The sequence below is a fragment of the Lytechinus pictus genome, chromosome 3, assembly GCF_037042905.1.
Source record: "Lytechinus pictus isolate F3 Inbred chromosome 3, Lp3.0, whole genome shotgun sequence".
In the NCBI taxonomy this organism is placed as follows: Eukaryota; Metazoa; Echinodermata; class Echinoidea; order Temnopleuroida; family Toxopneustidae; genus Lytechinus; species Lytechinus pictus.
In genome coordinates, this window is record NC_087247.1 from 55058946 (window position 1) to 55203124 (window position 144179).

General features: G+C 36.0%; 3 protein-coding genes and 3 long non-coding RNA genes across 6 annotated transcripts in view; 2 read left to right on the forward strand and 4 right to left on the reverse strand.

Annotated features, from left to right (window-relative positions):
* The first annotated feature begins 8020 nt into the window (after nucleotides 1-8020).
* LOC135153765 (uncharacterized) lies at nucleotides 8021-10736 on the forward strand. Its single transcript, XR_010293272.1, has 3 exons — nucleotides 8021-8121; nucleotides 9319-9409; nucleotides 10258-10736. It is a non-coding gene; the product is annotated as an uncharacterized LOC135153765 (long non-coding RNA).
* A 4741-nt stretch (nucleotides 10737-15477) lies between these two features.
* Nucleotides 15478-18542, reverse strand: LOC129257031 (uncharacterized). The gene is made up of 4 exons (XR_008584129.2): nucleotides 18278-18542; nucleotides 16707-16806; nucleotides 16190-16309; nucleotides 15478-15722 (listed from the first exon to the last, which is right to left on the reverse strand). It is a non-coding gene; the product is annotated as an uncharacterized LOC129257031 (long non-coding RNA).
* Nucleotides 18543-37280: 18738 nt separating this feature from the next.
* On the reverse strand, nucleotides 37281-38609 carry LOC135153444 (uncharacterized protein F54H12.2-like). The gene has a single exon (XM_064096021.1). It carries the CDS (start codon nucleotides 38607-38609, stop codon nucleotides 37281-37283), a length of 1329 nt encoding a protein of 442 aa, XP_063952091.1.
* Nucleotides 38610-52264: 13655 nt separating this feature from the next.
* On the forward strand, nucleotides 52265-102138 carry LOC129256967 (DDB1- and CUL4-associated factor 1-like). The gene is made up of 35 exons (XM_054895197.2): nucleotides 52265-52326; nucleotides 61433-61484; nucleotides 68138-68264; nucleotides 70363-70513; nucleotides 70880-70993; nucleotides 71494-71631; nucleotides 71899-72606; nucleotides 72996-73097; nucleotides 73886-74085; nucleotides 74673-74811; nucleotides 76417-76626; nucleotides 77131-77300; nucleotides 82452-82571; nucleotides 83083-83185; nucleotides 83704-83826; nucleotides 84979-85132; nucleotides 85592-85669; nucleotides 86026-86169; nucleotides 86698-86801; nucleotides 87772-87960; nucleotides 89018-89235; nucleotides 90089-90164; nucleotides 90887-90948; nucleotides 91470-91548; nucleotides 93107-93178; nucleotides 93831-93887; nucleotides 94181-94263; nucleotides 95456-95540; nucleotides 95841-96074; nucleotides 96494-96587; nucleotides 97167-97271; nucleotides 98452-98525; nucleotides 99400-99504; nucleotides 100023-100251; nucleotides 101775-102138. Exons 3-35 carry the CDS (start codon nucleotides 68161-68163, stop codon nucleotides 101855-101857), a joined length of 4707 nt encoding a protein of 1568 aa, XP_054751172.2. The 5' UTR covers nucleotides 52265-52326; nucleotides 61433-61484; nucleotides 68138-68160; the 3' UTR covers nucleotides 101858-102138.
* Nucleotides 102139-110365: 8227 nt separating this feature from the next.
* On the reverse strand, nucleotides 110366-119360 carry LOC129255484 (ubiquitin-conjugating enzyme E2 N). The gene is made up of 4 exons (XM_054893835.2): nucleotides 119257-119360; nucleotides 118888-119032; nucleotides 117085-117225; nucleotides 110366-112770 (listed from the first exon to the last, which is right to left on the reverse strand). The coding sequence occupies exons 1-4, from the start codon at nucleotides 119281-119283 to the stop codon at nucleotides 112733-112735; spliced, it is 351 nt and encodes a 116-aa protein (XP_054749810.2). The 5' UTR covers nucleotides 119284-119360; the 3' UTR covers nucleotides 110366-112732.
* A 24806-nt stretch (nucleotides 119361-144166) lies between these two features.
* The window catches only part of LOC135153639 (uncharacterized), a 2358-nt gene continuing 2345 nt past the window's right edge, over nucleotides 144167-144179 (reverse strand). Inside the window, exon 3 of the long non-coding RNA XR_010293118.1 lies at nucleotides 144167-144179. This exon is cut by the window's right edge and continues 97 nt beyond it. This is a non-coding gene — a long non-coding RNA (uncharacterized LOC135153639).

Genomic DNA, 144179 nt, shown 5'->3' on the forward strand with positions numbered 1-144179 from the left:
CCTGGGTTTTCAAGTCACTTAGTAAGGGTCAGGTCAGCTCATTCACAACATCTCCCACCCCCCTGCACGTGCACCCCAGTTACGGGGATGCGTCGGCCTAACCCAGCCCAGGGAGATCCCGCCCGCACAGCGGGCGGGAGCCCAGGGGCTTACCGTGTATTTGACCATACCATAGTCACCGAACTAGGGTGATTTATGGTCTACAGTAGAGGCGCACGGCCAATATTGGAAACTGTCTCCAATGAGGGAGATTATCTCCAATATCAGAGACTTTTGTAAAGAATTTGGGTATCCAATTTCAGAGACAGTCTCCAGTTTTGGAGACCAATTTCCTTTGTTTACATTTGCTGCAAAAGGATTACCTTGGGGGCAAATAAAAATGTGATAAGCAGATTCCTCATGAAAAATTACCCCCTTTCACCGTCTACTTTAAAAATTCACCGTCTACTTTTGTTTTGATAAGAATTTTTGTTGCCAATCACACACAAAACAAATGGGCTTCTGACCTCAGTGAGACACAATTTTGGGTGGAAAAAGTCATGCTTTTGTTGGTGTTGTTTCTTTTGTCCTTTTGCAAAGCAAGTCTCCAATGTGGGAGATTGTCTCCCCTATTGGAGAGTCTCCCATATTGGCCGTGCGCCTCTACTGGTCTAAATATTTCTCCAAATGAATTGTGAAAACAGAAAGTATACTATTACCACGATTATATGGATGAAGGTCTAACGAGTGGCAGTTTCCTGACATCTGGGCACAGACTGGAACCTCAAAAAGACGAAAAGTTCTCTCCTTCTACCCAGTCTCGATCGGCCATTTTGTTACAATTTTTAACAAAAATGGCCGATCGAGACGGGGGTAGAAGGAGAGAACTTTTTTTTTTTTTTGAGGTTCCAGTGCAGTCTGTGCCCAGATGTCAGGGGCCGATTGCACGAAAAGGTCTTTCCAAGGACCGTCTTTCGTGTCGCCCATCTTTTATGATACGCCATGTGAAACGCATTTCAAATAAATTATCTGGAAATATATTTTATTTGTCCGTTAAAATAAACAAAATATTTGTTTATAAAATGATGTGATATCTCATGAAATTGTATAAAATTTGATTTAAAAGCAAGCTTACGAATTTTATTTGTTTCAATTTCAGAAACACCCCGCTTACACTTACAGTTACAGCGCATCATAAAAGATGGGCGACACGAAAGACGGTCCTTGGAAAGACCCTTTCGTGCAATCGGCCCCAGGAAACTGCCACTCGTTAGACCTTCATCCATATAATCGTGGTAATTGTATACTTTCTGTTTTCACAATTCATTTGGAGAAATATTTAGACCATAAATCACCCTAGTTCGGTGACTATGAATGGTCAAATACACGGTAAGCCCCTGGGCTCCCGCCCGCGCAGCGGGCGGGAGCCCCCTGGGTTAGCGTCGGCCCAGATTCTACTCACGATAGCGCTGGATCTGGAGAAGGAAACCTGAACTCGATGTCAAATATTTACCCACCGATGGAGAAATTGTCTGTCCAATCGCCTGCTGCTGTACAGCTTTGCACGCCCTTGATTTCGACAACCACAACCAGGCTTGTGAAAATCGGAGTCCAGATCGAGATGCCATATCGCCACCAGGAGGTCTTTCCTAACATTGTTGTGCGTGAGCATGCACCAAGTTTATTGCATGTGTACGTGTGTATACGAAGCCCCAAACCGGACATTTTTGACATCAAAAAAAAAAAAAAATTATCACGTACGTACGCAGTATTATTACGTACGTACGTAATATTATTACGTACGTACGCAGTATTATTACGTACGTACGTGATAATTATTACGTACGTACGCAGTATTATTACGTACGTACGCAGTATTATTACGTACGTACGTGATAATTATTACGTACGTACGCAGTATTATCACGTACGTACGCAGTATTATTACGTACGTACGTGATAATTATTACGTACGTACGCAGTATTATTACGTACGTACGCAGTATTATTACGTACGTACGTAATAATTATTACGTACGTACGCAGTATTATCACGTACGTACGCAGTATTATTACGTACGTACGTGATAATTATTACGTACGTACGCAGTATTATCACGTACGTACGCAGTATTTATTACGTACGTACGTAATGTTATCTCCCAAAAGGTCATACATGAATTCAAATACCGGTAGTTACTGAAATCTGATCACGCTAGCGCGAAGCCCGCAGGCTTTAAATTTTTATGTGGGCCTACAATAGGCCTTCTGCTTTGATTGTTCCCGCATAGAATTTCCCTTTAAATACCAGCCTCTTCAAATAGTTTTTCTTTTTTTAAACACCTATACATCTTCACTTAATTTACATCAATTAATACCATATCATATTCAAATTTAAGCAGAGAACGAAGCAATTTCAAAAGGGTGGTAAAATAATAGGGGCTCATCCCAGTGTCGCGTGTGGGTACATTTTTGAAAAAAACTGTCTCGCCAAAACACTAACATAATAGGCCTTTAATTGTCCTTTCCCCAATGTGTTTCTAGCAGTTTCTGAAAGGAATGGTTTAATTGAAAACACAGCCTGCAGAAGCGGATCTAGAGGGGGGGGGGGGGTTGGGGGTTGCAACCCCCCCCCAAAAAAAAAAAAATCCGGGGACCATTTTTTTAAATCTTATCTTTTTTTTTAAACTTGTAATTCCATTTTCACACACAGATTTTCAAAAAATTTCCCTACTGTGGGAGGGGGGACACCCCCCTTCCACACCCTCCCCCCTCGCTCGCTCCGCTCGCTTGGACTCGGTCGCTACGCTCCCTCGCATACCACCCCAACCCCCCCCCTTTATAAAAAGCTGGATCCGCCCCTGGCCTGATGACGAGAACAAATGAAATGGTTATCATATGAATATTGTGGGTTATATAGCAGGGACCTGGGAACTCGCGAGGGTGCTGGGGGTGCTGAAGCACCCCCAAAGCACCCCCAAAATTTTTCCTGGGGGTGCTGCGTGTATTATTTTCCATAGGCAGCACCCCCACGAAATCAGGTTCCCTTTGTATTTTTTATATATGTTATAATGTACATAATTATCACATCCGACAATCGCAAATCATACAACGTCTTTCACATATTCCAATAACATCCCTCCTATAACATACATAACGCGACTCAATCAAGCTCCGGCACGCGTATTTTTTATTTACACCACTGCTCCGCCAAAATTCCTAGAAATTCGAAAGAAACGGCTCGCGGGCAAGTCTAATCTGTGCGCTCAAGCAAAGCTCTCGGATCGTTCTCGCGTTAGATTTGGGTTAAATTCTCCTTTGCAAGTTGAATTTATATCCAAAACCAATCATCCTGTTACCACATTATTTTCTAAAGGTTATTGTTGATATTACGAAAAAGGGTTCCAAAAACCATTTGAGTTTGTAACAGAGCTGATATGTGATTTTGTATTGAAAATGAATATGTACAAGATATTGTCTAGTGATGTTGAGCCAATTAAGTGCTGAAAGAATGTGTGAGGGTCCTTGTTATGCACAACTAAGCTCGGTAGTGCACTTGTTGGACAAAGTTCAGTAGTAGCTGTGATAAATGACTGAGAAAGATGAAAAAAGAGGGGAAAGGGGTTGGGAGTGAGAAGGAATGATAAAAACGTTTGAGGAAAATTGGACAACTAAAAGAAAGTTATGAAATTTTACTATCATGAAAACCTGGGGAAATCACAAGACAAATTGCCAATTTTATGAAGTCATGGATGCACCACTAACCATTTGTTTTGTTTACAAATGTATTTATACTGCAAAATTCTTTATTTTACCAATCACATGATTTTTTTTCAGAACTCGAATCAAGTTCGTCGCCCAAATAAAGTAAAGGAGAATGCTGGAGAGAGCGAGAGAGAGAGGATGAGTGCTGAAGAGATGAGGGGAAAATTTTAAATGAAGAGAATAGATAGTCGAGTCTGCAGCTATAAGAACCCTAGTCCCTAGTTCATTGTTCAATGCATCTGCATGAATATCTGGAGGTGCCATAACTGCGAACAAAATGATCATACGATTCCTACACATGTAGGAATTAATATGTAATGCAAGCGGATTAGGTCCCAACAAACTCAACGCTTTTTAAAAGCTGTATGATGGGGGGACCTAAAGCTACGCACTTTGTTTCCAAATGATAAAAACTATGCCAATTGTAATATTTGAACAATTATTTTTCACTAATTTGTAATAAATATTCTAAATATCCTTAACCAAGAAGAAAATATCACAAAACTCACTAATACGAAAATCCCGCCGTGTTTTCCGAACACCTCTTAATTTCGCCGCCCGATGTAGAAGGGGTCCTAAAGCTACGCACTCAATTTATCATGCAAAGAAATAGTATTTCCTGTGCCTCAATTTCTAAAATATGTCCGTATTATTATAGGAAAATATGAAATCAAAGTGAATATAACTCCGAAATTCCAAACATTTGCTGGTTTTCTCTGCATTCAAGGATTTATTGCAGCCTCTGTAGAAAAATTGAATAGGGATCGTTCGTCACAGCTTCACACACAGAGCTAGAGTGCGCATTTATTTTGCCATTGGAATTGCATGCGCGATGAGTGGTGCGTAGCTTTAGGACCCGCGTAGCTTTAGGACCCCCAACCATATATCTTATTCATATATTGAAATAAGGTTTGTTTTGAATAAGTAAGTTAAATCATGGACCGACTACGGTTAAATCAAGGAGATACGAACGTGTGGCCAACGTGTTAGACTGTGGCGCGAGCCGTTTCTATGGCGTTTTTCAATATTTTGGCGGAGCAGTGGTGTAAATAAAAAATACGCCTCCGGCACGCCGATACAGACGTAGTCGCGCGCGATACGTGATAACCATTATAGTTTACACACAACCATGACTACTCGATAGCGGGGAGGGACAAGGGTGTGGTTGGACTTGAAACTTAGAGGGTTTTATGTCGAGTCAAGTGTGGGCGAGCCCGACCGCCCGTGTTTTGTATAAAGAATTACAATTCAGACAATAAAAATCAAATTTCAGTCTTTTTCGCCCTGCCCCATGGCCCTGGGAAGCGGGGGTGCTGGGGGTGAAGCACCCCAAAATGTGGGGGTGCTGCATGTGTTATTTTCCATAGGCAACACCTCCTGGAAATCTAGTGGTAAGTTGATGAATGACAGAAATGTAATGAAAATGAACGACGTTTTGTAGACCCCCACCCCCTTAAGAATTTTCCGACACAGTACTTAAAATAGTGTTTAAATTCACAATTTTTCAAATCGGAATATCAAATATTTTCTGCTCGTGCTTCGCGCTCGCATTATTGATTTTTATAATAAAAACAAAGTATTTACAACGCCCAGATACTAAAGGGCTAACTCTAAACACGCGCACGCATGTTTATTCAGATACGCAGCTTGTTTTGGGGCTACTCCGTGCTGAAAATATTTATATCAAATACAATTTTATGAAAATCTGATAACAAATAGTTAAGTTATTTAATTCTAAAGTTTAGCAATAGTTTATGAAAATGGTGATATGCATGTCGTCATGAATATTAAATAGGTGGGTTGACATGTGCGGAAATCTCTTCCCAAAGGTAGAGGGACCAGGGCCTGCATGGAAAATTTGACAAGCATAAAAAAAAGAAAAAAAAGTTTTTCACCCAAAATGTAAGGTCATTTAGTCCAAAAGCTATTATTTCGATTGTGAAGTGATGTATTTTTCTCCATGAAAGACCAAAAATAGTAGGGGGGCATTTGATATTGTGTCCCCCTACTATTTTTGGTAGGGGGGACACGTCCCCCTGTCCCCTCTGGGATTTCCGCCCTTGCGGGTTGAAGATATCACATCCCCACTATCCTGTTTCTTGTGTTATTACATGGAATCAAAATTGTTTAATTTTTTCATACCAGTGTGAATGATATGTCTCCCTTATAATGAAATAAGTTGCAGCAAAGAATATCTAATAGACTAAATCAGTTGTCAATTCAACTGTTTTTTGGTTCTTGAAGGGAAAATATCAAATAAACCTAATTTTATATAATAAAATACAAAAGAACAATTGGGGATATGACATCATCAGTTTGCTCACTGAATATTAATGAAGACATGCTTAAAACTGTTTCACCGGAATAATGCTAATCTTTAAAATGCAATAACTTTGATATTCCTTGTCGGATTTTGATCAAATCTTTATTCTTATGTTAGCCTGATTTCTCTTTATCTGTTCAAACCATATTGCATTCAGTGTGGAGTTTCAGATCAGAATATCAAAAAATTTCTGCTCGCGCTTTGCGCTCACATTATTAATGTAAGAATATATCCAATTACCCATCATTTTCTTGATTTTCAAAACATGAATAGAATGTCCCAATTATAGGTCTGAAATCTCAATTTTGTTTCCGCTCGCTCTTTGCGCTCGCATCAATTGTATAGTTATATACCTATCCTGTTCATGATTAGAAAAGTGCTTAAGATGTCCTGTTTTTAGGTCTGAAATCTCATTTTTAATTCCGCTCGCGCTTCGCGCTCGCATCAATTGTATATTTATATACCTATCCTGTTCTTGATTAGAAAAGTGCTTAGAATGTCTCGTTTTTTGGTCTGAAATCTCAATTTTGTTTCCGCTCGCGCTTCGCGCTCGCATCTTATCCTGTTCATGATTGCAAAAAGTGCGTAGAATGTCCAGTATTTAGGTCGGAATGTCAATTTTTTCAGCTCGCGCTTCGCGCTCGCATTATTTGATTGGTGATATATGAATCGTCTTAATGAGTAACTGCAAATATTCCTTATAACACTTCCCTTTCGATCAGACCAGAGCGTATATAAAAAATATCTGCTCGCACTGATCACGTTCGCAGTTATTATTTGTTACATACGCATCTTGTTCAGGACCACAAACATTGCTCAAAATATTCAATTTTTCAGGACAAAATACATGAATTTCCCCCCAAAAAAATAGCTCGCGTTTCGATCGCGCTCGACTTATCTCATTATATATCTATGTTCTTTTATAAGAAGAAAGCTAAGAAGTGACTGTCATATATATGTATATATATATATATATGTGTGTGGGGGGGAGGATTGGTTGGTGTGTGTGTGGTGCCCTTAGAGGTGTGTGTGTGTGTGTAATTATGGAAAATTCAATTATTGTGTCCCCCCCACCTTTGAGGAGAGATTTCAGCACCCCCACTGAAAAAATCGTTCCCAGGTCCCTGTTATATAGGCCCTATAATCGATGAAAAGTCATGATCATCACCAGCATGACTATGGTCCAACCATGGTCCCAGCTAGCAAGCTGACGTTGGTTGGGCCAATGCGGGGTGCCGATGTCGGCCACATTCGGCGAATATCGGATTCCATAGACCAATGAAAATTAGAATACTACGTACGTACGTAATAATACTGCGTACGTACGTAATAATACTGCGTACGTACGTAATAATTATCACGTACGTACGTAATAATACTGCGTACGTACGTGATAATACTGCGTACGTACGTAATAATTATCACGTACGTACGTAATAATACTGCGTACGTACGCAATAATACTGCGTACGTACGTAATAATTATCACGTACGTACGTAATAATTATCACGTACGTACGTAATAATTATCACGTACGTACGCAATAATACTGCGTACGTACGTGATAATTATCACGTACGTACGTAATAATACTACGTACGTACGTGATAATTTTTTTTTTTTGGTTGTCAAAAATGTCCGGTTTGGGGCTTCGTATGTGTAGTACCAGTACCATAGACAAATAAATACGTATAGACGGAAAGGTAGCACCCGCGGAAAAGTCTCATTTAAATAACATTTGCATATAACGTACAGATACTCCATAGAAGCTCCATGGTGATAAGCGTATTTTTTACCACTTTCGGCCACACCCCCTGGGAGACATTTGAACCGAATCCTAAGCCCCCATTTGCATATTGCTAATGAATCATTTATTTTTTCTTTGCGTACTCGCAAGATACTGTGATTTGATTGGACCTTACCTTATGAATAATGTATTTTTCTGTTGAAATTCGTACGTCATAATTTGACCCCATCGTCACTTCCGCTTAATTAAGGGCTGAAAGATGACGTCACCCGCACAGAAGAAGACTATATCCTTGAGAGATTTTCGGTGAGTACTGTCAGATTAACGCTGAATTTTAATTCATTTACAAAAATAAATCAAAAGATCTCATGTTATATGGAATCTTGAGAAGTCTGGGTACAACATGAATTAATTTATGTTTATAAAAAGTGAACAATTAGGAAGCAAACGACTTGCGAAAACTCAAAACTATTTCCATCGTCGTGAGCTGAAAATGTAGGCTAGATTACATGTAAATCTCCATCTGCTACCATTTGAGACCTCGTATTAATTATCACGCCAGACTTTCGGGCGAGAGTTTCTCTGAAATTTCGACGCCTACCGAGATCTCGGCAGGCACGGAAAGAACTAACCCACGGGGCTCCGGCCCGCGGGCCGGAGCCCCTGGCCCTGGGTTAGGAAAGAACTAGATATATAACGTTTAGGCTAGACGTTGTCTGGGATCTATCGCGCATCCATATTGACTTTATAGAAAGACATTCACTCCATTAACCCGTTCCCTTCTTTGAATTCACATATCATTTATCAATACTAATACTAGGACCGGAGCCTAGTCCGAAGTTGATGAGTTTTTATATTTATAAAGATGTTTCATTTCCCAAACTAAAGGCAAAGTCCAAACTTATTTCTAGTTTTCATGTTTTCTTTTATTTTTCTAAACTACAGGTCTTGGCTAAAGCTAAAAGAAAACTTTTCTACCTCTTATCCTATCTATTCTCTAGCTTAGGTCTATAGACCTAGACTAGACTTAGGCCTACAACAAAGCGACCTCCTGCATAATCTATATAGGCCTAGCCCTATAGGCCTAGTATTATTTCAGTCACTGAGTCAGGGTCTAAGTTAAGGATTTATTTATTGGAGGTTAGCTTTTGTTTGGCCTAACGTGTAGATTTTCCATCGGGGCATTTGTCGTCAGAGCAAATTCATGAAACCATTTGAAAAACCCTGGGTCAAGACAGCTTTACTTTAGCTTAGATCTAGTAACACTTGTATGATTCAATAACATTGGAATTTCACAGAATGGTAGGTTTAACAAAAATGAAATTTAAATCTACTTTTGATGTAGATCTAGATCTACTTACATTTAGTTCCAGATCTATGTACGTCAGAGTCTATGATTAGATCTAGATATATACGCTATAGTCCAAGTGTTAAGTGTTTTTTTTTTTTACAATAGCTTGTATTGCTGACATTTCTGTCTGTGTGTATTGTTCTATTCAACAGACATAGAACATGATGCTGCTTCACATCCTCTTTTAGAGACTCAAGGATTACAAGACCGAATTAAGCTGCAGGACCCTCCTGATTCAAAAAGGTAAAAAAAAAAACCAATAATCATCCTATCTATCAAACTGAATGACTTCATGTAATGAGTCCAGATGTCATTGATTTCATTATCCTAAAAGGGTTATATTAAAATCCATTTCAAATTTCAATACCCATGTTAAATAATTTACAAGATAATTGTTTAGTAAACTCTTTTTAGTGTCAATACAAAAATTAATTTCTTAGAAAATTTGCTAACTCATAGATTTGGCATCATTGGCATCTGGAGTCATTAATTTTAGCCATGCCTTATTTTGGTGCAAATCAAAATCTACAACTCTGTAAAGAATACATACTGACTATCTAAACATGAATATGGTATCAAATTATTTGGGAGAATATACTCTTTCTAGTGGTATGTAATTATTATGTGTTCATGACATTTTTACCTTAAATTGGGGTTTTGTGAGGTGTCTTTTTTTTTTTTTGGGGGGGGGCTCACATGGTAGACCAAGATCTAAGTTGTATTGACTCAATGAAAATAAAATCAGCTCAGAGACTAGGCTGGAGTCGTATTGACAGGCTCCATTTTAATTTTCACCTGTCATGTTTTCAGGGGACAATTAATATCACCTACCGGTAGATCTAGCTTGTCAAAATTAAATAAGAAAATCAGAATATACTAGGCTTAGCAAGTGGAAAATCATATGTAATCAATTTATTTGCTTCCTACCCACTCATGAATTCTTCAATCCACACCAGATTTTGTAAAGGTGACTCATTCGGCTTGTGGTTTCATTTAACTTAAATATATATTTTTTTAATTTTTATTTTTTATGATGGCTTGATTGAATTGCTAACATTTCTGTCGTTTTTGTGTGTTTTTCTTTTCAACAGACATGGAACATGACTCTGCTTCACATCCTCTGTTTTAGAGACTCAAGAAATACAAGACCAAATTAAGGGTTTGCTTTTTAATTCCCATAATTTTCTGGAGGAAGAATTAGGGAATAATGCATTGACAATATGCCAAACATCCTATATCAAACTGAATTACTGCATGTATTTACAATAGAGTGTTGTAACCACTTCCCCCCCCCCCACACTACTGACCAAACAAAACCCATAAACAATTTAAGAGGGATAGGGTTATTTTAGGGGTAATTATACTTGCTGATTGTAGCAGTAGTTTTTACAATTATGGATGTAGATAATAATGTTTATAATAATAATACTTAGAATAATAAATTTATTACAATGACATAACAGGAATGATAAATAAAAATTCAGCAATATAATTTGTACATGAAATTGTGTAACAGTTTTGGCAATGAAGAATTTTAAACAAAAATAATGATCAATGAATTCGGGGGGGGGGGGGGCATGTGACATTGCATCTGTGTTTGTGAGGACAGTAGTCTCTTTCACACCATTTCATCTTAAGCAGACGGGAACGAGCTCTGATCAAAATTTGATCTTTAAACTCAAGAGGAAAATAATTGTTACCTGGTTTATGTATTTGGAATAAAATGAATTGAAATAATAATTTTGTCATTGTCACTGAATTAACAAGTCTTCTATGATTCTTTTTAGCTGAGAGTTTAGGTGAATCAAGTCATTTGAGGAGAGACTGGAAGTACTAGTAGAATTAATGGACGAGCAATAGTGAACAAGCAGCATAAAGTTAAGAGCAATGAGACCTACATTTTGCAGCCATGGATCAAGGTTGGAGGGGGTGGTAGTTGCAGGTTTTCTCTGTAAAAATCACCCCCATTAAAAAAACATAAAACATAACAAATAATATATAAAGATATTTAAAAAAAATGAATAAATATGAAATAAGATAGAAAACAATCCTTTTGAGAACCACCGGGGGAGGGCAAAAGACCTCCCCCCCCCCCCTTAAAGAATTGTTGATCCATGGCTGTTATGTAGATGTGATAGAGAATTTCTAAAAATATATATATATTTTTAAATGAGAAAGATACATGGGTGATTTCAAGTTTGCTGTTGAACTTTTGGTGTGGCGTCTTACAAGTTTTACATCATCATCACAGCACCAAAATTACAATCAAATTGATTCATAGATTCATCTCACTTGATGTTGAGCTATTAATGTGATTTTGATTATTTTTGTAAACTCACATTAGGTTTCGGAGGAAGGAAGAACTAAATTGTGCTACGAACACCAACGCCAAAGTTGGAATCACCCAGTGTATTTTCTTTTTTTAATGAATTGCGAGAAGAGACGAGAGGTGGAAATATAAGAGAAAGAGTTGTGTGTGTGGTTTAATAATGAGAGCGCGATATGGCAAAGAGAGAGCTGAAGAGAGATTAAAAGAATAGATAATGTATTATAATAATAATGTGAAGGGGCATAGGGTGCACAAGAGAGTGGACAGAGCCAATTGACAATTCACCCACAGGGAGAAACCATACAGGGCCATTTTATTCTTTATTTATTTTGAGAGGAGGCGGGGATAAATGAGGGAGAAACAATTTATAAAGAGTGGGGAAGAGGAATAAGATGAATAGAGATGACTTTTAAAGACAAAGATTAGGCCAATCAGAGTGTGTGTGTGTGTGTGGGGGGGGGGGGGGGCAAAGCCGATCAGTGCGCCCCCCCCCAATTTGACAGGCTCAATTAAAAATTGTAATGTAAAATGCTGTTAAAACAGAAGTGTGTCCCCCTCTTGAAAGTGAAGACCCCCTTTTTTTTTGCTTGTCAAATTTTTCCTTGGGAAAATGTGCCCCCCCCCCCTTTGGAAAAATCCTAGATCCGCCCTGCCTGAAATTGATGAGGTTTGGTAATGACATGTCACTTATCTGTGCTCTTAAAAAGAGTGAACACAAAGAAATTAGATTACCCCCCCCCCTGCAAAAAAAAATTAAATGACCATTATCAATAGTTGGAAAGGCTTAGCGTAAAAAGCACACTATTAATTACAGAAAATTAATAGGTTCTAATTAAATCCAATCTTATTTTCTAAAGAAATTTTGGATTCAGAATTTGTTTTTACTTTATCATTACTAACGATTACACTGCGTTGTGAAACATGCCTCTAGTGATTCTGATCTGGAGAACAGCAGAGAAAGGTCGTTTTTTTTTTTTATGAAAGAACCAAATTACAAAACCAGTAAGTGAAACGTTCAAACTGAAATACATTATTATTATTTATATTGGCGTATTGTTATTGTGAAATAAACTAGTTCGTAAATATCTTCCCCTTTCATTTACCGTACCGATGTTAAAGAGAAGATAAAAATAGGCCGATTCACCCCCCCCCCCCCCCCCCCCCATCTCCAGGTTAAACAAGATTAAGAAAAGTATCAGGCTGCGGTGCTAGTGTACGTTGCATGTAAACTGCATTCTATGCACGGATTGAAAAACGATGGATGCATCATGACTCATTGTAGTGAAGAACGCTGATTGGTCAATAGTAGTAAGAAGTAGATTAATCACGTGATGAATATATTACATTTCATGTATAATTAACGCAAAGTTGACCTCGCTCAATGCGCATGCGTGACGCTGATCTCCACTTTCTGCTTCGTCATATAAAGAGTCTATTGGGATGTGTGGAGCAGCGAACTGATGAATTATTCATGTATATGCAAATGGAGGCTTAGGATTTGCCCAAATGTCTCCGACAAAATGGCGGAGCTTCGGGGGCAAGCCCCCGAAGCTACCGCCATTTTGTTTAATCCATTAGAAGCTAAAATAAGCCCTCATTAATATTAATTTCGTACGATGCTCCCACGTCAACTGTGGTTTTGTACGTGTATTAGACAATACGCACATCAGCGCAATGACAAAGGTCAACTTGGCAAATTCATTAATGTATTCATTTTGTTACGCGCTCGTGACGCGAAGGATTCAGCGAATCAAGCAAGCGCAAATCTGAGACGATACGTTGCGCTCTATAAAGTATCGATATCACAAGCGATATCACTTATAAACAAATCATTGTTTGTATTGCGTCTTATAGGCCTTTGCTAATTCCAAAAGGGAAGATGAAAAGGGTAGATCGAGTCGTGATTAGGTAAAGAGGTCTCTACTCTAGTGCTTTTGCCATCCCTAAATCGTAATTACCATACTTGTAACTCGTGATGAAACGGGCCCCAATTTATCATGTTTAATACGTTTCCTGTCCCCTTTATTCTCCAGCATTTCTTACTCTAATTTTTTTTCCATTTAATCATTTTCCCACTCAAAATTCTTTTGTGCCGCCTTTCTCCTACATATGTAGAGCTCATTTTCAAAAGGGGTTAGGTCCATTTTTCATCAAACTTGATTCTTATGTCTTAATGTAAAGATTTTTAGTAGCTATATAAGATGATACCATAGAAAAGTTGAAATTCCTATTAAAAAGTGAACTAATATGGCAAAGAAAAATCACCTTTTTTCAAAAGGGGTTAGGTCCATTTCAGTTTAGTTGCAAACGGGGTTAGGTCCACACATACTTTTTTTGGAAAATAATATCTTAAAAAATATGAAGACAAGTAAATATCTTTTATACCCAATTTCATGTTCTCATGGTAGGGTATCATGAAAATTCAGTTTCGCATAAGAATATTGCAATATGGGAGAATTAAAAAAGAATTATTTTCTTGGAGTGGACCTAACCCCTTTTGCAACTAAACTCTTCTGAAGAACTCATTTGTCAAAAGGGGTTAGGTCCATTTTTCATATATTTTATTGTTTTCTGTCTCTAAACCTCTAAATTTTCAGTCACTCTGATGATACCAAAGAAAATTTGAAATTCAAATGAAAACGTGAATGGAAGTGGCAAAAAAAACACTTTTTTAATCAAAAGAGATTGGATTCACTTCAATTTACTTGCAAAAGGGGTTAGGTACACAATGATATTTTTTTTAAAGTATATAGAAAAAAATTGAAGACAGGTAGATTTCTTTTATACCCAATTTTATGTTCACTGTTCTCATGATAGAGTAGTACATCATGACAATTTAGTTTCTCATAAGAATATTGCAATAAGTGAGAATAAAAACATGGTTTTTCTCGGAATGGTCCTAACCCCTTTTGCAACTAAACTCTTCATATATTTCCTTCTTCTTTTCCCACTTGTTATCTGTCTCCTGGTTACCATAAATCTTGTCTTATTTCTCTTCCACCCCTTTTGTTCCTACTTCCCACTTTCTAGCTCTCTTACCACCCCCTCTAAATTATCTCTTCATATGTGCCCCTCCATTTCTTTCTCATCTCTTTTCAACCCACTTCTCATCACTCTTTCCCTCTCTCGATCTTCATCTCATTTTCAATTTTGCCAATTCCAAGTCCCTTTCATTTTAGCTCTGTACAAATACTATATGAACAAAAATGAAAGACATAAAGGAATTCTCTGGTTAGTGGTGAATTTTATTAATTAGCCATAAAAAAATATTACATTATCAGAGGATTAAGCTTTACCTTTTTCTTAAGCGTATGTTAATACTTTGAACCAAAAGAATTTGTTTGTATGCTGGGGCAGCGATCCTGGGGAGGAGGGGGGGGGGCACAGTTCCCCCTACTTCTTGAAGCACTGAAAAGTGCCTTTTTATGCAAGAAAAATGCCCCATCACGAACGTGTACTGTGTCCCTTTCACCTGACGAGAACCTGTTTTAGGTGTTACCAAGTGCTCTTCCTTGTATGCAATTTTTTTAACCGAAAAATGCCCCCCCCCCCGGAACGTGTTCTGTGCCCTTTCATCTGAGGGCCCGTTTCATGTGTTAACCCTTGCCTTCTTGTAAGTGCCCTTTCTCGAATCACTGCCCCCTTTTTACCCAAGAAAAGTGCTCCTAAAGAACTTGTTCTGTGCCCCTTTCACCTGAGAAGGACCCGTTTTATGGTCACCATGACGATTGCCCTTTGAAACAAGAAAACAATATTCTCATTTCGATAATATACTTATGAAGGAAATCCTTTGTGCATTAAGTTTAATAATTCATGGGTGGGGTATATAAGCAGTTTCGTACAGATGGAGGGGGGCTTGAATGACTCTTGCCCCCCCCCCCAAAAAAAAAAAAAAAAAAAAAGTCAAAATTTTGCTCGCTCGCAACTTCTTAAAAATTTCATGTAATACAGCATTTTCCCTATGCCCCCCCCCCCCCATTTTCAACTTCACTCCGCCGCTCCTATTTGTATGTTTATAGCTTCTCCTTTTGCAACCAGTTTTAATGAAAATCAACAAGAAATTTCATACGTCATGAATTTGGGGTTGTGATAATAATTTTTTTGTGTGTGAAAAATTGGACTTGGAAAAAAAAAAACCTTTTCCATCTTCATCAAGTGGTTCCTAAGTCAGACTCTTCAATGTTGAATTGTTGGATTTCTTGAATGAAAACATCTGTTACACCAGTCCTGCAGATTGAAAAAATAGAGAAAGAAAATCAATGAATTTAAATTAAAATTGTCCTGATTTATGAAACTTAAATGTTTTAAGAAAAGTGAGACTATACATATATATGTTTCTTCAACACATAACAGGAAATCTTACTTCTACTAATTATAAACTTGTACTTCTATAAAGCATATCACTTAAACCTGTTCTATGCAGTTTACATACCACTCTCCATTATAACGACATGTACTGTATGAAAAAATGCCAGAGATTTCTCATAAATATGAAAAGATGAATCAACATATGTAAATTATATAAATAGTCAAAATTAAAGTTGATATGTTTTGTTGCACAGAAATATGATTAAAAACGACACTAACTATAATCTAAAAACAAAATTGAAATGGGTTTTTCAAAGGCAGGTCTATTTGTTGCCAAAAAAATGTGAACAACCTCCATTATTAAAAATATTCACTAATTAACTCACTCATATAACTGCTGTAGGTTGTATTTTTCTTTGTGGTCTAGTCGCTGTTCTATTAGGCCTACTTCACCGATTATTTATTATCATCAATCACCTCCATGGAAATTGTAAAACTGCATCATCCTATTGGACAAAATGTAAAATAACAAGATTTTTAAAAATCGTAAACTACAAATATGAAATATGAATATCACACTAAAGAATGCATAAAATGAATTTTGTAAAATATGAAAAATAAATATTGCTTTGTTTATAAACAAATAGGAAATAAAAAGGCCATTTTTATTACTAGTAGATCAAGGACATGACCTTATTTTATAAATTTGCCCAAGGTACATAACTTTTGGCATTGGTTCTATTTTAGACTCGAGAGCCTTAGGCTGTATATTTAAGAAGTGTATATTCATTACAGATCCTACCTCTTTGTGGCTCAGATTATTTTTATTTAATGTAAACATGGTTAACATTCAATGCATGTAATGTATCTGTAATTTTGTATGGGTTAGTTTAAGTTTTATACCTGGATGAGAATCTGCAAAATGATACATGCACTTATATGATCATCATCTTGAACCATATAGGTAGACCTCTACTGTTTTTTCTTGTTCTTCAAACTCAACCTGTTTGTGAAAGAAGAGAGAGAACAATAATAAGAAGTGATCTTTTTCATGGCCGTATGTATAGGGGGAGGGGTTTGGGTAAGAGCTGAAATGTGAAAACCTTCATCAAAAAGAGAATTACTTGACATCCTTCAATTTTACGTTAGAAAATGCACAAAACGGCCCTAGGTAATATTGGTCACTTCTGGCCCTCGCTTTCTGCATTTTAGGTTTCTCTAAATTTTTTCACATGTCTGCCCCCCCCCCCAAAAAAAAAAAAAAAAAAAAAAAACTGGATCTTTTTATTTCCAAATCTCATTTCATTAGATTTTAACATAATTTCATAATCTCATGCACTAGGTCTAGATCTATTTGTAAGAAAGTAAAGATCTAGTCCAACGAGACTCAGTGCTGTGCGACAGCATTCATGTATCTAAATTAGGTCTAGATCTAGACTAACAATGGACTCTCGATCTATCTAGACCTAGTAGAAAGTAAAGCTTCGGTTCTAAACCCTATATCGGTTTAGAAATTATTGATGTCTGACTTTGACTTCTATTCCTGGCTAAGACTTCACTGCCATTATTGACCGAGAGTAGATCTAGATGATCTAGTCCGACTCCTTGGTCCACTGACAGTCATACTCGTACATGTAAATACTAAATGGAGTCGTTTAGGCCCAGACCTAGATCTAGGCCTAAATTACAGACCTAGATCATAAGCCCTGGGGGTAAGTATCGAGGGTTGGGAAAGTATAAGTTAGACTAGATTTTAATTAGGTAGGCCTAGCTCTTGATACTTGATAGCATCGATGAATAAAAGTAAAGTAGCCTAGGCCTAGATCTAAGTAAAGTAAGTAGGGCCTAGGATTAAGAATATCTAGGTCATAGATCTATTGATAATAAGACAAACATGCAGAGCAGCATGTTATTTCTAAGACCGAGTCTATATATTTATGAATAACAATAAGAGTTAAAATGGGTGGGGGCTAAATGCAGAAGCCTGAAGTTATGCAAAATAAATTTGATAATGATATCTGAAACAAAGTGAGGACTGAACAATGACAGGCGTATCTTCATCCACACTCCGCTTTACTGTTTATTCCTGACTGAGTCTCGATCTACTGAAGATAGATGCAGATCTCCCTCTAGATCTAACGTTACAGTGTACAAAAAGAAGCCTCATTCTTCTTGTTTTAATCAATCGTGGGTTGGTCCTTGTTGGAGGTGAACCAAACCAGCCCGATTATCTCTCGATTCCCAGCCGGCTAGGAGCCCGTACAAAATACACTGCAAGCAACATACAGGCTGCACTGGGCGACGATGACAATCTAACTTCAATTTCAAAGACCAAATTCTGCTTTCCTTTAACAGAAGAATTATAGCAAACTCTCTAATTTGTTAAAGAAATAACCTAAGATCACAAAATACAGTGTGAAATGCGTAAATAGTCCACTGAATTCATGTGGTTATATCAATTTATGCGTACTCACCGGAGTGTTCGTAGGTCCATTTTGTGTGTGGAAAGAAAAGTTTCAGAATGAATAAATTAGATGACGTAATGAGGTCAAATGAATAATTATTTCTGTAACACGATACCACTAGTATCGATGACAAAGAATCGGGGAAATCGCGTATTAATGACGCTCTTAGCCAATGAAAAGGCCGGATTATGAATATCTTCATGCTCATGAATGTCAATGAGGGCTTATTTTTGTCTTCAAATGATCGCGGTAGGCGGAGCCTAATCTCATTTGTTTTGTGCTGAACGCGCACGCAGCTTTCGGTCTAGTAATATATTATAAGGTCTTTGTTCGGGGGCCTGACCAGTACGTACGTACGTACGTACGTACACGTACGTGAATCCCTCCAACTCAGTGTAAAAAGTGGGCGGAGCTTAATCGGATTTTCGGGCCTAGCAACCCTGTTAGCAACGCCTGTTAGCATCGTTTGGCTCAATCTCCATAATGTCTGCGATATTAAAATCCTACGAACTGATGGAATTATTCAAATTTAGTAAGGCTATGAATGTTTATCATTTACACTGACTATCGGTGTACAAACTCATACCGAATTTAAAGGCAATTGCCGGTTATATTACGAATTATCAGTCATTTTGATGAGTGATACAAAGTGCCAAAATTTATGAAAATATAGCGTAAATTTTATATAGCATTTCAAAATCCTTATTTTCAATATCCCCATAATTTTTTGTTGTTTTAAAAAATATCTTATTACATTAACCAGAATTTTCCCGACCTGATAACGTTAATAGATTACTGTTTCTCGGCTTTATGAGGAAATGCCAGACCTTCAAAATCAGGTTAATTTTTGTTATATTTCTAACAGAAAATTGTTAGATTCGAACTACTATACCAACTGTACGCCCGAAGGAGGGTTATCATCTCGTATTGTTGTGTAAATGATTCATAACAATTCATTTCAGGAGTGTAGTAATCCATGTTAGATAATCTTTTTCACGATGAGTTTTGTAATGAAGAGAAAAAATCAAGTTCATTCTTGGCACGCGAGCCGCAGAATGATAAATTTTAGCGTGCGCAGACGGGGCTGATCCATAGTGTGTCGGACGGGATTATCTAGTCCCATACTGGTCATGCTGGTTTCGGGTGGTATATTCCACGTACCTTTTCCCCTTGCGATGACCACTGTCCAGTTTTATAGTGCTTAATGTTGATACTTAATCTGTGAAATGAATAGTTTACCGATATCTAAAAATGCTCTGATATACCTGACACATGAATGATTTCATTTTCGAGAATCATTATTTCTTTCGACCTGCATGAATCACAAAAAGTCAATCTTATAGGTAAAGAATGTGTACATTGACTGTATATACTCTAGTTAAAAATGAAAGAATTGTCAAGGCTTGGGAAATGTCGTGTTAAGTTTGCCCAATGTCATGAGTATCTCAATGTATGTTAAACAGATCACAGAATGACTGTAAACTGTGTAAATTCCACGGCTGCCTCCACGAACTGGGACATGAAGACGACATGGCGGCTCCTGATTTGTTAAAATAAAAATGATGGCAATATTTACAACAATTTTGAATCATACAACTGCGATAAACCAGGCTCTCGTGATTCGGCGGATAGTCCCTATAACCATTGCAAGAAAGCAAAACATAATTTCGTAATGACCTGGGCTGATTGGCACTTTGCGAGAAATGTCTCGTTTTTAGACTTTCGGCCATGCAATCTAAAGCACTTTAAAAAAAATCTTTCTAACAGTAGTTTATTAATTTTAAGAATTAAAAAAATGTCGTTTCTGTGTTGAAAACGGAGGGAAGATTGGAGAAGCCTTTCGGCTCTCAATCCAGTTCCTCCTCCTCCTCCTCCTTTTGTATATACCATCCCTTTATCTTTCTTATTTCTAATAGTAATTCCTGTTTTTATCGTGTAAATATTAAGATTTTACCTTTTATCATAATGGGGATCCTACTATAAGCTTTCCAGCTGTCCGAGATTACTGATTTTAATGCTACTGTATTTTATTTTGGTGACTGTATTCAATACAGTCAATAAATTGATTTTATTAGCCAATCTGGCTAAACACAATCAATTCATCAACCAATCAGTCAATTTTCTGCTGGTCCCATTGGCCCCCATTCTCTGCTATACTGAGACTGACTAGGTGGTAGAGGGAAGGGGGGGGGGGAATAATCATCATCTCACCGTGCTCACTGCCGCCCCAGACAAGTGCCTGTTTGATATATTTTAATTGCAAGGGCTTCTCTTTTCCTCCTATATCTCCTGTTCTCTCTTTCTTTGTTTTTGCGTTCGTGCCATTATATATCTCAAAGATCAGCTCTCCCTATTTAAATTTCCACTGTCTTGTATTATTCCTCCCCTGCTGTTATGGTCAAGCTCTCCTGAAATAAAGCTTGCCCTATTAATATTTGCCCCTCTGTCATTCTACCGGCCTGCAATCTCCTTTTGGCCCCTTAATTCTTTTTTTTCTCTCGGCCTCGACCCCTCCCCAATCTATTTCATCCAACCCTTTTTACTCCCCCAACTCACCATGATTATAATTTATAATCACAAGAGCCTGGTAATAGGCATATTGAAGGTCCTTATAAATATTGCTATTACTTTCATTTTAACAAATAATTTGAGTGCCCCCCCCCCCCCGGCGGTCATGCAGGTCGGCTTCATATGTTCCATAATGGTGTAGGCGGTCGTGGAATTTACAAAACATATAGTTGTTTTATATTTTCTGTTTAACATATACCGAGATGCTGATGACATTGGACAAACTTAACATGATATTTCCCAAACCTATATTTTTAACTATACATGTAGTCAATGTTCAGAAGCGGATCTAGAGGGGGGTTGGGGGGGTTGCAACCCCCCCCCCCCCAAAAAAAAAAATCCGGGGACCATTTTTTTAAATCTTATCTTTTTTTTTTAACTTGTAATTTTAGAAAACGCCATTTTCACACACAGATTTTCAAAAATTTTCCCTACTGTGGGAGGGGGGACACCCCCCTCCCACACCCTCCCCCCTCGCTTGGACTCGGTCGCTACGCTCCCTCGCATACCACCCCAACCCCCTCCTTTATAAAAAGCTGGATCCGCCCCTGATGTTACACATTCTTGACATCAGTTTGACTTTTTGTAATTAAGGAAAGAAATAATAATCACCGAAAATGAAATAATTTATGTGTCAGGTATATTCCGAGCATTTTTAGACATCGGTAAAGTATGAATTTCATAGACTGAGTATCAAAATAAAACACTAAAACTGCACAGTGGTCATCGCGAGGGGAAAAGGTACGTGAAATATACCACCTGACTCCAGTATCGGACTGGATAATCTGAACGGACAGCCAGGGCGATCAGCCCCGTCTGCACACGCTAAAATTTAGCATTCTGCGGCTCGCGTGCTAAGAATGAACTTGATTTGTCTGTTCATTACGTAACTCATCGTGAAAAATGTTATCCAACATTGATTGCTACACTCGTAATATTTAATGTTATGTATGATATACACAAAATTATGAGATGATAACCCTTCTTCGGGAGAATAATGGTATAGTAGTTCGAATCTAACTATTTTCTTTTAGAAATATAACAAAAAATAACCTGATTTTGAAGGCCTGAAATTTTCTTATGAATGATGGAGAAAATAAGCTACCAACGTTATCAGGTTGGAAAAATTATAGTTAATGTAATAAGATATTTTTTTAAACAACAAAAAATTATGGGGATATTGAAAATAAGGATTTTGAAATGCTATATAAAATTTACGCTATATTTTCATAAATTTTGGCATATTGTATCACTCATCAAAATGACTGGTAATTCGCCTTCTTACACACACTTGCTTATAGTTTCGATATAGGTTGATACACCGATAGTCAATATAAATGATAAACATTCATAGTCTTACTAAATTTAAACGATTTAATTAGTTTTTAGGATTTTAATATCGCAGACATTATGGAGAGTGAGCAAGAAGCAATGCTCGTAAGTGTCGCTATAACAAGATTGTTAGGCGACCTACCGCGAGAGGGCTTTTATAATGGCGGGCTCCGCTGAGTTGATGCATAGCGGGGTCACGTACGTGAGTACAGCACAGAAATATAATACAATTAACAATTCGTTGGAGTACAGTACTAGTATATTTGGTATCCATTAACGAACGTAGAGGGCAGCAACACACAAGCAATTTTAAAAAAGTTCACCCTGTTCATATAAAAAATAATAATGAATAATATACAATAACGTTTTATTTACCCAGGGAGGGTAGGCACTTCAGTTAGAAAACTGCTCTACCAGCAGGCCGTGCATAACATAATATGTTATTATTACCATTCTTCAATCTAAATTGCTGAGCGCCTGGCAAGAAGGCAGAAGATCCCATTTTTATAAGTCGTTGATATGACTCGGCCGAGGATCGAACCCATGACCTCCCTTTCATGAAGCAGACGCTCTACCACTGAGCCATCATGCCCGATATCAGGCCTATCCTCGGATTATTTGTTACGGAGTTTTATCCTCTATTTCATTAATCTAACGGTTCTTAAAATGTTCCCGTTTCAAGAAAATATTTTTTTAAAGAAAATTAGCTCGTGCTTCATGTTCGCTTCTTTTTTTTCACGTTCGCTTCTTTAAAGTTTATCTTGCATTATTATAGGATTAATGAGATACCTATTTTAAAAAAATGAAATCAGTCTTTATTGGACTACTCCTTTAACCTGCTGTTATAATTGGAGAACCCCCCCCCCTCCCCGACCCCGAGTGCTGGATTTGTCCCAGAATCATATACCTTGCTTAAAGGGGCACTCCGGGCTGAAAATATTTACATCTATATTATAGAGTAAAATTCACAGAGCAAAATGCCAAAAATTTCTTTTCAAAATTTAGCAATACATTGTGAAAACAGGATATGCACGTTGTCATGGATATTCGTTAGGTACATGGGCTGATGATGTCACACCTCCACTTTCCTTTATTTTTCCTTTTTCCTTTTACATGAAATCATAATTGTTTCATTTTTTCATACATGAGTGAATGGTAAATATTATGTCTCCCTTGTGATAAGATACAGCCATGAATATCCGCTCTTTCATACGGAAAAAAAATCGTAATATGAATGATGATTCCAGTGAAAAACAAGGCTGATGACAAAATGTAGTAAGTGTGAAACCAAACTAGAACATGCATTAGAATCACGAAAGCTATTCACAGTCATGATTACAATATCATTACAATGATGATTCAAGATTCACGTATGAAAAGACTCTATGTAATGCACTTGGGGCCTTTTCACACGTGTCCTTTCAAGCACTTCCTCAAATGATACAATAATGCACTCGATCGATGCAGTGCTTTGATCGACAAGTCAGAAAGGACACATACCGCCTTCGCTCTGGAATTCGAACTCAAATCATAGTTTTCGAGTAAACTAGCGTGTGAAAGGTCCGATGATTCTAAAGACGAAATGCAATCATCAATGCAATGGTGATTCAAGATGCACGTGTGAAAAGGCCCTTGAATCATCATTGTAATGATGATTGCAATTCGTCTTTAGAATCATCGGACCTTTCACACGCTTACTCAAAAACAATTTGAATTCGAATTCCCGAGCGAAGGAGGAGTACGTCCTTGGTGACTAACTTGTCAATCAAAGCCCTGGGGCCCGTTTCTCAACACATGGACAAGTTAGTCATATCTTTATCCACCAACCACGGAGTTAGTTCCAATCTTACTAAACCTGTTTCTCGAAAGGCTTCCTAACTAAAATTTTTTTTTGTTTTGTAATAATATTTATTAATAATATTAATAGAATACCTTGATATCGATACTATCGGTAAAAAGAGCAGACGAGACGTAGCCTTAATCACAAAATAGCATAATTTTCAAAAAGAAAAATTATTACAAAATTGCAAATATTACGATGAATTGGGAAATAAATCTTTTCAAAATAATAGCACAGGTGAATTATGCATCATACATACTTAGACCATGAAGACTGGAGCATTCAATTGCAGAGAAAATTAGATTATGAATAATTCATTTCATGACTAAAAAATCACTTGTGGACGTTGAGATGGGTACCCCCGGGATACCCAATTTTAATAGTTTACGAAAGTAATCCATAACGGTTTTCTTTGTAAAATGATGATAATTATACGGACTTTTACGATTCCAAACGTCATCAAAATATAGTTTAACGAAACATTTTTAATCATTGATACCGCCAAGATACGATATTGGACAAATTATATGCATAAATTAGAGATAATTCATCCAACTGTTAATAGGGGTCTGAAAACAACAAATACGAGTTCAGTTATGGATGGCCTGACGTGGTAGAATCTTTATCGATTAAATCATTTTACTATTTCAAAATTAATGGTTTTGTGGCGTTTACCAACAGTTTTTATAGTTCTTTTGTATTACAATTATCATTGAATGCATTAACCCACTTGTTTTGTGATGTAATTCCAACCTCTATGATTGATTACGTAAGTTTATAATTTTAAAATTTCTCAGCACTTTCGCATGTCATAGTCTACCCACGTGATGCCACTACGTCATTAAGAAAGAAGTTAAGACAGGTTCGGAGGTGTCATAAATATTTAGTGAGGTTGTTGTAGTCCAGGATAGGCCCCATAGAAACCTGACCAAACCTTGTTTTTTTATATATACAATATTTTTTGATGGTTTCTTGTCAATTCGAGGGTGCTGATTACGAATCTGGATGATGCCACTCGTGTAACCTTGAGCATTTTCTGCAAATTGGCAAAATCCAATATGGCTGCCGAAATATGCAAATTACCCATGAAAATCCTAAAATTGTCCGCACATTTGATTTGATTTGATTTTATTTTATTTTACATATTTCACAAGTACAAACAAAATTATGAAACAATATCAGAAAACTTATGAGAATACAAATCAGACAAGACATAAAAATTAATTCAAATAAAAAAAAATAGCGATTTGGAATTAAAGACAATTAAAAGAGTGAAATATGAGGGAACCTGCATAAAAAAGCAAGGCTTGTTAAGTCTGCAGGATCCAGAAAAAAATCGGTCTTAATGAGGAGAGGACAGGTAAGTAAATTGATTATAACAAAGTAATGCCAAAAATGTGACGATTGTGTAAGGAATACAAAAAAAATAAAAAATAAATAAATAAAAAAGAGTCCGCCACTCTATGACTATTATTTATTACTCATTACTCGGCCAGAGCGTATTAACAAAGTGCATGAGTAGTAATAGGGTACGTATAGCGTCATAACTAATCCCTATTGTTCTAAACAATAGAAATATGAATTATGAATATTCTATTGTTCTAAACAATAGAATATGAAATATTAATAAATTTATGAATCAATAATTATGAAATATAAAATATGGATTAATAATTATGAAATATGAATCGATAATTATGAAATATGGATTAATGATTATGAAATATGAATCGATAATTATGAAATATGGATCGATATGGATTAAAAATTAAAACAATGGGAATATGGATTAAAAGTTAAAACAATGGGAATATGGATTAAAAGTTAAAACAATGGAAATATGGTATAAACATTGGATGACGTCATAGGTTCCCGAATCATCGAAAACAAATGACGTCATCATTGTGACGTAATACCAATGACGTCACAGACTTACGAAACATCGTAAACATATGACGTCACGCAACAAACATGACGTCATCCCTCGAAAAAGTCTCAAAGATAAAGAAAAAGTAAATGACGTCATCGAGTGGCTGAAACAAAGTCGGACATGTCCAGATAAAAAGAGCATCTGACGTCATTTTTATTTTAAAACATAAAGGAAAGCAAGGGTATAAATATATGGGGAAACAAGTGAGTTTATGTCGTTCAGTTTTGGATCTAGAATAGTCAGCTTGTCAACATGTATAGTTATTACAACTCTACTTCCACTTCATCGTCTCGTGCCTCGCCTCCATTGGTGAATTATACCGGTAACGAACTCCACATTGACGGAGGGTTTTCCCATTCTGAACCACTCCCAGCAGCGGATGTCTGGATCCAAGATCGTCAACAAGGAAACGAAGAACATGAAGATGTACGAGATGACGACCATCATGACGACGTTAAAGCTCAAGCAGGCAGTAAAGATAAGGATGGTGAAACCAACTCCATCTCAACACAATTTCAAAATAAATCTGGAACTGACCTCTGCAAACTGACAATCAGCATGACAAATAAACGGGCAAGATACGCAACTGTGAGGCGATTCCTTGGAAAGGTATACATCGACATCCGTGAATTCTACCCTGTAGGAGAGAAATACTACCCAAGCAAGAAAGGGATCATGCTCGAACCAGAGGAGTTCAAGGTTCTACTAATGATGTCCAAAAATATCAACGCTGCGATACATAGGGGACGCATGATGAAACGCTAATAATCATCGTTGATAAACCATCTTCTTGAAATTACGACGGAAAACCATTGAAAATCATATTATAATCAATATGCCACTCATATTCATGTGATGAAATGTACTGAGATTCAATAAACGACGTGACATTATAATTGGAAACTGCATTATGAAATGTCTTGGTTTTTTTTCTATTTAAATTTTCTTGCATAAGTTTGGAAAGGTAATGGAGAGAGAGAGAGAGAGAGAGAGAGAGAGAAATAATTATATTGATCTCTGAGGAGCCGGTTCAGTTGCAAAATATCGTTCGTGTGTAAATATGTGAAGATATGCGCGGGGAGTGCCTGTTAACGTTAATTGGAGAGTTCGGAGAGTGGACAATGGGACAGTGGTAATGAAGTGGAAGACCTCTTCTTCTTTTAAGCTTTTCAATAGTATGTGTGAAGTGCGTCAGATGGTATGGACTGGACAATGTTAAACAAGTTAAATGGGACAGTGGTCCTGAAGTGGGAGACCTCTTCTTCTTTTAAGCTTTTCAATAGTATGTGTGTGAAGTGCGTCAGATGGTATGGACTGGACATTGTTAAACAAGTTAAATGGGACAGTGGTCCTGAAGTGGGAGACCTCTTCTTCTTTTAAGCTTTTCAATAGTATGTGTGTGAAGTGCGTCAGATGGTATGGACTGGACATTGTTAAACAAGTTAAATGGGACAGTGGTCCTGAAGTGGGAGACCTCTTCTTCTTTTAAGCTTTTCAATAGTATGTGTGTGAAGTGCGTCAGATGGTATGGACATATGTTATTGTTATGGTTTTGTGATGTAGTATCGAGATGAGTCACTCTTGCGCAACTCAAACTTTTGTTCTTGGAGGTATTCATGTCTGAACTTGGTCAAGAAGTGAAGAAGTGAAGACCATGTCTTCACTTTTACCTCATTTTATAACAGGACATCGTAGGGTGAAGTTGTGTTGTCGGTCTATCTGGTTTTCATTCCTGGTTATCCTTATAAGTTTTGTAAAAATAGTAATGATTTTTTAGTCATGTCGCAACAGTCTACACCTTCATCGTTGTCACAACGCACGTCTGCATTTAGAGATCGTTTAAAAAAATTGGTTTCGGAGACATTCAAGCTTTCTTCATCCCAAGCTCAGACTTTTGTGAACGATGCGGTTTCTGATGTGCGAAATCTCATCGATGGTGATGATGCGGTACAGAGGAATAGTAAAAATGTGGAACCCCTGTCGGTGAGTAAACGAGATGTTTATACTGTCAATAGTAGTGTAAGAGACACGGGTAATGATAATAACGGTATACCTGGTCCTTCCTATGCGGGGATATCTCGTAATAACCCACAACACCGTCAACCACTATTGTCCAACCATGATTTTTCATCAGACGATGAATTCGATTCACCCCCACAAACTCAACAGGGTGGACGAAAAAGAAAAACTATTCCCGACTATTTAAAAAAGCATGAAAAGGGGGGACCTGACACTAAGAAACTCAAACCCGGTGAGAAAGAGGGTGGAAAACGAAAAACAAAACGAAAGAATACAGAGCCCGAAGATGTAATCAATATGTCGGATCATGAGGAAGAATCGGAAAAACATCCTTTACCACCGTGGACTTACGTTGATCAACGTAAGTCCAAACGTTTTGGAGTCACGGAGTCCTGGTATGACTTCAATTCAGACCTCCCTCCTACCACCTCGATTCTTGATACGATTGATTACATCCGATCGGCTCTCGAAGATTTACAAAGAACCGTGTTGCATAACACTTCCAGTCGTGATTATGTACGGTTGGTACTTGTATCAGACCAATTGAACATGCCAATAGCCCTACCTTGGGCAATGGTTAAAGATTTTGACATATCTTTGATTCTGGAGAGAATAGAAAGAGTCTTAAACAGCAATCAAAACTTTTTTCTAAACCCCGGTTTCAGTATGAGATTCCATCATGTAATAAATCCTGCAGGGGGGAAAGCGCGCAAATTTGATGGAATTCCAGAAGCAATTGCTGCTTTGAGAAAAAAATCCATCGTGTCAGTTCCGGCTGGCGACGATGACCTTTGCTTCGGCAAAGCTATCGTCATTGCGAAACGCCATGCCGAGAATGATGTGAAGTATAGATTGTGGACTCGAAATGATAGGCGGCCACCCGCGGGGCTCTTGATGGAGGCGCGTGCATTATATAAAGATGCGGGGGTTAATGAAGGGATTGTTGATTCGTCGCAATATAACGCCTTTCAAAGGGTTTTACTTCCTGACTACAGACTCATCATCTATAGAGCGCGTTCAAAAGAGGGTCTCATCTTTGCGGGACAACCGGCAAAGAAGACGCTCTATTTATATTTAACGGATAATCATTACAACGTAATTGTCAATCCGTCGGCATTTCTCTGCGCCGTACACTTGTGCGATACATGTCATCAACCGTACAACGATGCAAGATTCCACGACTGCTTTAATATGTGTGTAGACTGTCAATCACCAAATTGTGATAGACATTCATACAGTTCAATGCATCCCCCTCCACCCACCATTGTCTGCCCTTCCTGTCAAATGACATTTCTGACAGAGCGATGTTATCGCCTCCATAATGTTACGTTATACGATGGAAAAACGGCTTGTCAACGTCGTTTTAAGTGTTTGACGTGCGATCGGGTATATGACAGGGATAGGGTCGGGGACACCCATAAATGTACCGACACCTACTGTAAAATATGCAAACACGTGGTGGATGGTAGAACCCATGAGTGCTTCATGAGAGTAACTCAACAGAGTAAATACCATCCCAAACGACAAAAAGAAAAAAGCAAGAAAGACAAGAAATCGTCTCCTGAGAACAAATCTTCTAAAAGTAAAAAATATGTTTTTTTCGATTTTGAGTGTTGTCAAGAGACGGGTTTACATATCCCAAACTATGTTCATGCTACTTGGGAATGCGTAGACTGTATGGACTGTAAAACTGCGGACTCGTGTACGAGATGCGGTCCTTCAGACAGGCGTCATATCAGTTTTGAAGGACCTGATACTGTTGAAGCATTTTCTAACTGGCTCTTTAGCGAAGAAAATCATGGCAGCATAGCCATTGCTCACAATGCAAAGGCATATGACGCTTATTTTCTTTTGAACCATCTTGTCTCAAAAGGTATCACACCAAATGTTATCATGAATGGGGCCAAGATCATCAGCTTAAAAACACAAGACCCAAAGATAGAGGTAAAAGATTCCCTCAACTTCTTTCAGATGGGTTTAGCAAAACTTCCTAAAACGTTTGGCCTTACTGAAATGAAGAAAGGGTATTTCCCCCATTTTTTCAACACAAGAGAAAATGCTGATTACATAGGACCGGTACCTGACAAACGATACTATGGATATAATGCTATGATGAAGACAGCACAAACCGAGTTTGATACTTGGTATGAACAGATCCGTCAGGAAGGGTACATTTTCAATATGAGGGAAGAGCTTCGTGCATACTGCGAAAGTGATGTTAACATACTGCACAAAAGTTGCAAAATCTTTCGAAAAAATTTCAAAGAAATAACGGCGACAGAAGCAAACCCCCCAGGAATTGACCCTTTCCTACACAGTCTGACACTTCCCAGCGCGTGTAACTTACTTTTTCGATCGAATTATCTATGTCCGAACACAATCGCACTCATCCCTCAGAACGGTTACACCAAAGGCAAACAACAATCCATCCCTGCGGGGGAGTGGCTTCATTACGAGTCAATAACAAAGGGTATAGATATTGCCCATGCGTTCAATGGAGGGGAACGTATTGTACATGGCAAATTTGTTGATGGGTATGGGGAAAAGGATGGGGTGAAACATGTTTGGGAGTTCCTTGGTTGTTTTTTCCATGGTTGCCCGACCTGTTATCCGGATTCTCAACTCGTAAATCCCGTATCGTCTAAGAAGATGGGCGTTCTCTTTAATGAGACAATGCACAAACTCTATCTTCTTCGAGCCGCCGGATACAAAGTCCATCAAATATGGGGTCATGAATGGAAGAAAAATCGGATCCATCCCGATGTATCCCCCTACATCCAACACCTCGCTAAAGAATTTAAATCCCCGTTAAACCCAAGGGATTCATTTTATGGAGGGCGTACCGATGGGTCCAATTTGTTCTATGAAGCAAAGGAGGGTGAGAAAATCAAATACCTAGATTTTACTAGCCTCTACCCATATATCAATAAATTTTCTAAATACCCTATCGGACATCCGAAAATCTTACTATCAGATTTCCCTCCAATAGAAGAGATATTCGGACTTGTCAAATGTCAAATCATACCTCCCAGGAATCTCTTTCACCCCGTCTTGCCATTCAGATCTGAAAAGAAATTGACGTTTCCCCTGTGTCGTACATGTGCGGAGACACTCAATCAAGGCCCTTGTCACCATTCAGACAGTGAAAGGGCTTTAGAAGGGGTCTGGGTGTCAGAGGAGATAAAGAAGGCATTAGAAATGGGATACACTGGCCTAAAAATCATTGAGGCATGGCATTTTCAGAAACACAGTACATACGATCCGATTTCACGCACAGGAGGGCTATTCGCATTGTATATAGATGCATTCATGAAAATCAAACAAGAGGCCTCTGGTTACCCCTGTCATGCCAAGACAGACAAAGAACGACAAGATTATATAGCAAACTACATGGAGCATGAAGGTATTCAACTTGATCCTTCCAAAGTTGAAAAAAATCCTGGACTTCGAGCAATCGCTAAAATGATTATCAATGTGCTGTGGGGTAAATTTGCCGAACGGGATAACCTAACCCAAACAAAGTTCTTGACTACCGCCAACGATTTATTGGGGTATCTTAATGATAAAACCATCGATGTCAAGGACATTCTGATTCACAATGAGGACATTCTTGAAATGTACTTTTCTAAAAGCGATGGTTTTATTGACCAGAACGTAAATACTAATGTTATAATTGCATCGTTTACCACTGCCTTGGCACGTCTGAAGCTGTACTCCGTCCTCCAATTGTTAGATGACAGAGTATTGTATTGTGATACGGACTCTGTTGTCTTTAAAACAGATTCATCTTTTTCGCACATCGATCCTCCAACTGGTAATTATCTAGGTGATCTGACGGACGAGATCGATGAGACTGGGGAGGAGTACATTCAGACGTGGGTATGTGGTGGACCCAAAAATTACTCTTACAAAACAAATAAAAACAAAGTCATTTGTAAAGTAAGGGGATTTACTCTTAATGCCCAGAATTCCTTGACAATTAACCACGAGACATTGAAAGAACTAATTCAAGATGAAGGAGAAAGCAAACGTACTATTCATGAATCAAAGATAGTTAGGGATACTAAAACAAAAACTCTACATACAGTGCAATCCAAAAAGGATTATCGGGTAGTGTTCACAAAACGTGTGAGACTTCCGGGCGGCAATACATTACCCTACGGTCACATTGATATTCCCAAGGACTTGAGTTAATTCCTTTTTTTTTTTTCTGATTACTTTCTATCTTTGCATTCTTTTAATTTCATTTATTTATTTTCATTTCTACTTCTTTGTATACTGAATACACCCCTTTTGTTCTCCGTATTTTTCAAGAGCTTATAAAAGAAATTTTCATACCATTTTCAATCATTAATCGATGGGTTATCGTAACAAAAGGACAGTGTCTGCTCTCTCTCTTTCATCCATAATGGAGCGCACGGTTATTCGTTATATGCGATACACTTTTCAAAAATGCACGGCGGGAAACATTTCATTACTCCAGATAATGGCTCTTACTCTTCTTCTCATTATGGTATTTATCGGGTTTTATATTGAAGGTCAGTTGATGAAAACATCAGATCATGATCAGGAATTTCCCTTCCTTTATTTAAACCAGTCCGAAAGTGACGATATCATTTCGTCTTCAAGTGGTGGTTGAAGAAGCAGTGAGTTTTGTTTCCAATTTGATAGCGATGTCATGATGGGAAAAGAAACCTATTTTGTTTTCGTTTATTCCATTTTAGTTACCCGTGTCTCTTCTGCTTTCTAGAACATCTCGTTTACACACAATTTATGGTATTGACTCGTGTTCCACTTTTTTATCGTGCTAAGAAAAATGTCACATTCAAATATTTTATTATGCAAGTGGATGGACGTTGTGACATCATAGAAGGTGTACTGTAACATTTGCATTAATTCTTAGTTGTACGGGAATGTGAAATCTATATCGAGATACTATTTATTATACACTTGTTTGTTAATTTACCTTTTTTTTCACTTACAAACTCTGTATCATTACTCCTTGTCATTCAATCATTATATTCCTGTGGTAAAATGGACCCTAGTTTAAAACATAGTTTTACATGTTTGGTTGTAGGGCCCACCTTTTCAGGTAAAACACAGTTTGTAAAGAAATTACTGAGTAATGCTTCTACCATGATCTCCCCTCCTCCGCAAAAAATAATATGGTTTTATTCAGAAGATCAACCGAGTTACGACGAGATGCGTCGTACTATTTCTAACATTGAGTTTCATCAAAACATTCCTGTCGATTTTTATGATTTGGCAAACCCTCAATACCCTACATTATTTGTAATTGATGATTTGATGGATGTTGCGGGAGACTGTGAAAAGGTAGCAGCACTCTTTACCAAAGGATGTCATCACCGAAATATCAGCGTGATATACATCACTCAAAATTTATTTCATAAAGGGAAAAAAGCACGGACTATATCCTTGAATACCCAATATTACTGTCTTTTCAAGAACTGTAGGGATAAGATGCAAATTAATTGTTTAGCTAGACAAATGTATCCAACACGTTCAAAGTTTTTTCAAGAAGCATTTCACGATGCTACGAAAGACAAATGGGGATATTTATTTATTGACCTAAAACCGGATACACCCGAAGAATTTCGTCTCCGAACGAATATTTTTCCTGGAGAGACTCAATTTGCTTACGTTTCGAGAGTATAAAATTTGATTGAATTGTATGTAGGGTTTATTTTAATAATCATGTCTCGTCGAATACGGACACATGCTGTTCTCCTGCAGGCACTGGCTCACTGTTCACCGAAGCAACGACGTCAACTCCTCAAGACAGCGGACAACGGGCTCATCGACGCCATCTGCGAGTGTGTTTTCAACGTACTCCGTGGTAACGTCAAACTTTCTCCCTCGCATAAACGTTCCCTGAATAAGCACAAACATCTTCTCCGAAAATTGGCGGACAGAAAAACACCGTTAAAAGAACGAAAGCAAATCATCACCCAACGAGGAGGGTTCTTCATTCCTCTCATTTCCAATCTCGTCGGTCCTGTCTTGGGCGCTCTTTCGAACCTTGTCACCGGGCGAAAATAAAAACGGAACTTGTCTACGGAAATGGAACATGCTCGTAAAATGGTATTGGTCCCTCCAGAAACGTTAAGAACTTTGCAATCTCCACAATCAACACCAAAAGAAAATCACGTCAACGAACTTGACGAACAGATAAGAACAGTGCTTCAAAGGAACGATTTAGATCTGTATGGAAAAGCACAACTTTACTCTCAATATCTTCGTCAGTACCTACGAGCAAGCGATTCTCTAAAAACACCACTGTCAATCGAGATTACCGACGGCTCTCAGACACCACAATCGTCAACATTGGACACGCTTCCAGATTTGAAAAATGAAAATGCGATAGAGCGGGACATTCTTCATCATATACCAAAGATTTATGTAAAAAGGGCTTCGCAGCTCTTACATAAAATGAAGCAACATGACAATATTGGATGGACTGATGGTGGAGAACTCGTTCTGGATAATCGACGCGTGGAAGGGACTAATATTTGTGATCTCGTCTACGATTTATTCAGGGAACGGCGGGGTTACACTCCTACTGGGAGGGAACAATTCATTCGCGGCTTAGCTAGCATCAACATCCCCGACACTATCCTCAGCAACGGACAGCGAAGGAGGGATCTTCAACGCTTGAAAAGTGGACTGGAACCAGACCTTTATACAGCCAGTCCCGGTGTTTTTGAAACTCCTAAATATGAATCTTCTAAATGTAGTACCCGTTCTAAATCTAAACGTAAAAAACGAAGCATATTGAGTCCTCCAGGAAACAAGTGGGTCCCGTATTGAGTCCAAACTGTTAAGTGTGTTAACACTTTTCTCATATGAAAATTTGTTTTGATATTTTTTTATTACTACATTCTATTTTCTTTCACGTTTTTGAATGATTATTTCTTATCTTATCTTATGTTGTTTTTTACACGACTAGTTAGGTTTCAATTACCCTACACTATATTATATATAATTCAATTTGGAATGACTAGGAATTATTTTAAGGAATGGAAACCAGATAGACATACGTGATAGGAACCAAAAAAAAAAAATCTATTTGAACGATAACGTAAAGTTCTTGTAAATAGAATGCGATTAGGATAAAACAGGCTTTTACTGTAAATAATGTATATATATATATATGTATATCTATATTGAACAATATGAACAAACTGAACAAACTGAACAAACTGAACAAACTGAACAAACTGAACAAACTGAACAAATCATACTCATATCTGTTTTGATGTGTGTGTTTTTTTTTCACATATATTTTCTTTCACGGTTTTTGATGATAATTACATCTTTTTTTTTTTTTTTTTTTTTACAAGACTTAGTTTTATAAAAGCGATATGTTTCAGTTATCCTAATTATACGGCATTTTCAGTATGGATTAATTACGATTTGGAACCATTTTAAGAAATGGGGAAATAAAAGAGATGTATGATAGGAACAAAATGAATAATTTGAACGATAATGTGAATTTCTTGTAAATGGAACGAGATAGAGATAGCACCAGGCTTTTTGATGTGAATAATATAGTTTTTGCCTTGTATTGAACAAAGTGATTGAACAATATGTACTAACTGAACAATCTGAAGAAATTGATCTCCTTTAAAAAAAAATGAACAAAATGGACGAATTTAACAAACTTAAAAGGGCCTGTTGTGATTTTTTCCTTCAAGTATTTATTCATAAATCTTACTTTTCAATGCTGTTTATCACTGTATTTCTGTCAATGCGGTAAATATGTATGTATCTTATAATTGTATGTGAAAGATAATGTTTGATCTTCATATCTATTTCTCTTACTAGTTTTATTTCTCTTCTCTTCTCTCTACCTCTCTATCTCTCTCACACTTTCTTCATTTTCTATCTCTCATTTCATTCCTTTCACTCGTTTTTCTGCAAAACTTGTAAATAATACACAGTGTGAAAAAAAAGAGAAAATTCATTGTCAAACGATGCTTTATTTAATAAGATTAAAACACTGACACAACTTTTTACATTGAATATCTTTCTTCTCATGTTGTATTTAATCTTCCATCATTCCCATATACCTGTACAGTATAGAGTGTACGAGAGAAAATGAATAAAAGAAAACCGTTACATGGTAGATTAATGCTAAAGTAAGAAAGTAAGAAAAGGACGGTCAAAGGAGTGGAATTTTGTAAAGAAGTTGTACGGTAGATGTGAATCCGAGAAAGGAGCAATACGAAAAAAGGAGAAAATAATACGTGAGATTAAGATGAAGTACACGCGTGGGTATTGATCGAACATAGCGAGAAGACATTGAATAAGAGATTATTAGTAACCGGACTAACAACAATGTATAACGGAATAAGATAAGGATGAATAGTATTTAACGGTGCAAGAGGATAAAGATTTATACCAAAGTGAAAAAAAAAGGAGAGCATCGAATGTTAAAGAGGGTGAAAGAGAAGAGAGTCCATGGGATAACAACCAACCCACAATAAGGGTGTCAGAGATAAGACAAAATGATAAACACCTAGAAAGAAAACTATGAATAATAATAATAATATTCCGCATTTATATAGCGTTTAATACATCGGATAATAATAATAATAACACAGATCTTTGGGTGGACGACTAAAATAATTTAAAGCAAAGATGAAGACGAATAGTGGGGGTCAGCTGTAAATATGTAATTTTACAAAAAGTAGAAAATGGTGACACTTTTAAGAAAAGTCAAGATAACTATAGTTTTTATCAATATAAAGACGATTAAATAGTCAAACTTTGAGCCACTTGTCTTAAAACAAAAGAAAGATCTTGTAAGGGTAACGAAGAACCAAAACGTCGATTACACCAATCATTGATTGTTTTATCATTATGTCTATAATCTTTACCAAATACCCTAAGTACACGGTTAAGTGTCTGTCCCTGACATCGTTTTATGATATAAAATATGCAATATTGTCCACAGACTGTAGAACTTGTCCCTTGCACTCGTTTGTTATTATAAACCCATGACACAGAGTTCCTTTGAAGAAAATCATTAAATTTAGGACTGTAAAAAGAAGGCTCGTTCCCATAAGAGTCAAAAAATTCCCCCAAACCCCCTTCAAAAAAGAAAGCAGTCCAGTGGGAACCCGCTTTAGTGCTTGGGTCTGTATTCACAACGTAGCATTGTCTCTCCCTGTCAATCTCCCGGGGTAATTGGTCCAATGCACACGTTCCTCTGTAATACGGTCGCGTAAAAGGATGATGTTTCAATACATGGTCGATCTGATGGGTATCCATTTTATTGAATAAATTTATCGCAAGTCGATTTATCCTTGATGGTCGTGGATGATGTTCCTGCTTCGGTCAATCTGAATGAGCCCTTGTGCTTCGGATAAGACGATACAGTTTACAGTCTTTGTCAAAGGTGTATCAAACTGGAGTTCGAGTCGTAGGTTGCCTTGTTTAACGAGGTTAAGGTGACATCCATCCGATAGATCGGGAGTCAGGTCAAAGGCGTACAGCGTGTATCCCTTCGAATAGTCTTCTCTGTCAATGTCCAATCCTTTATCCGTAAACATACGCCCACAACCCATAAAGAGAGAATTGTAAGCGTGTATGAAATTCTGACCGGGTCCTTCTGTATAACTGGGACGTATAGGTCTCATAGGTATTGTTTCTCCATCGATAGTAACCCCAATGAAGTTGAGATGAAGATGTTTGAAGTTATAAGGATTTTTGGTGTAGGTTCCATTGTAAGCATCGTTGTCTACGAAACCGACGATGATTCGGTTGGGGAGTTGACCAAGAAATAGATTATCCTTGCTCACTGACATGTTACCAGCAGGAATCGAAAAGGAACGAACATCTACTTTGTTCACGGGATACTTTGCGGTTGATTTTTCCAGTGTTTTAGCGTGTGAGATCATCACCGATGGGTTGACTTTCACTCTCCTGACATAGAGGGCAGCCTTATCGATGATCACTTTGTATTTTGGGTTGACGTCGGATGATAGAAGACAGAACGAGTCTTTGCTGCGGTTGAATTTGAGTTTCAAATCTACTCCAGGGAGTAAAAGCCTTTCCTGAAAGAACAGATCGGCGTATACTGGTCCTATCATAGAGATAATTTTACTTCCAGCTATAAAGCTATGTCGTTTTTTTAGTCCCTTGTTTGTTTCCCCATCTAAAGGATTGACGATGTCCATTTTACCCGCCTCGTCTTTGTAGTACAATTGTTGAGTAAGCTGGGATGTTTTTGTCTCACCTCCGTAATGCAGCAGGGTTTCCAATAAGGCTCGATAAGGGTAGGTGTTCGAAGGTTGTGACACCAATTTTTCATTGAGCATTACATCTACCTGACTGAAAAGCGATGGTAAAAATAAATTCACGGGTCCAACCTGCGCATCTGCACCGAGAGGTGAATTGTCTGGGTTGACGATTTTGGCTGTCACTTGAATCATGGTTTGAGAAAGATCGACATATTCTTCCGCAGTTCCGCCTACGTTGAATTCAATAGGAGCTGCATCTGTGATGGTACTGACAGGATGATATTCGACCCAAGGTCCTTTTAGAATACTCATTTGAGTACTGGGGATGGTAAAAAGATCCAATTCGGATTTACAGCAGGCATCACTCTTGTCGTGTAGTTTAGCCATTATAGAAATGCTGTTATAAGTAGATGAGAGAATGAATTAAGGATCAAAGATGTCCGGTACACGACGTCTTTTCGCTGGAGGGTGTTTAGACCGAATGGTCCTTTTCCTTGCTTGCTTCTTTCTTTTAACTTCTCTGAAGATCAACCTACGATTCCCTCCTGTCTGCGTTCTCCCTAGTGTCGTCTTGATCCTGCCCATTGTTTTGGATGCCAGTCGCTTACCGGCTTTCGTCATATTCTTCTTGGTCGCCTTTTTTATATTTTCACCGTTGAGGGTATCTTGAACGATGTTCAGTCCTGTACTCATTGCCTCCTTACCCAGTGCCACAGCCCCCCTTTTTAAAAGTGGGGCAGCCGATCTAAATAAACCCTTTACCAAACTGCCCAACCCATGTCCTCGTTGCATGACAGCTCCTTTAAAAACTGGAATACCATAGCCTATTTGGCGTTGATAAATATGCATTTTATTTTTTAACATGGAGGGTTGTTCACGATGATATACCATTACAGTTTTATCAAATCAATCGTTTTCACAAAGAGGACACACGTTCCCTAAAATGAAGCTTCACGATCACCTTCCCTCTTTCAAATGGCACGACTTCACCAGTTTCATTCGTTAATATAATATCTATAGTTTCAAATTGATACAGGTTTAAAGGAACGTAATGAGGGGAATCGTAAGTGCAAATGATGTTATCCGACTCTTTGTTTGGAATGACAGCCACGGTTCTCAAAAGAGGTACACATGCATCCCCTACATATTGATGTTGCACAATATCGGAATAAATATAAAATGTGTGAAAGAACATGTGAACGTCCATCGGCAGAGGGCTTAACGTAGATTCTGTAAGATGACATTCCCCGTCAAAACCCATCATTCTCGCTAGATTACAGGGTATCATCACCGCCGTTCCTTCTCCAATTTGTATGAAACACTTTCTCATTGTATGTTTATAAAAGAAACCAACGAAAGACCGTACACGTCTATCCATGACACCATTGATTACCATGATTAATTCTTCTCCCGAATTATAATAACCCGATGGTAAAGTAATCGATTTCACCATGTTTGGGTTACTGGAATTCGCATCATTACGGTGGATAGTAATTACATTATTTTCTTCGTTGATTGTATTCCAGCTCTTCTGGAATTGGAGCTCAGCGAGCCCTACTTCGAAATTTTCCGTGAGGGAAATAGGTGTATGAAGCTTCGTCGTGTAACGACATGTTTTGTTTTCAGGATAAATATTCATAGAGCTATTGCTCGGTAAAGTGACGTAAAATTGGGAGCTCATGATGAAGACCATCCAAACACAACCCTGTTCGAAACACGATTTGACATTTTCTCACGATGTTAAACACCTTTATCTCTTTTCTATCCTCTTCTCCCAACTGTCGAATTCTTTGCCATAACCCTTCCAACGTACCAGGTATTGTTTTTTACCCTTACGAGTCCTTGTTTTCAATACCTTTTCAATCAGATATTTGGCGTGTTTATCTTTCCGAACCTTTTGAAGCTCGTATTCGTAAAAAGTACCCAATAATTCCTCTCCGTTGTAATCTTTCAGTTTGTACACCGGTGGTATCCTCCCAATGCATTTGCGGATAGTGAAGATTTCTTCCGACCAGTTACTCGCATACCCCTTTTCAAACCTTAGTTTATTTTTACTGATGCGTACCTGGTCACCCACTGCATATTTCATCTTCTTTTTCCTTCTCACTTTCTTTTTTGTTTTTGTTCCAAACAACGCTTTTAAAGCACGTTTTTGATTCTCGATTGTAACTTCCTCGGGTTTCATACCGATGCTTGAGTGAATGGACCCATTGTATCCCCTCATGATTTCTTGCAATACTTCGATGTATCGATACGAATTGTTAAAAGTTAAATACCGGTATACTTTAGTCATGAGTGTACGGTTGAAACGTTCTGCTACGGCACATTTTACATTGTTTTCCGTAGTGAAAAATTGAATATTTTGTTTTTTCAAGAAATCCTGAAACTTTTTGTTTAAGAATTCCTTTCCTTTGTCCGTGTGTAGCATGATAGGAATGCGACCCTGTTTCAGAATTCGTTCAAATCCGTGTATGACGTCATCCGAAGATTTTGTTTTGAGAGGTATGGCCCATGCAAATTTAGACAAAACATCGATACAGGTTAGGATATAACGATATCCCTTGTTAAATTTCGTTAAATTGTTTAAATCAATCAAATCAGCTTCCCAAATTTCATCTATTCCTCGCACCTTCACACGATTTCTTTTAAATTTCTTTCTGGCTGGTGTATGCAAAGTGTATGCATCCTGATATTGTAACCATTCTTTCACCCTTTTCACCCCTACATTCGGAAATCCATTTTCTCTCACAGCCTGCCATAATTTTCTCACGCTTCCAAAACTTGCTCCGTGTTCTGGATTATAATAGATTTCTTTCAACGCTCTCTCCAACTTTTTCATGATTTGTTGTTCACTGTACACCAACTTTCGTTATCAATGACTTATCTCTCACAAACACCTGATTATAAATATTACCCTGTCGTGTTTGAATATCGTCTCAAATTACACATAACATATTGCAAGTCTATATTGTTTAAATAACGACACATCGACGCGGTTATTTTTGGTTTATGAGTTATCATTATTATTATCATTACTCATAGCATGAATTGTACGCAATCGTAAACATAATACAAAACATCAATCGAGAAGCCTATTTACATCGATATTACAAATGTACAATATAAAATGTAGAGTAGTTCTAAGGAGCAACCAAGGTAAAAGTCCATACAATGACTCGGGTGTCGTGCCGTTCCAAGGTATTTCATACATCTTGAGTCCTGTGACAAAGAATGCGTAGAGTTCCTTTTTCTTCGTTGAAGCCATTTCAGCCATGTTATACACCTTCTCGAAGTAACAAAGCGTCGCCAGAGCTCTGGGTAGTAGATGAGGATGGCCCTTCCTTTCCAGACTCTCGGAGAGCAAAATGTCTACAAATAGTTGTAGATTATCGGTCTCTCGTAGACGGGTGATTGACAGATGTTGAAAGTCATCATGCTGGTTTATTCTTTGACAGATGTTAACTAGTTTAGACACCTCCCTCTCCGTCATCTCGGGATTCAGTTCTAACAATATCCCTTCAATTAGAACAAAGGGGATGTTATGAGAGGAAGGCCCCTGTCGACGTCCATGGCTCGGTAAACAATCTGTACTGCCGGTTCGATTCCCTCCAGATGACGGGCTATATTCTTTCTCCTGGCCTCCAATTCCTCCTCTGTCTCCCCTTTCAGAATGAATTGAAGATGTTCCATGTACAGTCTGCAATCGACCTGGTCCGGTTTCAGCCAGAGGACCCGGGCTACGTGGGGGTAAAACTGCTCCACCTTCTGAGGGTCCAGGTAGCTGACTGTCTGATGTACCATGTGTTGTGGGTCGGATGATGGAAGGTAGCTCGATATGTCGTCCGGTTGGTTTTTGAGGCTCCACTGTGTTTCTACGATCATCAGGTACTCCGTCAGCATCATAAGTTCGACCTTCTCTACCGTGGTCTGCATATCCCGGCACCATTCGTCTGGAGTTTCGGTCATCTTGTAACATATATGACGATGAATATCAGAGAAAATATCGCAATATGAATCGTTCCTCTTACTTTTCTCCATTTTATACCCTTCCCACCCACTCCAATGATGTTATATTTCTATATTTAGTGCGAGTATTGGGGTTGTCCAGACATGTTGGGCTTTGTTTCTTTATTTTAAAAGTCTCTTTCTATCTGGACATGTCCGACTTTGTTTCAGCCACTCGATGACGTCATTTACTTTTTCTTTATCTTTGAGACTTTTTCGAGGGATGACGTCATGTTTGTTGCGTGACGTCATATGTTTACGATGTTTCGTAAGTCTGTGACGTCATTGGTATTACGTCACAATGATGACGTCATTTGTTTTCGATGATTCGGGAACCTATGACGTCATCCAATGTTTATACCATATTTCCATTGTTTTAACTTTTAATCCATATTCCCATTGTTTTAACTTTTAATCCATATTCCCATTGTTTTAATTTTTAATCCATATCGATCCATATTTCATAATTATCGATTCATATTTCATAATCATTAATCCATATTTCATAATTATCGATTCATATTTCATAATTATTAATCCATATTTTATATTTCATAATTATTGATTCATAAATTTATTAATATTTCATATTCTATTGTTTAGAACAATAGAATATTCATAATTCATATTTCTATTGTTTAGAACAATAGGGATTAGTTATGACGCTATACGTACCCTATTACTACTTGCATGAATATAAAAGTTTACAAAGGGAAATTATAAGAATTGATAGACATCGCTTTCAATTTACGTTTGAATATATTAAGTGAGGCACTATGTACCATATCATCGGGAAGATCGTTCCAAAACCTGGGCCCTTCAAATGCGATTGTTCTTTGAGCAAGGAGAGTGCGAGTACGCGGAAGGTGATAGGAGTCACTATTGGCTATGAAATGCTTAAAATCGTGTGGCAGGAGTGAAATACTCTCTGAAAAAAATGTTTTTGACAAAATATTTATTTCCTGATATTCAAAATGGCCGCCATAGGCCATTGTTTACTCGATTATGTACAATATGAATAGGGAAAACTAATTTTCACAAAAATTAGCACTAAAGTGCAAAAAAAATGCGATGTATGAACGAAGTAATACATGCAAATCATCATTACTAACGAGATATATCATATATTATGTCATATATGGGGATATTGCTGTATTTTTATATCTAAAATAGCCGCCACTGGCCCAAAGAGTATGTACAATGGCAATGGCCGGGGCCCCAAAAAATGACAAGAGTGAGCACTAAAATGCATATTATTAAGATAAACGAGTGGAATGCTGACCAAAAACATAATTGCCACCATTGCCATTAATATGCCATTTATGTGAAAAATACTGTATTTTGACATTCAAAATGGCCGCCAGCTATAGGCCCTATATTTATCATGTACAATGCGAATGGAACTAATTTTTACAAGAGTGAGAATCATAAAATGCATATAACTGTGATATACGAGTAAAAATATTGTCTTAAACATGATTTCTAACTAAATACATCACATATTGGTCGTGGAGGTAATAAATGCTGTACTTTGAAATCCAAAGTGGCTGCCATAGGTCCTAAAAGTATTGTGTATATTGTAACATGGGACATATAATTTTGACAGAATTTGGCTTTGCTTGACTCTAAATATTGCATATAATTGTGAATTGTGAAAGGGTGAAATATTGTCTAAAACCATGGTTTCTACCGAGATATATCATATCATGTGTAATTAAGTTGATAAATGCTGCATTTTTAAATTGAAAATGGCCACCATAGGCCCTTATCGTATAATATACAATTTGAGTGGAGATAAACAATGTTCACAAAATGGGCATATGGCAGCCATTCTGAATGTTGAAATACAGTTTTTATCACCTAAATTACATAAGATATGATATATTTTGTTATAAATCATGTTTTCAGACAATATTTCACTCATACATCACCATTTGGCCAAGCAAAGCCAAATTCTGTTGAAATAATTTGTTCCCATTCACATTGTGCATTATACCATAAGGGCCTGTAGCGGCCATTTTGACTTTCCAATAACAGTATTAATCACCTAACTGGCAGAATAAATGATATATCTTAATAGAAATTATGCTTTAAGACAATATTTTTCTCATTGATCACTATTACGTGCATTTATGGTGCTCACTCCTGTGAATATTGGTTTCCCACTTTGCAATGTACATGATACTGTTAATGTATATGGCGGCCATTTTGAAAGTCAAAATACAGTATTTAACACAAACTTGAAACATGAATGATGTATTTTGTTAGAAAATATGTTTTTAGACGGTATCCCATTAATTTATCACATATATATGCATTTTAGTGCTCTCTCTTGTGATTTCTTTGCTCCTCTTTCTCATCGTGCATAATACTTTTTAGGGCCTTTGGCAGCCATTTTGAATATCAAAATAAAACATTCATCACATACATGGCATATTAATAATATATTTCGTTAACAATTATGTTTTTAGTCAGTATTCCACTCGTTTAATCTTATGCATTTTAGTGATCACTCTTGTGAATTTTTTGGCCCCCATTGCCATTGTACGCAATACTGTTTGGGCCAGTGGCGGCTATTTTAGATATCAAAATTCAGAAATGTTCCCATATATGACATAATAAATGATATATCTTGTTAGTAATGATGATTTGCATATACTACTTCGTTCATACATCGCGATTTTTTGCACTTTAGTGCTAACTTTGGTGAAAATTAGTTTTCCCTATTCATATTGTACATAATAGAGTATACAAGGGCCTTTGGCGGCCATGTTGAATATCAGGAAAATAAATATTTTGTTAAAAGTTATTTTTTCAGAGAGTATTTCGCTCCTGCCACACAATTTCATGCATTTCATAGCCAATGTGTGGACAGTTTTAGGATTTTCATGGATAATTTGCATATTTTGGCGGCCATATTGGATTTTGCCAATTTGCGGAAAATGCTCAAGGTTACACGAGTGGCATCATTCAGATTCGGAATCAGCACCCTCGAATTGACAAGAAACCATCAAAAAATATTGTATATATGAAAAAACAAGGTCATGCCTCTTGGTAAAGAGGGCTTCGTGAAACGGTTAGCGGACAAGTAGCTCACTATCTCCGATTTAGTCAAGAAGTTAGACTTATGACGGTGTTGAGAAACGGGCCCCTGCATCGCAAAGACAAACTATGATGAGTGCATGACAATTGTATTATCTACGGAAGAGCTTGGAAGGTCTCGTAAGCCCCGCTCCCAAAAGATGTTTTGGAGGTCAGTCTTTCGCCCCCAACTTAACTGCAATTCATGCATCTCCAGAGTAGAAATCAAATTCGGGATTGTGACCCGGATTGTGATTATGGCGTTCGTGATCTTCTAATCTTGTTCTGAAATTTTTATTCGTCATTAGCCTTATTTTCACTGGAATCATTCAAATAACGATTTTTTTTTTATCGTGTGAAAGGGCGGTAAATCAGTTGTCATTCCAATTTTTGGTGCTTGAAGGACAAAAAAATTAATAAACCTAATTTCATGTACAAGTGGGGATATGACATCATCAGTTTGCTCATTTATTCATGAAGACATGTTTCACCGGAATAATGCAAATCAAATGCTACTACGTCTTGTCTTGGGTTAAGTCGGCATATGCAGACTTGCTGTACTCCGCCATTGTTATCCCTTTTCCGATTTTAATCAAATTTTCAGTGTTTTGTTTGTCTGATTTTTCTTTATCTGCATTGTTCAAAATAATCATATCATTTTCAACTTGGAGTGTAGGCCTATACCCCGGGGGGGGCACTCGACCAAAAAAGTGGTAGGGGTGAGCCGCGGGCGAGGCAAAAAACGGGGGCCTTGGAGCGGGCTTATTGTAAAAAGGAGGGTCCTCGGAACGGGCTTCGGAACTACAAATGTGTGTGAAAACGGGGGTCCTCGGAACGGATCTCCGTATCTCTGTGAGTGCGTATGCATCCCTATGGAACGGGCAATCATGCATGACGCAGCTAGCGCGGCCTCCGCCGGGTGCGCTCGCGCTTAGGCGATGGTCGAAAAGCGCTATACGGCCGCTTTTCACCAAAATTGCAGCTCCTTGTAGCAGATCAATGCGACCGGAACGGCGTAACGAAAAATATGCGAAGCTTTGGAACGGATTTCTTTCTTCTTTTTTCTCGATAAGAAGGAAATGCTATGCCTTGGAGCGGCATTCTTTGTTCTTTTTCTCAAAAAAGGCAAAAATGCTATGCCTTGGAACGGAAATTTGAGTGTAAAAATGGGGGTCCCCTCCGCGGCACATACCCACTATGTATTATATACTGAGTGCCCCCCCGGGGCCTATACCCCTTTACATTTGTTCCGACGAGCCTCGCATTGCACTATAGAGTTTTCGCATTTACTACGGAGACACTCACAACGCATCGATAATTCCTTTGAAAAATACAATTAAAATCACAATGAAGAGTTGAGAGGCTTTTGTCGAAAGTTGGTGGACTGGGACAGCATGCCGTCATCCAAAGATTTGCACCGGGCAAACAGTTGGAAATAATTATGTCGGGAGTGTGGCGTTGTCCAGAGACCAGAGTCAAGAGATTCCGATGCTGTCCCGGTCCACTATTTTTCGACAAAAGCCTCTCAGCTCTCCATGGTGATTTGACTTGCACTTTCAAAGGAATTGATGCGTTAAGAGAGTGTCTCCGTATAGAAAATGCGAAAAGTCCGAATTGCGGAGCCACTATACGGGTGGAGCGTTATTTACTTTTTTCTGAATAAAAAAAAAATGAGGGAGAGATAATGAGAGGGGTGAGAGAGGGAGAGAGAGAGAGGGGGAGGGAGGGGGATAGAGAGGAAGGGACAGAGGGATGGAGGGGGAACGATCAATACTCTGGTGGTGTTTCATAAAGCTGTTCGTAAGTCGAGCGACTTTAAAGGACAAGTCCACCCCAACAAGAAGTTTATTTGAATTTAAAAAAGAGAAAAATGTAACAAGTACAACACTGAAAATTTCATCAAAATGGGATGTAAACTAAAAAGGTTATGACATTTCAAAGTTTCGCTTAATTTCACAAAGCAGTTATATGCACATTCTGGTCGGTATGCAAATGAGGAGACTGATGACGTCATCCACTCACTATTTCTTTTGTTATATGAAATATTCTAATTTTCTCATTGTCAAGTGGAACAACAATTAAATCCTTCCTGAACATGTGGAATTAGCATTGTTGAATATGCTATATATGGTTCAGTCAAGCTGGTCCTTATTGTCGAATATGTAAAAAAAAAATGAAATATTGTATTATTCAAACAATAAAAAACAAAATACATAGTGAGTGAGGGACATCATCGACAGTCTCATTTGCATGTCACTGAATTGTGCATATCACTATATTGTGAAAATAAGCGAAACTTTAAAATGTCATAACTTTCTTATTTTACATTCAATTTCGATTAAATTTTCTGTGTTCTGCTAGTTGGATTTTTCTCTATTTATTAAGATAAAACATTTTCTGGGGTGGACTTTACCTTTAAAGTTGAATTAAGAAGGGGGTGAGTTTCCATAAATATAGGTTCTACACACAATATATAGTATATATAAGTTGTTCAAACAGATAGCATGTCACAAAAATCCTCTGCCTTCTCGATATTTTGCTTTGAAAGTCTATGAAATTAGCCACCTGTCAGAGCCCGAGAGACGAGTGTACAGAAAAGCCACTCGGAGTGTGACGTCACCGGGTGAATTTAGTATAAGAGGTGCCTGAATGTCATACAGAAATGCTATGCAGAGAGAGAAAGATATTTTACAATTTTTTTTCAAAGCAACTCAAATCAAACAAATAGGACTGATATGTACAAATCTTTACTTTCCCTGTATAAAAAACAGTATGAATAACCATCATGAACTCTTCAATCATGATGTAAGATAGCAAACAGTGAGTTATTGAATGATATTTTCACTATTTCTCATTTATTTTATCACGATGTTCAATCAAGTGAATAGCTGGAAAGTAATTCCGGCGGCTAGCTCAGCTCTCGCTCAGCGCGCGCTGATTGCAGAATACTAGTACACACAACACCCAGGCATTGAGTGTACTCAGGGAAGCTGGTGTACTGTTATGGTCTGGTATGTCGACTTAGTTCATGGCCGTGCAGCGATCCCCTGGCGTTTTTTCTTCTTTTCTTTTGTCTTTGACTCCACTTTTATATCCTCTGGATCATTTCCACTCATAGCTCAGTTCCACAGAACAATCTTGAACCAAACGTATTATTCTTTCTCGGCCTTCTGAGTTGTTTTCTATATTTAATTACGCTAGGGGTCACCGTCACACATACAAACGCAATTCGCAAGTGAGTTGAAGACAGAGGGATATTATAGTAATTAGTATACGTACATATCTATGGTTGAAGAAAACAAGAAAGGTATGCGGTACGGTAGCTAGCTCGACAGCTAGCTGCGCCGGAGCGGGCGGCCGGTTAGTCCAGATTGGACCTTGTTGTTTGGAAGTGCTTTTTCCCAAAGCTAACATAGAGGGCACATGTCTCCCAATCTCTAATCAGCGCCAATCCACTCATCTTCCCTCCCCAACAAATTTGGAATAATAGTACGGCCACAAATATTTTAATCATTTCCTCTTTGCAAGTTCTATGGCTCGCAGATACAACTTCAACTGCAGTTATTCCATATGAAGGCGTACGTGCATAGTACACAAAGCGGCACTGCCTTGTTTACTACACCGGGACCGAATACCCCCCGGTGACGTCACAGTCAAAGAACACCCGTCTCGGTAGGCATTGCAGGAGCGAACTCAGGGAAAATGGGTAGGGATAAATCGTTCAAATTCACTATTTTGAAAAAAGAAAATGGGGGGTCGAATCACCTCTTAGTGTTTGGGGGGTTGTAAGGTTGCTATTAATGTAAATATCTCAATATTTGGAATCGTCTTCTTAATTCAACTTTAAGAACGACTGGTGAACATTTCATGATGAATATCATTTACCACAAGAAAGATTTTTATAACACAACAACATCTCTTTCATCAAGTGTATGCAGCGTAATGCTAATATTATTTACTAGATTTACCATTGAAATTTGCAAAAGGCCTTGTTTTGTCGCTACGCTCACTCGCATACAAGTAATGGGAATATCCATATTAAGGGGTATGGCACTGGCGTAAGTCTGTGACGTCATGCTATTCAAGTGGGGGGGGGGGGGGGGTGAACAATAGATCACCCCCTTCCCCTGAACAATTTAATTATAGGTTCACCTCACGGATTTACGCCAGTGGATATGGCATGCAGGTAACTCATCTACGGCTGTGCAATGGTAGGTGGGGGAAAAGGCTCGGTCGCAATGCTCCCTCGCACGAATACAAAATTGTACTCTGCATTACACATACAGGTTTAAAGTGCCAATTTATACAATGAGTGACCAATATCTAGCATATGCTTGGGCGCAAAACGCTTCCTCTCATCATGGACATATGAAGAGATGGACATTCATCGCTTAGATAATGAATTCACTAACAGGTGACTGTAAATGTCATCTGAATAACATTCTCTTCATACTATAGCAACCATTGTTTTCATTGTGCAATTTTTGCCACTTTCCTAAAGAACGAGATAGGATACGGTCATACTTAACTATCACAATAGTCTGTAATTACAGGTATGTCTTCTTCATTTATATCATTATTATTTTAATTGAATTAATTATTTATTATTCATTAATTTATTTATCTGTTCATTCATTAATGTGTCATTATGGAATATATTCAACTTGGTGATAATTCATTGATGTGCAAAACAAACTTGGATGTTGTATCTCCTTATATTTTTCAGACGCTTCTGATGAAGTCTCAATTAAAAGACGAAAGCTAAAGCAAATAATGGTGTCCTGCGTCATCTGTTGAGTTGGCCTCGCCTCATCTCATTATGTTTAATATTCACAACTCAACAGCGATTGGTAGAAGTAAACTTATCATCACACACACTATATATATATATATATGCCTATGTGTGAGTGTGTGGGTGAGTCTGTTTGTTTTGTGTGATCGAGCGCCTTTGGAACGTTGGTTCATGATTTTGCCCCCCCCCCCAATCTGAAAAATTGATCGACGCCCCTGTCCCCACTTGTTCTTTTGTATTTTATTATATGAAATTAGGTTTATTCAAAAATTTTCTACCACGAACTAGAACAATTGGATTGACAACTGATTAAAGTGTTTAGTTATGTACTGCCGCAACTTATTTCATCATAATGGAGACACATCATTTACACATGCACGAAAAAATGAAACATTTATGATATCATGTAATAACATAAGAAAAAGGAAAGTGGGGATGTGACATCATTAGCCCACCTAATGAATATTCATGACGATGTGCATATAACTGTTTTCACAAAATATTGATAAACTTTAAAATTCAATAACTTTGTTATTTGTTATCCCGCCGATTTTGATGAAATTTTCACCACTTCGCTTTGTGAATTTTACTCTATTTTTAAATATAAATATTTCAGCCCGGACCATCCCTTTAAGAGATGGCAAAATGGAACGGGAATTTATGGAGGGCCTAGGGGGGGGGGGCAAAAGAAACGGGATATTGGGTAGAATGGATTGAGTGAAAATGCTGACATAAAATCTGAATCGAAAAAAAAAAAAAAAAAATTAAGAACACGACCGGGTTGCCGAGGATGAAAAATAAAGAACGGGAAGAAAGAATCAGATGGCGTATTATGTGCAAAAAATAGCTTGATATTTTCATGCAATAACGGTCGCAATTAATCAGGACAAAAAATTACTGAACTTTGAGAGGTTCCGGAGGTACCGCCCGAGCATTGCCGATGTCCCTAGCCGAGGGATAGACACGCACTTCCAATTAAATAATTAGATTTTTATTTCATAAGGCCATAAATATCCTTACTCGCTTCGCTCGCTCAGGATATTTTTTAATTTTTCCCACATTATACCCAATAATGTACCCCCTCAAAAGGTTTGGTTTATAATGCCACTACGATGAAGTAATGTGGTTTGCAAAACAAATCCCTGATCCGATTGAAAGTGGCCATCTTTCACGATTAAAATGGCTGAATTTGGTAAGGTTTTTGGGGCTCCGTGCATCCGCCCGGCAAGCCCCACCCACATAGCACTGATGTACAAATTAATAAAAGGCTTTAGGGGCTTGTGGCCTAATTGTGGCCCCAAAAGATTCTACGACCAAGAACAAAAAAGAAAAGAAGGAATTAAGGACCGGAAAAGTGGAAGATGTAATGTTTTCATTGGTATATCATGTCAAAATACTTAATTAAGATTGCAACGAAAAGGAACTTTTAAGAAACTTGCCACATGCCCCTTGCTGTGCCCCCTCATTTGTCGCTTTACACTCTTGCATAGAGCTAGCTTCGCACCAACGACCACAACAAAATCCTGTTCACCAGTGGCATATACAGATGGGGGGGGGGGGGGGGGGGCGCCCCAAAAAAGTAATGACAGCAAAAGAAAAAGGGAAGCTCAGAAAGAAAAGGAAAGAATGAAGGTGAAATATGATATCATATATTCTGAATAACGTAATTACTGTCAAAATCTATCACAAATTGAAATTTGATTTTTGATAAACATAACATTTTACCCACTCGCTCTTCGCTCTCTCTCAATTAAAAAAAATATGCGATACATCTAGCCCCTTCAAATTTTTTGGCTCATTTACGCCTTTGATTATGACTGGGAAAATATTTGCTCTTCAAGACGATTTACTTTTCATTTTTTCCCCTTGCAGATTAGTGCTCTTTGGGGGCTCTTAATTTGTTGTGTTGTTTTTTCAACAAAGTAGATTGAAGATTGAGAAACTTGCTTGACTCACCATCCCGGTAAACCCACTTTTTATTGTGTTTGCGCCCCAGGGTTTGTGCCGTGCGTTTTAGGGGTTTTGGTTATAGCAGTTGACAGATTGATCAATCAATTTCGACAGTATACACCGGCCGTATAAGCTTCGATTTCGATATTTCAACAATACGCAACTAACTGCAAGTTTAAGTCCAACATCACTATTACACGTGCGCGTTACCGTATGTGAGACTAGTACTTCGACCTGGCTGAAACTTTACCGAAAAAACATAATATTCTGGATTCGGTATTGTATAATTTCTTTCATTTTCGATAGGTTTTCATTCTATGAGAAATATAGTTAGTAATTATTGATATGTATTGTTGTATTTTTTGCGTGTTTTTCAAGTTATTTCATGGGACTTGCAGCTTGGGAGTGATGCGGATGGTACGGTGTGATCCCAGCTATTTGTATCCGTGTTGTGTTATTTTTGCTTGGTGTGCAACTGCAAAGTGCAAGCTCAAGACTAACCCAGGGGGCTCCCGCCCGCGAAATTATTTTTCCCACCGAGTTCTGGACCGACATATGAATATTCATGACTTGCGTCTTCGGATTGAGAGTACGCATGCGCGTGGACTTGGCCTCGACCAGTGCCGATCGTAAGCATTCACGTTGCTCAGAATGAGTTGGCATCGTCAAATTACTCTTATAGGCTTAGATCTATATATATATATATATATATATATATATCCAATTCTTAAACACTTAATAAACTAGCTGCCATTAATGGCAAGACATATGTGCTAGGGTAGGGCTAGCTTAGGCTAGCGCATTAACTTTACCTCAAATCTGGACCTGTCTAATGCCTAATAGTAATACTAATAGGAATAGCCGACTAATGCCATGGTTAACTTCGAACTTGTTAATTCCGAACTTTACGTTTGATTAGGTTTGGATCAATATTAGCTTATTTGCCATGGTTTAATATGTCTAGTCCGTATACAGAACCAGTCCTAGATCTAAAATAAATATCTTAGTTCTAGTCTAGTCTCTAGATCTAGACTCTGATCTACGCGCTATCAGCATGGAACCACTAGTGTACCAAAGGGGGGGGGGGGCAGACTGCCCCCCTGACGAGTCACAACTGATCCAGGGGACATGCCCCCCCCCCATTGAGAAGCCAAATTAATAATTTGTAATGTCAAAATGCAACGAAAAAAGACGTATGTCCCCTCTTTTGAACGTGAAAATCTTTTTTTTTTCTTGTCAAATTTTTTTCAGCTACGAAATCCTTAATTTTGGGTGAAGACGGGGATCAAGATCACTGACGTTAATTTGTGCCTGACGTTAGAATACGTTCCATGCACGCACTGGTGTACCTAGGATTTTCCAAAAGGGGGGCAATTTTTTTAGAGGGTATTTCGTCCGCGAAAAAATGTGACAAGCCCCCCCCCAAAAAAAAAAAGGGTATTCACCCCAAATTATGGATTTCTTAGCTGAAAAAAAAATTGACAAGCAAAAAAAAAAAAAAAAAGATCTTCACGTTAAAAAAAGGGGACATACGTCTTTTTCATTGCATTTTTACATTACAATTTATTAATATGGCTTCTCAAAGGGGGCACGTCCCCTGAATCAGTTGTGACTCGTCAGAGGGACAGTCTTCCCCCCACCCTTGGTACACTACTGGTTCCATGCTGATACAGCGTAGATCAGAGTCTAGATATAGAGACTAGACTAGAACTATATAAGATATTTTTTTTTTAGATCTAGGACTGGTTTTGTATACGGACTAGACATATTAAACCATGGCAAATAAGCTAATATTTGTCTAAACCTAATTAAACGTGAAGTTCGGAATTAACCAGTTCGAAGTTAACCATGGCATTAGTCGGCTATTCCTATTAGTATTAGGCATTAGACAGGTCCAGATTTGAGGTAAAGTTAATGCGCTAGCCTAAGCTAGCCCTACCCTAGCACATGTCTTGCCATTAATGGCAGCTAGTTTATTAAGTGTTTAAGAATTGGATATATATATATATATATATATAGATCTAAGCCTATAAGAGTAATTTGACGATGCTAATTCATTCTGAGCAACGTGAATGCTTACGATCGGCACTGGTCGAGGCCAAGTCCACGCGCATGCGTACTCTCAATCCGAAGACGCAAGTCATGAATATTCATATGTCGGTCCAGAACTCGGTGGGAAAAATAATTTCGCCTCCCGCCCGCTGCGCGGGCGGGAGCCCAGGAGCTTACCGTGTATTTGACCTTAGTCACCGGACTAGGGTGATTTATGGTCTAAATATTTCTCCAAATGAATTGTGAAAACAGAAAGTATACAATAACCACGATTATATGGATGAAGGTCTAACGAGTGGCAGTTTCCTGACATCTGGGCACAAACTGGAACCTCAAAAAACCGAAAAGTTCTCTCCTTCTAGTTCTACCCCCGTCTCGATCAGCCATTTTTGTTAAAAATCGTAACAAAATGGCCGATCGAGACTGGGGTAGAGGAGAGAACTTTTTTTTTTTTTTGAGGTTCCAGATCCAGTCTGTGCCCAGATGTCAGGAAACTGCCACTCGTTAGACCTTCATCCATATAATCGTGGTAATTGTATACTTTCTGTTTTCACAATTCATTTGGAGAAATATTTAGACCATAATTAAATCACCCTAGTCCGGTGACTATGGTCAAATACACGGTAAGCTCCTGGGCTCCCGCCCGCTGCGCGGGCGGGAGCTTCCTGGGTTAGCTCAAGACAAGTTCACCACTCACTGACACAATAGAGTAAAGTACCCAAATATTGGACACTTAAGCATAATTTGACCAAAACAAAAATACAGTCATTGAATCAAATAAAAATCATATGTATTTCTGTGGTAAAAATGTTGAATATTAATTTCATATTATAGATCATAGAACATTTTCCTAGTGTTACTGTTAGCAGTCTCTAGGCACCATGCCTATCAATTCCTGTGTTAAAAAAGTGAGTGCACGCGAATCAAAAGTTGGACTTAAATTACTAGATATTACCATGGAGCTCCATGACGAAATCTATTTTTAAATTAGACCCTCGATACTACTTATGGAAAATAATGTATAAATAAATAAAATAGTACTCGCCTGGTCTATTCTTGGGGTACTGAAGCCTTTTTGTCCAGAACTTGCTCAACTTTTGCGACTAACCTTGTCGCCATAGGGTTGTGTACATCCTCGTGTAATACTAGTTGTCACGTGACACAGCAATGTCGTTAGGCTGTTTGGCCTGTATTCAAGGCGTTCTTTTCGTTATGATTTTATATTGAAGCAAATTACATCAGGTATAGGCCCCTATCAAGTCAAAATCGAAAGCAGGGATCGAGAGGGGGGGGGGGGTGGAGCCAAAAATTTCCCAGTCACATGGTATGAAAATGATATCTTTTATGATTGTCCACGATCATTAGGGCAAACCCCTGTGTGGCAGTATAGCGTGATGAGCGTGATGAGTAAAAGAAAGAAAGAGGGCCAATGTAGGCCTACATGGCGCGTGGGAATAAAGTTGCTTTATATGTTCCAAGCGATTGAAGCAAGCGAGAAAAAACCTTTTCGTGCAAATCTAAATTTGAGATAGATATCTAACCTTACACTTTTCCTTTTCTTTTCATTAATTCCCTTCATTTCTTTTTTATCTTGGTTGGAGAACATTCGGGGGCCATCACTGGGCCTAACCCTTCCATCGTGTACCCCCAGTGCAATATCAGCAGGTGGGTCTCGATACCCCTGGATATTTAGCAATTAGACCTAATTATAGAAAAACAGTTCGTTAAGGTTAATTGTTTTGACCCCCCCCCCCCCCCCAAAAAAAAAGGAAAAGCACATGATTATAAACTAAGTTATACACCCCCCTTGTCTCATCTCGCTTTTTCTTTTATCTTTTCTCTCCTTTTTTTTTTGGGGGGATGGACCTTTTCGGGGGGCACCGCCCCTAGCTACGCGCCTACCAGATAAAGAGGCGAGCGAGCAAAGCTTTTGTCACTTTTATTACAAATATCAATTTTGCGATCATAGATTTTGACATAAAATTCTTGCATGCATTTTTCTTTCCTTTTGCTTTTTTATGGCCTTTTATTTCTCTTCCCTTTCCCTTTTTCTCTCTATTTCTTTCTTTCTTTCTTTCTGTCTGTCTGTCTGTCTTTCTTTCTTTTCCTTCTTTCATTCCTTTACTCTTATCCCGGTTTTTTTCCGGTGAAATCCACTGGGGATCAAGGGCCAGCCTGCATGCCCCCGGCGGCTTACGCCTCTGCCGTGGATGTAGGCCTAAGCTATATATACGCATGATCTTAATTTTCATTATGATTCAAACTAGAGGCGCATCCAAGATTTTCCAAAGTAGGGGGGGGGGGCTCGGGGTGAATTTTCTCAAGTAAAATTTGACAATTCCCAAAAAAGGTTCTTACAAAAAAAACCCAGTCATTTTGTCTCGCGTAAAGTTTGACAAGTAAAAAAAAATGGTCACTCAAAATGAAAGTCATTTTGTCCGTGTAATATTCGGCCAGTCCCCCCCCCCACAAAAAAATAAAATAAGAAAAGGGAAAGTCATTTTGTCCACGTGATATTTGGCACCCCCCCCCCCCCGGGCCCCCCCCCCAAAAAAAAGGTTTTAACTATAGTAATGATCGAAGGTAATTTTGTCTCGCGTAAAATTTGACAAATGAAAAAAAGGTTGTCACTAAAAAAATGAATTTCATTTTGTCCCGCGTAAAATTTGGCAAGCCCCCCCAAATTTTTTTAAAAAAGTTTCTAACTATTATAAGGATCGCAGGTCATTTTGTCTCACATAAAAATTGGCAAATAAAAAAAGGTTGTCACTGAAAAATAATAATAATAATAACAAATAGAGGTATATTTACCCAGAGTAACCACTTCAGTTCCGAAAACTGTTCTCCCAGCGGGCCCTGCTATTATTACCCGAGCTTTAGCTGGGCTAAAAATGAAGGTCATTTTGTCCCACGTAAAATTTGGCAAGCCCCCCCCCCCCAAAAAAAGGAAAATGCTTTTTAACTAATAGTGATCGAAGGTCATTTTGTCTCGCGTAAAATTTGACAATTTTTTTTTAAAGTTGTCACTAAAAAAGAAGGTCATTTTTTCCACCATTATATTTGGCAAGCCCCCACCCCCATAAAAAGTTTGTCCCTAAAAGTGATGTATAGAAAGTCGTATTGTTAATTTGTTCCCAGTAAAATTTGACAAGCAAAAAAAAAGGCAAAAAAGAGAAAAGAATATGAACGAAATATCCCCATTACAAATAATGCTGTGATTCTCATAAGAGAGGGGGGGGGGGGGGAGCACATAACTAGTATTAACAACATATTTAATTCCAAAATGTTTACTATAAATCTCAAAAGGGGAACGGGCAGAAATGCTCACCCCCAACTCCTCCCCCCCCCCCCCCGATCTGCCACTGATTCCAATCAATAATGACTTTTCTCTGCAATACTGATGCTTTGAAATCAAGATACTGAAGATTGATACGCTTAACATAAATTATGAACGTCTGACAAAAAGATAACCAACCGATCACCTGACCGATCAGCTGACCAGTTGATCACTCGTCGCAGCTGTGTGGAACGCTCACCGAAATTCAACAAAAAGGGCCTGAAATGTAAGTTTAACAATAATCTATTTTAATTTCAACTATTTTTACAACTAAATAAATGTTTTTTGACCGAATGAAAGGTATATCGGATAACTCTAACTTGTATTAAGGTGTACATTTACCAAAGTCTTGGGTTGGAAATCAGAACAGCATTGTCCAACCCATAATTTGGGTAATGTCGCCTATGAGGTCCATACATGTTAATGTTTGGACCTCATTGGTACTAGGAGTGAGTGTTAGTACTAGTAGGGTTCGATTCGGTGAAATGCCACTTTCAGAATTTGTAATTGTATCTGTCTGTGCACCTAGCCCACGGCCAACTCACATGTATTGCAAGGTTAGTATATTGCACCTAGCCTGGAGTCTCCTGGGGCCTGTTTCTCAACACCGTCATAAGTCTAGCTTCTTGACTAAATCGGAGATAGTGAGCTACTTGTCTGCTAACCGTTTCACAAAGCCCTCTTTACCAAGATCGGGTACAACAACCTCACTAAATATTTATGACACCTCCGAACCTGTCATAACTTCTTTCTTTATGACGTAGTGGCATCACGTGGGTAGGCTATGACAAGCAAAAGTGCCTAGAATGGCTAGATATTTGAAAATAATAATCTTACGTAATCAATCATAGAGGTTGAAATTACATCACAAAACAAGTGGGATAATGCATTCAATGATAATTCTAATAAAAAGAAACTATAAAAACTGTTGGTAAAACGCCACAATACCATTCAGTTTGAAATAGTAAAATGATTTAATCGATAAAGATTCTACCACATCAGGCCATCCATAACTGGACTCGTATTTGTCGTTTTCAGACCCCTATTAACATTTTGATAAATTCTATCTCTAATTTTTATGCATAGAATTTGTCAAATCGTATGTTTCAGTTTCAAAGATTTGTTTTTGTTTTTGTTAAACTATATTTTGATGATGTTTGGAATCGTAGAAGGGTGTATAATTATCATTTTACAAAGAAAACCGTTATGGTTTACTTTCATAAACTATTAAATTTCTATGTCCCGGGGGTACCCATCTCAACGTCCACATGTGATTTTCTAGTCATGAAATGATTTATTGTCATAGTTTTTCTTTTTGAAAAATATGCTATTTTGTGACTAAGGCTACGTCTCGTTAGCTCTTTTTACCGATAGTATCGATATCAAGGTATTCTAGTTAGGAAGCCTTTAAGAAACAGGTTTAGTAATAAGTAAGATTGGAACTATCTCTGTGGTTGGTGGATAAAGATATGACTAACTTATCTAGGTGTTGAGAAACGGGCCCCTGGAGTCGTGAGAGCACCAATGGGTTCATTTTATCTCGCGTGCGAAGGAATATCAAATGCACATGATGCACGCGACACATGCAAATCTTTCATGGGCTTTTGCCCAAATAAAAGATTATTACATTAAAAGCTAGAATTTCACATTGTGCTATTACCAAACCATATCTTATGGATCCTTTGGTGACTTCTCTTTGCTGTTTAAAAAAAAGGAATTTTTCTTGATCTTCACATAGATGCCCTTCGATCAGCGACAAAATCAATTTTGGCCTAAAGAGGGCTCGCAATATTATTTATAAGCCGGTTTATTTAGGGTGCCATGAGCCTAATTATATCAGGAGGGCTAAAGATATTCGTTCGACCCAACCCATTCGAATTTTTAAAATTTGATATTGCTGATTGACAAAAGTGTATGATTATGATTCAAAATCTAACACTGATTCTAGAAATGGTAACTACTGAACTTCCTTTGCCCAAATTGGGAAGCTATATCAATGATTTGGAACTATTTTTTGACTGGCGGAAGAATTGGGGCTATTTTACTGTTTCAGTTGATGAATTTGATCCCATCATAGTTATCTTCATAAATGGCGATTTATTTTTAAAATGAGCTGGCTACGATACCCTTCTCTGGTCTGATATGGAATGTCAGATATATATCCTATCCAAAGGTAGTAAACATTCGACCCTCTAATTTCACATTTAATTTTTATGAATTTTTCTTAAGTGCCATTTTAACACACAAGTCTATGGGGAATGTTTTACGCGCGTGAGACCTATAGGTAATACAGGCGAGTTCCCTATAGTGGATGGAATACCTGCCCAAACTCCTCAGTAGCAAACAATTTCTAACTGATATCAATATGTTTAGTCATCAAGTGGTGCAAAAAATGGATTTAATGGCTTAGCAAGGCTATATATTAGGTAAAGTTAGTGTATGTAAGCCTAGGAATGCATATAGACTGGTCAATGAGAGTCTAGGCCTCTTTATGTTTTGATTCATCATTGGTTTGTGCTAGTGTATGATCACCTACTTAATGTTAGAAAGACCTTTACAAATTGCTCATGTTAAAATTGTTCTTGGAATGGGGTAGAAAGGAAATAGAACTTTGTGAACTTTACTGAAGAGAACTAGAGTGGTACCTTCAAGAAGGTGTTTAGAAAAAGGCACAGAGTAAGGTAAGGTATCTAATAGTGCTCAACTAAGGAGGGAGGGGGGGGGGTGGCTGTGTAATCCAATCTTAGTCTAGCCCCCCCCCCCTCTTTATAAGCCATGCCATCTATAAAATTATCTTTCTTTCTTTCTCTCTCTCTCTCTCTTTCTATCTATTTATGTATCTCTTCCTTCTTACATCTGATAGGCAATAGCCCTATAGGAAGATTTTGATATAATAGGTCAAGTGCAAATGTACTAAAGTAATATGTTCTCATTCTTTTATAGTTTCCACATTCAATCTCATGTATATCTGGTAATTATGTTTGGGGCAGTTCTGGTATTCTGATATCTACACAAAATTTACATACACCTTTATATTACAAGGAGAATAGGGGCCTATGTATATTGTCATTGCATTCACTCATTGGGCTATATGCAGGTAGGATATGTAGACATCCATATAGTGAATATAACATGTATGAGTAACACATTAAAATGGGTCATTGCATAGAAAATAGGCATTTTCAATGCATTTCTTTGTGCTAGTGTGAGTGTACAGATATAAAAGAATAGCAAAGTAGCTATTAAAAAAAATAAAATTCATAGGTCATATAATATAGGTGCCATGAGCCTAATTATATCAGGAGGGCTAAAGATATTCGTTCGACCCAACCCATTCGAATTTTTAAAATTTGATATTGCTGATTGACAAAAGTGTATGATTATGATTCAAAATCTAACACTAATTCTAGAAATGGTAACTACTGAACTTCCTTTGCCCAAATTGGGAAGCTATATCAATGATTTGGAACTATTTTTTGACTGGCGGAAGAATTGGGGCTATTTTACTGTTTCAGTTGATGAATTTGATCCCATCATAGTTATCTTCATAAATGGCGATTTATTTTTAAAATGAGCTGGCTACGATACCCTTCTCTGGTCTGATATGGAATGTCAGATATATATCCTATCCAAAGGTAGTAAACATTCGACCCTCTAATTTCACATTTAATTTTTATGAATTTTTCTTAAGTGCCATTTTAACACACAAGTCTATGGGGAATGTTTTACGCGCGTGAGACCTTAGGGTTCTGAAGCTTGTACTGCTGGCTGCATTCTAGGCGCTCAGCATTATTTTCTTGCTCGTTCAGTCCACTTTCATCATCATCTTGTCAAAAGATGGCGTACTTCACCTCTAAGTATATACATGAGATGCAACCTGTTGATTTTTTTGTTACAATTTCCTATTACATGTATGCGCCGACGACTTGAATCGAGACTGTTTGATAGGAAAAATTCGCTTTTCGATTATTGTTTGCGTAATTTCAATCGCAGTATCAAGGATCTTTGGACGGATCGGACGGAGTATCTTGGCCGAGATTTGAAGGTAAGCGTTAAAAATCATTTTTATAAATAATTTTGACTATATTTTTAAAATTAAGTTATTAAATAAGATTCAAATTTATGTAGTGAATAAATGTAGAAGGTTTTGGCGTGTTTTATTCCCTCACATTCGTGTGATGAATGAAAACGTCAAAATCCACAGTCAAGTCACATGCGATGTGCGAGGTTATTATAGCTAACCTTGCATGCATGTGTGAGTGCCTGGAGAGTAAAAATCAGTCTACTATACGTAGGCTTACTCCCCATGGAGCCTGGGTCTTGATACCATTAGTAGGGACAGTGATTTTCTGTTTAAAAAAATTGCCTTTTCCGTTTCAGAAAATCTTAAATTCCGTTTCAGCATGTCAGAAAACGGAAATTCCGTTTCCCCATAGACTTTGTGTACACGGAAAATGGACAATTCCGTTTACCCATTCAGTAGCAATATAACATCACTCGCGCTGGTCAAAATTTGTATCTGCCACTGTACCTACAACGCAGTAGAATCCGCTCTAATCAGATCTATACAGGTACACAAAATATTTTGACAAACACATTTAACATGAATACATCCTCACCTTTCACATTATTAGCATTATTTTACGGTTGAATGAAATTTTATCGATAAATTTGGGTTTTTTGGACATCGTTTTGAGCAGTCAACGACTTTAGTCTATCCGCAATTTTGGATTTCAAGACCGGAATATCGTGCTGTTACATCTTCAAACGTAGAGGGCAGCAACACACGACCGTGTTGTTAAATCAAACGATATGTGCATGTGAATGTTTACGATACGGCCGACCCTGCCGCCGGCCAAGCAGTGGCGTAACAGGCGGGGGGGGGCAGGGGGGGCAAGCTGCCCCCCCTGGCGGATTTCACCGGAAAATAAAAGAAAGACGGAAAAAATAAAAAAGGAGGGAGAAAGGAAGGGAAAGGGGAAAGAAAAGGGGAAAAGGAAAGGAGGAAAAGGAAAGGGAAAGGGAAAAGCGAAAAGAAAACGAAGAAAAAACACATTTTTTAAATGGAAAAGGAAGGAAAGCGGGAAAATGTTAGAAAGAAGAACATTTGAGAAAAAACAAATCATTCCGAAATAGGCCTATGTAATGCAATAACACGGTTGGATACAAATTAAAAGATAACAAATTGGCAAACAATAGCGGGAAACGAAGGTAGAATGGAATTAGTCAAAAGCTAAATTGAAAAACAAAGAAAAGGGACAAGAAAAATATTAATAACACAACCGGGCTGCCGATGATTGAAATTAAAGAGCGGGAAGAAAGATGGACTGCATACAACATTGTGCTATAAGCTTGCTAAATTTTATGCAAATAAGCTACCGGGGCCCACGCAGTAGGGGCTCTTCATTTATAACCTTCAAATGGCTCTATAATGGCCCCGTTCAATCACGTTCAATTACTGACATACAGGCGTGGGGGGGGGGGGGGGGGTCTTGGTTCCACACCCAAGAGGAAATAAAACAAATTATAGGAGACAACGTATAATAAAATGAATGGAAACAATGAAATGTGCTATTTGCTGAATATAATGGGAAAATCTATCACATAATTAGAATTTAATTTCATTAGGCAATTTTTTTTTCAAGCTCGCTTTGCACGCTGGCGACTTTTTACAAATTTTTCCCACTTTGCTATGTTTTGCCCCCTCAAAATATTTGTTCATTACGCAACTGGGTTGAATAAATGTGTTGTGTAAAAGCTATATTATGTATATTGCCCGCGATTTGATTAAAATAGCGGCAATCTGCGAAGTTTAAATGGCTTTGATATCAAGAATTTCCAGGGGCTCCGCCCCGGACCCCAACCACACAGCACTGCGTATGGAAGGGTTGGGCCATGGCCCAAAAGAGTTTTACAAACAAGAACAAAAAAGGAGGAAAGAAAAGCACTGAATATAATGTCAAAAAATAGCTCAAAGTTAGATTCTCATGAAAAGGTGATTTTTTTCTCGCTCGCTTTTTAGCACATGTGCTATACTGCGCCCCTCGATTTTTTTTTTACTCTTCACGCTACTGCCGCAAAGAATCCTGTTCACAGTGGCGTACAGACCACAAAAAAAGGAATCTCAAGAGAAAAGAGTGATATATATTATTCGCTGGATATCATGTCAAAATCTATCACAAAATTGGATTTTTGTATCAAAAAGGTCAAAATTTTTGCTCGCTCGCTTCGCTTGTTCGCAACTTTTTTTTAAAAGATAAATTCTGCCCAATACGCAATATCTGGCCTTCTCCAAATAGTCGCCTCATTACGCCTGTTCATACCATGTTATGACCTGGAATTTTTTGGCTCTTGCCCCCCCCTGGCCACTGACCCCTGTTACGCCGCTGCGGCCAAGGGCCGCGGCGCGGGCGAGGGGTACAATCGAAACATGGAGTCAAGAGCAGTCACGATGTGTGGATTGTCATACTTTGTAGTGAAGTGAGATCATGTTTTTGTGGCCATTTAATATTCGTATTTTGTTGAGATTTTGGAGTAATTTCTGTTGCTGTTCTGTGTATTCTGAGGAAAAATATGTTTTCCGTGATTTTCCGTTTGAAATGCCACTTTCCGTTTGAAAAGGCCATTTCCGTGAATTCCGTCCGTTTTCCGCGATCGCGGAAAATCACTGTCCCTACATTAGACTCTATATACCGTAGGTTTTCCCACGGTGAAATTAGACTTAAATCACACATTTTACTTATTGTTTTGAGCCAAAACAGTATTTACCCCCCGTTTCTAACAAGGTTGCATATATTCATTCAATAAATAGTAGAAAATTTGAAAAATAATTAAGAGCACGAGCGTTTACTTACCTAGTCTGTTTTTGGTCGCCATCTTGCTGTCTTTGTTATTGATACGTAGATACCACATGGGTGTATGTATAGCTGCCAACTTAGATTTTTTTTTAAATTGCATCGGCCGATAAATATCATGAATTGTAAAATACTTGCATCGGTAGATTAATATCATAAAGCTCAGCTGCGCGCGACTTCGTTCTAAAAACGAGTGCGCATGCATCAACAGCACGTATTTCCAATTCAATCAGCCGATGTTTATGACAGTGCCATATTTAGAAGGGTGTCGAATTTCCAGCCATTTCCAGCCATATAATTGTCGCTAATGTTTTAATTGTCGCTCTACCCACCAATTCAGAGACTGAAGTCATGGAGGCCCATACGTAAAGACAGTGGTTTACCTAACTAAATTTTTATAGGTTATGATTTTCAACTGTTTTAAGCGAATATTACAATCCCATAATTAACATTGTTAGGAGAAATACAAATACTTTAAGTGATTATGAACCTTGGACCAGAGTTGTTGAAAAAAATCTGTTGGATGATTGAGATATCTTTCATCTAAGACATTTTCACCTAAGTTGAAGTAGATATATCTTGAAAACCCCCAAAACTACAAATTATATATCAAATAAAAGCAGAAAATAAGAAGAACACAGTGGTATGCTTCATTTATCGTGGAGACTGATAAAAGTCAGTTTATTGATGCTTTTTAGAGTTCTCTCTCTGAATGCTTCAAACATGGAAATACTGGCTGCGAAACTTGTGATTTTTGATGACGTCAATACTTGTTCAACCCAGGTACTGATAGGGACAGTGATTTTGTGCGGTCGCGGAAAATTGACAGAATTCACGGAAACAGCCATTTGAAAGGGAAAGTGGCATTTCAAACTGAAAAATCACAGAAAACATATTTTCCCTCAAAATACATAGAAAAGCAACAGAAATTACTCCAAAATCTCAACAAAATATGAATATTAAATGGCCACAAAAGCCCACAAAACACGATCTAACTTCCTACAATCATGACAGTCCACTGCACTCAAATCTATCACACTCGATCCATCACACCAGCCCTCGGCCGGCGAGGTCGGCCGTATCAAAATTATTCACTTGCACACATCGTTTGATTTTAACAACATGGCCGCGTGTTGCTGCCCTCTACGTTTGAAGATGTAACAGCATGATATTGCGGTCTCGAAATTCAAAATGGCGGAGAGGCGAAAATTGTTGACTGCTCAAAACTATGTCCCCAATATCCCCAAATTATTGATAAAATTTCATTCAACCGTAAAATAATGCTAATAATGTGAAAGGTGAGGATGTATTCATGTTAAATGTGTTTGTCAAAATATTTTGTGTACCCGTATAGATCCGATTAGTGGCAGATACAAATTTTGACCAGCGCGAGTGTTGTGACATCGCTACTCAATGCCTCACCTGGTGAAGAGGGTAGATGAGGGGATAGGTGGTTGCACGGGCCTAATCACAACTGGCAGGCAAAAGATATTCATTCGAGCCAACCCATTGCTCAATTTTTAAATTTGATATTGGTGATTGACAAAATTGAATGAATATGACTGACAATCTAACACTGATTCTAGGGAGGGTACCTACTGAACTTCCTTTTTCCAAATTGGAAAGATATATCACCACTATGGAACTATATTTTTACTGGCGGAAGAATTAGGGCCATTTTACTCTCTCAAGTGATGAATTTGATCCTGTCAGGTGTAGTCTTCATAAATGCTAATTTATTTTTAAAATGAGCCGGTCGAGGTACCCTTTTCTGTTCAGATATGGAATGTCAGACATTTATCCTATCCACTGGTAGTAAACATTCAACCCTCAAATTTCCTCATTTTTTATGAATTCTTTTTAAGTGCCACTTTAACACACAAGTCTATGGGAAATAAATTAGGCCTGTGAGCCCTGGTGCTGGATTAGGAGTCATGTGCCCTCTATGTTAGCTTTGGGAAAGGGAACTTCCGTACACCAAGGTCCAATCTGGGGTCCGTTTCATGAAAGTTGTCAGCACTGACAAGTTGTCTTCCTCCGACAGTTACCATAGCAACAGTCAGAGGCCAGTGCTTCTTAGCCAATTAAAACCAAGGATTTCACTGAAATAGTCAGCACTGAGTCTGACCATTTATTAGTCAGGGCTGACAACTTTGTTGAAACATGGACTAGTGAAATACTTACAAAATTACTAGGGGAGTTGTTCACAAGTGACATCACACATCTTTGTCGCGTTGCCAATAATAGGATCTCCATAGCATTGGTGATCGTAATATTCAAATGCTCATAACTTTTTCATTATTTATCAGATTTAAACAAACTTTTGTTGATCTGTTTTTTATGATTTTTCTGTTTTCACATAAGCTATCTTGTTCCAAAGGTTTTATTTTCCTGTAAATTTCTTTAGTGGATTATTAAAGATCTTCCTGACAAATGATCCTTTTTCACAAAATGCTCATTGCATACATAATGGTGTTTGGTTGACGTGAAATGGTCACAACAGACACTGGAATACCATTTCTGCGATAGTTTGTCATGAAATGGAAAACTCCAATACAATTCAAAGCAAAATACAACTTTTCATTCAATCCAGATATAATGTTGAAAATTAAAAAAATATGAAAATAATGAATGGAAATAGAAAAATACGAAGTAAAGTAAGAAAGAAGAAAAACTGCATTAATTAGAGGACAACATTACATGTACATATACATTTGCACAGCTCACAATGGTAATTGATCCTAGACTTGAGTGTATCTAACTAGACGTAGGCCTTGTCTAGTCTTAAAAAAAAATTTGGCATGTAGTGTATACAGTCACATACCCCCATTAAGAACACCTAACACGATTTAATGAGTTGAGCAGTGCCGTACATTTTGCAAGCTCATTATGGTCTAAGCGAAATCACAATCAAGATTGGACTCATTCAGGCTTAATTTTTCTCTTAATTGTTTCAGTTTCATTATCACCATCTTCTCTCCTTCCCTTCTAATTCGTTTCAAATGCATGTCTGCTCAGCAGAAAATTACGCCAGAACTTCTACCAGCTTGTTGACACTGGCTTCATTTGCAATATGCGACGACTCATAATTAAATTTACCTAGGTATATTCCCAATTTAGCTTACCGGTATACATTCTCATATTCAGACAATAGCTCCAATCTCAAAACTTCAATCAAAACTAACTTAAGTATTATTTTCTCAATGTCTTTAAAGGTCAAGTCCACCCCAGAAAATTGCTGATTTGAATCGATAGAGAAAAATCAAACAAACATAACGCTGCAAATATCATCGAAATCGGATTTAAAATAAGAAAGTTATGACATTTTAAAGTTTCGCTTATTTTTCACAAAACAGTTAAATGCACAACTCAGCGATATGCAAATGAGAGAGTCGATGATGTCCATCACTCACTATTTCTTTTGTTTTTTATTGTTTGAATAATACAATATTTCAATTTTTACAAATTTGACAAAAAGGACCAACTTAACTTAACCATAAACCGTTAAAATAATGACAATTCCACATGTTCAGGGAGAAATAAAACTTTGTTTCACATGACAAGGAGGAGAAAATTAGAATATTTCATATAATAAAATACAAAAGAAATAGTGAGTGGGTGACGTCATCAGTCTGCTAATTTGCATACCGACCAGGATGTGCATATAACTGTTTCGTGAAATTAAGCGAAACTTTAAAATGTCATAACTTTCTTATTTTGCATCCGATTTTGATGAAATTTTCAGTGTTTTGCTTGTTGGATTTTTCTCCTTATTTTCAAATCAACTTTTTGTTGGGGTGGACTTGTCCTTTAACTATTGTTCTATTCTTACCATACCAAATAGTGTCTAAAAGTGAAAATTCTCAAATGGCAGAAGAGGAGACTTCATCCCTGGTGAAATTCAATGATATTCTAGCACAATGGAATCAAGATCAAGGCTCTGGAACATCACCAGTTCCAGCACTGAAAAAGTAAGTTTCAAAATGTCTTTTTTATCAAAACTCTGTAAAGTTGTTTTTTTGCAGCATTTTTAATCATACTATGAGACTGAACAATCTCAAGAAAATTATTGTCTTTTCTATCATTGTACCAGCGAAACACAGAGATGCAAATTGCCACTATTTTGTATGTTTTCTTAAATGAAATACTGCAGGTCCTGTGCAAAATATTTCTTTTCTTACCAAAATTATTGTATGTGTATTGCTTAAAAGGTGAAAGTACTGTTTTTCCACCCTATAGGACCATGATTTTCTGTTTACCAATATATCAGAACAGCAAATCCATTTTGGTTCTTTATTCTTATGTTAGAATTCATTGAATTTGCATGTGCCAAAAGGAATTCAAGTTTTTGCTGTGTACATATTCTGCGACAAAACAGAATTTCCATTTTAGATCAAGTTCAAATGGAATGACATGTTGGGCAGTTATTTATGAGGCGCCGATTGTACCAATATTATATAGAACAATTATTTGTTATATAATCATTATTTATTAAATAATAACAATTATTTATATATAATTTACATTTTATTTTTTTGAATAATTACTATTCTATAAAATAACATTTATAATTATTTATATATAATTCCAAGTCATACTTCATTATTTGTAAATAATAATAGTTCAACACTCCATCATTTATAAATAATGATTATTTGTATTTCATTAAATATTTATAAATAATGATTTTTTGTTTTTCATTATTTATAAATAATGACACTACGTATTTCATTATTTATAAATAATTGCAATTCGTTTTCCATTATTTATAAATAATGATATCTTATCCCCAAATTATTTATAAATAATGACATTGCATACTTCTTTATTTATAAATAATTTCTATTCAATTTTCAATTTTTTATAAATAATGATTTTCGGTTTACCATTATTTATAAATTAAAGTTTGTCAAGTTTTCTATTATTTGTAAATAATAATTATTTATTAACAATGCCATTACACATTTCTTTATTTATAAATAATTTGTTGAGTTTCCCATTATTTATAAATAATAATTATTTGTTAAATAATGAAAATGTCTACTTCATTATTTATAAATATGTTTTTCGAGTGCGCCATTATTCTCATTATTTATAAATAATCATTATTTATTAATAATTACACTTCTTTATTTATAAATAATTTTTGAGTTTTCCATTATTTAAAAATAACGATTATTTGTTAAATAATGAAATAACTACCTCATTATTTATAAATAATGAAAATTCATCGTATTTCATTAAATATATTACAATTTTGTTTCAATATCCCATTATTTATAAATAATCATTATTTATAAACAATTTTTACAGTTTGCCATTATATACAAATAATCATTATCTATATACAAATAACCATTATTTATAAATAATGGTAAACCGAAAATCATTATTTATAAAAAATTGAAAATTAAATTGAAATTATTTATAAATAAAGAAGTATGCAATGTCATTATTTATAAATAATTTGGGGATAGAATATCATTATTTATGAATAATGGAAAACGAATTGCAATTATTTATAAATAATGAAGTACGTAGTGTCATTATTTATAAATTGTCATTATTTATAAATAATGAAAAACAAATAATCATTATTTATAAATAATGGAATGTCGAACTATTATTATTTACAAATAATGAAGTATGACTTGGAATTATATATAAATAATTATAAATATTATTTTATATAATAGTAATCATTTACAAATAAAATGTAAATTATATATAAATAATTGTTCTATATAATATTGGTACAATCGGCGCCTCATAGTTATTCAGATGCAGCTTGTGCCTGTAGTCAGTATGCCACTGACAAGGATAGATTTTTTAAAATAAATAATAAAGCACAATGTTTGTTGTGTAAAAACCATTGCAGACGTAATATTCCTGTAGCAAAATATATATCTTACACTTGATCTACCTTTAGGATGTGGGTTTCTTGAATATGAGGAGTCTCAATAATGGTACCAGATATACAGCTGGAGAAATTAAATTATATTTATGCATCATACAAAAATAATTTGAACATTTGATAATTTCTTTCAATATATCTAACAATGATAACAGGATGGCCGAAATCATGGAGATGGAAATAGAAAATTTCTTGAAGCTGGATGCAGATCCGTTTGATGATCGTCATCCAGGTCGGGTTGACCCCAGCTGTGCCTTGGGCGACCTTTTTACCTCACTCTTCAAGAATGACAACTTCATGGCAAAAGTAAGTTTTAAGATGTTTTTTTTTTTAAGTTTAAGTAAAGGAATTTCAAAAGAGCCACAAAAAAAAAGTTTATTTTCTGGATTCTTCAGTAGTTATTATAATAGTTATCTGAATGGTGAATTCAATTTGTTCTACTTCATTTCTTTATATTTTATTTTGGACAGGTGGACTCTGTTCCTACAACAAAATAGGGATAACTGTTGAATAATAATTTATACTGGCAGTTATTGAAAATAATTGGTAATTATATTTTAATCAACTATATATTGGAAGTGAATAGTGCAGGATTTGGAAAAAATAGTATAATTGTTTTCCTATATTTACCATATTACACCATCCTGTTACCCTTTTACCTCCTTTCTTTAGCTGGGAGGTGATTACATTGTGTCATCTCGAGATAGAGAGATCAACACTCTGGCATGTCGTCTTCTCTTAGATGTAGTTCCTGGTCTGGAAACATCTATTATCTTTGAGGAAACAGTAAGCATGATTCCTATTTCATTTTGTTTATTATGCAGCAATATGTTTCTATATCTATAGAAATGGTCCATTAAAATTTGATTTCATTAGAAGCAGAAACAAACAGTTTTAATTATGTTAAATCTGGTTTTCAAAATGAGATGGACTTTCAGTTTCAGCAAAAAACCCCAATTATTTAGGTCTTTAAATCACGAAAATTGGTATGTATTGCATGGAAAATATCTCTCATAATTTGACTTTTAGGATAATTGAAAAATTAGAAAATAGCCATTTTTTTTCTCAAAAACACCATAATACAACATGCTTCAATTCCTGGAACAATTTTACCATGTAGTAAAAAACGTCATTGCCATTCTCACAATTCACACTTTATTTTATAAAATTAAATGATACAAAATATTGATTTCTATGATTGTACAATGAGTTTATGAAATAAATGTTTTGAAATAAAACAATGGATTCACCTTCACAATCTGTAATATCTTTGTAATTCTTACCAGGATGGATGTGTTGATCGATTTGTTGAGTGGGCAACTGATGCCGAAGAGCCCTTGAAATCATATGCTACTGGTTTACTAGCTGCTGCTGTAGAAGTCCAAGACATTGCAGGCAATCTCAAAGATGTCAATGCCAGACTGGTAAGAATTACTTTCAAAAGATTGCTCTTTCACTTCTGTTCTCTAAAATCTCTGGGCTCTCACTTTACTTTTTTTCTTCAGTTTCCAGCCATTGAGCTACTATCATAATGATATCCAATTTATTTCTTTAATGAAAAAAAAAATTACGTTGAGACAAGGTGTATACTGATTGATTTGAGCATCCCATAAAAATTCATTGTAAACAAATGTATGATTAATTTTTTTTAAAAGGTCTTCTTCTTTTTATCTATATTGAATTTGATGTAGGTTCCTGTCATGCTTCAGCGATTACATACTTTCAAGAATGCAGCAAGTGAAGCAGGGAGTTCCTCGACATCGCCTATCTCTGAAGCCCTAGAGCGTCCTTTTAGCTGCTTCGATAAGACTAATGAAGAGAACAACACTGATGGGAAAGCCCCTAGTCAGAGCAAACAGTGTGGTAAACCACAGATGAGTGAATCAAGCTCCAAGGAGGTTTCTTGTGACATAGTGTCATCCAGAGCAGAGAATGGTATTGATTCAACAAAGGAAGAGAGTAACCTGATGAAAAATGAATCCCATATGGGCAATGCCACAGAGGAGAGACTGGTAGATCTGACAGGGGAGCCAGTAGAAAAGGGTTCTGAAAACATGCAGCTAAAAAGGGAAGGTGATACAACATCAAAAACAGAAGAATCCACTCCTGGTATTTCTAAGGATAGGACATTTGGTTCTAAAAGGATGAAAAAGTCAAATGTGTCATTTAAGAAGAAGAGCTCTGTGTCAAAGGTCAAGGGTCGAAGGACAAAAGTCAGAGGCTTTGATCCAGAACGTTCTTCCCGTAAGCTCAGTGATAATGAAGTTGAGCTTAGCAACAGTAGCTGGGCGGAAATGTCACAGTATATCATTGGTTCCCACTGTATGTATCCTCTCAATCCCGTCATGCAACAGAGGTTTATTCTGCAGTATTTGACGCCACTTGGGGAATATCAGGAAGTGAGTATTATACTTATGTCACCCTGATTACTGTAATTTTGTTCTTATTGAGAGTTGTATTTGTTGTAAATGAGTTTAACAAAGGGTGGATGCCATAGATTTATATGTTTAAAAATGTGGGAATATAAAATAGCCACTGTATTCAATGGCTATTATGCTAAATGAAAAAAAAAATTATCAGTAGTCGGAAAAAAGTAGCCCCTGTTCATTTAGGATAAAAGTGACATCACATATACACTGTCAACAGTATTCTGTTATTCCTTCAGTGAGTTTGTGTTAATTTAAGCACCAATTCTTGAAATTTCAACATTATTTATGTAGTATTATCCTTCAATTCTCATACTATTTTGAGTTGAATCTTGTTTATTGTGATTATTCTCTCCTTTTAGCTTCTTGGTACTATGTTTGAGAATGGATCTATGGAGTTGGTTTTTCACTACATTGACCTCAATAAAACTAATGATGTCAGACTCACTTTTGATGCTCTCAAGGTAATTTATTGTAATGTTTTGTGCATGAAAGATTCTTGTTATATATTAGGTTATCGGTGCTACCAGATCTATAAGAAGCAAAGAAAGTTGTTTCAGTTTTATAGTATTATATCTTGAATTTAATAGTTCTTGGACCAGATGATAAAGATTTTTTTTCTTGCAGTCATATATGTATGTGTCTATTTGGTAAGGAAGATGATTCTCCTAAAAGCAATGTTGAAAATCAAATTTTGTCTAATTGTAGGCCTATTACTTTGGATTTAATCATGAATTTGAATGCAATTATTATGGGATACTCTTTCTAAAAAAGTAAATTGATTACAATGATTAGAAATACGAAAATAAAAATCTTAAGCATTGAATTCAAAGGGATGGGACCTATAGTGAAACAGATTATTGTGAATAGATCCTTAACAAGTAAGCTACATGCAAGAGATTGCTGACAAGAATATTACTATTAGAAGAAAAAGAACTGAGCTCTGAAAAATAGCAGAACTGCACAAGAACAAAAAAAATATTTGAAAAATTTGGAAACACAGGTGACAGACAATAGAGGATAGAAAACCTTCAGAGAAGGCCTGTCTATTATTTATTATTCAAATTCACTGATGTTTCTGGTTGACAGATATCATCTTTGTTTTTGTTTTTTTGTAAATGAATTATATGTAGTCGATAGGTCCATTGCAAGGGAGATCTACCAGTATAGCTGTAAATAATTGTTTACATGACAGCAAACTTATTACGGGCTTTGAGTTTCATTGCATTATTTTCCATCTATCTTTCTGTAGTACCTATCATCGTTGCTGTGCCACAAGAAGTTTGCCATGGAGTTTTTAGAGTTGAATGGCCTTCAGAAGCTTCTTGAGATACCTCGTCCATCGATAGCAGCCACAGGGGTGTCTCTTTGTCTCTACTACCTGGCATATAATGAAGATACCATGGAACGTATCTGTCTACTACCAGCCCCCGTATTATTACAGATGATGAAGTAAGGCTTTTTTAAAAGTGTCAATGTCGGTAATCCCCATTTGAACTAGATGAATAAATAGTAAAGGGTATTATAAGAAAGAATTAGATGAATGGATGAAATGATAAATAATAAACAACTGAATGAATAAATAAATAGATATATAAACAGCAGAAACTGCTTCATAGCAATCTTTTGTAGGAATGACAATTTGGTAGAGTTGCAATAAGACATCTGCATAGGATTTTCTATTGCTAGATTTATACAAGCTCCAAACTCCAATTGAGACAAGAAATCAGAATCTTCTATTGTTTATCAAAAGCAAGCCACAGTTAAAAAATATTGTTAAGAGTGTGATATGATGCCTCTTATTCAGAATCTTTAGTACTTCGATCTTTGCAGGAATATTGTAACTTGTCCCAAAATATTAAATATTTACAAGAATTTAGAAACCACCAGAAATATCTTGATACTTTGATATGTTACTGGAGTAGGATGTGTGTAAGAAAAATATTAATACTTCTAGATCTAATTTAGTTAGTGAGTCATTTATTAAAGCAATAAATGATCCTTAATTCATTGTTTATTTCTCTCCAATTTTAATGTAGTTACATGTTATGGCTATTAGAGTGTTCTCATGAATCAGGAAGGTGTCATGCTACAATGTTCCTGATGACAAGTCTAGGATTTGGGGCTGTCCTGGATCTATTTGACAGGAAAGATGGCCTTCGAAAACTATTGAATTCAGTAAGTTTCCTTTCACTACAATTCATGAGCTAGAGATCTTTCAGGATCCTTGTGAGGAGCTCATTCCACAACAAGACTGCCAGTTTAATAACACTTGTGTATTTTGTGTATGTCTGCCAGATGTGACATTCTTTGTTGCTTAGATTTAATATTATTTCCAATATGGCACTTAGTATTAAAGCATTCCAAGGAATAAATCCATGTCAGGTTATCTATTAAAAAGGACGTATAAATTCTGAATTTTTTTTGAGAATAAATCATCCAGAATTTACTTATTTACTTAAATATAACAATCTGTTTTTCATGCAAGTCCAAGAGAGTATGGCAATTAGAACTGGAAAGCATGACTTTAAACCTATAAAAGTCATAGATTCTTATGTGGTCTCATGATTGTGAAACCCAACCAAACATCCTGTATCAATTTATATGTTCAAAGTGAAAAGGTAGTTTACTTATGGTTTGCATACCTGGTTGGTAAGTCTATGCGATTCTTCTCCCAGATAGTTGCAGACACATCAATGCCGATTGCGTAACGCCTCTTTGGGCATTGTCTTGGAGTTGTAATTGGTTTTCCCATATGATCAGCTGTTTTATTGACTTATCATAGCACAAAATTATCCATGCTTAACCCTAAAAAGACTGGGGGGGCTGATTCAGCCCCCCCTCGACATTTTTCGCGATAAATCTGTAACGCAAAAAGCTGGCGCTGCGCCGTTCCATGACTTTTTTCTTTCAAGTCTTGCGCAACTTTTGAGACCAAATTTGCGACGTCCGGGTACGTGGTTCCGAAATTACGCAACATTTTGTAAGTGCATGTCAACCCGAAATTGCTCAAAAACGTGAATTTGTGTACAAATCCAATGCAAATTGTGTTTTTAGCCAAAATTCATAAATGTATCATTATTTTCAATTTTACTAATCAAACTCAATTAATTTCATCTTGTTTATGGTCAAAACAAAGTAGCTGACGATTTCCATTGAAAAAACAATAGAAAACAAAAAGTTGAAAAACAGAGAAATACATAAGAAATTCTAAAAACAATAAAATACATAAGAAAAGAATAGTGATATTGAATTTTTTTAAAGTACATTTGATCAGAATCCTTCAAAGAGTCTGTGAATAAAAAATTAGCAGTTTAGAGGCCTTATTTAGTTAATTAGAGCAAATCTTTGATTTTACGCATAAATTAGCATAATTAATGAATTATGACATTTTTCGGAAAATTTGATCCTACAGTCTTAGAGATTATGCCATGGGTAATGCACGTGCCAATTTTCATCGCGATCGCGCGGTCGACGGCCGAGATCATAGGGGGGGGGCTCAATCAGCCCCCCCCCCCCCCAGTCTTCTTAGGCATCAAAATAGCCCAGTCTATTTAGGGTTAAGGCAATAAATCATGTCAGCATAGTTTATTCCTTTTTTGAAATTGAACCAAACAAAGCCTGCTTTCCATGTGACTTCTCACTTTTCTGCCACTTTAACTCATCTGAGTAGATTATAATAATTTTCATTGAAATTACATTAGGATAAGAGGAGTTTAAACTAGCAATACAAACAAAAACATGCATAGAATTAAAATTTATCTTTATGTGTGTCTTTTTTAGATGAGTACTCTTAGCATCTTGGACCCTGAAGCTCAAAATGCTGATCAGAATGATGATGATGTGTTTTCTAGTCGTCAAACCATCAAACACACTACCATAGCACTCAAAAGATACTTTGAGACTCATCTAGCCATCAAAGTGGACAGTATCAAGAGATCATATGCCAGAAACCAGGGACAGACTCCTCCTGAACCTATACCTCAATATAAGGTGAGATGAATGGAAAGCAGAGAAAAGTTATATTAAACAAGTCAATAGCTAAGAGAGTGGATAACTCTTCCTGATTTTATACCCATACTCCTGAGGAGCTAAATTCTTCAGCCCAAACTCTCAAATTGTTAATATTATTGGTTTTAATTCCTACCCAGCTTATTGCGCATTGAATATATTGAATCTATAGAAATTCTGCAGGATGACTTTTATATTAATAAATAATTTATAACCTGAATGAATAAGAACATGAATGCATGTAATGATTAATGAATGCATGTAATGATTAATGAATGAAGAAATGAGTTGAAGGGGAATGCATAGATGAATCTAAAAGGTTACAAAGATTTTCATTTTCATACCAATTTGATGTATGGGTGAATAACATTTCTCAGACAGCTTCAAATCTCCTTAAAATCAATTTATGTGATATCAACCAGTATTGATATTTTGGTGCACCTCAGATGATGAAATCTAAGTATGAAATATGAACTGTTTATCCAGAACATCCCAGTGACCTCTGATACTACTCAAGAGAACATGGAGACAATGTTGGAGCAGGCTCCACTAAGGCTCCATTGGTCTCCAGTAGGAACCCTTATCAAGCTCCAAGGGATCCAACCCCTTCTCCAAATCATAGCCCTGGCCAGCGTATGGAAGAATTATAGTGCAAGGTATGTTTGAATTATTCCTATTAGTTCTATTAAAACGGAAGAATTTTACATTTCCTACAATCTATACCCTGTCATATTCCTGATGTCAATCTGAGACCAAACTCTTAACATTATGTGCAAATTCTATTTGCTTTAATTAATGTTTCATTTAAGGACGTTCCACAGTTATGTTTGTGCGCATCACGATCTGCGCATATTTTACACTCTGCGCGCTGACGTCACAATGGATGAACTGGTGATTAATCAGCTGTAGGTTGTGTGAGCTGATTTTTGTCTCACCTGCATAGCAGAGTGAGACTATAGGCGCCGCTTTTCCGACGGCGGCGGCGTCAACACCAAATCTTAACCTGAGGTTAAGTTTTTGAAATGACAGCATAACTTAGAAAGTATATGGACCTAGTTCATGAAACTTGGCCATAAGGTTAATCAAGTATTACTGAACATCCTGCCTGAGTTTCATGTCACATGACCAAGGTCAAAGGTCATTTAGGGTCAATGAACTTAGACCATGTTGGGGGAATCAATATCAAAATCTTAACCTAAGGTTAAGTTTTTGAAATGTCATCATAACTTAGAAAATATATGGACCTAGTTCATGAAACTTATACATAAGGTTAATCAAGTATCACTGAACATCCTGCTTGAGTTTCACATCACATGACCAAGGTCAAAGGTCATTTAGGGTAAATGAACTTTGGCCGAATTGGGGGTATCTGTTGAATTACCATCATAACTTTGAATGTTTATGGATCTGATTCATGAAACTTGGACATAATAGTAATCAAGTATTACTGAACATCCTGTGCAAGTTTCAGGTCACATGATCAAGGTCAAAGGTCATTTAGGGTCAATGAACTTTGGCCAAATTGGGGTATTTGTTGAATTACAGCCATAAATTTGAAAGTGTGTTGGTCTAGTACATAAAACTTGGACATAATAGTAATCAAGTATCACTGAACATCCTGTGCGAGTTTCAGGTCACATGATCAAGGTCAAAGGTCATGTAAGGTCAAAGAACTTTGGCCACGTTGGGGGTATTTGTTGAATTGCCATCATATCTCTATAAGTGTATTGGTCTAGTTCATAAAACGTGGAAATAAGAGTAACCAAGTATCACTGAACATCTTGTGCGAGTTATAGTAGTTTTCAAAATCAGCACTGCTGCTATATTGAATCGCGTGATGCAGGTGAGACGGCCAGAGGCATTCCACTTGTTCTCCTTATCTGCACTAACTGCAGATCTGATGTGTTATTTCATGAAGCTAATAAACTTGAATTATTCCATGCACCATTTTATTTATTCCTCTACAATTTCAAAATAGTTTCTCTGTAGTGCTGCAAAGTATGATGAATAAATGGAAAAGTGGTTCGGAATTTTTCCATACATATATAGATACAAAGCTTTTGGCGCGTTTTCGGGTGTTTTAAGAAGCAAATTGCTCTAATAAGAGTGCTGATAGTTTGAAAACAAGCACATGAACCCATATTTTTTAATGTTTGCCCCTCTAAGGTATACCTTCCTCTACAACTTGGCAAAGTTTGGTAAAAAAGACATGGGTTTTGACTAAAGTGCAGCATTTCTTTACTTCTCAAGTTTGTTATTGAAATTTGAATTTTTTTAGGTTGAGTATCTTTCCCGCAATTTTTAAGAACTGAGAGTGTTGTTAGACTTCAATGAGCAAGCAATTGAAAGCAAAATAAATAAATTATCCATCTTGCGGATACAATTATTAATCATATTGCAAAATTTGATGAAATCTTCATGGATTTTGACTGAGTTATAGAGCTTTAAACTCATTATTGTTGTGATCTCGTGAGGTCTAAAAATGCCAAAGTCTTTTGGATGCGCAATTCTTAAGAACATCATTCATTTTGGGTTAACTTTGAAGCTCTATAGCAAAAAATCAAGCACATGGACCCATGTAAATTTTTGTATATTTGGAATATTCAGGTGCTAAAGTATCTATGTGCAAAGTATGATGAAAATGACATGGATTTTCAATGTTTGGGAGCAAGACTACGGAACCATTCGCATTTTATACGGTATTAACAGACATTTGCTTGTTTTCGGCGCATTTTTGGCTGTTTCAAGCCAACCCGCAATATTTTGGACACTGATAATTTGAAAATGAGCACATGGACCCCATAGTTTAAATATCTTAACTTATTCAGAATATATTCCTCCACAAATCTAGAGGGTATGATGAAAATGACATGGATTTTGAATGTTTGGGAGCAAAACTACGGAACCATTCTTATTTTATACATTTCGGACGGTATTATAAGACTTGTGCGTGTTTTTGGCGCATTTTGGGCCGTTTCAAGCCAACTCGCAACCGTTTAGACACTGATAGTTTAAAAATGAGCGCATGGACCCCATGTTTTTAATATTTTAATGCCTTAAGAATATATTTCTCTACAAATCTAGGGAGTAGGATGAAATTGACATGGATTTTGAATGTTTGGGAGCAGAACTAAGGAACCATTCGTATTTTAGACATATTATTAGACTTTTGCATATTTTTGGCGCATTTTAGGCGATTTTCAAGCCAACTTGCAACACTTTAGACACTGACAGTTTAAAAACGAGCACATGGACCCCATATTTTTAATATTTTAATGCCTTTAGCATATATTCCTCTACAAATCTAGAGAGTATGATGAAAATGACATGGATTTTGAATGTTTGGGAGCGAAATATGGAACCATTTGCATTTTAGAGGGTATAAAGAGACTTTTGCATGCTTTCGGCGCTTTTTAGGCGATTTTCAAGCCAACTTGCAACACTTGGGACACCAATAGTTTAAAAACGAGCACATGGACCCTATATTTTTAATATTTTAATGTCTTCAAAATATATTCTTCTACAAATTTAGAGAGTACGATGAAAATGACATGGATTTTGAATGTTCGGGGGCAAAACTACGGAACCATTCACATTTTAGACGGTATAATTAGACTTTTGCATGTTTTCTGCGCATTTTAGGCGATTTTCAAGCCAACTTGCAACACTTTAGACACCAATAGTTTAAAAACGAGCACATGGACCCCATATTTTAAATATTTTAATGCCTTCAAAATATATTCCTCTACAAATCTAAAGAGTATGATGAAAATGACATGGATTTTGAATGTTAGGGAGCAAAACTACGGAACCATTCGCATTTTAGACGGTATTATTAGACTTTTGCACGTTTTCGGTGCATTTTAGGTGGATTTCAATATTTTCAAGCCAACTCGCAACACTTTGGACACTGACAGTTTAAAAACGAGCACATGGACCCCATATTTTTTAATATTTTAATGCCTTTAGAATATATTCCTCTACAAATCTAGAGAGTATGATGAAAATGACATGGATTTTGAATGTTTGGGGGCAAAACTACGGAACCATTCGCATTTTAGACGGCATAATTAGACTTTTGCACGTTTTGGGCGCATTTTTGGCGATTTTCATGCCAACTCGCATCACTTCGGACACTCATAGTTAAAGGGGAATCCAACCCAAATGAAAACTTGTTTTTACAAGGAAAAGAAAAATCAGACAAGTTGATAGGTGAAAGTTTGAACAATATTGAAGAAATAACAAGAAAGTTATGATTTCTTTAAAGTTGTAAATATTGGTAATCACTATACCCATGGAGACTTCAAATTGGCCGCATATGGGATGTCATAGTGATGTAAGGCAAGGACTACTCTTCCATATACTCCAATACATATTTTGGCTAAAATGTCATTTTTCCCAAAAGTTTTATTTCAAATTATATTTTTCTTTCATGAGGACATAAAAACAATGTACTACCTGGGTTATATTTAGATTACTTCCCCAGGGGAATGGGTACTTAGGAGAAAACCACAAATCCCTGATAATAAAGTACATGGCCTATGGGAAAGTTGTCCTTGCCCCTTGTCATTATTTACTTACAGAGTTGCCAATTTGAAATCTACATGTATAGTATTAGTGATCTCAATTTTAAAGCAGCTATAACTTTTTTATTGCTTGTCCGATTTCTTTCAAACTTTCACCATTCTGTTTAATTAATTTTTCTCCTTCCCAACACAACATTTTATGGCTAAGGCTGGATTCCCCTTTAAAAAACGAGCACATGGACCCGATATTTTTAACTTCCCTACACCTTCGATATGCATTCCTCTACAATTTGGATGAATTTGATGAAAATGACATGGATTTTGAAATAAGTGCAGATTACAAAATACTTTTTAAATTTTTGAGTATATATTCACGTCTTTGAAGATTTGCTTTTTCCGAGTTTTTGCACCATTCTTGCCAAATGAGGGCGCTGCTGACTCCAAATAGATATAGTTTTACCACTTAAAAGACTTTCTCTTACTTTGGTATACACTTTGTAATATATCTTGAAAATTTGATGAAGTTTGATGCGGTATCCACTCAGTAAAGATGATTTAAACTCATTTGAAAATTTGTGAGGTCTAAGAGAGGCATAATTCTCTTGATTGCGCAAGATTGCATATCATTCAAATATGGCGACTTTGAAGACCCGTAGAAAAAAAATAAGCACATGAACCTATATTATTTTTTGCATTTTCATAATGCATAGATACCAAAGTAACTCTGCAAAATTTGGTGAAAATGACATGGACTTCATTTTAACTGTGGAACGTCCTTAAGTGGTGAATTTACCTGACTTCATATCTTCATATGATGAGCAAATGACCATGAAGCAAGTGCATTGTCAGATTGTTATCACATGTTTTATTGTTGTTGTTTTTTTCATTGGAAGATACAGCTCATTCCTGCTTATGTAATCACTTGTAATATAAGTCTAGTTGGGGAGGGGGACATTAGGGGTTAGGAGATTTCCACCGCCTCAGTGAAACTGTAAACACCAACATTTTTAGCATAGTGTAGCCAAGTCAATGCAGGAGCACCTTCAGCCCCTTACAAATGTATTACTACTACTTGATTCATACTTTGTACATGGTTAGACAATTTCATAAACCACAAAGTATATTGTTTTCTGTACTTGCATCTCAAGTATAAGGGATTGATGATAGATAGTGAGTCATAATGAGGGAAGTACAAATGTGTGATTATGCAAAAACATGATAGAACATTTGGGTGTCTTTTTCAACTTTTTTTTCACCCTTTCTGCTTTGATTTTATTACAGGAGTGAGGTGGTGAAGGCAGCCTTAGATGTGTTAGCAGTTGTCACAGTAACCAATAGAGGGCAGCTTCAACTTTGTGAACAAGTTCTACTTCCAGACAACTCAGAAATTGTTGCAATGAAGTGAGTATTGCTTAGAAAAACAACATTTTATCAGCAGACAGTTTAGTTCATTGTAAAGACAGATTTTTGTTGTTGCCAAATCCAAATCAATAGTGTAGTTTTGCTTTTGGATGAGGGCCTGTACTTCTACATTTTTATCCTTAGCTGATATTATCCTGCTGTCATACTTCCATACTGTACAATGATGAAGTGAAAGATCGTAAATTGTAAATGTGGAAATGTGGAGGGAATTTCAAAGTATGACTTAAAGTTGCACTTGATTTCTCATTTGCATTCAGGATATAGTGCATCTCCATGTTGTCCAGACTAGACTCTTGTGATGCACACTACTGTGTAATCTTCAATAAAAGAATGTGTTACACTTACTAATGCATGAGTTTAGCTTCATGCTTAATTTTATGAAACACTTGCAGACCTATATACATCAGGAGAGTTTGAGTTTCCTTTATCCTTTAATTCAAAGATTTGAATACAACATTATTAAAGTAACCACTAATGACTGTCTTTTCAGTATTGTGAATGGAGTTGCTGAAGGAGAGGTACTCTCTGATCCTGATGTACAGAAAGCAGCATTGCAGGTCATTAGTAACTGTGTTTGTGGACCATCAACTAGAGTAAGTTTCTTACATCTCACTTCATTTATGAAAATAAATAATTGTTTGCTTGCTGTTCAAAAGTTGTACTTATAAATTGTAGGAGTGCATGGACATATCAGGAGAGTGTTTCATCAATATTTTTGTCAGATAACTTTACTTGATTTTGATTTGCTGAGAAGCAATTGCTATACATAATACTCTGATGGATAAACTTTCTGACAGCTTTCATGAAACACACCCAGGAGGGATAGCTTTTGTGATGTAGGGGATACCAAAATGTGAATGAATGCCAGTCTGTGTTAAATTACAGGATATACTCTAAATCATAAGAAACTAACATAATCAGCATGCAGCAGGAATTTCTCACCTGTATTAAGGGCTCAATAAAAAGAGGGGTTAAAAAGATATCAGTCCTCTTCACAGGACTGATTTGATCTGTAGCAGTTGTCAGTATTACAATCTTACTTGTTCCTTTGTGATCTTTTTATCCCAGACAATAAAAAATAATCGTATTGTTGTCACTTTCTTTGATATAGCTTGGAGGCAGTATGGGTCGTTTTATGAGCAACAGTAGCAAGAAGAACCGTACATCAATCAGGAGTTCAACGGATATGATTGAGAAGATGTGGGAGACAGTACGTACTAACAATGGTATAAAGGTAAGATTTGAAAGACAGGCCAAAAGAATTACCGACTTAGTAGAACTATATTTATCCAATCCAATGGAATAAATTACTACCACATATCCATAACGCTAAATCCCTTTGTCATTCAAAGACCTTCCTCAAAACCAAATAATTTCATACTGAAATTTTCCCAATATGAATCAATTTTTGGTTGGTCTAGATGGAGGTACACATCTTTGTCTGTGTACTTATCTCTTTTTGGAAAATGTATGTTTAGTAGCAGAAGTAGGCCAATATTTTTGTCTCGCTTGCATAGCAGAGCTTTTCTGACGCTGCCGCCAATATTGATATCTTAACCAAAGCAAAGTTTTTTAAATTTCATCATTATTTAAACAGTATATGGACCTAGTTCATGAAAATTGGACACAAGGTTAATCAAGTATCACTGATCATCTTGCATTAGTTTCAGGTCATATTGCCGAGGTAAATTTAGGATCATAAAAATTTGACCATGTTGGGGGTATTTTTTTTAAATGTCATAACTTTGAAAGTTTATTGATCTAGTTCATGAAATTTGGACATTAGGGTAATCAAGTATCACTGATGGTCTTGCACTATTTTCAGGTCAAAGGTCATGTAGGGTAAATGAACTTATCAACATTGAAATCTTAACCACTTGAGGTTAAATTTTTGAAATGTTATAACTTTAAAAGTAAATGGATCTATTACATGAAACTAGGGCACAGCAGTAATCAAGTATCACTGATCATTTTGCACGAGTTTCAGGTAACATGATCAAGGTCGAACATCATTTAGCGTCAATGAACATAGTATTTCATTATCATATAAATGGAGTTTTTTGTGAATAATTTTGCATCGTAGCTGTTTTCCAAGTCGTCACTGTAGCTATATTGAATTGCGTACTACAGGCGAGATTGCCAGAGGCGTTCCACTTGTTTCTCATCATGTCTGAATCTTGAGTTTTTATCACACAATATTTCATATCCCCTCCCCTTTCTCTCCCCCTCGTCATCTTTCTCTATCTCCCTTTTTCTATCTCTGCCTGCTTCATTCTATTTTACCCTTTCTATCTTTCTATCTATTAGTCCATCCTACCATTCATCCACCCATTCTTTTATTCATTAATAAATCCATCTTTTATCCATCCATCTATCTATCCTCCAGACTCTACTGAACCTCCTGACAGTGAAAACCCCAATCACTGAAGCAGACAGTATTAGAGCTATGTCCTGCAAGGCTCTATGTGGTCTTGCAAGGTCAGAGGTTGTGAGGCAGATCATCAGCAAGCTATCTATCTTCTCAAGGAGTGGATTGCAAAGTAAATATTTGTGCTTTTGTCAAAATTAATTCACAATTCAGAAAGTTGTCAGGAAATACTGTAAAAATTTTCATTGTGTTTTTCATTTTCTCTGTGAAGAGGTCATGGAATATGGATCAAGAGCCTGTTAAAAAAATTGTTATTCAAGACAAGTATACTTTAAACATTGCTTTTGATTAGCTAAGAGCATCTGTCTTCAGATTTGGGTGTTTTAATTGCTTGTATAATTAAGTCAGGGCCCAATTTTAAGTTACAAATATATTTCATATATGATGGTTTTAAGGATAGAAATAAGAGAACTAAAAGTGTTTTAACACTATGATTTACTGCAAATTTTACCAGAGAATTTATGAATGATAAAGGTGTATTTCATTTAAATCATAATTTTTGTTGAAAATTATTAAGTCATTAGATATTTCATATTTATGAATCATGCTGTTGATATTCATTTCACATCAGCTCTTATGAGAGAACCTGTACTACAAGATAAAAGAACGGAACATCTGAAATTCTGCAAATATGCTTCAGAGTTGATTGGTAAGTGAACTAAACTCATCTCAGATGGACAGTGTGACAGTAGAGGCTTCAGAGCAAATACCATTTTATTAATTTTTTTTCATCTTGGTTAGAACTACTGAAGTATCAAAATTGAGTAGGTCATCATATCTGAATGTTTTTCTTTCAATTTTTTTAAACTCTTTTTTACTATTTTTTTAAACTTCCCCATCAAGCCTAAACATTTAATCTTCTTTCCTTCATTCTTGTCAGATGGTTTTACTCTTTTAACCCCATTTTGAGCAACTTGAAAATGAAAACTTCAAAAGTGAATATGATATGATCAAACCTTTTGTTTTGTAATTGAATGAACTGCAGCTTAATGTTTACCCTTACAGAAAGAGTGACTGGGAAAGCAATGTCACTTGGAGCCGATGCTACCCTCTCCAAGATCCACAAGGCTAACATTGTAGCGCAAACAAGGATCAGATATGACAATAAGGAATTACTACAGCTTATTCATAATCATCTCAGAGGGCAAGGTAAGCTCTTTTAGAATAGCTTGGGTCATCTAGGAGATTTTTTGATAAGTTTAGTTTAGGAAAGAGTGGCTTTGAATATCAATTGTAGACTGTTGGAAGAATTTTCTATGTCCTCTATATTTCATCTGTCTTATCTTAGTATCTCTGTTGGAAGAATTTTCCATGTCCTCTATATTTCATCTGTCTTATCTTAGTATCTCTCTCTCTCTCTCTCTCTCTCCTTGTTGCCATGTTCGCTTCTCTGTCAGGTTTGGGAGAGAAAGCCTGAGGACCTTGAGTTAAGAGCTGGTCTTTGTTGGGCTAATTTTCTTTTGGTAGAGGTGGGTGATGGGTGGGGAGGGGGAGGATAAATTTTCACCTCTTGTTATATTTTAGAGAGAAATATCATGAACTGTTCTTCTGGTTTCATGAGATTTTCAGTTTATTATGGGCATGTTTGGGCCAGTGCCTGTTTGCTGAGTATGCAAAAAAAAAAAAAATACTGAGTTATTGAAAAATTACTAAACCCTTTTCCATTTTGTATGTCAGGTTTGGGAGAGACAGCCAAAGTTCTGGAGCGGGAAGCTGGTCTTCGTTTAGCTAATCATACTTCATCCTCTTCTATGCCATCACTACAATTAACTCCTACCACGGTAAGTTTATTGTTTAGCAAGTCATACCACAGCAACAATGTTGTTTATCTTGTCCTATTATAAGTATGCTGTTTCCCTAGTTCATTCACTTTATCTGCTCTGGATCATGTGATAATATCACATAGTGACATAAGAAGTAAACATCCTACTGAAAGGAATATTAGAGAGCAAATGGAAAAGGGGTAGAATTCGTGGTTTGATGATTTTTGACCGCGCCACTCGCAGAGTTTATACTTCTAAGTCTCGCGCATCTTTTGAGATCAAATTTACGACGCCCGGGTATGCGGTTCCGAAATTACGCAACATTTTGTAAGTGCATGTCAGGCCAAAAATTGTTCCAAAACGTGATTTTGTGTACAAAGTCGATGCAAATTTAGTTTTCTCATCTTATTCATAAAGATATGATTATTTTTACTTTAAATAGCTGAAAGCAATTGATTTTAGCATAATTATGCTTCAAAAAGGGTGTGCAATAAACTTGGTGAAAAAAACAAAGAAAAACAAAAGGTTGAAAAACAATGAAATACATAAGAAATTCATAAAACAATAAAATACATTAGAAATTGATTTCCAAACCGAAATTTTTTCAATTGCCATTGTTAAGAATGCTACAAAGAATATTTTTACCTAAAATTAGCATTCTAGGAGCTTTATTTAGTGAATTAGAGCAAAAAGTATGATTTATGCATAAATTAGCATAATTAATTCATATAAAATAAAATCTCATTATTTTGGAAAATTTTACCGTACAGCCTTGTAGATTACATCGCACACTACCAGCATGCAAATTTTTGCGGCGCGATCGGCGGTCGAGATCTCGGGGGGGGGGGGGGGGGGGGTTGAATCAACCCCCCCCCCCCACCCCCCCCCCCCCCCCCCCCCCCCGGCCACAGAACAGCTAAAAAAGCCCGGCCTAGTTAGGGTTAATAATGAAGAGAATGAAGAAATAACTTGTGTTGTTATGTTACAGTCTCGGATATCAAGAACCACACACCTTGCACACAGTTCATCTTCAGTAGGCTCAGCAGCAGTATCATCAAGCCAAGTTGATCCACTCAACCAGCCTTCAACCTCAGGGGTTTCTCTCAACACCACATCCTTACCTCCTCCTAGGATAGCCTTTGGACCAGACTCTAGGGCTTCGCCTGCAAGTTCAAGGGTAAGTATGAAATTAGAATGACTGTTTTGTGTGGTTACAGATCTATGACTGATTCTGGCGTGCCTAATCCTGCATAATTTGGAAAGGGAAATTTAGTTTTCACTTTTGACAACTTTGTGTCAATATCTTTGTTTTAATACTGTTTATCATGAGTAAGGAGAATAAAGAAGTTTACATATTATTTGATTTTTTTTTTTTGGGGGGGGGATTTTTGCCCTCATTTGAGACCATTATGGATGGCAAATATGTATTTATTTTTTATTTTTATATTTTTTTACTTGAAACTCCCAATAAAAAATCTTGTTGATCTTACATACCATTAACATGACAAAACTCTCCATATATTTCCAGAGCTGCCAAGTAGTACGATTTTTCCGTATTTAGTACGTTTTTTACAAAATCGAAATTTATTGAGAAAAATCATCTCTATATGTCTCTATTTCATAAAACGTACACAAATACGGTTATTAGATCAATGTAATTTCAGGTAACTTGTTTTTTTTTTTCAATCATTTTGTAAAAACCAGGGTGAGATATACACAAGTTTCAATGTTTTTTTTTTTTTCATCTGCAAGAGCAGTGCACATTTTAGCTTGCATGCAGCTTGAGCGCCGTGATGGGCGAGTGCGCCAAGCATTTTATTATGAAATACACTTTTTTTGGGAAAAATACAAAAGATTTATCTCACACGGTCAAAATACTGATTTTTTTTTGGTCAAAATACTGATTTTGGGGGATAAGAATACTGAAAATGCAAAATACAACTTGGCAGCTCTGTATTTCCTGTAAAATTATATTGATTTAGAAAAAAGGAATGGTTTCATCATTTTGTATAAGAAATGTACATGAATGTCACTGTAAACGAAATTATGTGTGTATTAGCTGTGTGTTTCCCAAGTGTATTCTATGTCACCAAAATATTCAAGAAATTGATCATTATATGATATCATATTATTTCATTGATATACATGTCTGATAGCCAAATAAAGTCTGAAATTGAATAATGATTTACTATAGAATGAATTTGTAATGACAATACATATCTATTACTGTGTAGAGTGCACCCAGAAGGAGAGTCATCAGAGAAAAGTCAAGTCACAGTCACCTGACACCTCTCAGCCAATCCAAACGAGCCTCATCATTAGGGAATATTGCATCATCACGACCATGCAAGTCACCACCAAGCCTTGATCTTATTGTATCACAGTACCTCAGAGAACAACATGCACACTGTAGTAATCCTGTTGTTGCTTGCCCTTCTTTCTCACTCCTTGAGTAAGTGATTGTTCTTAATCAAGTCCCTTTTACTAGCTTTTCAAAAATTGATATCTATTCCTTTTCATTGAATAATACTATCTTAAGTGCTGTCATAAACCTTATCATATCTCTATAAAGAAAAATGAGATATCTCTTATGCTGGACTCTTTGTTGAAAAAGGAGAATAAATGGCAGCTATTAGATTTGTCAAGGTTTTGTCAAAGTATTTGTCAAAGTATTATGTAGTTTGACTTAGGATTTGTATTAGATTGTATATTTTGATGTGAGTCATTTCAATTTCTAGTCTGTGCCCACATGCAAAATGAAGTACATTTTGCAGACTGCATTAATTATTCTATATACATGGAATCTGTACTGAAGTGGGCGATGTCTTTCATTTGGACATTTTCATGATTATATTTTACCTACTTCATATTGTCACATGAACAGATATGATGTTAGACCTTTATTGCCATACCCATTTTGAAAAGCTCAAGTCCTTACAACACAAAAAGTCTTTGGATCCTTTACCCATAATGCCACATTTTGATCTTCTACCAATTTACGTCCACTGCAATAATAATGATATCCACCATCCTTTACAACACCCTTACCATAATATTTTGTCAAGGAATAAAAGGAATACACTGTTTCTAAACATCAGTGTGCTGTTCATTAACAACAATAAAGAATGATGACCATCATATATTTTTTGGCTTTTTGAAATCACAGTATATTTCCAATATGTAGCAAGACACAGCACTTTTGCCTATAATGGCAGGAAACTCATTTCATGATTAGTATGATAGGTTTTTTGTGTAAACTGGCTGTTGATGATCTGGTGGATTAATATGTATTTTATTTCTGACAGACCTCACCAGTGTCCTGAGCCTAAGTTTAGACAGAATGCACCAATCAATGCTACCTCTAGATTATTCAGGAGATTGGTAAGTCGTCTTACACTGTCATTCAAAGAAACCCATTTGCTGTTGATTGCAAATTTTTATAAAATTCCAAGACTTAAAGGTATTTGCAATATACATTGCATGTTTCTAGCAACACCCCTAGGCAAAAAGTATTGATCAATACATATATATTACTGTCTATTGATAATGAAATAATACACTCTGGAGAACATATGACTTTATCTGTTGTACTTATATTTCTTCTTTTCTGCTATATAACGAGCAGATTGATATATTAGTGTTCACTGAAAGCATTTGCCAATTAAAATTATCACGCTCTTCTCTCTGTAAATTTTGATTGTAAGATATGTCACACTCTTCCTGTATGTAAGCTGAAGTTTCACCTGATATGAAAAATGAATGATAATGCCAGATAGAATAGAGTATGGGGTCAAACTTAGGAAACATTTTTATTGTAATGCGCGGTTGATACTTGCCCACATTGCCCCGCATTGATGCATGCCAGTGCGGGACACTTTATGGCACAACTTGGCTGTATCGTGCAAGTGTCAAACGAGCTTAAAAAATCCATGATAATTAAAGGCTGGATCAGTCAAACAAATATTGACTTATTGAGATGTATTTTGTGAGTTTTCACTTCCCATTCCCTTTTCTCTCAATTTACTTCAAATTTTTATTCCTTGAAAATTATTGTCAAATATTTACCCCAAATGAAATTGTTGCAATATTTGATACTTGACCAGATCTATCCAGCTCATGGAGGAAGGGATGGTGCTAGATGTTCAAGACATTTTGTCTATAGCAGGTAAGTGTAAAACATTATTGATAATTCAAGGAAATTATTTCAATGTTACACTCTGTTTTGTTCTTGTTTTTGTTACTGTGATACTAATCTGTTTTATTATTTCTATTAATGGACTTACTGGCCTGACTTCACGAAGGTGGTTTTGAGTCTGTGATCTGAAACAGTGATTTACCCAGATATCATGCATTGATTATGCTTTTGATAAAGCATAATCAATGCATGATATGTTCAGAAAGATTTGAATAAATGAATACACATTAATGTCACAGAGCTTTTAAGTACAGGATTGTTACTAGTGTTACAGCACTAACGAGCACACCACTTAATGTTGTTAATTTAGTAACAAGCATGAATTTAGAATTCCATGTGGCCAAAGCATGCATTTTATATTAGACTCTGCCTCAATATATTTGCTAAATCAAGAGTAAAGAAAGTGTGGAGTCTGCATAAACCATGGTTTTGGACCAAAGATTGAAAAACCACCTTTGTGAATTTTTCCCAATATTTTTTGTCTCTTGTAGGTTTCATCCAATGCAGACATTCCGTGATACAGAAGATGATAGTTGGTTTACATGTTGTGCTTTCAGCAAACACTTACATGTAAGTAAATACAATGGGGTAATTAAATCATCTATTAAAAAAATGAAGGAAAACAGTTAAAATCACCACCCCACCCCGCTCCATATATGATTTTCAATGGTTTACTTGGAAATAATTATCCAATTCAGAAATTGAATAATGTTTCATAATAAGACTTATGTCACTCAGTTCAATAAATTTGTTAAATAACATAATGGAGTTTTTACATCAAAGTTCCTGAGGGTCAGGAATTACTTAAAGGTCAGATAATTTATCCCAAATAAAGTCTTAAAAAGTCCTGCAAAACTATGCAATAAAGGATTTAGTACAGTTAGTAAGTTATCTCCCAGGTCATTCCTGCATGCCTAGTACTCAGATGTTTTAGCATTGTTATATATCATGCTGTCAATGAGTCATGAAGATTCATATTTTTCTGCTTTAGAATGTCAAAGAAAATCAGAACATTTGAATATGTAAGTGCATGAATTTTGCATGAAGCATTATTAGTTTTGTTTTTGTCTCACCTGCATAGCAGAGTGAGACTATAGGCGCCGCTTTTCCGACGGCGACGGCGGCGGCGGCGGCGTCAACACCAAATCTTAACCTGAGGTTAAGTTTTTGAAATGACAGCATAACTTAGAAAGTATATGGACCTAGTTCATGAAACTTGGCCATAAGGTTAATCAAGTATTACTGAACATCCTGCCTGAGTTTCATGTCACATGACTAAGGTCAAAGGTCATTTAGGGTCAATGAACTTAGACCATGTTGGGGGAATCAACATCAAAATCTTAACCTAAGGTTAAGTTTTTGAAATGTCATCATAACTTAGAAAATATATGGACCTAGTTCATGAAACTTATACATAAGGTTAATCAAGTATCACTGAACATCCTGCATGAGTTTCACGTCACATGACCAAGGTCAAAGGTCATTTAGGGTCAATGAACTTTGGCCGAATTGGGGGTATCTGTTGAATTACCATCATAACTTTGAATGTTTATGGATCTGATTCATGAAACTTGGACATAATAGTAATCAAGTATTACTGAACATCCTGTGCAAGTTTCAGGTCACATGATCAAGGTCAAAGGTCATTTAGGGTCAATGAACTTTGGCCAAATTGGGGTATTTGTTGAATTACAGCCATAAATTTGAAAGTGTGTTGGTCTAGTTCATAAAACTTGGACATAATAGTAATCAATCAAGTATCACTGAACATCCTGTGCGAGTTTCAGTTCACATGATCAAGGTCAAAGGTCATGTAAGGTCAAAGAACTTTGGCCACGTTGGGGGTATTTTTTGAATTGCCATCATATCTCTATAAGTGTATTGGTCTAGTTCATAAAACGTGGAAATAAGAGTAACCAAGTATCACTGAACATCTTGTGCGAGTTATAGTAGTTTTCAAAATCAGCACTGCTGCTATATTGAATCGCGTGATGCAGGTGAGACGGCCAGAGGCATTCCACTTGTTAATGTATAAAAACCAATACTATCTAGATGGTTTGTAAGGGAATCTTGGTAAAATTTGCATACAGTTAATGATTCATTATTATGATTTCTTGTTCTTATACAGCCCAAAGATCAGTTCTTATGGCTTGGGAATTATGCAGGAGAACTCAAGACATATAACTTAAACTCTGGAAATGTAAGTAGTTGTAATATAATGTCCTGCACACAAGGGGTTGAAATTATCTTTACAGCACAAGGAGATTGTGTCTGTTTGCTCAGACATTTTTTCCTCAAAATTCAATCTTGCCCCTCAATCTGTATTAATATTTATCCTATCTTGCTTTCGCGATATAATTTTGTACAAGTTAAAATACTTTCGGGTCTGTCATGAATATGGTATTTTACCTTAGGTAAATGTTCATAAATTTTGATGATTTGTTACAATTTTATCTGGCTGAAAACTATAATTTCTTGTTTTCTGGATATGTGTGCTTACTATTTCCTAATGAAAGATTTCAATGCAACAAAGAACATTAAGTTAAAATATTGAATTCCTTAATATTACACAAACATTATCAACACTTCAAGTTTCATTTATTTTTAATCGTCCTTTGACTTTCTTCTATGTCTTATAGATATATGAAAGATAAGATTACTTTCTGATTGTGTATTATGTAGCTTGTGAATTCCAATTATCATTTGTTATTCGCAAAAATCATAATCATCATCCTGACACCTTGGAATGCATAGCCTTCCTTTGTTATATCAAATGTTGTTTCAACTCAAATTTTCTTTTATCCAGATTTTAATCAATCGAATTAATAATTGAATTGTTTTGTTTTTAACAGGAAGAGACATCCTATGTTTGTCATGATTCTCCAATCAGATTAGTGGAACCTTCAAGAGTAAGTATTTAATTGTATTTTGATCCTTAATATTTAGTGATGTTTGTGTTTTAACAGTGCAGATACAATCTCTCTACTAATGACAAAAGTGAAAAAGCAAATTGCTCTTTCTTTAAAGTTTATTGTTTCAATTTTAATGTTGCTTTAAACAAATAACAGATTACAATTCATATTAAAGAGGGACCTAGTAGTAAGAGAAAGTGAAACTTCTATATCAACATGAATCTGGGAAATCTTCATTAAATTAGAGGCTATTTTCAAATTTAGGATGTGTATTTTTCTATTAATTGTAGGATGGTCGTCTGGTCCTTACATCTAGTACATGGAGTCATCCCATGTCTGCTCTTTGGGGAACAGAGCCATCATTTGATAGGAAGTAAGTTTGCCTGAAGTATATTTCAGATTCAGTCTCGTCTTTGAAATGGTATTGTATTCATAAGATCGTGCACCACAGTTACATATATTAAATTGCTATACAATGATATTGAAAACAAGGGAATAGTTTATAACCTTACCATTATTTACACGATGATAAATGAGATTTCAATACAGTGAAAACTCAGTAAAACAATTTCCTTAGGGCCACCACAGGTACTTTCACATGTTTAAAGTTTTATCACAATACCTTTGACTAAGAAGATTATATTGTTATTATTTCAGGAGCATTGTTATATCAGGGCAAAATATTAGATCAATTGTTATTTTAGATGATTTCGACCGTGGGATTAAGATATGCATGTATGAGATGAGATCAATTTCAACTTGAATTTATATGAATTGATTGTAAGTCTTTATATCAAATTTCACTTAATGCTAGTGTAGTCTTGTTTTTGAGATACTGAATTTTGTGTATATGTTGTATTTGTTTTCAATCGTTATATATGATAAAAAGTATTATTAACCGTATCAGACATCTGAGCAGGGCAACTTTGAAACATTGTTGCCTGCTTAAGACTGGAATCAAATGGCCGGTCAATAAAATTCCAATTGTTTATCCACGGGCCAAATTTATTGCCCGCTCAGGAAAGTCAATGAGAAAATGCGTGGAAATGTAGCGGGCAATAAAAGGCAGCGCTAATATCCGGGTATTCTACGCGTTTTTGCACGCGTCCTTGAACCGCGCAGTGCTATATGTCATAATGGTAATCAAGTTCAGACAACACTGGATACTGCGTCCCTAGGCCAGGGACGCGTCATTTCAATTACGTCACAATGGTAAAGTTCAGAGGCCCAGTCTGCTCAACATGATAAACTAGATTCTCATTCTAAAAATTTAAAATATCAAAATTTTAATGATTTTTGCTCTAGATGTCTGCTTTTTGCTTAATAATAGCAATATTGACTGGCCTGGGGGCAAAAGGACATATATCGCCCTAACTAAATTGATATCACCCTCGTCTACGACTCAGGCGATATAAAGCTAGTTCGGGCGATATATGTCGTATCGCCCAGAGGCCATTCAATATTGCTTTAATAAAAGATTCTCTGTGGACAAGTGAAAAAAATAAATAAATAAAAATAGGGAGTTTTTGTAATGTCACTATTGTTTATTTTGTGCTGACTTTCAGGTTTTCCTTTAACGATGATGTCCACGTAGAATTCAGCAAAGCTTCACAAGATCGTATCATTGGTACTAAAGATGACACTGCTCATGTAAGAAAATAAGTGGGAAGAATTCTATTTTGCCAATTGATTGCTTTTTCAGTACTATCATTTGCACATTGTTATTCAGCTTAGCATACTTATAAGCTTGATATTTGATGATTTATAAGAAAATATTGCCAAGTGATACATGTTCTCATTCCTAAGATGTCTAATGTTAAGTTGAAAAAATCTTGTAGATTTGCAAATTTTAGGAGTCCATCATCGTAGATTGTCTCATCTGTGTATGCATTGTCATTGCTAAACATGAAAGGACTGCCTTACAAGGTCACTTTTCATTTAAATTGCTAGATTTATGATGTGGCTACTGGCAAGCTGGTCCTCACCTTACAAGATGGCCATCTGAGTAACAACTACACCAACAACTGTGCGACCTTTGACCCCACAGACGAGCTTGTGCTAAATGATGGTGTGTTATGGGATGTCAGGTCTGCCAAACATGTCTACAAGTTTGATCAGTTCCAGAACAAGATTGGCGGGCTCTTTCATCCGTCAGGTTTAGAAGTCATTATCAACTCAGAGATTGTATCCTTTGAAGAACTCTACCCTGGCCAAAGACATTGGGGATATTATATTTGAGGGTAGCAGAGAAAAAAATCACTACTGGGGTGATAACTTGTATAAAAAGATTAAGCAAAAAAAAAAAAAAAATCAAATGAATGTCTCAAATTTATGCTTCTGATTACTTGAAAATCAAGTTGCATTTGATGTTTGGAGTTATGTTTGTTTACAACATATTCTGCAATGACAGAGGGAAATACATGAATGCTATAACACTGCTGCTGATATGCTCTTTTTTTTACCAGTCAAGGTAACTTTATTTTGTGTGAGGATAGGCTAAATTACCACCCCTCCCTCCCCCAATAAATAACAACAAATAAACAAAAATGTTAGCATGCATTTATTGACAAGGCTTAATGTTTCCTTAACCATCATAACTGCAGTGGGACATACGGACCTTCCATTTGTTGCATACAGTACCTGCTCTAGACCAATGTCGTATAGTTTTCAACAGCCTTGGCACTGTCATCTATGGAGGTGAGTTATGAATGATAATGTCTCAATAAATCAATGTGTGTAAAAACACATTTGATGGTACTTGCCTCATTAGTCATTGGCAAATTAAAAGTAAAATCTTACTACATGAAAATATATATGTATCTACATCTATAAAAGATATTAGATTGCTTGCACATATCATTCTAAAATAATTTCATATTACCCCTTTCTTCTAATTATACTTGATTTGCAGTTTGTTTGTGATAGTTGATTGTTGTAATGCTTGTTTAATGAAATACTTTCTTGGTGATATATCATGTAAAATATAACTTAAATTTTGTCAGTTCATCATATGCATACCCCCCCCCCCAAAAAAAAAAAAAGATAATAATTTGGAATGAAATTACTTAATTGTTATTTATTTCAAAACATCCCCATTTATCATGAGAAATGAATATTCTAGCTCCTATGGGAAATTGTTGTGTTAGAAATCTAAAGAATTTTCAACATACTCATTAAGATGTATTTGCATGGATATGTGTATAAATATTTGTTGCATTCTTGTACTGATAATGTGATACACTTCTTATTAACATATATTTTTTTTCTACCCCTCAGTTATCTTCCAATCTGATAGTGATGATGAGCTAGTTGAAGAAAGAATGAAGAGTCCATTTGGATCATCTATTAGAACATTTGATGCTACAGATTACAAACCTATAGGTACTTTTATCTTTATATCCATTTGGATTGAAGTTCCCAATGAAATCTTACTACACTTTGATATATTCAAGCTGAATGTTGTCAGTTATGTCTGAGAACTTGGAAAGATATATTTAGTATTGATTTGTAATGAATAAATCATTAGTTTTCAATAATTGGAATAAGATGCTGATCATTGAGAGTCTTAATATGTAGTACAAGAGATTAAAAAAATTATTATTGCTTGTTGTAAGTAATATCGTATCCTAGCATGTTCAATATGCTAATAAGTATGATAGACTATCCTGTTCATGAGGACTTTGAGTGGATAGCAGTTACTAGTATTGAGAAGTGATTGTCACTGTAGTAAGTCTTAACAATGATGGAAAATAATATATTATTGTAACAACCATGGTTAATGGGCTCATCAACATTCAATCAAAATATAGCCTTCTATGATGGTTACAAGAATTGCAAAGTTACCATAATTGTAAGTCTTTATGAAACCGGGACCTTGATTTTGATGGATTCGCAATATGGTGCACCTCCTATTACTTGCAGTGGACAGGCTAAAATTCGCATTGCCTCATTGGAAAAAGTCAACATTGAAATTCATCTCTGTGGTATGGCGCTGCATGCATGCAATTATATTGCACTGGCTGGTGCAGTTTGGTCGACTTTTGCCATAGTTTTCATTTGTGAAGCATCAGAATGCTACTAGGTAGTGCAGTGGATGGTTAACACACACACAATCACACTAGTACACTAGCAGTAGCACTTTGCGCTGCCTGCACCTGCTATGTCGACCCAAAAGTTAGGTGCACAGTGTTGTTAATCCACCAAATTCAGTCAGTTGTATAGAATATCAGCATTACTATTGAAAATATCCTTATTGGTACTCTTTGTAGAAGAGTTTGTTAGTAGTGAACTACATAGACAATTCACAATTGTCTTTACATATATTGTAACCAAGAGCCCCTTTCATCAGTCATTTTTTCATTATGTGCTGTAACAGGCCAATATTGTAAATCATAATTTCATGCAAAATTTCAGATTAAAACTGGATACTTGACTCCCTGTGAACTAGTGATCCATGCAGTCTAGATCCATTAATATGAATTGTGCAAGTCTATTTTGCCTTTTTACAACTGATTACTGTGTGAAAGTTTTGAACCATGAATTTACTACTTTCCTTTTGTAGCCACCATGGATGTGAAGAGGAATATATTTGATCTTGCTACCGATCCTCAAGACACTTATCTAGCTTTGGTTGAAGTGAGTATACTCAGAAAAAATAGAAAGTAATTACTTTTCAAGTACATCATTGGTCAAACTCCAATCTATTTCAGTTATAGATTACATATTAAATGACAATGATATTGGAACTACAATCAATCTTTTCTCTTGAAGAAAGTCATTGGTAAAGCTTTAAGTTCAATATATCATTTTAATTGCTATGTGGAAGGACATCTGCATAACAGTGACAGACTGACAAAATTTTAAAGTTTTGAGGTTTCAAAGAGATGGTATTCATGTAACCGTAGAAAGAATTGATTTCCTTAAATATGATGTGGATCTGTAATTTCACCATATTCGTTAGTCCTGAATTGTAATCTGCAGTTAATGATTAGTTTGTTAGCTCAGAATGAGCTTATGCCGTGGCGTCCGTCGTCCGTCCACAAATTTCAAAATTCTTCTTCGCCATTCAAATCCGATTTCAATTCTGTTTGCTTTATATGATAGCACTATGTGGGGGATTCAAAACTTCTATTTATGCTTAATTTATATGAAATTTAATCATAGATCACAAAAAATGCTTCTATGTAATTTCTTCATCAATTTCAATTCTATATGCTCAATTAATGTCACCACTATAATTCACTACAGTGTCAACTGAGCTGAAGTTGAAATTGTGTTAAATTTCGTTGCGAGATGCCGGATGAGCTCCACATCATTGATGTGCTAGTTTAGCATTTACCCTGTGGAGTATGATAAAAACCCATTAATCTCTTGTCAAAGCTGTAGAGTGCTTTTTTCAGGCTTGAATTGAAGAACAGGTTCTGTGACTTTGATTATTGTGTAGAACACAGTCTTCCTCTTACATACGTAAACGGGGGTAAGTTAATCTATTCCATTTTATTTTGTACAGCAACAAGGGGGTGCTGATAGCCTGGATGTAGAAAGCATTTGTAGGATGTATGAAGTAGGGCGCCCTCGCAAGGCAGACGGGGAAGATGATGATGAAGAGGAGCAGGTAAGATTATAACTTGTTATATAGCTAAGCCACCACAGAAACTTGCACTATTAGATACCAAAATGCTGATTCTTTATATGCCAATTTTAAATAATATGCCCACATGAGTAGTTCGACTGAAAAATGAAGATTTATTGTGATTTTAGTCTATATATATCATGTTGTATTCTCCTCTTTACAACATCCAGTTTTTTTAAACTATTTTGTCTTCCTCCATCTTCTCTTATTCATTTCTTACTTTCCTCTCCTTATTTTATCCTCTTGGGTTTGTCGCACTCCTATTTCTCATTCTCTTCCTCCTTGCCCTGCACCTTCTTTACATGAATATAATTTCTTTTTTGGGGGGTATACAATAAAAGAAACTGTTGTATAGACTGATTTTGCTGTATCCTTGCATTGATTTTACATAGTTTTTAATCTACTGACATTATTTGTCAAAAGTAAAAAATATTCTTGTTTTCAATGTACATACCTGCTCTTTTGTGGTACATTATTACTGTGAATCTTATGTTTTGTAGACGGAAGGGGATGATGATGGGTCTGATGACGACGATGACAGTATGGATGACCTTGATGACTTGATTAATGACTTTGATGGTGATAACAGTGGAGGTGACGATGATGATAATGGCAATAATGATGACGACGATGATGATGATATCAGCATTCTTTCACAAGGAAGTGGGAGTTTACTTGGGTCTGACGGGTCATTGAATTCACCTGGGAGTTTCATCTTCAACGATTCAGGTATGAGTATACTTTGATATTAGATATATTGTATTTATACCATCATTAACCTTAGATAAAACCAATAAAATATTCAAACTTTTTTATGCCCCCGTCCGTCCATCCGTCCCCCTACTTGGTTTCCACGCAAAAACTTGAAAAACATTCAATGGATTTTTAAAAAATTTGGTGTGTAGGTACATGACATCTCACAAACCCCAGACTGTTAATTACCTCTAAATCAATTCGACATCATGGTCCAGACATTTGGAATAATCTTGCCGACAATATTAAATCTTGTTCTACTTTATACTCATTAAAATAAACTCTTTAAAAAAATATCATTCAATCTTATTCATCCGACACTTCAAATTGATTCTCATTAACAACCAAAAACTATAAATTAAAAATAATAATAACAATAATTATACTGCTATTTACAGCACCCGCACCTGCACCTGCATCGCACCCACTTGTTCAGCAATTACCGATCTTAGTCACGAACCCTTTTTATGAGGCCGCCATCAACTACAAGCTTAACCGCTCACGATGGCGGTCTCCTGCGTTCATTTGTTTATGCTGCTTTTTATTATCATCCTAATGTAAAGTATATGCCCAAACCATTTTTTTCTAATTATGTAATGTGAAGTATATACCCAAACCATTTTTTTTTCTAATTATTATGTTTATGTTGTAAACATTATGGATTGTTTTATATATTGCAAACAATGTAAATAATTTTTGATAATGTATTGTGAACGCAGAAATAAAATAAAACAAACACCAAAATACAGGCTAAGTTCGAATTCGGAGTCCGTAGGTCAAAGGTCACAGTTCATTAAATATGCGAGTTTGTTTCCGCATGATAACTTATGAAATATTCAACAGATTAAAACAAATTTGGGTGTGTATGTAGATGACACAAAAATACAGGCTAAGTTCGAATTTGGAGTCCGCAGGTCAAAGGTCACAGCTCATTAAATATGCGAGTTGGTTTCCGCATGATAACTTATGAAATATTCAACAGATTAAAAAAAATTCAGTGTGTTGGTAGATGACACTAAAATACTGGCTAAGTTCGAATTCGGAGTCCGCAGGTCAAAGGTCACAGCTCATTATATATGCGAGTTGGTTCAAAGGTCTAAATTTGTTCATTATATATATGCATATTGGTTTCTGCACGATATCAAGTTCAATCATATTGAATTAATTTCTAATTGCGTTAAGCGTCAAATTTCTAGTTGAAGTTTAAGTCGGGGAAACCTGGTAACGTTCTGCACACATTAAACCTAGTTAGAAAGGCCAAAAATTAGCTTAGGATTACCTTTATTCAGTATCCCTTCCATGTCAAAGACAGGAAGATGAAAAGAGAGAGAGGATTCTAGTTATACTGATGGTTATTGGTTTTAAATAGTACTGATAGGACTAATCATAGGATAGTACTTAACACCAAGATTTGAATGCCTGATGATGAACAATTTAGTTTAGTTCATTCAGTAATTTTGAACTATTTCATTGATGCTTTGTTTTAAATAAATACATAGATTCCTTAGGACCAAACTTTGATGATGAGGATGATGATGAAGACGATGAGGATGATTTACGTTATGCACTTGGAAGCTGGTAACGATTTGATGTCACCAATCTTTTCAGATAAATCATTGATAGAAATGATGCAACATTCCAATTTTAGAGGAAGAGAGCTTGAACAACACTCAATATGTCAACCTTTTCACCTTTGAGTTGGGAAATTTGTGTGATGTTTAACTTGACAGTTTTATGAACAAATAGGTATCAATATTTGTCCTGTAAGGGAAGACCAAGGGACACATTTGCCAATACTTTTCAAAAGAAGTTTAACCCTCCCCCTACCTATCTAGGCTCATTAAAGGTCAAGTCCCCCCCAGCAAAATGTTAATTTTAATAAATAGAGAAAAATAAAACTTGCTTAATGCTAAAAATTTCATCAAAATCGGATGTAAAATAAGAAAGTTATGACATTCTAAAGTTTTGCTTGTTTTTCACAAAACAGTGATATGCACAACTCAGTGGCATGCAAATGAGACAGTCGATGATGTCGCCCACTCACTATTTCTTTTGTTTTTTATTGTTTGAATTATACAATATTTAATTTTTCACAGATTTGACAATAAGGACCAACTTGACCGAACCATATAGTATTAAACCAGTCAGACCGCAGGTCCCTATGCTAATGAGCAAAAAGGCCAGATTCATCCAAATCATCTCGTGGCTGAATCCTCCTTGCAAAATCTTGTGATTCGTCAGATTTTCTTTCTCTAAGAATTTACCTGTTTTAACCTCAAGTTAAATGAAATATTATTGCACCATCAGATAGAGTAAATGTTATTCTTTCATATTGGTCATTTATTTTGTATACAATATTTTGATAAATAAGTAAATTTCTGGTGCCTCAAAACTGAATTTTCTTCCTCTGTTTTCTTTTGCAAATTGTGCAAAACTTTTTATATCGTGCCTCAATGATATATATATCAACATAAAGCTGAACTTCTGTACTTTCTCACAATGCCACTCTTAATATGCAGCGCAGCACCTTTTAATCGGGTCAAGATCACACTTTTCCCACCAAGGTACAAGACGAGATTTCTGAAATTTTGTACTTGCATGAAATCCAGAGTTCTGATTGGCTGGATAAGGTTCACAGAGCAACAGGCGTGGGTAATTTGAGGAGATTAAAGTGTGACCTTCCCATGAACCCAGGCACTGGAACCGTTGGAATTTGCCAGTATGTGGTCTCTTTGGCCAATCAGAGTGCAGTATTCTTGTTTTCGTGCTGCTTTATGTACTTGGCCAATGAAAAGTGTGATCTTGACCCGATTAAACCAATTCTTATTTTGAAACCTATACCATTTTAAAGCATACATATTCAGCTTTATCATGATCTAAAAATTATTTGGGCTCAAATAAAAATAAAGTAAAATAATTATTTTGTAGCATATTTTAGATCAAAATTTTAACCTATATTACAAAATCTTTGAATAGATTCAAACTCATGACCTAAAAGAATTATTCTTCTTTACAATGATACCAAAATCATGAAATTTGATGCACAATTAGAGCAGCAATAACCGAATGAAAAGAGGTGTTTTGGTCCGCATCAAGCTCATTAAATATGCAAAACATCTCAAGTCATGAATATCACTTGGATGAAAGAAGCCACTTTCTTGGGACCTGCCGACTGACTGTAAACATTGCTAATTCTACATGTTCAGGGAGGAATTATTTGTTGTTCACTTGACAATGAGGAGAAAATTAGAATAATCCGTATTTCACATAATAAAATACAAAAGAAACAGTGAGTGAGTGATGTCATCAGTCTCATTTGCATACCGACCCAAGATGTGTATATAACTGTTTTGTGTAATTAAGCAAAATTTTAAAAAGTCATAACTTTCTTATTTTACATCAGATTTTAATGAAATTGTCAGTGTTAAGCTTGTTGGATTTTTCTCTTTTTATTTGAATCAACTTTTTGTAGGGTGGACTTGTCCTTTAAGTGTGCACATACATTGAATACTATCCAATTACAAGTATATAAATGTAGGTGTGCACTTTGGCAATCTGCTCCTATTTTTAGTGTATTTAAAACGAACTTGGAAGGGGACTCGTTACCTCTCATAGCTAACATCTTTTTTGTAATATGGCCAATGTTTCCAGAGTTCACTTGCAGTTTGGTGGTTCTTTATGAAGCTATTCATAAGTTCTACATGACTTTACACAAGTCTGGTCATCTGTTTTTGTGCTAGATCAGATTCTCTATAATTTGTTTTTCCATCAGCTAAAGTTGAAATATGATCTGTTTAGATTAACATTATTATTGTCAAATACATTTTAACACAATTTATGTTATTCATCTCATTTAGCACAAGAAAAGGTCACCAGTCCTGTGGTCAAGTATTTAAAGTCATGCAAAACTTACAAATGAAATGACCTTATGAAAAGATGCTACATGTTATATGTAGGGTTGCCCTGTGACAGGTTGAACAAGTGCCAAATACTAAGATAATGAGCATCAATTGCAAACCTGATTTTATGTCTTTGATATAAAACTGTGTCATGCTTTGTATCACGATTGAAGAAATGTTTGTTTCTATGGTAGTAAATGTAGATGGACATGTCTCCTATGAATGGTTCTACATTCAATTCATCGTACTGTATATTTGCTTTATATGTGCCTTATGAGAACTTATTATTATGGTAAACATGCAGAGGTTTTGTATTGCAGGTTTATTTTTGGTCAATAATTCAATATTTAACCTCTAGTGTCTTTTGCTAGCAGACACATTTATGTTTGTTTCAAACTTGATGAGGAAAAATGTAACTCATTCATGGAGTGAGCTTCTTCGGCAAGTGTATTTTATGTGTGTCCGTACAACTTCATCAAATTGCCTTACTTAATTCTCGCTACCCCAAATAGCGATTTCGCCGAGATCCGGGAAAAATCCCTGTAACGCGCATTGCATTATGGGATAGCTTTTCGGTATTACGACTTCCTGTTCGGAAGTCCAATGCACTGTTTTGCCATTCAGATCAACAGTGCCGTCATCCACAACAACACAACGTTGCTTTCGCTTGGAAAGTTCGTGATCACAACCCTCTCTTTCACGATACAGTTTAACAGCCTTTTCTGCTAAAGTCACTAATTCTGCCCGATGCTTTTCATTGCAGGGTATTCCTCTGTCAGTTAAGATTTTTTTTAAGTTCCGAAACTGATTTTTTATCCATTTTGTGGTTGACGAAAAATTGAACGGAATGAATGCTGTAGTGTATATATTTACCGTCTAGTCGAAAACGATCGTGATGTCAGGCCGGTCACTAAATGCAAAATTTTAAGATATTAATTTTTTGTTTTATTTTTTTATAACCAAATAAAAACATAAATAAATATTATGTTTACGTGAAATATATTTTTTGTTTTTATGTATAATTTAAATGGAATCAAAACTGACCAAATGAAATAAAAAGTATAATCTGTACATATTACGCTGATTGGCATCGATTTCAGCGTGGTGGAAAACCATAGAGATGTATATGTGGAAAACTCAGTATTGCGAACCTGGCGCGAGCATGACTCTAAACCGGAAGTGGTGATGACGACCCGACGGAGTGAAAATTATCTCGTCTCGCGCATTATGAGATTTTTGTTCCTATTTGGGGTAGCGAGAATTGTCTGTTGGTAAAGGGAGGGTGTTTTATAAAGCAAAGTAATTCAAGTCATTGAATAGCTAATTGCATTTTCAAACTATTTGGTTTGCAAAACCACAGTTGTATACTGATGTCAATGAACATGAATAAATTGATATTATGACAATAAGTATTAATCCAATACAAATTCAAATCACTATTTGATCTGGATTTCATTATAGGAATTATTGTCCTACTTTGTTGGGAAATTTTTGTACAAAAAAAATGTTTGCTCTTAACTTCAAAGGTAAAGCCATACGTAACTTGTAAGCGTAGCTTCATGAAATATCCACTAGTTTTATAATTTGAGCCATCATACAACTTGGAAGTAATATATCAGAGATGACACAAGAACATTATAGTTATTATTTCTTGGCAGTATTATAGAAAAAACTCTGTATAGATGGCATTGCTTAATAGACTGATATTACATTGTGCATCATGATTGTGATATAAAACTCAGGTTTTTTACTTTCTTCCTTTGAGATGTGCATACACTCTCAACAACTTAAATGATACCTCACAAGTTGCAAGTGTAGCGACTATAATGTTTAAATAGGATTACTCCATACATATATACAGGCAACCACAAATAAAACTTATTGGTTTGATATAGAAAACACAATACCCCTCTATAACTGTCATTGATATGTATCATTTCAAATTGTGATTTCACTATGCACTTTAATAAGAGAACCATTTGATTGAGAGTCATCTTCATGCTTGGATTTTTACAAACAAGGTTATTCAGAAGCACATATGTGTCTTTTTGTGAATGTTCTGAATGTGTTTTTTTACTTTACTTTTTCCTCTTTTTTTGCTTTACTTAATTTTAAGGTGTATGTCAAACATGCACTTAATTATGTGATACATACTTTATTTCTTAACCGACTACGGACCCATGGCCCTGTCTAACAAATAGTTGGAATATATTAAACTAAATCTCAATTCCTATCTCTTACTTATACAATTTGCAAATTGTTGCCTTCCCGCACGAAGGCCGTTAGCGCACATGGCGTGTCGCCTTCCCGCACAAAGGTTGTTAGCGCGTAGTGTTCTCTGCACAATAACGGCCCTTTCGTGGGAAGGAGACGCGCTAACGGCCTTTGTGTTGGAAGGCGACGAAACGGTCTTAGATTTAGTTTGATCTATCGCAACCGGCCCCGGTAATGCCTGCATAGCCAAAGGGAATTATGTATTTGGTGGTAGTAAATGGGTTAAAGCACAAAAATACATTAACCTTATACCTGTATACCCCATGATATTTATGAGTTAATATGTCATTATTTTTTTTTCTCTTGCCTTCATGGATAAGTTTTTCTTTCCTGAGTCATTTGCTCTCATCACATTGTTTTTTTTAATGATTATTGAAAACTTGTGCATTGGATGGATGACCTGAATACCAATGTTTGCTGGAATTGTATAGTTTGCCTTACTTGTACACATATGTATGTGTTTAGTTGTGTATATACTTGATGTACAAGTATACACAATAATGTGACCAATGATTCAAGATGGTTCTCAAAGATTCTCTGTATAAGATGTTATAAATCGTACATTATTTTCATATCTGTTGTTGTATGTACTATGTATTATGCTAAATTTAAGGAAAATATAAATTATGGACTTACAAGCTATAAATTTGATTGGTTTTGTGTGTACCTTTGTTGATAAGTGGAACGGAGGGGATGTATGGTGGTTTGCATAATGATGAAGATGGAGGGGAATGTGTGTGTGGAAATATGTAGAAGCAAAGATCATCAAAGAGGAATCCAGTCTAAATAAAGTTTGAACAAAATCAAACAAGATGAACATGAATTGTTAAAACTGGTATATCTATGGGGATTATCAACTGACCACAAAGATGATGTCATTGGAGGTAAGGGACGATCCCTCCATTTGTTCCATACACAATGTGACTAAAAGTGATACATTTTTCACAAGTTTTACTTAGAAAGTCTGAAAATACTTATATTTCATTAGGATGTACTACAAATATTCTGTTATATTTTAATGAACACCCCTAGGAAAAATGTTCTTGCAAAAAGCCCATGATTCCCTACCACTTGTCACATTCTGCTAAAAAATGCAAATTTGAGAATCATTCCTCTTGATCCGACTTTTCAAAACTATCTTATTTCTGGTCCAAGTTTAAAAAAAAATATTTCACTCTTTGGTTTTTCTTAGTTTTTTCCTTCAGAAATGTTTATCATGATTTGATTCCCTTGTAATAAAACAGGAATGAGAAATGAGTTCAGGAGGGAAGGAAAGAATGAAAGATATAGAGGGATGGAGAGAGAGGGAAGGGGGGCAGACAGTAGTTTGGGGTGGGGCATAATTTCACATTGTCAACCATGGTTTCATAGTTCCACAACCACCTGAAATTGAGCTACCATTACTGATATTATAACTCTTAATGCTCAATTTTGAAGTAATTTTGATGCTAAAAAAGTGAATTAAATCCAGGTAACTCTGTATAGAGTACTTTCTTTGGAACACAAACATTGTTGTTTATTGTATTATCAGATGTCCATTGTGGAAAGGGTATATAAATCACATGTAAAGTCTCAATTGCACAATTTGTTCAATGAAACGTTTTGAGCAATTGATGTATCTAATTGCTTTGACTCAGAATTGGGCATATTGGACTTTTTTTTTTAAATAAAAAATAAAAATGGTAAACAGTGGGCAACAAAAAAATAATCCTGCTGTAGTTTCATATTAACTTCCACTTCACTTTGTTTGATTTGTCATCTGAAATTGTCAGTTTGCGGGTCAGTTTGACATGTTTTAATTATGTGCATTCAAAGTGAATTGCATAAAGTATCAAATCTTTTAAGTGGGATAACTTGGTGCATATTATATATCCAACAAAAAAGTAAGGCCCCATTAAACAAATATCCACAATTTCTTAACCAAGAGTTTTAAAAATCTTTTACATGAGCATGTAGGTAATTTTATAAGCTAACCTTTGAGTGAATGTCATGGATATATTTGATGTCATGCTTCAGTGAGCACCAACAGAAGGCAAAATTGTCACTATAAGTCACAAGCCCAATATCATGACTTTGATTCCATTTTATCAGAATAAAGTTCACATTTTCATCATTTAAAATGTACAGGTTTGTAAAAGGTACTTTCTAAAATGCAGTACAACTTTTTCACCAAATTTTACGGTTGAATAAGCGTGGCTCAAAATTTGCTAGAATTGCATTTTTGACACATTTCTTTTGGCAAAAATGATCGAATATACTGACATTTATTTTTGGGAAGAATATCTTCAACAGTATTCATTTCACGGTTCAATGAAAATTTAATGAAAACAAAATGCAATTTTCACTAGCAAATTTCCTAGGCAAGTATTGTTTCATTTTGAGCACTGAAATTATGTAATCTATTTTTTTTTTGTATTATACTTATGCCCAATTAGCATGCTTCAATTATTCTAAGGCATTAAATTAAACACTTGTGCTTTCACATGTGGAATGTGAAAAGATCTTTTTACATTTTTGGGAAAAAAATGCAATTGCTTACCATGGATATCTGTCACAAACCTTCTTTCATAGTTTATTTGATTTTTGTGATGATCCTGATGTCTAACCCACCTCTTTTAATAAGTTTCACTATCCTATCTTTTGTTTCCATTGTGTTTTGTATCAAATTATACCCCTCAGTTAATTTGCATTCTTAATCATATTGTGTTCAGATTTTTTAAAAAGTTGGATTGTGTTCTGAATTATTAGGATAATTTGAATTTACTCAACATGATTATCGACACGTTATAACCAAGACTTATATTCGCCGATTATCTCTATATTTGTATGTATAATTAATTTTCGTAATGGTGTTTTCCCTTTGAGTTTCTTTATTGTTCTTTTACCGAGATATCTTGTACATATATTCTTCTTTTTTTTTCTTTCTTAGCGCTTTGAAATGTCCGTATAAAGCACTTTATATATTTTGTTTATTGTTATTATCATTATTAATGCTTCAGTGAGTACCAGTACACAATATTTGAAAATTATGGAAATGAGAAAAAAATTCAAGACCTCGGCCCCACTTTGCTGCATAGAGTGATTATTTTGTTGTGCATGCCTTTTGGATGTCACTCTGAAGCCATGTGCGAAGTTTCATGAAAAACTATTGGCAAAAGTATAACAAATCATCCATAAAAACAAAGCCTCATTTCACTTAAGTTAAAATATTGATTTCCTCCCTCATAGACATTGTTTACAATATGGGTGCATTTGTTTATTAAAAAGTGACCCCTTATTCAAAGTAATGGAACTTGTATTTAAAAATGTTTTTAGCAATATCATTTGGCAGTTATGTTTATCAACCTATAGGCAGAATTCTGAGCAGAAATGAAATTGATTTCTGGACTAGTAAAAAGTTGCCACTCATTTAATGGGGCTGTAAAACAAATTCTGTTTCAACTGTAACTTCATTGTTATTGATTTCATCATCATGGTTTGAGCAATCACACATGAAAACTTGAGAATGAATATAGTTCACATTCACATTGCATAAATGCATTCTTTACTAACAATTTCTCAGGATCAGTTGATTTATGTACAAATCATTACTGGGTCCAGAATTTGAAAATGGGGAGGGGGTCTGAGAAATAGGAACAGGGCGCCACTAACTTTTTCTGATTTTAACATTTTTTTTAAAGTTATAGAGGGCCCTACTATTTTTCAAACAGCCATAGCTCCCTTATTTCTTGTGTGATTTATGTCAAACTTTCCCCTATCTGTTATTTGTTTAACTACTGTTATGCAATGCCATACAGCTTACAATTAAGGTAAAGTTATTTCATCTGACAAGATATTTTGAAGAAGATGAAATAACAAAACAGGATGGAAATGCAAAGGAGACATGAACACACCCAAAAATAAAATGACCAGGAGACTTTCTTCTTTCATAGACATACTTACAATTTTAATTATAGAATCGAAACGATAGGTTTGGGTTGGAAATGGTCTGACACATGCATAGACATGAGCAAAATGACAAACTTTCTTTAGTATGGGTGACTTGTTAGCAGTCTAAAAAATATTCCTTCTTGACAGTAAAGAGTAACAAATACATCTATGATGCCTACAATGTAAAAAAGAAAAAAAAAGTTCTGAGCACAAAAATAATTTACATCCGTATTCCTAGAAGTACAACAAAACCATACACAACGTTGAAGGTCATATACAATGTCCAGATTTATACAATAGCTGGACAATATTGCGTTCTCTTGCTCCTTCTACCTGTGCCTGTATAATGTACACTAAAACAGAAGGTCTAAAAACATAAGAGAAAATGGGAAAAGCTACAAAGGCAAATGAACTAAAAAAGACTTTTTTTTCAAGATTCACATTCACTTTTTAAAATAGTGCCAAACCCTGATAATGATTTCTTCAAACAAAATTTACTTTAACTTATCTTCCCGAATCTGCTTAGTTCTGGCGTTTGTTCCAAAACAATTAGCATGTCTGACATCTCTAATATTATCTTTACAAGATGGTACATGTACTTTTAAAAGGAAATACAAATACACTGTCCTTCATATAAGCAGACATGGTACATTTTTTATTCAAACTATGTATCACTACATGTTTAGCATATTATACCTTGCACAAAAAAATTATATAGCAACATTTAATATGAAAAATCTGCAATCAGTTGAATTTAGGTATTCCATATTAATGAACACTGAGAGAATGTACTTGATATTTGCTTTTATTGAATTAGGGAAAACAATTCTACCAAGAATGAGAAATATGTTAATAGCTGGAAAAAAGTTTCTGCAAAATAAACAAGAATTCTCAGTAAAACTGGAAGATGTACTTGCTAGGAATAGAGGGTTAATGTACTTGGCTCAAGATAGTACATGTAAGTAACTTGGATTGAGAGTATATGAGCTTGCTATACATTTAATAGCTCAGAAACAAGTTGTAGTCCTCTATAGAATGACAAATAAAATCACTCACTCAATGTACATACAAGTGTTAATGCACTGGGATTCTGGTATAAAATTCAACCAAAGGAGTGACATCAAACAGAGAAAAGAAATCCTTCAGTTACTAGTAAATAATAAACTTTCAACACTGGTCTTCACATCCATCCAAACTCAAATTATGACCCCTCCCCCCCTCCTAACTCTCCTCCCCCCAACAAACTTACAACAGCATTCCCTTGGCTTCAATCATAGTATCAAATGATTACAATAGAGAAACATACATATCATCAAAATTAAATAATCTTACAGCATATAAAAGGTTAATCATTAAACTGCTATATATTATCATAAGAGTAAAAATAGCATAACTGGGAACTCCTAGATATTAACTTTCTGCTTCTTGGGAAGATTCAGATCCATGATAAACAAACACAATATTTGTACATCAACACATTTGTGTACCCACCCTCCTCCTGTAGTATAATATCAGTGTTACTTTATCTAAAGGCACAATGCCAAACTCATGGAAAATGTTAAAAAGATGTTTGCCTGTGGTTCGAACAGGTAGAATGTATATGGTAATATTCATACACAAGGAAAGATATTATAAAATTCTTTCAATATCTATTTTTGCATTATTTTTTTTTACATTACTGCTGGATCCAATTGAAATGGTAGTGTTCTGTCTCTAATAAGGGCAGATATTTTGTTCTCTTATTATTTTCTTTGGCAGTTGGACATAAGATATGAGATGATAACAGCTACCAGGTTTACAACCATTTATGCTTAAGCATTTGTCTAAATAACTGCACAAGTAACCCCTGCTAAATATCCAATGCTTTTTCAGGTAGGTATGTAATATCAAGAACGTATAAGGTCCAAAATCATATTCAACTTGTGCCATTCAAATATGACATGAATTGTTGTCTGTGATAGTAAACAAAACACAGCAACCAACTGTATCTTTTACAATTGTTACATGTTACGAAGTATTTTTAAAACCAATTTTACAATATATCTTCAAATGTACAAAAATCTGCCACTTTGGATATCCTGCCTACTATATCCATGAATGAAGTTTAAACAAGCTGTTAGTGATTTTACAAACTCATTTCTTTTGGGGCAAGGTATGAACAGTTCGTTTTATATCAAAATCATTTTGACCCAAATCTGCTTTATTAGATTCAGTACACTACCATTTTATATAACTTTGTTGTTTGCTCTGTGTGGTTTACAAGCATGACCTTCATTCCAAGAGGATCCACTTGCATCCTAGTACCGGTACATGTTTGGTAAATATCTCCGCCAACAACACCATAGAACCCTTCCCTAACTCTTGGAGGCATACATTAAGGTCCATTGTTGAGCTGTGAACAGTAAAAACAAAACAAAACTAGAACTTTAATTCGTCATGAGGACGAATTAGGTGATCTGTCTCCGATTTTCATGATCACGAATACAATCAGCATGTTTGAGATCAATACAATGATCATATTGAAAACTGAACTTTTATTACGAAAAGAACATGTTGAATACTCTTGAAAAGAGGGAAATGAGAAGTTTTGTGAAATAGGTGTAGGTGATACACATGGTACATGTTATATTAAAAGGGTTTTAAACTATTTTATTGTGCAATATTTTAACTTATATGCCTTGTAATGGTCATCAAGGACCATTTGTGAAATGTTGAAAAGAAACAAAAAAGAAAAAAAAATTCTCATGTTCACTCCTGGGCTCGAACCGTGGACCCTGGAGACGCAAGTCTGATGCCTTACCAATTGAGCTACACTATTTCCCATAGACTTTACACATAAGCAAATTAAGAGGATCTCAAATCCGATTTTGCAAGAGAAATACGGGCATAATCCCGGCATCTGATCAGAAAATGGAGACCACACTTGCGATAGCTTATAATCTCAGCTACAACATGCTCCAAGCTCAGAGAAAACTGACAAAGAGAAATGGAGATATGGCTCGCGAAATAGAGGAATGTAAAATCCAATTTTGAGAAAAATTCATTTCCCATAGAGATTGCACACAAAATGAGCGAAAATGACATGCCTCTATGACTTGCCATTTTTCAGGATGATCCGTTCCTTTAAATGTAAATATAGCCATCACAATAGAAAGAGTATATCCTCAGCTACAACATATAAAAAACTGAGCGAAAATTGACAAATATTTACGGAGTTAAGAGTCAAATTTGCATAACTATGATGACGTCATAAGTAGCAAAGTGGAAATTTTGAGTTCCGACTCCATTTTGATGACATCATGATGAAATTAAGGGTCAAATGTGGCATGAAATATTTCCCATCCATACTCTATTCGAATATGAAAAAAAATTGGGGGTCAACGGACTTCCTGAAGAGCTATAATGAAATTTGTATAGGCATTTTTTTGCACATATATTGTCTATGGTAAGTGCGCGCGCGCGTGCGTGCTGTAAACTTTGATGGAGGCTAATTCCGTTATTACTTGTCGTAGAAGGTTGATCAAGGTATCAACTTACTCAGAATTATATTATCGATGCATTGATATAAAAAAATGGCGATCCTATGCTCTATAGTGCCGTTACGTGCGAAAACGAGCGCATAATCGTACGCGCACGCAAATTTTAGAAATACTTAAAATGACCTGAATCATACTCTACTTTGGTCAAAAAGTGATTTTGAGCATTTAAAAATTTTAACGCGCGCGTACACGCACGTCGTGACCTTTACATGACCTTTGATGACATGGACAGTTGACCCTTGACCTGAAGTTAATGTGATGTAAATATTGTTAATTTTTAATAATGGATAATGAAGATATGATTGATTATGATAAAGTGATTTTACAAAATGGCGTCTAGATGACGTCATGATGACCTTGAACTTGTTTTATACACATGACATGATAAGTACCCATAACTGATGATATTTTGAAGATAATTGATGATGTAGATTTGGAGATTTTGTGCTAACAAGAAAAGGGCGGGAAAATAAAAATAAATAAATAAAAAAGAAAATTCGTACGAAATTAATAGTTGATCTGTCGATTGACAGATCACCTAAAAAACATTAGAAGCTCCAGTAGAAAAAACAAGTGGAATGCCTCTGGCGGTCTCACCTGCATCACGCGATTCAATATAGCAGCAGTGCTGACTCTGAAAACTACTCTAAAATAATCATTCACAAAAAACACCATTCATATAATGATACAATACTACGTTCATTGATATTTGACCTTGATCATGGGACCTAAAACAGTGATACTTGATTACCCCGATATCCACATTTTATACACTATATCTATAAACTTTGAAAGTTATGACAGCAATCTAATAATTACATGTACCTCTAAAAAGGCCAAAGTTCAATGACCTTTGACTTTCGTCATGTGACCTGAAACTCGCATGAGATGTTCATTGATACCTGGTTACTCTTATGTCCAAGTTTCATGAATCAGATCCATAAACTTTCGAAGTTATGATGGTAATTCAACAGATACCCCCATTATGGCCAAAGTTCATTGACCTTTGACGTTGGTCATGCGACCTGAAATTCGCACAGGATGTTCAGTGATACTCGATTACTCTTATGTCTAAGTTTTATGAACTAGACCAATAAACTTTCAAAGTTATGACGGTAATTCAACAAATACCCCCAAATTGGCCAAAGTTCATTGACCCTAAATGACCTTTGACCTTTAATCATGTGACCTGAAACTTGCACAGGATGTTTAGTGATACTTGATTACTATTATGTCCAAGTTTCATGAATCAGATCCATAAACTTTCAAAGTTATGATGGTAATTCAACAGATACCCCCAATTTGGCCAAAGTTCATTGACCCTAAATGACCTTTAACCTTGGTCATGTGACGTGAAACTCAAGCAGGATGTTCAGTAATACTTAATTAACCTTATGTTCAAGTTTCATGAACTAGGTCCATATATTTTCTAAGTTATGATGACATTTCAAAAACTTAACCTTAGGTTAAGATTTTGATGTTGATTCCCCCAACATGGTCTAAGTTCATTGACCCTAAATGACCTTTGACCTTGGTAATGTGACCTGAAACTAAGGCAGGATGTTCAGTAATACTTGATTAACCTTATGGCTAAGTTTCATGAACTGGTTCCAAATACTTTCTAAGTTATGCTGTCATTTCAAAAGCTTAACCTTCGGTTAAGATTTGGTGTTGACGCCGCCTATAGTCTCACTCTGCTTCGCAGGTTTGACAAAAACTAGCACATCAATGATGCTCATCTGGCATCTCGCAACAAAATTTAACACAATTTTAATTTCAGCCCAGTTGACACGGTAGTGAATTATATTGGTGACATAAATTGAGGATATAGAATTGAAATTGATGAAGAAATGACATAAAAGCATTTTTTGTGTTCTAATAATAATAAATATCATATAAAATAAGCGTAAATAATTTTCTGGTCAAAATTAATAAACTCTGTGTAAAACCTTGGTGAACCTCATGTAGCTCTCAGATGGAACAAAAATAATCAAAATCAATCAACAAATAAATAGGTATTTATTGTGAGTTTTGAAAATATATGAATAAATTAGCATATTTAATGAGTTTCAAAATTCTGTGTTAAATTTTATATCACCACCTCGAGCTATCATATAAAGCAAACAAAATTGAAATTGATCAACAAATGAAGAAGAAAATACACTTTTTGTGATTTATGAATAAATTTTGCATAAATTAGCAAAAATAATTTTCTAAACAAAATTTTTGTGTACAAGTTTGGTGAACCTCTCATGCAGCTCTACCAGATGGAAGAAAAAAAATCAAAATTGGTCAACAAATAAAGAAGAGGCATTTTCTGTGATTTATGAATAAATTTCGCATAAATAATTTTCTACTGAAAATTTCAAAATTCTGTGAAGAAGTTTGGTCAATGACAACCTCATGAAGTTCTACCAGATGGAAAAATAAAATAAAAATCGGTCTACAATTAAAAAAGAAGAAGCATTTTAGGTGAATTTTTAAAAATACGCATAAATTAGCATAAAAATTGTTCTACTCAAAATTTCAAAATTCTGTGTAGAAGTTTGGTGAACCTCATCAAGCTCTACCAGATGGAAGCAAAAAATTCAAAATCTGTCAACAAATAAAGAAGGAGAAGCATTTTTTTGTGAATTTATAAAAGTGTGCATAAATAAGCATATTTATTGAGTTTCAAATTCTGTGTAGAAGTTTTGAATCCCCCCACCTAGTGCTATCATATAAAGCAAACAGAATTGAAATCGGACTTGAAATAGCGAAGAAGCATTTTGATTGTGGACGGACGGCAGACGACAGACACCACGCCACAGCAAGGGCCAGATGAGCTAAAAAGTAGAAAAAGCTGGGAAATGATGGAAAATATTAATAGTAATACATGTAATTCAATTTGTATGGGATGATCTTAGATGATCAGCTATTCACTATCATCATTACAGATTGCATGAACAATTGACTTGAAGTCCATAGAAGTGGACTTAAAATTTCTTGTATTTAGTCATTCTAATTCAGGTATAGCTTAGTTATTTAAGTAAGTGGTTGATCTCTTTTAATAGATTTCTGTGATATTGCATACTTGGAAATTGAATTGAGTGGCAAGGGGGCTGAAGTAATCGGATGCGACACTTCAATAATCAGGTATGAGATGCATGAGACATTCAAATACTCACCTGTTTTAATTGCCTGAGCCTCATTTAACTTCCAACTCTCTGCAACATCATTTGCTAATGGGTCATCAGGGTTAGGGGCACTCAAAAGGGCTTGAATTGACAACAACACTGTTCGGATTTGAAGAGCAGGGCTCCATTTGTCTGCAAACATCAAAGAAGGATTATCCTGCCATTTAATGTACATTTTTTTACACTGAATACTTTCAAACCTTGAGACTATTAAATATCATATACCGAAATACACCACCAAGACAATTGCCTCAATGATCATTCATTTCTAAACAAAATGTCTTCACCAGATTACTGGATAGGCAGGAGTGACTCGATTGACTTTTGATATATGGTGGTGATTTTTTTTACCTGATAAAGAAAGCATGAATGCTGACAATTTGCTTAAATAAAAGACAATGATACTCCCTCAAGAATAATGAGAGCACACTCTAACTGTGTAGATGAGTTTAGAGCTTTAGAAAATATGTGAGTTGAAAAAAAGAGAGTTTAATGTCAATGAATTGAGAATAATTAAGTGATCCAGGACATATCTCCCCTCACAATGGAATGTATATTGTATAGTCATCAATTAACAAATCTATTCATAATTTAAACTACAAGTGGAATGCCTCTGGCAGTCTCATCTGCATTACGTGATTCGATATAGCAGCAGTGCTGACTTTGAAAACAGATATTTAATAATTTTTTATTCACAAAAGAACTAACTCATAGTCATGTGATAATAAAATACTATGTCCACAGTCCAGTATGTCCATTGACCAAAAATGACATTTGACCATGATCATGTGACCTAAGATGTGTGCAAAACAATCATTCATACTTGATTGCCCTTATGTCTGTTTTATGAACTACATGTGGAGATCCATAACCTTTCGAAGTTATGATGCCAATTCAACAAATACCCTGAACATGGCCAAAGTTCATTGACCTTAAATGACCTTTGATCTTGGTCATGTGACCTGAAATGTGCACAGAATTTTTAGGGATACATGGCTACTCTTATGACCAAGTTTCATGAAATATATATAACTTTTAGAGTTAAGATGACAAATTCACAAATACCCCCAACATCATAAAATTTCATTGACCCTAAATGACCTTTGACCTTGGTCATGTGACCTGAAACTCTGGCATGATCTTCAGTGATACACTATTACCCTTATATCTCAGTTTCATGAACTAGGTCCACATACTTTCTTATGATGACTTTTCAAAAACTTAACCTTGGTTAAGATTTCAATGTTGACGCCGCCGCTGCCGGAAAAGCGGCGTCTATAGTCTCGCTCTGAAATGCAGGCGAGACAAAAATGATGTGATCCCTTGTTTTTACAATATTTCAGTTTGACACATTCTGCAGCTCTAGATAAGGATCAATCGCTGGCACTGATATTCATAAGAGGGTAAATAATCTCCCCATGACATTTTTCATCTACGATATGAACTTTTACCAACAACAGAACACTGGTGGCAGCATCTTAAATTACACCACGATACACCTCTATTTTGCAGTAATCTGTCAAGAAAGGCAGTCTTAAGAGTGTACACAAATCTTCCACAGTAACCTCTAAAAGACCAAATGCTGATGGTAGCCTCACCAAAGGTTCAGTTTTAAAGATACACCTTTGGACTAATTCCAAAGAAATCACTTTAAAATGGGGCAGTTAGAGTGCATACAATAATGATGTAGCCACATAAATACAAAGTATACTATGAAATTTTGCCAGGGGAAGGGGAGACAAAAAAAATGAACAAAAAAGCATGCAGATTTATTAGTAAAATAGTTGTACTTACCTTTGAGTATATCAAGGCAGATACGTCCCAATTTATCCACATTAGGATGATAAATTTTTGTCATAAACCGTACTTTTGGTGCTGCCATTGGATATTCTTCAGGAAGAAAAAGTTCTAGTTTAAAAGTCCCATTTTCAAAAGGAGACTGATGAGAGAGGGAGAAATAAATAAGATAATCATTAGTAAAAATTAATTCGGAATTATCATACAGGCAGATGACAAGGCATTCTAAATGAAAGGCAAATATAGACCAAGTTATTATTTGACAATTTGGTCATAGATGTAATAGGATGAGACCTAATGGCTTTACCATATTAGAGAAAGTGAGAAAATACATGAAGTAGCATTCCACTCCTTGGCAATACTTACATCTTTGGGTCCATCTATTGTCACCATGAATAGTCTGCAATTTGCTTCATCTGGGGTTGCTTTTATTCCTGGTACAGGCTCAGTATTGAGACGCTGTGTCTCCTATTTTTGGTAGTTGTAGAAAGGTAGAGATAAACAAACAGTAAACAAATTAATAATTCCAATAGATTTAGTTGTAAATGAATATTTACAACATTGCAACGATAATAATGAGAAGTTGAAACTTGAATGTCGTCCTAAATGAGAACTAAATAGAACATTTTGTCAGACGAAAATATTGATGAAATGCTTCCCTGATTGCCACTTGGGTTAGGGTCAAGCTTAAAATATAAGGTTCACTGATTTGGCCCTCGACGGTGACCGAGTACTTATTTAAAACACTATCCATGCAGGGGAAATTGTCAATTTAAAGCCTGGCCAAAGCTTTGGTAAATGGTCATACGTAAGTATCATAAAACCAAATACAGAAAATTGCCGTAGAATGTTTATATATAGAGGTTCACGCCTATATAATGACTTACCTTTAGATATGAAATTTATCAAAAACTTAACTACATTTATTACTTCTTTGAGCTCTAAGGTTTCGAAGTACATTGATATCTGAGCAACGCATTGTTTTGCCGGGAAGGGGGGGGGGGGGTATTTGCTTGTAGCTTGAAATCGTAACTTTATATTTAGTTTTATGTCTACTGACTAGCTTTCATTACTTTATATTTTGTTTAATGTCGTTCTTTTCTATTGTTAATGATGTTTATAATACAATCTGATCTATTTTATTATGTTCTGGACCCCTAGGCAGAACAGAGTGGTAAAAATTACCACTCTGAATGGGCAATCCAGCCATTCATATGTATTCATTTTATTTTGTAATTATATCTGATGTATTTTGTTTGTATTTTGCATGTTTTTATGAATGGAAAATAAATACAATACAATACAATCATCTATCCTAGCATTCCAATGTTACAGAGGTGTTGCAGCCGTTGAATCTTTTCGCAACTGCAGATTCTCTGTCAAATTCAAACACACTGTATTCAAATCTAAGATATCTAGTGCTTTATCTCAGCAATATGTTTCTATTTCTTCAAAAGGGGTTCTTTGAGCACTAAATACTGTGAGTTACATTCATCTTACACAATCTAAATTAATATCAGATACAGACAGAGATTTTATCCAGCAAATTTCACCCCATTCCGTGCTTTGGAATGGGTGTTATAAAAAAGAAAAAAAAATCACAAAACTGAGTGGGTTTTTTTTCTTATGATAGAAATATTTTCATGTAAAATCACAAATTTGTAATGTAAAGCATATTTTTCAATTCATATCTTCCACAACATAACTGTTTAGGCCTAGGGCATACAACTAACTTAGAAAGATTACTGATTATACCTCACTTGCCATATATTTTTATCCATTTACATTATTATGTAAAGAAGTGTTTATATTATGGTCCATGATTTGAGAAAGTGGATAGTATTCACTTCCTATTTATACCAAAATTACAGCAACATTTGAATGATTCAACTTTACCAAAAATCTGCAATTCCTGTAAATGAGACAATAAAGCTAAACACAGGCATTTGGTACAAAATGTGATTGCACAAAAATCATTTTCCAAATTTTCATTTTGAAAAAATCCACTCCAAAAGCTTATGACTCAATTTTTAATAAATTTTAGAAGATTTATAACCATGAATTTATTGTTTATTTTCATGAAATAGGAGGATACTCAAAGTTAGAATTGTTAAAGTGTCAGTGAATAAGTGTTTGAAAGTAATTGATCGCAATCAGTACTAATTGGTCATGTAATCAGTTTTTGTTTAAGGAAAAGTCTACCCCCAAAAAAATTAATTTGAATAAAAAGAAAAAAATCCAACAAGCATAACACTAAAAATTTCATAAAAATTGGATGTTAAATAAGAAAGTTATGATATTTTAAAGTTTTGCTTAATTTCAGAAAACAGTTATATGCACATCCTGATCAGAATGCAAATGAGGAGACTGATGACATCATCCACTCACTATTTCTTTTGTATTTTATATGAAATATTCTAATTTTCTCCTCATTGTCAAGTGAAGCAACGATTAATTCCTCCCTGAGCATGTGGAATTAGCATTGTTTAATACCATATAGTTTAGTCAAGTTGGTCCTTATTGTCAAACCTTTAAAAAATGAAATATTGTATAATTCAAACAATAAAAAACAGTGAGTGAGGGACATCATCGACTGTCTCATTTGCATGCCACTGAAATGTGCATATCACTGTCTTGTGAAAAATAAGCGAAACTTTAACATGTCAACTTTCTTATTTTACATCAGATTTTGATGAAATTTTCAGCGTTATGCTAGTTTGATTTTCTCTATTTATTCCAATCAACATTTTTCTGGGGTGGACTTGACCTTTAATAAAAGAAAATATACAACAAGTGGAATGCCTCTGGCCGTCTCACCTGCATCACGCGATTCAATATAGCAGCAGTGCTGATTTTGAAAACTACTATAACTCGCACAAGATGTTCAGTGATACTTGGTTACTCTTATTTCCACGTTTTATGAACTAGACCAATACACTTATAGAGATATGATGGCAATTCAACAAATACCCCCAACGTGGCCAAAGTTCTTTGACCTTACATGACCTTTGACCTTGATCATGTGACCTGAAACTCGCACAGGATGTTCAGTGATACTTGATTACTATTATGTCCAAGTTTTATGAACTAGACCAACACACTTTCAAATTTATGGCTGTAATTCAACAAATACCCCAATTTGGCCAAAGTTCATTGACCCTAAATGACCTTTGACCTTGATCATGTGACCTGAAACTTGCACAGGATGTTCAGTAATACTTGATTACTATTATGTCCAAGTTTCATGAATCAGATCCATAAACTTTCAAAGTTATGATGGTAATTCAACAGATACCCCCAATTCGGCCAAAGTTCATTGACCCTAAATGACCTTTGACCTTGGTCATGTGATGTGAAACTCATGCAGGATGTTCAGTGATACTTGATTAACCTTATGTATAAGTTTCATGAACTAGGTCCATATATTTTCTAAGTTATGCTGTCATTTCAAAACTGAACCTTCAATTATAAATTATTAAGATTTGGTGTTGACGTCGCCGCCGTCGGAAAAGCGGCGCCTATATAGGTGAGACAAAAACTGAATAATGAATTTTCATTCAAAAATTTTACAATTTTTTTTTAATGAAACCCTTGTTACAATAAGTGCTTGATTGCTTGGTTCCTGCTACCTTGTTTTTTTTATTCATTTAGATTTTGAAAATATTTGCCCAACCTCAGCCCAAACCAGTTAAAAAATGGTTTTAATTATATGGCTGTGCAACTAATTTCCATGATAAAAGTCAAGATGGTGGTCTAACCAATGGCAATAAATTTTTCCTTGTTCCTGGTGGTACAGAAAGTCACTCAACTAGTATTGCAATTCGCTAACAGAAATCCAATTTCGATCATCGTTTATTATCAAAACATTTCAGACCTATTTCAGGCTCCATGCAGTTTGAAAAAAAAAAGACAAAAATAAGTGGGTTTTTTTGGGATCGGAATATGGCGGCACGCTGAGGAGTCTCGCACGGTGGACGTCTGTTTATATTCAGCCTTAGTTTATTCATTTTACACTTTCACAGACCTTTGTCATTAGATATATTCTGTTAAACATCATGAGTCACCTAAAACACCAAAGCCCAAGGGATCCAGGTGAGTCACCTGTAAAGAAAAGACCTTCTTTGAGTAGTGAGAATCGCTTAGAGATTTTGGGAGATTTGCACGATGCCAACAACGAGAGTGCTGCCGCTAGCTCTGGCGCTGCTGTGGAGAATACTCCCCCTCCTTGGTTCGCAGAATTCGAAAAGCGGCAGCAGGCATGGCTCGAATGTATTGTTGATTTGTTTAGACAAGAACAGGCAGCCTTGAAGTTCAAGATGGATACACTGAAGGAGGAGGTTGCTGAAGTTAATAAGCTTGCCTTGGCAGAATCCAAGATTGATGACTTAGAGAACAGAAGTAGGCGCAACAACTTGGTCATCTACAATGTTCCTGAAGGGCAAGAGGGATCTGATTGCAGCAAGTTTGTATCCAATTTTCTGAAGTCATCCAATTTCTCAGCTACTATTCAGAGAACTCACAGAACTGGACCACAGAATGATGACAAGTCTTCAACATCCATGGTAAAAAATCAACGTCCAAGACCAATTTATGTTGGCTTCTCATCTTCCGTGGAAAAGGAAAAGAGTAAAAAGGCTCTAGTGGAATGCTTCAAGAAAGAGAAGGAAAATAAATTATTCGTGTGTGATGATTTCTCTCGGAGAGTTCAGCTGCTAAGGAAAAAAAGTTAAAGGAAAGAGTTAAAACTACTATGGGAACAAGGAAAGAATGCCTTTTTTGTGTTTCCAGCGAAGATTGTGGTCCAAGAATCAAAGCCTAAAAAATGAACATTGTTAGCTTCATAAACTTTGTCAAGTCAATTAGTTTTGAACTCTAAAAAATCACACTTCCATTCAGGGACGCTTCATACATGTTTTAGGTGCTCAAGTGTTATGTTTGTTTTTGTTTTTTTTACTTGAAAATTTTTCCTTCAAAATATGTTCTATAAGCCCTACTGGGTCTTGATCTAATTTTCTTTTTGGATGTCAAAATTTTCTTAATTGCAACTTTTTCTGACCCCCCCCTTGGGCTGGCATTATACATTTCTACTTGTATTTTTTAAAACCAATATCAATAATGTTTGCCATTGTGACTTGATTTATGTCATGCTAAATTAATACTGTTTCTATTTCACCGCTCGATGCTCTACTTTAAAGATGTAGCCTACATGTACTAAAGTTTTAGCTGTCTTGGCTCAAATTCATGGAGCGCATGACAACTATCTTAATAATCTCTATACATGTAGTAACTAGTATTTGTCGTGTTTGTATTCATGTCATATGATTATGCACAATCCAATGTGTTTGTGTAGTCTGTGTATGTTGTTTACGTTTTAGAGACGTCGACCTGCTCCGAAAACATGAGTACTAGTAATACTTTTTTGTGTGCAGATTATGCTGCGCGTGCGAGCCGGGCTGTGTTTGATTTGAAACCCTGCTCTCCATCCTGCACGCTTGCGTTCTTTTTCTTTTTGCGATTCTAATTCATTTTTTATGCTTTTTTACATATTTATTGTGTTGTTATATTTGTAAAAGCGGAAATTATTTTTCATATCTATATTTTTCTACTCAAGTTCATAATAGGTATCTTTGTGATGTCACAAGTATGCACTTAGGTTTTTTTCTGACTATGCTTTCCATTAATGAGAATGGCGGTATTATAGTTTCATATATTTTTGTATACAGGATGTTTATGTGTGACATATTTTTACATTTGAGAATATGGTATTAAAATTACATTCCTTCAATTGTTGCGGTTTACAGGATTTTTACAAGAGGAAAAAAATATTTCATTATATGAGAAGTATTGAGAGTGATATAAACTGGCCAGCAAAAGAAAGTACCCACTTCTTTCAAAGGCTGCACACAAAAAATCACCCCATAGAAATAGACAATTTTGTACACAGGTATGGTGCAATATCCATTAGTAATCACATACCCTACTGGAAGTGATTGTCTTTATTACAAAGAAATAAAATGACATGTACAGCATCTTGGTTACTGAATCAAAGGTCACAAAATGTAACAGAATGAGCCATCCAGGTTTTACACAAAAGTCAATGTCAAAGGATGAAATAAACCAGACACATATCCATAGAAGGAATGGACTGAGGTGGTGCAGAGAGCATAGCCGCTGGACCAGAAGACAATGGAATGCAGTATTGTTTTCAGATGAATCCAGGTTCTGCGTCAATACAAGTGATGGATGGGAGAGTGTGTGGCGCAGAGCAGGAGAGCGATATGCAGAATGTTGCATTCGTGAAGTTGATCGGTGGGGTGGAACTTCTGTGATGGTGTGGGCAGGCATATCAGCCAACCATATGACTCATCTGGTTATCCTGGCAGGTAATCTGACAGCTCAGCGCTATGTTGACGAAGTATTGAGTATTGAGACCCCATCTGCTCCCTTTCCTGCAGGCATATCCTGGCACCACATTGTTTCAACAGGACAATGCAAGACCCCATACAGCACGGTTCACCACCAACTTCCTTCAGGAGCAGGACATTGACGTCATCCCATGGTGTGCATGCTCTCCTGACCTCAATCCCATTGAGCATCTGTAGGATGAACTTGGCAGACGAGTGAGATCAAGGGAACAGCCTCCTACCAATCGGCCAACATTGATCCAAGCTCTGCAGGAGGAATGGACAGAACTTCCCCAGGACTACGCCAGACAACTTGTCCAAAGCATGCGTCAGAGATGCCTGGAATGTGTCCAGGCACGAGGAGGACATACACATTATTGAACATTGTTGTTTGTGTCTGGTTTATTTCATCCTTTGACACTGACTTTTGTGTTACATTTTGTGACTTTTGATTCAGTGACCAAGATGCTGTACATGTCATTTTATTTCTTTGTAATAAAGTTAATCACTTCCTGTTGGGTATGTGATTACTAATGGATATTGCACCATACCTGTGTACAAAATTGTTTATTTCTATGGGGTGAATTTTTGTGTGCAGCCTTTGAAAGAAGTGGGTACTTTCTTTTGCTGGCCAGTTTATTTTTGTTACAGGAAACTCATACAGACCATAGGGATGAGAATCTTTGGAAATCCCAGTGGGGTGATTTAGCATGGTTTGCAAATTATTCTTCTAACAGTAGGGGTGTAGGTATATTGGTTACACTTCGTAATTCCGAAGGTTCTTTATTCCGAAGGTTCGTAATTCCGAAACACGTAAATTGCCTATACCTCGATGTTCGTTAATCCGAACATTTGTGGCGTTATTCCGAAGGTTCGATAATCCGAAAACAAAATAAGGTTCAATGTTCCGAAGGTTCGTTAATCCGAAAACGAAATAAGGTTCGTTGTTCCGAAGGTCCGTTAATCCGAAAACAAAATAAGGTTCGTTGATCCGAAGGTTCAATAGTCCGAAAACGAAATAAGGTTTGTTAATCATTTCGTTTTCGGACTAACGAACCTTCGGAATTACAAACCTCATTTCGTTTTCGGATTAACGAACCTTCGGAATTACGAACCTCACTTCATCTTCGGACCTCATTTTGTTTTTGGACTAACAAACCTTCGGAATTACGAACCTTTGGAAATACGAACCTTCCGAATAACGAACCTTCCGAATATCCGAACCTTCGGAATAACAAAGCTTCGGAATTACGAATGTATGCGGGTATCTTTATTAGGAACTCAGTTTGTGTTAAAGTGATTTCTATTTTTAAAGACCCACAAGGTAGAGTTTTTATTTTGAAGGCAGTTTTAAATGAATTGAATGTTACAATAGTCAATATATATGCCCCAAATAAAGATAATCCTGACTTTTTGCAACAAGATTTTGCTTTTTGATACTTTACATGTATTCGGTTTGCATTCTGGATGCAGAATTAATTTATCTAAAACAGAAGCCATCTGGATTGTTTCTAAGCGAAGTTGCCAAGAATTTCCCCTTGCTAATCGGGGAATAACGTGGAAGACAAATACATTTAAATCTTTGGGAATCAATTTTTCACTTAATTTTGGTTCTCTCTTTGATCTTAATTATAAGGTAAAGTTGAAAAGAATGGAACAGACTATAAACTGCTGGCAAATGAGGAATCTTTCTTTGATTGGTAGAATTTGTGTTATCAACTCTCTTATTTTGCCTCAACTTTTATACCTCTTTTCTGTTCTTGGTATCCAAGTTCCTTCTAAATTTTATAAGGACTTGAATAAAATGTTTTTTAGATTCATTTGGAAAGGAGGCAAGGACAGGGTTAAAAGAAAACTTATGTGCAATGATTATAGCCAATGTGGCCTTCGAATGGTAGACCCCTATGCATTTGCCCTAGCTCAAAAGATGTATTGGGTGCTATATCTTCTTGATGACAGATATACTTCGACATGGAAATATATTGAATTGTCCTTTTTGGAATCTTTTCATCAAGATTCAAATATTCTTTGGAAAGCATATGCCACTGAAAGTGTTTTAAGATCTTTGGGGTGTACACAACTCGCTGGTTCTTTACGCACCTGGTATATATATCGAGAACAAGCCACTTTTGATATCTTTGATTGTAGTTTTTCTGACTTAGGTGCATGTCAGTCATTATGGTTTAACAGATTGATTCGTTCCAAATCCAAACAATATTTTTATTATGGTGCATGGTATGATAAAAATGTTCACACGATATCAGATTTACTTAATCCACCCCTCCCTGGCCATAAATTGTTTGAAGAATTAATCTTGGATTTTAATATACCCTATTCTGACAGAAGAAAATTTAATTTTCTAATCTAAAGACTGGCTTATTCCCAATCTTCAGAATGCTGATGTCCATAACTGTGATGATGTTCATCACATGTTAATTCTCAAATTGATAGGTATAAAAAAATACCCAGCTATGCTTATAATATCTTGAATGGCAAATTTAGCCCTGACGCACTTTATGAATATTGGAGCAGTATCTTACCCATTCCTGACAATATTTCGTGGGAGAAAATACATTGCACTAACTTCAAATGTTCGATAGACACTAAAATTCATTCTTTTTATTTCAAAGTTTTTCACAAATGCATTGCTTTTAATGATTTTCTTTTTAATATTAAAAGGAAAGATTCCCCTTTGTGTGAATTTTGCAACAAATTCCCTGAAACATCGCTTCATATATTTTGTGATTGTGAAAAGGTTTCACCCTGTGGCAAGACCTGTTAGCTATTTTAATACAGAAGTTTAATTCCAATTATACTTTATCTAATTTGAGAAAAATGTTTGGTGATCCGGATGATAAGTTTATATCCTACTTAATTTTATTATTGAAGTACTTCATTTTCATTTGTAAATTCAGCAAAATTGATCCAAACTTTGGAGCATTTAGATCTTTTGTTAAGAAGCAAAAAGAAGTTGAATATTGTGTGGCCAAAAAAAGACACAAACTCGCGGCTCATTTTAAGAAATGGAAGTTTGAATTATAATTTTTGTCATCTGCACATGTATCTTTTTACGTATCCTGTGGCAAGTATTCATATGATTATACATAGTATGTATATGAATACTTGCCATCAAAGTCATGTCTGTGCCATTGCATAAAACTTTCCGCTTTAAAAAAAATATTTTTCACTTATGTTTTTTTTTGTTTTTTTTTCTTTCTTTTTTGTCCTAATGGTGTTATGATTATTTGTAAATAGTTTAATTACGTTTGATTTGTTATTTTTGTTTATACTTGGTCTGGTTGACCCAATAAAACATATAAATACAAAAAAATTTTGAGTTTCTTTTATTAATGGAGGGGACATATGAAACTCTTTCCTGGAAATGATACAAAGAAGTACATAACAGTACCGTGTCCTGGAGAGTAACCTTGAATTAGCAAAATATTTTAATTGTTCAAGCCTCTCATCCTGGCTACCCCATGCAGGAGTAACAAAAATTAATGCCAGCACTGCAGAAGTGCAGCACTCCCACAGTGGTAGTGCCCTGTGGCTACTGAACATCATCCATCACTCATCATCTTTCAGCTAAAGTTGGCATAGAATGCAAAGTACAACATCAATTCAATTGCTATCTATCCAACAATTTAGATCTTATTCTTTAATAGGGTTAACATGCTTTACATCATAGGGTGATATTCTGATAACCATGGTTTAGTTAAACCTGGGCTATAAACTTAGACCACACTTTTATGGAGTGCCTGTTGTCAACTTACTAAATAATAAAGTTATTCTTATCCTGCTGCAAAAAGTTGTCAAAAAATTATACAGAATCTAGTTGTGAAATGGAAAGAAAAGCATAAAAAAAAAAAAATGAATTTTACTTAATTTGTATGGTGGCGTGGCCATAACTCATGTGTCACCATATCTTGCACCATATTGTGAAAAAAAGTAATAATATATCTTGAAAATCTGATAACACCAACAGAAAAAGTGACCTAAAATTACCCGGGAGAGTAATTTTCTTGAAGATCTCCACTTGTGAAAACATTGGCAAACCATCAGCAATTCTGTTTAGGAAGAATCCAAACTCCTTGACAAGCACCAAGAAATTGATATTTTACAAGCAGAGATCTTCAAACGAGTAAAATGTGATTCTGATGGATTTTAAGGTATTTTAACTTCCATCTGATACAATTACCTCACATTTTTCAGCTTAATTTCTTTTCTAAAGCTTTGCCAAACCATCATGTGCAAATTAAGGTCACACTTTCTTATGATAAGTTATAATAGGCTGGGCTCTGGCACTAGATTTATGCCGTAGACATGTGCCCAAAAAATCAATACTTACTTGAGTTGGCCCCAACTTTTCTTTTATAATTTGAGTGAACAATGTAGTTACATGTAGCAACATCTTCACATTTTATGACAGCCAAGTTGATTATCTATTGATGTGACATGTTTCCACGGCTTCTCTCAGAGTCTCACACAGTCCAAGCTCAGCGTTAAGACTTAAAAATGCCTATTTTCAGCCACTAGCCCACAAAGTATAAGGACCAATATGCATACATGCATTTCAAGCACATTTCATAGAGGATTTAAATCTTATTTTCCTCTATTTAGGAAATTTTGAGGTAAGTTTTGAGCAATGTCTTTGATGATATTGCTAATAAAGAATATATTAAGGTAATACTTTTTAGTACAAATGTTGTTTCGTTTTCTTTTTTGGTTAGAGTACCTAGTTATGACACTTTTTCAGTTGAGCGCCCACTAGTCGATTGCCATGGTATTTTGAGATCGCGATACCAGGAAAATCCTTGACCTACATATACTTAAAATACTTTATAATTCCGTTATTAAGCGAATTTCACTCTAGGATCTTGCTTTCTGTTTCGTATTTATGATTTTGATTTATTTAATGTGAATTGTGAAAAAGTTTTGAACAACTTCATGCTCATTGTTTAATTTTTTTAAATGTGAGCAAATTATGGCCATCCCATCATACATCAATTGCAGAACTGCCAACCTTTAGTAAAAAGTAGTAATCCAGAAGCTAGTAGAAAGTCATAATTGTGACATAAATGTCATAATTTCCCATGCGCCATGCAGTTTTATAAATTTCTTTGAAGAGGTATAAAGAACAGATTACTTTAAAAGAAATGAATACTCTTTCTTTTAAGCTCAGATTCAGAATAATCCCTGATACTCTCTCTTTTGCTTTTAAAAATCCATGATAGATCTAAATCCAAGAAGAAAAACCCACAAAAGCACAATAACGAGTCATTATTAAACATGTGAATGATGATAATAATATTCAGAGTGATCATGTAAACAAAGTCAAACTTAAAGATACACAATCAGGCGAATAATGAGTTTGCCACTGCCCAAATGTATAATACTATAAAGGCAGGGCAAAGGTTAACATATTTGCCCTCAAAAGTGTAATAATCCAGGTCAAAACTCAAAAAAGCATATATTATCATTAATCATAATGCCTTAGGCTTAATGGCATAATTTGAGTTGACATCTGGATCTGGATGTATACTGGGTCTGGGCATAAACGCATCGGGTACTTGACCATCATGACCATGAAATTGGCAGTCTGCAGCTAACAAGTAACGTTGGCTCTGCAATAAGAAGGTATATCGCTAATCATTATGGGATCGCGATATGGGCCGTTGCGCACGCGCACTAGCGAAGTGTCTGCAGTGCCATGCACAGAACTAGCTAACTGCCCCATTTGCAAATCCATAATGCATTGCGGTTCTGGGCTCCGTAAAACACAAATAGCAATCAATCGCTAACTGAGCTGACCAATACATACATGTATTAATGTTACACACGCATTTGGTTTGAAATACTGACCAGGGACCAATCAGTGCGGTGCTTTCATATCTGCAATCCATCACAAACCTTTGTGTTACGGAGCCCTGATTGGCGATATTGCCGATAGATACATACGGTACCTTTGTATCCTTAATCCTTATTGATTCATTGGGTGATTTCAAGTACGGTGTTGAAATCTGGTGTTGGTGTTGTGACAACACCAACACCAGCCACAACACCGTACTTGAAATCAGGCTGGTGTTGGGATTGACCTCGGAAAATATGACGTATTTCCGGCAGTTCGTGTTGAATGTCGTCTGCTGAACCCCGCACTGCGGCTGGTGTTGACGATCTACGTGCAATTTCCCCATTCACCAACACCAACCCCCAGGGATTGGGAAAATCATGATTTCAAGTTCGGTGTTGGTGTTGGCAATCTCAAGCTCGTGAACAGGAGGCGAACACGATGAAACATCCCCGTAAAATTTGCTTTTACAGTTAAGAATAAGATGAGTACAAATCATTTGAGCTGTATGGTAGGGGGTCCTAAAGCTACGCGGGTCCTAAAGCCACGCACCACTTATCGCGCATGCAGTTTTTAATGGCAAATGCGCACTCTGTGTGTGGAACTGTGACTGCAGTGTGACGAACGATTCCTAATCATTTTTTTCTACAGAGGCTGCAGTAAATCTCTAAATGCAGAGAAAACCAAAAACTTTTTGGAATTTTGGAGTTATATTCACTTAAATTTCATTTTATCCTATAATATTATGAATATATTCTAGAAATTGAGGCACAGGAAATACTATTTTTTTGCATGATAAATCGAGTGCGTAGCTTTAGGACCCCTTCTACATCAGGTGGCAAAATCAAGGTGTTGGGAAAACACGGCGGGATTTTCATATTAGTGAGTTTTGCGATATTTTCTTCTTGGTTAATAATGATCTTTAGAATGTTTGCCACAAATTAGTGAAAGATATTTGTTGAAATATTAAAATTGGGATAGTTTTTATTGTTTGAAAACAATGTGCGTAGCTTTAGGTCCCCCCATCATATATATTTTGATGAAGAATAATGTTCACTCTTTCGAATTATTGAATTAATTAAAACATTGGTATTCTGTACGATGAGAATTTAATGCATTTCTCTCCGATTTCATTTTCGTCGTCGAGACTTCTCGCGTAAAGTTGAACTTGAAATGATTTAGCAGCGCAGCGGCGTGACGTCATGTGCTATCGATATCGCAATCGGTATCATTCCTCTGAACCCAGCTCGGTGTTGGAGCTAGGTTCAGCGGCCTTTTTACGCTCTCAACACCAACACCAACACCAAACTTGAAATCACCCATTAAATTATTGCCATGCCCATGTCATGTCTCTCATGAATCTGATTTTTGGAAGAAATATGAAGCCAGCATTCAAAAAAATCAAAACAAAAGGCATAAAGTTAGAACTCAAGAAGCGTGGTCATGGTCGTTTGAAATTCCAGTTAAGACTAGGGTTAAAATACAGTTTAATTATCACAATACCACCCATGTGTTGGAGAGTCTACGTGCATGAAATTAAGGCATCGTACTGCAGTAGCGTTAAGCATACCGACATGGCTGCCCTGTCATATACCGTACGGTAGTGACTCGACTCGAGATCGAGAATTAGAAATTGAGGAAGGCAAACACGAAAAAAGAAGCGTTAATTCAGTCTTCACGGAACAAATGAAAATTCTAAGTAAAATTCATGCAAAATTCACACCTTTATTATTCTTCTTGGTAGCCCCGACATCAGTAATCAGTACGTCTGTTTCAAATAATCTTCTAAATGATGAAATTCAGTTGGCCAACTTGCGACAGGAATGGATGGAGAACATTCAGGATCGATCAGGATTGACTCGAAATAACGTCGCTTATACTTAGCGACCACTTAGATTCGCAACCATTTAGACGAAAACAGCGACACTCTATGGAAAAAACAAACGTCCGAAAAGAGGCAACAGAAAGGAAACTGATGGGTTAATTTCTCATTAAAAAAATAGATGATTATAACTGTCTTTCTATAAGATTTGAATAGCCCTTTTCTCTCTCTCAGTCTCACATGATTTTATTAATGACATTTTAAAAAGTCAACGGCTAAAGAAGCCTGAGAGATATTACTCCTACATACACTACTACTAATACTACTACTACTACTACTATACTACTACTAAACTACTACTACTACTACTACTACTACTACTTCTACTACTACTACTACTACTACTACAACTACTACTACTACTACTAATAATAATAGCCTAATAATAGTAGTACTACTATACTACTACTACTACTAATAATGATAATAATAGCCTATAATACGTAGCAGTAGAAGTAATAATAATTATGATAATAATAACAATAATAATAACAAAAAATATTATCATTATAATCTGTTGCTATAATAGGAATAGGTCCCGGGGGGGGGGGGGCAACACTTCCATTGACGAGTGGATACCATGCGCGACCATGGGGTCTCGAAAAGCACCCTAAACACGTATTTTCCATATTCTGAAAATGCACCCCTTAACGTCTGAAACCCTACCCTTAACCAGTATTGGAAACAAAACGATACTCTTGGTAAGCTAGTATTCCCTGAAATGAACCCCTAAGCAAGTACAGCGTCACGGGTCCGTCGTTCGTTGGTTTTACCTTTATACACAGTATGCCCTCACCTTCCACACCTCGCGCAAACCGAACTCTAAACACGTTGGGGCAAAAAGGACATCCTTTATAAAACATTTTAATTTTGTTTTATCATCCCCGCAAATTTGACCCTAAACACGTAGCTTTCCTAGCGAAATAGATACCCTTTTTTTCATTATTCTTGTGTTTTTGACACCCTTATCACGTTACGTACGTAACGTGCCCTATCTTGAAAAAGACATCCTTTTTACGTGTTTTTTATTTGGTCGCGCATGGTATCCACTCGTCAATGTAAGTGACCCCCCCCCCCGGAATAGATCATGAAATTAGGTATTTTGCAAGATTTTACACCGATAGTTTTTTATTTTTTAATTCATCAAGGTAGATCATTGAAATAATTTTTCTTATGGAGCAAACGACTGTTGTTTGTAAGAAATAATAGAATGAATATACAATCATTGTAAACTGCCATATAACAATTATTTTTTGTTCCGGCTCCCTGTGGAGCAGCAGAGGCATCTGTTTTTACCAGTGCACGCCAATCTGCCGGGTACCCACTCGATGGAGAATGACAAACGTGGATGCCTTGCCGAAAGGACGTGAACGCCGCGAGCCCGCGAATGGGATTAACCCTCGACGCATGGTTTATATATATATATATATATATATATATATTGAACATTCTGAGCAATGTTTGTTATCCTGAACAAGATGCGTATGTAACTAAATAATTACTGCTAAAAGATTTTTCTTTGCCATTTCAGTTCACTTTTTAATGGGAAATTCAACTTGTCTATGGTATCATCTTATAGGGCTACTAAAAATCTATAGATTGAGACATAAAAATCAAATTTGATGAAAAATGGACCTAACCGCTTTTGCAAGTGAGCTCTTCTTCTCCTCACACACCCACCCACACACACACACACACACACACATATATATATATATATATATATTGAACATTCTGAGCAATGTTTGTGGGGCTGAACAAGATGCGTATGTAAAATAATTAATGCGAGCGCGAAGCGCGAGCAGAAAATTTATGTCATTCCAACCTGAAAACTGGAAATTCTAGGCACTTCTGTAATCATGAACAAGATAATAACCGGTGCGAGCACAAAGCGCGAGCGAGAAAAAAAATGACAGTTAGACCTAACAATGTTTTGGAAATCATGAATAGGATGAGTAATTGGGTTAGTATGAGTAATTGGGTATCTTCCTACATTAATAATGCTACCTGGATTCTGGGCATTCTAAATACTTTTTATGAAAAAATATTTTTATGGAAAAAAATGATATTCCGATCTGATGAACGGTCAATTAATTCATGCACTCTTTCAAGCACTGTGTAGGGAAATTGTGAAGTGGTGGATATGGATTGCAATGAATAAATGGTGCGAGCTGAAAGCTGGACATTTTAAACTATGAATAGGATGCATCGGTATACATATGTTTTTAACAATCGATTCGAGCGTAAATCTCAAGGCGAATTTTTTTTATCAACTGTCATGGAAAGGTTTTTTAAAGTAGTTTGTTAGAATTAATTTATAAAAATGTATCACCTGGATCCGCATATATGGAAAAGGGGTTTGATATTTTCTTGCTTATTCATTGACAGAAAAGAATTATATGCCTTTATGATGAGATTTTTGCGTAAATGTATGGTCTACCTTAACAAAAGTTGCAAATTTGCAATGATAGATGAAATCATTTCCCGCGTGGAGAAATCATGATTTTGTATATTAGTGTGTAAATAGATGTAAATTTTATATTGTGTTTGGTTAATTTGCTGATTTCTGTGTAACATTACAATTTTGTTTTATTTTTGCACTTACGGAATTATGGGGGGGGGGGCAAAACGATATATGCTTAATATTTTCATTGGTGGCCGATCGCCCCAAACCCCTTGCCCCCTCCCCCCTTAGGATTGACGCCTCGATCTGTCACGTGACGAAACCATTATCCCGTGACAGCATGGCATATGCTGGCTTGTACGAAAAGGGCACGGGCTACTCGAGTCTATATTTAAGTCATTGGAATGATACGATCCTTCTATGATGCAGCATTGATTTGCAAAAGGTAATACTAAATTGGAATTTGTTCAAATTCAGAGGAAAGAATGGTAAACGAGGGCAAATATTTCAATGGTCAATGCAGTTGTTGTCATGTTACCCATGTAGGCCATATTTCGGTTTATTATATATTCTGCGCTGATTCATCAAACTTTTATGTGATTTATCCGTTACATAGTTACACAGCGAGAGTACGTTACTTGAATGTATATGAGTTTTTTTTTTTGTTTTTTTATGTTGGATTTTGATTTGCGCATTTATATACACCTTACTAAAATCGAACAATTTCTGGTCTGCTAGCTTTATTGTCTTATTAATGGTCGCTATTATAGTATAGCGCTATTCCACTATGCGCTATTCTCAGTTGGTACCATAGAGTTAAATATATAACTCTATGGTTAGTACCATAGACTAATAAATACGTATAGACGGAAAGGTAGCACCCGCGGAAAAGCCTCATTTAAATAACATTTGCATATAACGTACAGATACTCCATAGAAGCTCCATGGTGATAAGCGTATTTTTTACCACTTTCGGCCACACCTCCTGGGAGACATTTGAACCGAATCCTAAGCCCCCATTTGCATATTGCTAATGAATCATTTATTTTTTCTTTGCGTACTCGCAAGATACTGTGATTTGATTGGACATTACCTCATGAATAATATATTTTTCTATTGAAATTCGTACGTCATAATTTGACCCCTATCTAAAAGGTGACGTCACCCGCACAGAAGAAGGTTATGTCCTTGAAAGATTTTCGGTGAGTACTGTCAGATTAACGCTGAATTTTAATTCATTTACAAAAATAAATCAAAAGATCTTATGTTATATGGGATCTTTAGAAGTCTGGGTATAACATGAATTAATTTTTGTTTATAAAAAGTGAACAATTAGGAAGCAAACGACTTGCGAAAACTCAAAACTATTTCCATCGTCGTGAGCTAAATATGGCGGCTATATTACATGTAAATCTCCATCTGCTACCATTTCAGACCTCGTATATTCAATTCACGCCAGACTTTTGGGCGAGAGTTTCTCTGAAATTTCGATTCCTACCGAAGATCTCGGCAGGCATGAAAAGAACTAGAATCTAGATAACGTTTAGGCTAGACATATTGAATTTAGAAAGACAGTCACTCCATTAACCCGTTCCCTTTGAATTCACATATCAAGACATTAGGACCATAGCCTCGGCTCTAGTAGATCTAGTCTAGAGTCTAGTCCTCGATCATTTTGTAAAAAGATGTTTTTCCCAAACTTCTTTCTACTATTAGATCTAGGGGCCTAACTTTTTTGTTAGTGCTAGGGCTAGGCTAGTTCTTATGTTTTCTTTTATTTTTTTAAACTTGAAAGTTGGGCCTACCGCCTAGATCTAGACCTAGTCTAAGTTAATCTAACTTAGATGTAGGGCCTACCCCGGGGTCTGAACGTCGCCACTTCGGACAGCCTCAGACTCGGCAACGTAGATCTAGAGGAGAGGGGAGTAGAGATCTAGTCTAAGACTAAGTTGGGCCTAATTCATCGGTAGATCTGATTACAGGTCTTGGCTAAAGCTAAAAGAAAACATGTCTACCTCCTATCCTATCTAGCTTATATAGGTCTATAGACATAGACTAGACTTGGATCTAGGCCTACAACAAAGTCAAAGCGACCTGTAGAATCTATATAGGCCTATTTCAGTCAGGGACAGGGTCTTAAGTTAAGGCCAAAGGGTTTATTTAATTTTGGAGGTTAGCTTTTGCTTGGCCTGACGTGCAGATTTTCCATCGGAGCACTTGTCATCAGAGCAAATGTCATGAAACTATTTAAAAAACCCTGGGTCAAGACAGCTTTAGTCTAGATCTAACACTTATATGATTCAATAACATTAAACATTGAAGTTCGCAGAATGGTAGGTTTAACAAATATGAAATTTAGATCTACTTTTGATGTAGATCTAGATCTATACTACTGTATTCTACTTACATTTAGTTCCAGATCTATGTACGTCAGAGTCTATGACTAGATCTAGATATATACGCTATAGTCCAAGTGTTATGTGTTTTTTTACAATAGCTTGTATTGCTAACATTTCTGTCTGTGTGTATTGTTTTAATCAACAGACATAGAACATGATGCTGCTTCACATCCTCATTTAAAGACTCAAGAATTACAAGACCAAATTAAGCTGCAGGACCCTCCTGATTCAAAAAGGTAAAAAAAAACAATCATCCTATATATCAAACTGAATGACTTCATGTATTTACATACCAAATGACTTTATCCAAGAATGATCGAGTGGGGGGTGTTTCATGAAAGTTGTCAGCACTGACTAAATTGTCAGTGCTGACAATTACAGTGAAATCCTTGGTTTGATTGGCTGTGAGGCACTTGCCTCTGACTGTTACTATGGTAACTGTCGGAGAAAACCAACTTGTCAGTGCTGACAACTTTCATGAAACGCTCCCCTGATGTCGATGATTTCATAATCCTACAATGGTTATATTAAAATCCATTTCAAATTTCAATACCCATGTTCAATAATTTACAAGATAATTGTTTAGTAAACTCTTTTTAGTGTCAATACACAAATTAATTTCTTTGAAATTTGGCTAACTCATAGATTTTGACATCATTGGCATCTGGAGTCATTAATTTTAGCCATGCCTTATTTCGGTGCAAATCAAAATCTACATCTCTGCAAAGAATACATACTGACTATCCAAACATGAATATGATATCAAATTATTTGGGAGAATCAGAATATACTCTTTCTAGTGGTATATAATTCTAGGTTTAAGAAATATTTTTACCTTAAATTGGGGTTTTGTGAGGTGTCCCTTTTTTTTTTTTTGGGGGGGGGGGCTCGCACGGTAGACCAAGATCTAAGTTTCATTGACTAAATGAAAATGAAATCAGCTCAGAGACTAGGCTGGAGTCGTTTTGACAGGCTCCATTTTCATTTTCACGGGACAATATCACCTACCGGTAGATCTAGCTTGTCAAAATTAAATAAGAACATCAGAATAGGCTAAGCAAGTGGAAAGTCATTTGTAATCAATTTATTGAATTCTTCAATCAACACCAGATATTGTAAAGGCGACTCATTCGGCTTGTGATTTCATTAAGCTTTTATATATTTGTTTTATTTCTATTTATTTTGATGATGGCTTGATTGAATTGCTAACATTTCTGTCTTTTTGTGTGTGTTTTTTTCAACAGACATGGAACATGACTCTGCTTCACATCCTTTGTTTTAGAGACTCAAGAAATACAAGACCAAATTAAGGGTTTGTTTTTTTAATTCCAACAATAATTTTCTGGTGGAAGAATTAGGGAATAATGCATTGACAATATGCCAAACATCCTATATCAAACTGAATTACTGCATGTATTTACAATAGAGTATTGTAACCGCTTCCCCCCTCACCACTGAGCAAACAAAACCCCCAAACAATTTAAGAGGGATAGGGTTACTTTAGGGGTAATTATCCTTGCTGATCGTAGCAGTAGTTTTTACAAATATGGATGTAGATAATGATGATGTTTATAAATGATAATAATACTTCGAATAATAAATTTATTACAATGACATAACAGGAATGATGAATAAATATGATAATTCAGCACTATAATATGTACATGAAATTGTGTAACAATTTTGACAATGAAGAATTTTTAACAAAAATTATGAATGAATTCGGGGGGATGTGACATCGCATCTGTGTTTGTGAGAAGACTGAGGACAGTAGTCTCTTTCACAACATTTCATATTAAGAAGATGGGAATGAGCTCTGATCAAAATTTTATCTTTAAACTCAAGAGGAAAACAATTGTTACCTGATTTATGTATTTGGAATAAATGAATTAAAATAATAATTTTGTCATTGTCACTAAATTAACAAGTAGTCTATGATTCTTTTTAGCCGAGAGTTTAGGTGAATCAAGTTATTTGAGGAGAGACTGGAAGTACTAGTAGAATTAATGGACGAGCAAAAGTGAACAAGCAGCATAAAGTTAAAGTTAAGAGTAATGAGACCTACATTGTGCAGCCATGGATCTAGGTTGGAGGGGGTGGTAGTTGCGGGTTTTCCCTGTAAAAATCACCACCCCCCCCATTAAAAACATAAAACATAACAAATATATAAAGATATAAAAATGAATAAATTTGAAAATAAAATAAATAATAATCCTTTTGAAAACCAGGATCTGAAAGGGGGAGGGCAAAAGCCCCACCCCCCCCCTTAAAGAATTTTGATCCATGGCTGTTATGTAGATGTGACAGAGAATTTCTAAAAATATATTTTTTTTTAATGGGAAAGATACATGGGTGATTTCAAGTTTGCTGTTGACCCTTTTTAATGAATTGCAAGAAGAGATGAGAGGTGGAAAATATAAGAGAAAGAGTTGTGTGTGTGGTTGAATAATAACAGTGCGATATGGCAAAGAGAGAGCTGAAGAGAGATTAAAAGAATAGATAATGTATAATAATAATGTGAAGGGGCATAGGCCAGGGTGCACAAGAGAGTGGACAAAGCCAATTGACAAATTACCAACAGGGAGCAACCATAAAGGGCCATTTTATTCTTGATTTATTTTGAGAGGAGGCTGGAATAAATGAGGGAGAAACAATTCATAAAGAGTGGGGGGGGGGCAAAGCCGACCAGTGCGCCCCCCCCCCCTTGAGAGGCTCAATTAAAAATTGTAATGTAAAATGCTGTTAAAACAGAAGTGTGTCCCCCTTTTGAAAGTGAAGACCCCCCCCCCTTTTTTTTTTTTGCTCGTCAAATTTTTCCTTGGGAAAATGTGCCCCCCCCCCCCTTTGGAAAAATCCTAGATTCACCCTGCCTGAAATTGATGAGGTTTGGTAATAACATGTCACTTATCTGTACTCTTAAAGAGTGAACACAAAGAAATTAGATTACCCACCCCCTGCAAAATAGAATTAAATGATCATTATCAATATAATTGGAAAGGCTAGCTTGGCGTAAAAAACAACACTACTACAGAAAATTGATAGGTTCTAATTACACTGCGATGTGAAACATGCATCTAGTGATTCTGATCTGGAGAACAGCAGATCGAGAAAGGTCGTAATTTTTTTTTAAATGAAAGAACCAAATTACAAAACCAGTATTAAAGTGAAATGTTCAAACTAAAATACATCATTATTTATATTGGCGTATTGTTAACTTATTGTGAAATAAACTAGTTCGTAAATATCTTCCCCTTTCATTTTATACACCGATGTTAAAGAGAAGATAAAAAATCGGCCGATTCACCCCCCCCCCCCCCCCCCCATCTTCAGGTTAAACAAGATTAAGAAGTGTCAGGCTGTGGACCGGTCCGGGGCTCTGCATTCTATACACGGATTGAAAAACGATGCATGCATGATGACTCATTGTAGTGAACAACGCTGATTGGTCAATAGTAGTAAGCAGTAGATTAATCACGTGATGAATATATTAAATTTCATGAATAATTAACGCAAAGTTGACCTCGCTCAATGCGCATGCGTGACGCTGATCTCTACTTTCTGTTCCGTCATATAAAGAATCTATTAGGATGTGTGGAGCAGCGAACTGATGAATTATTCATGTATATGCAAATGGGGGCTTAGGATTTGCCCAAATGTCTCCAACAAAATGGCGGAGCTTCGGGGGCCTGGTTAGTACTTTTTTTACGCGCGCGCGGATACGTTCGTCCAAGCCCCCGAAGCTACCGCCATTTTGTTTAATCCATTAGAAGCTAAAATAAGCCCTCATTAATATTAATTTCGTACGATGCTCCCTCGTCAACTGTGGTATTGTACGTGTATTAGACAATACGCACATCAGCGCAATGACAAAGGTCAACTTGGCAAATTCATTAATGTATTCATTTTGTTACGCGCTCGTGACGCGAAGGATTCAGCGAATCAAGCAAGCGCAAATCTGAGACGATACGTTGCGCTCTATAAAGTATCGATATCACAAGCGATATCACGTAAAAACAAAGCATTGTTTGTATTGCGTCTTATAGGCCTTTGCTAATTCCAAAAGGGAAGATGAAAAGAGTAGATCAAGTCGTGATTAGGTACTAAAGAGGTCTCTAGTGCTTTTGCCATCCCTGTAATATATACTTGTAACTCATGATGAAACGGGCCCAAATTTATCATGTTTAATACGTTTCCTGTCCCCTTTATTCTCCAGCATTTCTTACTCTGTTTTTTTTTTCCATTTAATCATTTTCCCACTCAAAATTCTTTTGTGCCGCCTTTCTCCTACATATGTAGAGCTCATTTTCAAAAGGGGTTAGGTCAATTTTTCATCAAACTTGATTTTTATGTCTTAATGTATAGATTTTTAGTAGCGATATATAAGATGATACCATAGAAAAGTTGAAATTCCTATTAAAAAGTGAACTAATATGGCAAAGAAAAATCACCTTTTTTTCAAAAGGGGTTAGGTCCATTTCAGTTTAGTTGCAAAAGGGGTTAGGTCCACACAGACTTTTTTTGGAAAATAATATCTTGAAAAATATGAAGACAAGTAGATATCTTTTTTATACCCAATTTTATGTTCTCATGGTAGGCTATCATGAAAATTCAGTTTCGCATAAGAATATTGCAATATGGGAGAATTATTTTCTTGGAGTGGACCTAACCCCTTTTGCAACTAAACTCTTCTAAAGAACTCATTTGTCAAAAGGGGTTAGGTCCATATTCATATATTTAATTGTTTTCTGTCTCTAAACCTCTAAATTTTCAGTCACTCTGATTATACCAAAGAAAATTTGAAATTCAAATGAAAACGTGAATGGAAGTGGCAAAAAAAAAAATCACTTTTTTTATCAAAAGAGATTGGATCCACTTCAATTTACTTGCAAAAGGGGTTAGGTACACAGTGAAATTTTTTTTTCAAGTATATAGAAAAAAATTGAAAACAGGTAGATTTCTTTTATACCCAATTTATGTTCACATGATAGAGTAGTACATCATGACAATTTAGTTTCTCATAAGAATATTGCAATAAGTGAGAATAAAAACATGTTTTTTCTCGGAATGGTCCAAAGTGGCCCTAACCCCTTTTGCAACTTAACTCTTCATATATTTCCTTCTTCTTTTCCCACTTGTTATCTGTCTCCTGGTTTCCATAAATCTCGTCTTATTTCTCTTCCACCCCTTTTGTTCCTACTTCCTTCATTCTAGCTCTCTTACCACCCCCCTCTAAATTATCTCTTCATATGTGCCCCTCCATTTCTTTTCAACCCACTTCTCATCACTCTTTCCCTCTCTCGATCTTCATCTCATTTTGAATTTTGCCCATTCCAAATCACTTTCATTTTAGCTCTGTACAAATACTATATGAACACAAATGAAAGACATAAATGAATTTTCTGGTTAGTGGTGAATTTTATTAATTAGCCATAAAAAATATCACATTATCAGAGGATAAAGCTTTACCTTTTTCTCAAGCGTATGTTAATACTTTGAACCAAAATATTTTTTTTTGTATGCTGGGGCAGCGATCCTGGGGAGGGGGGGGGGGGGCACAGCTCCCCCTACTTCTTGAATCACTGAAAAGTGCCTTTTTATGCAAGAAAAATGCCCCCTCACGAACGTGTACTGTGTCCCTTTCACCTGACGAGAACCTGTTTTAGGTGTTACCAAGTGCTCTTCCTTGTATGCAATTTTTTTACCCAAAAATGCCCCCCCCCCGGAACGTGTTCTGTGCCCTTTCATCTGAGAGCCCGTTTCATGTGTTAAAGAGTGCCCCCTCGCCTTCTTGTAAGTGCCCTTTCTAGAATCACTGCCCCCTTTTACCCAAGAAAAGTGCTCCTAAAGAACTTGTTCTGAGCCCCTTTCACTTGAGAAGGACCCGTTTTATGGTCACCATGACGATTGCCCTTTGAAACAAGAAAACAATATTCTCATTTCGATAATATACTTATGAAGGAAATCCTTTGTGCATCAAGTTTAATAATTCATGAGTTGGGGTATATATGCAGTTTCGTACAGATGGAGGGGGGGGGGGCTTGAAGGACTCTTGCCCCCCCCCCCAAAAAAAAAGAGAAAAGGAAAGAAAAGGGTGAAATATATCATTCTGAATATTTTAGATTTTCTTTTTAAAAATGTCAAAATTTTGCTCGCTCGCAACTTCTTAAAAATTTCACGTAATAGAGCATTTTCCCTATGCCCCCCCCCACTTTCAACTTCACTCAGCCACTCCTATTTCTATGTTTATAGCTTCTCCTTTTGCAACCAGTTTTAATGAAAATCAACAAGAAATTTCATACGTCATGAATTTGGGGTTGTGATAATAATTTTTTTTTTGTTGAAAAATTGGACT

What these genes read in the sequence shown, in the direction of transcription:
- LOC135153444 (XM_064096021.1), bottom strand. Translation starts at nt 38,609, where the DNA reads ATGGCTAAACTACACGACAAGAGTGATGCCTGCTGTAAATCCGAATTG.
- LOC129256967 (XM_054895197.2), top strand. Translation starts at nt 68,161, where the DNA reads ATGGCAGAAGAGGAGACTTCATCCCTGGTGAAATTCAATGATATTCTA. An exon ending in CCTTCTTTCTCACTCCTTGA is followed by an intron (nt 89,236 to 90,088) that starts GTAAGTGATTGT and finishes TATTTCTGACAG; the next exon opens with ACCTCACCAGTGTCCTGAGC. An exon ending in GATTAGTGGAACCTTCAAGA is followed by an intron (nt 93,888 to 94,180) that starts GTAAGTATTTAA and finishes TATTAATTGTAG; the next exon opens with GATGGTCGTCTGGTCCTTAC.
- LOC129255484 (XM_054893835.2), bottom strand. Translation starts at nt 119,283, where the DNA reads ATGGTGACAATAGATGGACCCAAAGAT. An exon ending in CAATAGATGGACCCAAAGAT is followed by an intron (nt 119,033 to 119,256) that starts GTAAGTATTGCC and finishes CTCTCTCATCAG; the next exon opens with TCTCCTTTTGAAAATGGGAC. An exon ending in CTGCCTTGATATACTCAAAG is followed by an intron (nt 117,226 to 118,887) that starts GTAAGTACAACT and finishes TGATGTTTGCAG; the next exon opens with ACAAATGGAGCCCTGCTCTT.